We start from the raw sequence: 121,896 nt of genomic DNA on the forward strand, positions 1-121,896 counted from the left end.
TGCAGATAATGGATTGGATTTATATAGGGTGCTATATATAGGTGCTATATGGGTGCTTTTCAAGGCACCCAAAGCGCTTTACAATACCACTATTCATTCACTCTCACTCTCACACACTGGTGGAGGCAGCTACAGTTGTAGCCACAGCTGCCCTGGGGCAGACTGACAGAAGCTGCCATATCGCGCCATCGGCCCCTCTGGCCAACACCAGTAGGCAAGTAGGGTAAAGTGTCTTGCCCAAGGACACAACGACCAGGACAAAGAGCCCAGGGATCGAACCGGCGACCTTCCGGTTACCTAACCCCCTGAGCCACGGTCGCCCCATGACACCCAGCTCTATCTGTCCATGAAGCCAGATAACACACACCAGTGAGTTAAACTGCAGGAATGTCTTAAAGACATAAAGACCTGGATGGCCGCTAACTTTCTGCTTCTTAATTCAGATCAAACTGAGGTTATTGTACTCGGCCCTGAAAAGCTTAGAAATATGGTATCTAAGCAGATTCTTACTCTGGATGGCATTACCTTGGCCTCCAGTAACACTGTGAGGAACCTTGGAGTCATTTTTGACCAGGACATGTCCTTCAACGCACATATTAAACAAATATGTAAGACTGCGTTCTTCCATTTGCGCAACATCTCTAAAATTAGCTTGGGCTGGATCTCATAGTCGTATCCTTGGAGGACTTCCAACCAGCGGGCCACCTGGCTTCCTGGGTGCTTGAAGTTTAAGAGCCAGGTTAGGGATCCATTGTCAGTGCGAAGGAGGAAGTGGCAGCCATGCAAGTATGGGCAAAAATGCTGTACTGCCAGAACTATAGCAAGAAGCTTGCATCGAGTAACGCAGTATTTTTTTTTCAGCTTGACCCAGTGCAGGACTGAAATAAGCCACAACATGTTCTCCATCACCATTTGCTGGGACAGGACAGCCCCAACACCTACATGTTGGGGCTACGTGTTGAGACGGGCAGTTTGTGGGGACGCAGGCAAATGGGCTGAGCAGAGCCGATGTCAATGGTGTGTTGGACAAGCCCTGTCTGTCTGCTGCCTTTGTCAGTGGCAGCAAAGATCTCTATGCTGTTCTCCAGGAGGCACATTAACCGGTGGCGCTGGTCAGTGGTGAGGCTTGCACTACAGCGCTGCTATATGTCATGGACAGTTTGGGTTGTTTCAGTCGAAGGAAGGTTGTCAGACCTGACAAGCTGGGGTGACCAGTGGTGATATAGGGTCACTGGTGGTAGTTGGTGTGGCACCAGTGTCCGATGTCTGTTGGGTGGCAGCTGCCTGGAGACTGGCTTGTCTGTCTTTGGCCCTCTCCTTTTTCTTTCTCTGGCTCGCAGTGGAGAGCCAAAGTCTCTGTACCAAGGGTGATGGCTGGCTTCAATGTGTCAACGCAGGGCCCCCAGCAGGTCAGCAGATCAAGGCCAATGATGCACTGGTCCTGGATGTTGGCGAGCCAGAAGTCATGCACCAGCTCCATGTCACTCACTCAAGGTGGTTTCCCTCCTCACATGTCAGTCTTCTCTTCGGTCACTGTCATCAGCTGGGTGTTGGTGTGACCAGCCTACTGCAAGTGGGCCAAATGGACCTGGGAGTACACCAGGTCATATCAGGGAAATGGTGGATCATGTGTCTACCAGGGCCCGATAGCAGCAAAAATTTCTGGCACAACTTCACCTACTTCCAAGGTGCTTGGAGAGGATGAGAAACTAACAAAGCAGGAACTCCAGCAACATTTAAAAGTAAAAACTTTATTAACTGACTAACACGTTTCGGCTTGTGGCCTTCATCAGGGTCTGGCAAGGCCAGTTATCACCAATTCCGCCCATTCATCCTCATGGAGGGCCTCACGGAGGGACCGAGGCATGGCAAGGCGGAGATGTTGGTGCAGCAATTCTGGAGAAAGCCCTTGCAGGAAGGCATGTAGACTGAGCTCCTCCTGGGCAGCTGGGGGAAACTCTCAGTAACCATATTGGGCATGCAACTGCACATCCTCTGCAAAGGTGTGTAAGGACAAGAAATACATTGTGGACAAAGCAGGACACCCCCATAATCTTTAGTTACAAAATTATACTTAGTTAAATGGTCTGATTGTTCAAATATGTATTTTCTTTGATTGTTGTAAAATAATGTGTGCCCCAGTCTCCAAAAATGACATAGTGCAGGAAGGGTAGTTATTCCTCCGTTACACCACAAGAGGGAGTATCCCCTAAAATGAGCATCTCTAGCGGGAGTAAATAAGCCCAGCCACTACCCATAAGGCAGTGCGCCTATAAGAGTTGTGTGAGACTGCAAAAGTGTGTAACGCTGTGCTATGTCCATGTATATATTTGCAGGTAAGCAGATACAAGATGGTAAATAACTTAAAATGTATCTACAGATGAGTCCACGGGGTTGCAGAGAATGTGGGAAAGTTGGCCGTTAATCCCCACTATGTGTCATTAGTGTATAAGTTATTGGTAGCGATGTGAATTAGCCGTGATGCTAACGATTAGCAGCTAGATCTAATTCATTAGTTTGTATGGAAACCTCGTGGCACTTTTGTGGATTTATACCTGTACCGGGCTGTAATCACAGCAGATATAGACTGGTGGATCATACTATCTTTTGTTTATGTTTATTTCATTGTTGTACTGTAAGAAGTATTAGTGTTTTGAGTTTAAAAACTAACCATAAGACAGTGCGCCTATAAGAGTTGTGTGAGACTGCAAAAGTGTGTAACGTTGTGCTATGTCAATATATATATTTGCAGATACAGTAAAGGCGAACTCACAAAGCCACACTGGTTTCAATTCATTTTAATCCAAGTGTGCAACAGGTGCCCAGGCTCTCTCCTTCCAGATGACTTTTGGCCAGCTGCTCCCTGCTCTGGTCAGTGGAACACCGCTGCCCAAATTGCCTCTCCAGTGCTATGGTGAGGGCCTGGAGCTTCCACTCCTCTGCTGGGGCTAGGTCGAGAAGTACTTGCAATGCATTTCCCTCCAATGCCAGGGCCAGGTATGTGGCAGCGTCTTTGTCACTCCAGCCAGCTGGACTTCTGAGAGATAGGCCTCTAGTGGTGTCCACCCATTATAATTTGGTACCTTGGCTGGCATTTTAGGCATCGCTGCAGGCTGCTGTGAGCTCATTATGGGGGCGAGTGGAGGTGGCTTGTTGATCAAAGAAACTGCACCATGAGCATCAGCATCTGTTGCGTGCAGCAGGTGTTCACTTGTCCTCTCTCTTCCGGTATGATGGCGCCTGCATTTGGCTTTGCCGCTGCCGGCTGCAGTTTTTCTCGCTCTGTTTTAGTGCTGTTTTTTTCCGGCCTTTTTGCTCTCCCTTTTTGTCACTGATATGTTGGGTGCCTTAGTCTATGATTGCCTGACGCTGCTATCTATTCGATCACCTATGGTGGGTCTGGATACCTGATATTGTCCATCCTCTGCTGTCTGGATCGTCGTCAGGCTTCGCCAATGGTACCTTCCTGGGTCCGCGCATATCGCGGAGGAGAGGAAAAAGCGTGTTTCCAGGTGAAACTTAGACTGTTCTGGAAGCGGGGACTAGCTGGTAAGCAAGCATTTCTGGTCACCTGTGCTCAGACAGTTTTTATGGAGGGGAACTTTTCTTCCGTGTCCCTGCTTGAATATGCAGGGCCTGGACCTATGAGACTGTGTTAGCTCAGGAGTGTTCATCCAGACTCTCCGGTTGTTTGGCCTTCCATCCCTGCAGTGAGTGGAATTTATGAGCGTCGCAGATCAAATCCTAAGTTTTTACATCCCCTAAATCGGCCCATTTCTGCTAATGATTTGACTTCTACCTCGCTGAGCATGGTGCTTTTTAATGCCCGATCAATAACAAATAAAATGTTCTTGTTGAACAATTTTATTCTTTCCCAAAAACTGGATTTCTTATTTCTAATTGAAACCTGGCAGCACGATGATCACTATTCATCCTTCATCTAACTTTGCCCAGGTGGGTACTCCCACATCAGCCAGCCTCGGATGTCCAGTCGAGGAGAAGGTATTGCTCAGGACATTTGCATAATCACTGAAACCAGCCCACTGAAGGAACAGTGGGCTGGGAGGTCAGCTCCTTAGTCTTAATTATACAAATTCTCATGACCATAGATCAACAACCACTGACCAATGGCCATGAGTCCCATTCACAGAGAGTTGGGGAATGGCTGCAATTACAGGATTGTAAGATGGTGACAGATGATGAGAGATACAGCTTGTTAGAGTTGGAAATAAAGATCCGTTACATTTTGCTGTAGTGCAGACCTTCCCAAAGTGTGGGGCCCGCCCCCTGGGGGGGACGCAGAGCCATTGCGGGGGGGTGGTATGAAAAGGGGGAGAAAAAAACAAAACGCTTGGACACGGCTAGCACGGGGCGCCCACAGAAACACAAAGCAGGAGATGAAGCATCGCTGAATATGTTTCCAAACCAACTTCATTCTGAACCAAAGACTAGAAAATATAATGAAACATATCTTCCCTTTGGCTTCACCTGCACAAGTGCCGAGGTAGAATTGGTTTTCCCTGGGCTCTTCAAATCATGGACAAACAGTATCCCACAGCTGTTTATGTGTTTAAACCCAATTTCCACAGAGAGACATTTTTTGAAAATGCATTGATAGCAATGTTGAATATTATTACACAGGAAGAAAAACAACTACACGTAAAATAATCACACGGTGACGCCTCTGCCTTTCTAATGGAGGGACAATAACTGTGTGTAAAACCTGCAGACAGTCAGATTAACAGTATTTTGTCTCTATCTGCCATTCTTCAATTCATCTCATGTAAACAATAACCTGCGCACAGCGTGACGTGGAAAAAGGCACATGCCTTTGACGTTGCCTGAGGAACTCTGTATTCCTCGTCCACACGTAAACGCAAAAAAGGAGTTTTAAAAAATCTCCGTTTTCGGTGATTCGCCGTTTACGTGGACGAAACAACTGCGTTTTCAAAAATCCCCGTGTAGGTGCGGACGCAGCGTAAATTAGTTAGTAGTTTATTTTATTACTGCCTGTAATTTATTGCAGATTACTTGTATTTATTTAATTGTTTACTAAATGTTTGAGGTGTGAAATAAACCGCAATGGAGCAAAATATGGGCGTGTGTGGTTGGAGGATGTGTTTGTGCGTGTGCACGTGCACGTGCACATGCACGCGCAGGAGGGGGGGCACGAAGATTTTTCTTGTAAAACAAAGGGGGGCCCAGCAAAAAAAGTTTGGGAACCACTGCTGTAGTGTATGGTCCACCTAGCCTAAATGGTCAGTTTTTAAAGGAGTTCAGGGACTTTTTTTCCTCCACCTTGAAGCTGTCCAGACTGGTTATAGTCTGGAATTTTAATATACACACTGACGATGACTCTGACCTCTTTGCCAGAGGTTTCCTTAGCGTCATGGATTCTTTTCATTTTACACAGCATGTGTCTGGTCCCACACACAGCAAAGGACACACACTGGACCTTGTTTTTACTTTAGGTTTAAACATTGATTTTATTGGTTCTGGGGACATTTTTATCATCATTGTATTCTTTTAACCTGTCTTTCCATCTTTCTCTCTCTCGTATTCGACATGTGGTTAGCTCTTGCATTTTAAATTCCTCTACTGCTGCTAAATTTTCTGATGTTTTTAATTTAGTTTTACTTTCCAATAACGATATTGATTTATTAGCAAATCTTTTTAATAATCATTGTGTTTCTATCTTAGACAGTGTTTGTCCTGTCAAAACCGGACTAGCTCTTGTTTCAAAGTCGTCCCCCTGGATAAATGACAGCATTCGCTATGTTCCTGACGTAAAGATGAGCGATTGTGGAGGAAAACTCCTTTGCATGTCCATCTCTTTCATTTAAAGGACCTTTTAGTTTCTTTTAACACTTTAGTTCAAGATGCGAGGGCGTCCTATTTCTCAGACCTGGTGTCTAAGAGCAGAGGCAACCCCAAGGTACTATTCAACACCATTAGTGATATTGTTGCTCCAGCTACAGCTGCTGTCCCAATTTCATCGAATGAAGATTGTGAAAATGTTCTTTCTTTCTTTGTTGAAAATGTTAGCAATGTGAGGAACAATATCTCTCCTTCTGTGTCTCTGTTGTCTGCTCCAACTCAAGCTAGGCCTGTTATTTTAGAAAGGTTTTTACCTGTGTCCTGACCTGAGCTGGTCAAATTAGTTAATTCGATGAAATCATCCTCCTGCTCTCTTGATTGCTATAACACATTGCTTTAACACAAGCTTTATATTGTAGGGTCTACCCTACAATATAAAGCGCCTTGAGGTGACTGTTGTTGTGATTTAGCGCTGTATAAATAAAATTGAATTGAATTGAATAACTGGAATAGCTGTCATAACGCTGTAACTTAACACGTGAATGTCAGGTGAATAGTCCCATGAGTCTTTAGGCTAGTGACTTCTCCCCTTAGCCAGTTACAATACATAACTACACCACAATCAGAACTGTGTTGCTTACTGATGCACGATCGGGAATCCCATCAGAACCTCTGCAGGGAAACTAGGGCAATATGACGGTATATATCGTGTGGACGATAGAAAAGTGTCTATCGTGCCATTTGTCTTCTATCGTTTCTAACCTAATTTTATAAATTATTACATAAAATATATCATTAGGGCGATCGTGGCTCAAGAGTTGGAAGTTCGTCTTGTAATTGGAAGGTTGCCGGTTCGAGCCCCGGCTCGGACAGTCTCGGCCGTTGTGTTCCTTCTGTCAGTCTGCCCCAGGGCAGCTGTGGCTACAACTGTAGCTGCCTCCACCAGTGTGTGAATGTGAGAGTGAATGAATAGTGACATTGTAAAGCGCTTTGAGGGTCTGGAAAAGCGCTATATAAATGCAATCCATTATTATTATTATTATTATTATTATTATTATTATTATTATTATTATTAAATAGTCTGTGCTGTCTTGTGGTTTTGTGACATGGTGCTGCTATACAGCACCGAGTAACGCAGTAGTTCCGGACATGCAACAGGCAGAGACAGCTACACAGGCAGCCCAAGAAGAAGCACTTTTACCAAAAAGAGGGGGTACGTCTGTGATTTGGTTACCTTTTGGGCTCAACAGCACCGACTCAGAGCAGAACACGCTGTGAGTACAAGAAAATAATTAGTATAATATGATGTGTTAAATTTGTTTAGATCAGAGGAACAGGGAAGGATTTGTTTGTCTGTGTTTTAGTTTGGCTTAGCTGTAGTTCTGAGTGTGTGTAATTGTTTAGAGAGAAAGGAATTTATGGAGACTGGGGGTCTGCCTGCCATAAAAGGAGACAGGAAGCTACAGTTGGGGGTTGCTGATGCTGATGCTTGTACCTTTAATAAAACTCATAATTGTTATAAACTTGGAAGCAGGTTTGCAGGAGACTCTCCACATGCTTATCTGTAAATGTAAGACAATAAGAGGCCAATGGCCCAGTGGATGCAGAGTGGGAGTCTCGGTGTTTGTAATATGTTAACTCTGTTTTGTATGTTTTCTAAAGGAATTTGGTGTAGCTTGGGTGAGGAGATTACTTTTATGACCGGCAGGAAGTCACATACACAGAGACACACACACAGTGCTTAAACTGTTACACTCACACATACACACACAGGTACGTGCATACAGTCACTCACATGTACTCACATAGACATACGGGTACGCGCACACAGGCACTCACATGCTCGTGCATACACACAGACACAGCGTTTGCAGCACACCATGGGGGTTTTATGATGGGGTCACTTCTACAAAACTGTGTTTCACAGACAAAGGAGTGAAGATTTGCAGAGGGACACCGGCCTTGCACATCTCCCCTTCTAGAAGATGCATGCTTAAATGAAGATAAATAAAGATGAATAAAGGTTTTGTGAAATGACTACTGAGTTCCGGTGCCGTCTCTGGATGCTTCGAGGAATAAAAAGAACTGGGGTGAAACTGATTTCGTAACAACGCCCATTTGCTAGCTATGCTAAAAACTATTCCCGCGCCCGATGGCAGCACAACAGATCTCTTCTGTCAACTACAGAAGGCCCACGAAAAAGAATAATCAAGAATCCAGAAAATCCGAGCTAAACCAAGATGTAGAACAACGGGAGCAAGTTGGGAAAAGAAAAACTACAGCCAGCCGAAGATACAGCAGTCTTTCACACAAGGCACGCCACATGAAAAAACATCCCAGCGCCATAAACAAATCGCAGGAGCCGTCTCGCATTACATTTGTAAAGGCATGGCCCTGTTTATGTAGCTGAGAGGGACAGCTTTCGTGACCTCGTCAAAGTCCTTGATCCCAGGTATGCCCGGTCGTAAGCACTTCAGTAAAGTCGAGTTGCCTCGCTTATATGGCGCATGCCGGGCTAAAGTAGAGAAGGATGTTTGCAGTGTCGTGCATTATGCCTTGGCTGCTGACCTATGGACGAGCAGGGATATGCAACCCTACATGAGCGTAACCATCCATTTCATTAACAAAGACTGGACCCTCTCCACTCACTGTTTACAGACTGGTAACTTTCCGATAACCACACTGGAGTCATGTTAGCCCAAGGTATGAGTCTGCCATTGCTACATATTTAACGTGCATAAAGTGCATTATGTGCATATATATGTGTGCATGTAGTACTAAGATATATATATATATATATATATATAAAAAAAACACCCAGCACGCCCCTGCGGGCGGTTTATCCTTCAAGCTCGGGTCCTCTACCAGAGGCCTGGGAGCTTGAGGGTCCTGCGCAGTATCTTAGCTGTTCCCAGGACTGCGCTCTTCTGGACAGAGATCTCCGATGTTGTTCCCGGGATCTGCTGGAGCCACTCGCCTAGCTTGGGAGTCACCGCACCTAGTGCTTCGATTACCACTGGAACCACCGTCACCTTCACCCTCCACATCCTCTCGAGCTCTTCTCTGAGCCCTTGGTATTTCTCCAGCTTCTCGTGTTCCTTCTTCCTGATATTGCTGTCATTCGGAACCGCTACATCGATCACTACGGCCGTCTTCTTCTGTTTGTCTACCACCACTATGTCCGGTTGGTTAGCCACCACCATTTTGTCCGTCTGTATCTGGAAGTCCCACAGGATCTTAGCTCAGTCATTCTCCACCACCCTTGGGGGCATCTCCCATTTTGACCTCGGGACTTCCAGGTTATACTCGGCACAGATGTTCCTGTACACTATGCCGGCCACTTGGTTATGGCGTTCCATGTATGCCTTGCCTGCTAGCATCTTGCACCCTGCTGTTATGTGCTGGATTGTCTCTGGGGCATCTTTACACAGCCTGCACCTGGGGTCTTGCCTGGTGTGATAGACCCCAGCCTCTATGGATCTTGTGCTCAGAGCTTGTTCTTGTGCTGCCATGATTAGTGCCTCTGTGCTGTCTTTCAGTCCAGCTTTGTCCAGCCACTGGTAGGATTTCTGGATATCAGCCACCTCTATCTGCCGGTGGTACATACCGTGCAGGGGCCTGTCCTTCCATGATGGTTCCTCGTCTCCCTCCTCTTTCTTGGGTTTCTGCTGCCTGAGGTATTCACTGAGCACTCGGTCAGTTGGGGCCATCTTCCCAATGTATTCTTGGATGTTCGTTGTCTCATCCTGGACTGTGGTGCTGACACTCACCAGTCCCCGGCCCCCTTCCTTCCGCTTAGCGTACAGCCTCAGGGTGCTGGACTTGGGGTGAAACCCTCCATGCATGGTAAGGAGCTTTCTTGTCTTTATGTCAGTGGCTTCTACCTCCTCCTTTGGCCAGCCTATTACCCCAGCAGGGTACCTGATCACAGTCATAGGTGTTGATAGCCCGGATCTTGTTCTTACCATTCAGCTGACTCCTCAGGACTTGCCTGACCCTCTGCAGGTACTTGGTGGTTGCAGCTTTTCTAGCGGCCTCTTCATGGTTCCCATTCGCCTGCGGGATCCCCAGGTATTTGTAACTGTCCTCTATGTCTGCAATGTTGCCTTCTGCGCATGCGCCAACCAGCGTGCAGCCTGTTACAGTCGCTCCTGCTTTTCTCTTAGTTTAGCTCTTTTTTCTTACGTATTCTTTTTTTTTCTGACTTGTATTTTCCTCCGTTTTCTATCTCTTACTCAATCATGTGGATTGAGAGAGTTTTTGTTCTTCTGGTGGCCGTGGAACTGTTACTTTTATCATGGAACGGGACCGCGGCACATCTCCTACACGCACGGACTGTTTACTCCAGAGATCAGCTGATCGCCCTGATGCCGGCCGGCTCGCTGGCCAGGCCCGCAGAAGTGCCCGCAGAAGTACCAGCTGAAATTTGGAGGGAAACACATCGGGGATGCAGAGGTCAAGGACAGAAGAGAAGAAAAAAGGTGACGGTGAGACAGCGGAGGCTCGAAGCGAGGAGGAGGTTTAAACCGTGTCTGCCGTCTATCGTGATGGGAAATGTGCGATCGTTGGCAAGTAAAATCGACGAGCTCTCAGCACTGGTACGGAGTCAGAGGGAATACCGAGAGTGTAGCCTGATGTGTTTCACCGAATCATGGCTGCACCAGGTCATTCCCGATGAGAATGCTTCCGTGGAAGGCTTCCACACTGTTCGGGCGGACAGGGACAGCATCGCTAGCGGTAAGCGTAAAGGAGGTGGGCTTGCTGTTTTAGTTAACAACCGGTGGTGTAACCCTGCCAACATAACAATCAAAGAAAGGATTTGTTGCCCGGACACTGAACTGTGTGCTGTTGGACTCAGGCCGTATTATTTACCCAGGGAATTCTCTCACGTCATCTTGGTGGCTGTTTATGTTCCCCCCTCTGCTAACCCCACAGCTGCATGTGACACTATCCACTCTGCCATAGCTCGGCTACAGACTCAGCACCCGAGTGCCTTTATTGTGATCTCGGGTGACTTCAACCATGTATCACTGGACAATACACTACCAACATTCAAACAATATGTGGACTGTCCCACCAGGGGAGAGAAAACTTTAGACCTACTGTATGCTAACGTCAAGGATGCATACAGCTCCTCCTCCCTCCCCCCACTTGGTAGGTCAGATCATAACCTGATTCACCTCACCCCCCGCTATGTGCCAATTGTGAGGAGGGAACCTGTGACCACCAGGACTGTTAGGAGGTGGTCAGAGGAGGCAATAGCGGAACTACAGGGCTGTTTCGAGGTGACCGACTGGGAAACACTCTGTGAGCCTCACGCCGAGGACATCAATGGGCTTACTGAGTGTATCACAGACTACATAACTTTCTGCACCGACTCCATTGTTCCAGCTCAGACTGTTCATTGTTACCCAAATAACAAGCCGTGGGTGACTAAGGACATCAAAGCCCTCCTCAACAACAAGAAGAGGGCTTTCAGAGGGGGCAACAAAGAGGAGGTGAGGAAGGTCCAGGTGTTACTAAAGGACAAGATCAGAGAGGCTAAGGACAATTACAGGAGGAAGCTGGAGTGGAAACTCCAGCAGAACAGCATGAGAGAGGTGTGGAGGGGCATGAAGACCATCACTGGATTCAGGCCAAACAACAGCAGGGGAGCTGAGGGAGGTGAGAATAGAGCCGACGAGTTGAATCTGTTTTTCAATAGATTCGACACCACAGTGTCTGCTCCCACCCCCACAACCTCACCTGCAGTCAGCCTGGAATCCAGAGCCACACCACTGTGCCAGCCTCTCTCTTCACATGTTGCCTCCTGTGAGATTCCTGACACCCCTCCCCCACCCATCACCTTCACTCAATACCAGGTTGAGATGCAAATGAGGAGACTTCACTCAGGCAAGTCTGCTGGACCAGACGGAGTGAGTCCCCTTGTCCTCAAGGCCTGTGCCCCCCAGCTGTGTGGAGTCTTTCATAAACTGTTTATGCTGAGTCTGAGTCTGCAGAGGGTCCCGGTGATGTGGAAGACATCATGCCTCGTCCCTGTACCAAAGACGCCTCGTCCCAGTGGCCCCCAGGATTACAGGCCCGTGGCACTGACCTCCCACATCATGAAGACCCTGGAAAGGCTCATCCTGGACCAGCTGCGACCCATAGTAAGACCACATCTGGATCCCCTTCAGTTCGCTTATCAGCCTCGTCTCGGAACAGAGGACGCCATCATCTACCTGCTCAATCGTGTCTACACCCATCTGGACCAGCCGGCGAGCACTGTGAGGGTCATGTTTTTTGACTTTTCCAGTGCTTTCAACACCATCAGGCCGACCCTCCTGGGTGATAAGTTAGCAGCGATGCAGGTGGATGCTTCTCTGGTGTCCTGGATTGTTGATTACCTGACAGGAAGACCACAATATGTACGTCTCCCACAGTGTGTGTCTGACAAGGTGATTAGCAACACAGGGGCACCACAGGGGACTGTCCTCTCCCCCTTCCTCTTCACCCTCTACACCACAGACTTCAGCCACTGCACAGAGACCTGCCATCTTCAGAAGTTTTCTGATGACTCTGCGGTGGTTGGATGCATCAGCAGGGATGATGAGACAGAGTACCGGGCTGTGGTCGACTCCTTTGTCACGTGGTGTGAGCAGAATCATCTGCAGCTCAACGTGGCAAAGACCAAGGAACTGATCGTGGACTTCAGGAAGACCAGGAAACACTTGACCCCTGTTTCAATCCAGGGGGTCAGTGTTGACATTGTGGAGGACTATAAATACCTTGGAGTACACATTGACAATAAACTGGACTGGGCTAAAAACACCACAGCACTTTACAGGAAGGGCCAGAGTCGTCTCTATTTTTTGAGGCGACTGAGGTCCTTCAACATCTGCCAGAAAATGCTGAGGATTTTCTATGAGTCTGTGGTGGCCAGTGCGATCCTCTATGCTGTTGCATGCTGGGGGAGCAGGCTGAGGGTCGCAGATGCCAACAGACTTAATAAACTGATCCGTAAGGCCAGCAATGTTGTGGGGATGGAGCTGGACTCCCTCAAGGTGGTGTCGGAGAGGCGGATGCTGTCCAAGATAAAGACAATGTTGGATAACACCTCCCACCCACTCCATGACATGTTGGTCAGTCACAGGAGCTCGTTCAGTGAGAGACTGAGATTACCGAAAAGCACCACTGAACGACACAGGAAATCATTCCTGCCTGTGGCCATCTCCCTGTACAACGCATCCACTTAACACACTGTTTGCTGCTACAACTACACATGTTTCTTTTCCAAATATTTATTTATAAGTGACTTATGTATGTATGTATGTATATATATGTATATATTGTACTATTCTTAGTTAGCGTATTGTCTGTCTTGTCTTAATGTTGGTTTAAAATGGAGCACTGTAACAAAAAATAATTTCCCCCAGGGATCAATAAAGTATTCTGATTCTGATTCTGATTCTGGTAGTTCAATCCCCTCAGTTCTGACTACCTTCCCTCTCTTTGTTACCATCCGACTACACTTCTCCAGTCCGAATGACATTCCAATGTCATTGCTGTATAGCCTGGTAGTGTGGATCAGTGAATCGATGTCTCGTTCACTCTTGGCATACAGCTTGATGTCCTCCATGTACAGGAGGTGGCTGACAACTGCTCCGTTCCGTAGTCGGTATCCGTAGCCAGTCTTGTTAATGATCTCACTGAGGGGGTTCAGGCCTATGCAGAACAGCAGTGGGGACAGAGCATCTCCTTGGTAGATCCCGCACTTGATGGTGACTTGTGCTATGGGCTTGGAGTTGGCCTCTAGTGTTGTACGCCACATCCCCATTGAGTTCCTGATGAAGGCTCTTAGGGTCCCATTGATCTTGTACAATTCTAGGCATTCCAGTATCCAGCTGTGGGGCATTGAGTCATAGGCCTTCTTGTAATCAATCCAGGCAGTGCACAGGTTGGTCAGTCTGGTCTTGCAGTCTCGGCTGACTGTTCTGTCTACCATTAGCTGGTGTTTTGCGCCTCTGGTATTCTTGCCAATTCCTTTCTGTGTCCCGCTCATGTATTGGCCCATGTGCCTGTTCATCTTAGCCGATATGATGCCTGACAGGAGCTTCCATGTAGTACTGAGGCAGGTTATTGGTCGGTAGTTGGAGGGGAACGGTCCCTTCTTGGGGTCCTTGGGGATCAGGACCGTCCGACCTTCGGTTAGCCATTCCGGGTGTCTCTCGTTAACTAGCAGCTGGTTCATTTGTGCTGCCAGACGCTCGTGGAGTGCAGTCAGCTTCTTTAGCCAGTAGGCGTGAACCATGTCGGGCCCTGGTGCTGTCCAACTCTCCATACTGGAGACCCTTTCTTGGATATCTGCCACTGTGATGGTTACTGGACCCTGTTCAGGGAGGTCGTTATGGTCTGCCCTCAGATCCACTAGCCACTGAGCATTGCCGTTATGGGTTGCATCCTTCTCCCATATGCTCTTCCAGTATTGCTCCGTCTCCAGCCTTGGTGGTGCTGTTCTCTTATTGTTCCCTTGCCACTGAGAGTACACCTTTGCTGGTTCTGTGGAGAACAGCTGGTTTATTCTCCTGCCTTCTATCTCTCTGGTGTACCTCCTCAAGCGGCTGGCCAAGGCTGTGAGTCTTTGCTTGGCAGTTTCCAAGGCCTCAGGTATGGACAGCTTGCTGTATTTCTTAGGCACCTTATTTGTCGCACCTTTCTGCAACTCCGTTAGTTGGCTAACCTCCCTCCGTGCTACTTTGATCTTGCCCTCTAGCCTCCTTCTCCATGGAGGGTACTGCCCCTTGTGGCTGTTCAACTTGTAGCCAAGCATCTCACTGATCACTGCTGCCTTATTGTAGATCAGCTTGTTAGTGTTGGTAATCGTGGTTGTAGGTATTGTCCGTAGTGCTGCATTAACATCATCTAGCAGACCTTCTGAGGGTACTTCACGTAATCTTGGTAACCGGCTACGGGGGATCCAGGTTTCAAACTTGGCCATGATCCTGTCTTTCAGGTCAGTTCCTCTCGCACTCAACGATCCTTCTCCTATCGCACTTGGGGCTATGTACCCAATCTCGGGTGGGGGTGATGATATCTCCCCCCTGACCTGGCGTCCTGACTCCTCCTTGCCGTAGCATTTATGTTGTACCTCGTCAATCTCTAGCTGTGAGAGCAGTCCCTTCTTTCGAATGTTGGAACACTGAGCTACTAGTTGTTTTGCCGTCATTGTGGATGTTGGGTATCGAAGAATCCATAGGTCCCTCATCCTATTCATATAGCCCCTTCCGCCGGGGTTACTTGCGTAGTAGCATTCCAACAATGCCCTGTTTTCGTCTCTTGCCCACTGATGCCTTCTTGTTCCAGTAGCCCACTTTTCGTCAGGGTGCCCTGGTTCCTCAACACCTGACGCGGACCTTGTTGATCCGGGCGACGTCCGAGCCGGCATGCCTTCACGTTCAGTGAGAGACTGAGATTACCAAAAAGCACCACTGTCCAACACAGGAAAACATTCCTGCCTGTGGCCATCTCCCTGTACAACTCCTCCATCTAACACTCTGTAATCACTGCAATAGTTACATCCTTTTTACACACACTCTTTTCTTACTCGATAATGTTGCTGTCATTATTCTTGATGATTATTTATAATCACATCTGTCAACCCTGGATATTTATTATTTGATGATTTGTATATGTTTTAACATATAGTACTGTCAAATAGTCTAGTCTGTTTTTGTTAATGTTACTGTGCTGGAGCAACTGTAACCCACATAATTTCCCTAGGGATTAATAAAGTATGCTGATTCTGATTCTTTGCCAGCTGATTACACGATTTGGCCTGGTGAGGAAAAGCTGGGGTGTCGGACTCCAGTTTGTTGGTCTGGTGACTCAAACAGACTCTCCTCCACACAGTCCTCATTTATAAAGTGCTTTACAAACCCCACCATCACGGCTAACAGCTGGATTTGCCCGTTTGAGTGCAGCTATTTTCCTCCGAGGTATCGATCTTGTCACTAGTTGGCTAACATAAACTAATGTAAGTGCCAACCAACCACATGACATCACGCTTGTACTGACAGAAGTTGGCGCTAAACATGTTTTTAAAACTTTGACTTTAATCATTTATTCCTTAAATCCAGCTTCACAGATAGAGTTACATCTGAGAGCAGGGCTCCATGATGTAAAATAGCCTTTATACGTGTAGTGTTTCAGGTCCCGGTTAAACATGAGCAACAGAGTGCTGACTGCAGTTCAGTCAGTAAGTGTTATAAATAACAGTGGTTAATGGGATTTTACATAGAAAGATTTAAAATCTTAGGCTGTTGTTTTTTTAATACCTGTACCTGAAGGCAACATTACCGACTCCAGTGGCTAACAGCTCCTCAGCTCTAAAACTGTGATGTCAAACTAAATAACCCTGGGTTCTGTAGATAACAAACATTATGAGAACATTGTCTCTCTTTGTCCCAATGACCAGGTCAAAGTGAGATTTGAGAAATGTACCCCACAGCAGTGCTAAAAGCTGAAATACAGAAACAAACTTCTTTTCCTGTTAGAAATGTTTGGCTTTATCAGTGCTTACCTGCTCCTATAAATGCTTATCTGGAGTAAAGTTTGACAACACTGCTCGATGAAAGAAGACCGAATCCTTCTCCACCCAGACCAAAGCCACAGGGTGGAGCATGTCTCTGAGTGCTGCTTCACCTTTGTTGTTTCATATCAGGTGCTCGTTACTTGTCCTCTGACCTTTTTTTTTTATTGAGTTTCGTGTCTCTGATAAGGTTGTTTTCTCTCCATCTGTGAACTAATTTTACCAACTCAAGGCAATAATTTCCTGTCACGGTGCCTTGACAAAACATGTTTATCATATTAGATTATTTCATGTTTATTTACTAATAATAACAGCCTGACCTCTTCTGCCTCAGTGTGGACCACAATGAAGAGCACTGGGTCGACCCACAGCTTCTGAACAAGTGTAAGTGTCACTGAGTTTCTCTGTAACATCGACTGAGCTGAAGCTTAACTCACTGCATCTCTTTCACAGATGCCTGTGATCTCACATTCGACCCCAACACTGTGAATGAAAACCTCGTCCTGTCTGAATGTGACAGGAAAGTAAGCAGGACTGAGGAAAAGCAGTCGTATCCTGATCATCCAGAGAGATTTGACCAAACCAGTCAGGTGCTGTGTCGAGAGGCTCTGACTGGGCGCTGCTACTGGGAGGTGGACTGGGAAGAGTTTGTGAATATTGGTGTTGCATATAAGAGCCTGCCGAGGAAGGGACACTGGGACACAGAAATTGACCGTACTGACAAGAGCTGGTGTTTCACCATCACCTGTTCAAACGGTTACTCCTTCCGACACGGGTTGAGGGAAACTTTTATACCGGTCCCACACATCGACGTCCAAGCATTCCTGGCCAGACGCAGGAGACTGGGACTGTTTCTGGACTGGCCAGCTGGCACTCTGTCCTTTTATTCACTTTCTGGTGACAAAAAAACTCTCATTCATACCTTCCACACCACGTTCACCGAGCCTCTCTACCCAGCATTCACTGTTAATCACGGAACTTTGACCCTGTGCAGGGTGGTGAAGCTGCAAATGGAAACTGTGAGTATTTCTGGTTCTTAGGTAGCACCAACATCACAAGTTTGTGTAACTACAAAAAATATTTAATTTGCCCTCTCTGGACTTTTAGGCTCGATCAAGCTTCACACCTGAGATGAGAAAAGAAAGCGCAGGCGTTTCATACAGGTACGACACGCAAGCCTCGATGTGCCCACTGTGAGATTATGTCCTCTGCAAACACACAGGTGCTCAGAGTGCTTTACATATGCAAAGAAGAATGTGGGGAAAATTAAAAATGCTTTTAACAAATGTGTGATTGGTTGAGTCTGAATGTCAGATTGTGTCTGACAGTAGATGGTGGTCACCAATTGATGGAGTATTGGGAGCCAATTAATATACTGCTGTTTACAAGGTCGAATGTCAGTTTGAGTCTTTGTTTTATGTGTTATATTTTTGCAACTTCCCAACACACACATTTGTTAACTTTAACATGGCCTTGGTTGGTTATACCTTAACTGGTTAAAATACCAAAGTCATGGTCAATAGAGGCAGTGGCTGACCATCAACTCCTACACACGAGTAAGTAAAGTTTTATTAAAAGAGACGGATGTGATCATCTAACTGTCATCTGATGGAAACGTTGAAGAAGGCCATAGATGCTTCTTCCTCTTTTAGGATTCTCTCACTAGTATAATAACATAAAGCCTTGGGTTTTACTTTACAGTATGAATTCTATTGTGATGACAGTCTTGCACCTTATAAATTAAATTAGACTGAATTTAACAGCTACATAAATGAGCTCCATGTTGAACCGTTCTGTGTCGTTCAGGTTCCTGTTTCCCGGTCCAGGGTTGTTCCAGTGTTCTTTGACTGGTCTGGTCTTTGATGTGACTCGTGAGAGTGAGGTCACCTACAAGACTCTGATCTGGGATCCTCTGGTCCTCCAACCAGCGCACAAAGTGGCCGGAGGCCCGCTGTTCGGCATCGAGTGTCCTCGGGACTCTATACGTCAGCTGCACCTCCCACACTGTGAGCCTGAGCCGGGTAAGGACGCCACTGAACCACCTGAAGGAGAATTAAACCTGCAGAAAATGCTCTGATTTGCTTTCCATGGAAAGTTTCTGGAGGCTGTTGCAGTGAACGAAGCTGTGTGTTTTCCCAGCACTGGTCTCTGACAGCATCTCTGTGGTCCACATCACGGATGATGGCATGAGCATCATACAGCCTCTGGAGATCACTGAGACTCACGTGGTCGTGGACGTCCCTCACCTCTCCGCCTTTGGCCTCGTCTGGGATCTCGTTGAGCGGTTTTTCAATTACATGACGAAACCCATTCGTGGCCAAGTCCTGCTCTTCCTGAGAAACAGGCCACGCCCCATCCTCAGTGTGATGCTGCTCCCAGGAAACGTCCCTCTGCACGACGTATGACTTTATCATGAAATCATTAAATGGCTTCTGCATGAATAAATCCTCTGATTGTATCTGTTTGCTTTGAAGCTCTGAAACTACTCATGCACTAAGAAAATGTTGTGATGTCTCTGAAGGTGAAAGTGCAGCACGCTGCTTCACAGTACATCGAAGCGCCGTCCTTCTGTTATTTCCACAAAGGTCAAAAGTACAGTCTGAGCAGCGCCCCGCACGACTTTAAAATACAGCCTGCAGTGAGTATCAGTCGCTGAGTGTCAGCAGACACTTTGTCCACAAAGCTGTTTTAAATTGTGCGTTTCCATTTCGCTTCAGCGTGCAGAGTTTTTTGAAAATTACGGACCAAATTACCACCCGACCTTTGAGATCATCCTGACAACGAACGCAGAGGAAGTGATGCTGATGGTGCAAGATCCCGAGGAGACACGAGTGTGGGAGCACGACCTTCATCTGCCCGGTGAGCCTTAACTCAGCACAAACTGAAACCTGACAGAGATCCAACCTGCACATAAAAGAGAAACGAACTTAATTCTCTCAAATCTCCGTCCTCGTTTCACTGTTAAATAAATGTAAAATAATAATAAGTTTATTAAGTTTACACCGCTGTGCGTCTGCCTGATTCAGTCTGCGCTCTGAATTTCATCCACAGTCAGTTTAGTTCGAAGCACATCTAACAGCAGCACACATTAACCAAAGTGCTGCACAGCTAAATGCAATAAAAGCCTCGAGGCTGAACAAATGACTTTGATGATGACGAAAAAAGTCTTCGTCCAGATGAACAGAATCAACTTCCTGGGATTTTTTAAAAAAAGATTACTTGGAGGTGAAACACCCCATCTCATTAATACTATAAACCAGTGTGTCACACAAAGCCAGGATTATCCCACAGGAAGGAAACAGCCTGGTACATACACACAACATTCAGGTGCAGCCAAAGGAAATCCTGCTTCTACTAAAGGCACGTAACAATGCCTTCAGGTCAGGTGACGCTCAGGCCTGCAGTACGTCCAGGGCAGACCTGAAGAGGGGCACCAAGAAGGCCGAGCACAGCTACAAGCTGGAGGAACACTTTGTCAACTAGGACCCACGATGCCTGTGGCTGGGCATTCACACCATGAATGTTTCCTCCTTCAATGAGCTTCTACGCTCATTTTGACAAGGACGACAATGAAAAGTCTGCCAGAACCCTGCCCTCTGATGACATCTCTAGCACGTTGCTTGCCCAGGCAGTAGTACCAGCGTGCTTCAAGACCACCTTCATCGTGCCAGTGCTGAAACGCTCATCACCAGCATGCCTGAACGACTTCAGGTGGGAGAGGACAGACACCCATGTCCCCATCTACATAAATGGCACAGCTGTTGAACGAGTCTCCGGCTTCAAGTTCTTGGGGACCCACATCTCTGAGAATCTGACCTGGTCAACTGACACCTCCAGCCTGGTCAAGAAGGCCCATCAGTGCCTCTTTTTCTTGAGGACACTGACGAAGAACCACCTGTCTTATGACATACTGGGTAACTTTTACTGGTGTGCGATGGAGAGCATCCTGACCAACTGTGTCCCAGTCTGGGAACTGTTACCGAACGCTAGGCAGTGCAGTGAAAACCGCCCAACGCATCACAGGGACTCCACTTCCTGCCGTTGAGGATGTCCACAAGAAGACATGTCTACGCATCAATTCTCAGGGACTCCTCTCCTCCTGCCAATAAACTCTTCCAGCTCCTCCCCTCCAGAAGGCGCTACAGGAGCCTTCAGACTAAAACCAGCAGGTTTAGGAACAGCTCCTCCCCACAGCTGTCACCGAACTGAACTCACCCCCCCGCTGAACATTTCCATCCACACTCACCTAACTCCTACACTCCTCCTCCCCCCATCCCTCCCAGTGACCATGATCATGACTGTCATTCATTCTCAACGTTCACCACATGCTCACATTGGTTACTGCTGTAGTTTAGGACACTGACATAGTCTCTGTTATAGTGCGTCCACTGTTCAGAGAGCTACGCTTCCTCGGCTGTAGATGTATTCATAGCGCTGTTTACCACACATCATGCATCTGTATCGATGTAGCACATCTGTACATTTGGTCTGTATAGCAATATAAACATCTGTATATTTACTTACTATTTGTACATAATCTGTGCATAACTGTTCCCACCTTTTATCCAACGCTAATCTGTATGTAATCTGCTCCTATTGCACTTCTGATTAGATGCAAACTGTATTTCTTACCCTGTATTCAAACACGTGTAATGACAATAAAGTTGAATCCTAATCCTACAAAGTCTCATTAGATCACCAGATAAATGTGCTGCTGTAAACAATCCCTGAAGAAAAGTGTCTCCTCTGTAAAAACTGTATTTTTAAAGGACAGAAATCACTCGACCGTTGTGTCCATTAAAGAAAACCAGCTTTGGGACGTTTGCTGTCCTGCTCAGAATCACTGATCTGATTTGTAGAAATGTTGCACTGAAATGTGCTCACTGTGTTTCTGACTCTAAACGTATTTTTTCAGCTTCATCCTCGGCTGACTCTCCAGGTGGAAGTCCTCTTCAGATGGGGAACAGCGCCTCAGCAGAGAAGCTGCGACTCGCTCGCACAAACTTCGTCGATAAAGTGTCGAATCCGGTTCTGAACAAGCTGCTGGACGAGCTGCAGCACGAAACCGTGCTAACTGATGCTGAGGGCGAAGCGGCCAGAGCCAAACCGAGAGACGAGAAAGCTCGAGACCTGATCGACATGGTGCGAAAGAAAGGAGCTGAAGCAAGTTCAAAAATGATCGCCGTCTTTTATGCCAACGATCCATATCTGTGCAAAGAGCTCGGCTTACTGTGAAGCACAAATCTGTGACACGAACAAAGAGACTCGTTGAACTAAAATTTCCTTTCTTTCTTCTTAAAGTCACGATTATGTTTCCACTGATCACACTTCTTAGAAAGCAGATGAGCTTAGACGTGAGGGGAGACGTCCAGTAAATATCCATAAAAGAAAAATTTACAGTTTTTTCTGCAAAGAATGTCTGAAATGTATTTTAGAAATGTTAGTGTTTGTCAGACAGGAGGACAGAGAAAGTAGAAAGAGTGAGACACAGCTGCACTGGTGAATGATGCGAGCTGGACTCAGATCAGTGAAGCCAGCAGAGCCTGTGGTCGTGAACCATGTTTATGTGGAAATACAACACAAAGGTTAATAAAATGCAGCGAATGCCTGCAGTGTTGAGTGTAACGTGTTATTACTTGTGTTATAAAGGTTCAGTTCTTTGTGCAGCAGCTGGATGAAAAGAAAAAACCATCAGCTGAGTTTTTGGGACTTTCGGTCTGAATGAACAGGACGATGCAGGAAGTGTGTTTTTCATCGTGTTTATCATTGAAGTATTAAGACTCGTAACACTATATATGCAAATGTTTCTGTACCTGTGAGCTGTGCTCTGTAAACTGACGCAATACCAGGATCCAGACCTTTCATATGAACACTTAAACACACGAGTTCCAATAAAAATGCTTTGTGTTTGTTTGCTTTCTGTGGTTTAAGCGTTTATTTCCTGCACGTTGATGCTTGCTCATAGGGGGTCATATAACTGTTGGGTTTTTCTCTGTATCTATGAAGCGCCTTGAGGCGACTTATGTTGTGATTTGGCGCTATATAAATAAAATTGAATTGAATTGAATTGATGTTCGACGCCGGGATGTTCTGTTCTCGATGTCATGGCAAAAACTTCAGCTTTATGAAGCAGAAGAAGCCACATGTTTATCACCCGCTGCAGCTTGTGTCTGTTTTTTAAAGGCTTGTTTTTTACTTATTGCTAAGCTTCAGGACAGGTGAGTTTCCTTCCCTCACCTCCTCTCCCCTCATCTTAGACCCTCCCTCTTAAGATGCAAACAGAGGAGGCGAGGAAGAGACAGGAGGAGAGAGGAGTCAAGGCAGCAGGTAGGAGACAGAGGAGTCGTTGCTCTGAAACCATCGTTCTAATGAACAAACACTTACAACATGATATGTAACGCTAATCAGTTACATGTAACTGATTACAGTTACTGAGGAAGAACATGCAGTTAAATCTGAATGTTTGCTTTTTCGTCTCCTTTAAATTTGAACTGGTTTCCAAACCATGAGCAGCTCAGGTGGAGCTCAGCAGTCAGGTCAGCTGGTCTGAAGTCAGTTGCTTTCCACTGCAGCTGTGCGCTCACTCAGGACAGCCTGAACATCTGGCTCAGCCATCCTTCCTCCTGCCCATGTTTTTGGTGTTAATATGACTTTTATTTTTATTTGTTCTCTCATCAGCTTCAAAACACAATGTAGCTCAAATCACTAGAAGATTAGCTAATGAAAACCTTCTGATCCACTAGTTTGTGGGATGTTTATTCATATTCTGGTCAAATATGGCTTCAGTGGTTTTTTCTACGGTCCAGATGTGGATCCAGGTGACAGGAAATGCTTTTAATTTGAAGCACTGATGATGATGAACACCTCACATCACTCGTACCTTTGCAGGCTCAGCATCCATCAGCCACACCCACTAACAGCAGCTTCCCTCTACATCACTGCTCTTTGAAAACTACTGGAATTGGTGGCCTGGAAAATTAGGCCCTGGCGATCTGTTACCCTCAGAAGGCCGGAGTAACCTGTAAGAGCCGTTTATACTCATGTAGATTCATACTCAGGTTTTTACCTTTTTTGTTTCACAAAGCGTTAAAAAGGGAAAATCCCCAACTTAGACGTCACAGGATATTTTATTAAAGCAGCTTAGCAACAGTACAACAGAAACTCTTCTTTGATTAATAATAAAGAGGATTTATTTTTAGCAAAAGCACATGTAGATAAACTCTGGTATAGTACTCTTCATCATTTCAAACATAAAAGGCTGGAGGTTGACCTTTAACCTCTCAGGTGTGGTCAAAGGAGCTTGCAAAGAAAGGCGTCTGGACTTCTTTAAGTTACTTGAAGACCAGTTTGGTGTAGTCTCTCTCTTCACCTGCAAACCCACCACGGAGGCCGTGGAGACTGTCAGAAAACGACTACAAGAAGACAGCTCCTTGGAGGACAGGACCAACTTCAACCCCGATCAGATCTGCACACTGTTAGACCTCTGCCTCACCACTACATACTTCAAATACAACGAAGGCTTTTACAGACAAAAACATGGCTGTGCCGTGGGCTCCTCCGTGTCACCTATTGTAGCCAACCTTTACATGGAGGAAGTGGAGAGAAAGGCTCTTGGCTCTTTCAAAGGAAGAGTACCCAGCCACTGGTACAGATATGTGGACGACACCTGGGTCAAAATCAAGACACAAGAAGTGGAATCCTTCACTGCGCACATTAACGCTGTGGATAAAAACATCAAGTTCACCAGGGAAGACACAAAGGACAACTGTTTGCCTTTCCTGGACTGCGCCGTGCACATTGAAGAGAACGGCAAACTCAACATCGAAGTTTACCGGAAGCCCACACACACGGACCAGTACCTCCTCTTTGACTCCCATCACCCTCTGGAACACAAACTTGGAGTAATCAGGACCCTACACCACCGGGCAGAACATGTTCCCTCTAAGCCTGAAGGAAAAAGAAGGAACACACACATGTAAAGGAAGCACTCAAAACGTGCGGCTATCCTAAATGGGCGTTCTTAAAGTCAGCAAAGAGGCACAGAAAAGAAGATCAGACACCAGCGAGGGAGGATAAGGAGGACAGACGCAGCAACACTGTCATCCCCTATGTAGCCGGTGTATCAGAGAAACTCAGGAGAGTTTTCTCCAAGCATGACATCCCGGTGCATTTCAGACCCAGCAACACGCTCAGACAGAAACTGGTTCACCCGAAAGACAAAACGCCAAAACACAAACTTAACAACGTGGTGTTTGCTGTACAGTGCAGCGAGGAATGCTCAGACCTCTACATTGGAGAGACCAAACAGCCACTTCACAAGCGCATGGCACAACACAGAAGAGCCACCTCCACAGGACAAGACTCAGCAGTCCATCTGCATCTAAAGGTCAAAGGTCACTCTTTTGAGGATGCCAATGTTCACATTTTGGACAGAGAGGACAGATGGTTTGTGTGACGGCCAGTGGGCTGGCCTTGTGTTTTGCTTTTGCTTTTACCTGTTTCTTGCAGGTAGGTGGAGCTGACCCAATTATTGATGCAGCACACCTGAGAGGGCCAGTCCCAGTGTATATAAAGACACCTTGACTGAACCAGGGGGGCTGGCTTTTGGCTCCTTCTGACGTGTTATGTTTATTTGGAAGTTTCAGTTATGGCTGTTATGTCCTTTAAATTGTCTTTAAGTTGCTTTACCTTATTTTCATTAAATATGTCTTACAGTCTTTAAAAGCCTGTGTGTGGTCTCCCATTTGTTTGTCACTTCCTATGAGCCGGGTTGTGACATATACATGTGTATAAAGAGGAGTGAAAGAAGCATCTATGTCCACTGTGAGCGACCATCTTTGAACAGAGGCGGGGGTTTACGACACCAACTGTCTGCCATCTATAATCCAGTTTTGAGATCCTTCCCAGACGCCTTAACGCCCACTCACATCCTGGGCCATCTGACCTCAGGAATTCGCATGATAAGGTGGGGCCAGGTTTCACAATGAACACACCCGAAACTCTGGCTGATTGGGACCCACACCCAGTTTCACACCTTGGCTCAGGCGATTAGAGGATCATCAGGGGGTCCTGTTGTCCCTCTGTGGGGGGAAACTCCCACTAGGTTTATATCTGGGACTCTCCACCATTTGACCTTAGAACTGAAGAAGCTTCTCGGATGAGAGGTGAAACGTCTTCAAGCAACTTAAAGAAGTCCAGACGCTTCTCTTTGCAAGCTCCTTTGACTACGATGACCTGGATGACTGAGAACCTTCACAGACATAAAAGGACAATGCAGTTTAAAAATGAAAAGTTTTATATCACAAGTTGTGGATTATCTGTTTGCCCAGCTGGTAACATCTGGTGGACAAAGGTTGTTTCTCCGTCTCTTCTTCATTTTATTTTTTCACTTTTTAGTTCATTTGCTGTTATAATGCTGATACAGATACTGTCTGCAGCTTTATCAGCAAACCGTTAATACCAGCAAACATATCAGCCTCATATTTCAGGCTCTACTATTATTTTTATAAAGTTTCTTATATCTGAAACCAGGAAAGAAGCCTTGATCATGAAAACACAGGAGAATCTGATGGATTCATGATGGTGCTGTTTAACAGTCTGAGAATGAGTCAAGAATAAAAAGTGTGTGAGTGAGTTGCTGTGGGTGTGATCGGATCACGAGTGACACACTAATGAGGAATGCACAGAAACAACAACTCTGAATTATTTATGAACAGCTGAGCACAGACGGGGAGAGGCCGAGTTTATTCTGTAAGGCTGCAGATATCAGGCTGTAAATGTCCTTATTTCTACTGGATATTCTAACATGCTGCTCTGCAGACTTTACCTGTCCTGTCAGATCATGTTTCACCTGGAAAACTGAGAACAGGAAGTGTGGAGTTTGTTTTCAGCTATTTTATTAAATCCAAACTCCTCTCAGCCGCCGTCAGTGTTACAGGTCATGAGCTGATGGCAGGAGGCACAGTCGATGGGATATGATCACCGACGAGGACAGGATGTGATGCACAGGCTCTCCCGGTTCATGGGGAATGTTTTGAACAATTTTCTTTGTTCTAATGTTTTTCACCATTTCAGCACACATGCAGACGTGATGTCTGGCTTCAGATGTGAGAGTCAGTTAAAGATTATGTGAAGGTCGGGCTGTAACTGTTCATGTGTTACTATTTATGACTCTAATAGCTGATCTGTCTCAGTGACGTATGTTTGGTTTTTGGAATCACGTATAAAAAAGTGTAAAACTGAGTCTGAGTGAAAACATGAAGGTCAGAGAACATTTCCTCCAGATTAATGTCACAGTTTACAAACCAAAGATATGAGAGGCAGCGACGTTTGTGCAGGTTAAACACTGTGAAATGTGTGTTTACAGGGAGCACACGTGACAGCGCTACAAATATACAGCAAGGCAATCAGAGAAGATGGAGACAAGTAACCACCAAAATAACAGTTATAATAGAACTGAAAGAAAACAGGAAGGTGAGAATGTAAACAGTAAACAAAGTAATAATCAGCCTTTGAAGATTCAATAAGAAACAGGAGAGAAACACTTTGTGCGACAGCTTCATAGAGAGAGAACATGGAAACACAGCAAGGCGGCCAGAATAAGCACCAGACCTCCACCTCCCCGGCTCTTTCTTTGTCTCTTGCAGGGTTATCAAGAATGTACTACACCCTACACAATTCCCTCTGCAACCCACCCACAGACCCACAGACCCTCATTATGGTGTGGAGGGGGCTTCACAGACCTGCACACTCACATTCCAACTGTTATAAATCACATCTGTTTGTCACGCAGCTGAAAAGAAACTGACATCACAAACACTTGTAATGCTTTTATTTAGCTGAACCTCTGCGCAGAGGGAGATCCTGCAACTGCAACCAGCAGATCTGAGGGGCAGCCCCTCCCTCAGTCCTACACAGATACACATTCAGCCTCACCCTTCGGGGGAGGGCCCGCCTGAGCTTTAAAACATGCAGACATACAGACCGTGGGGATTCCCTTATATGGCAACAACAGCAACTGTTGTGTGTGGTGAGTGGTGTGCGTAGCGGTTTTTGATAAGGGCAACATGGGCGGTTGCCCAGGGCGACATCGTGCTGGGGGCGGAGTCATGGCATCTGCAAAAACATTTAAACCCACCAAACAGGCTAGGACCGCCCCTGTGTGGGCACCCTATCATCTAAACAAACGTGAGCACGTTTTGTTCTAGTCACTGTTTTCTTGTACTGGGATTCAAACCCACAGCCTTTTGAATCATGTTCCTGCGCATCTCTTACTAAAATGTGCTCACATAAAATCTGTTAAACAGTCTTTTCTTTGCTTTTATTCATTTTCTGATGTAAAAAAATGTCACCAAAATGAGACGCTTCTGCCCCCTGGTGGTGCTGTGTGGTCATTGCATTGATGTGCTCTCTCTTTACATTTACTTCATAATAAACTGATTTAGTGAATTTAATTTAAAAATGTATTTAAAAAATAAAACATCACAGAGCTTCATTGACTGAGATCAGTAAGATGAGTGGGCATGTTCATTAACATTGACAGCAACTGTGCTCCAAACGTCACTAAGCAGCTCTGCAGTGTGTGAACCGTTAGCTCTTTGCTATGGTCATTTTATCCACGTGGAGCTGAGGATGTGTGTGGATGTTTCCTGTTTGTGGTTTGGAAGTCAAAGAGTAGGAAGAGAAACACTCACAAAGCTTCTGTTATTTATTTCATGTATTTGCAGCAACAGTCGGGAAGATGAGAATAAATGACATCAAATCTAATTTGTGAACAGCTTGTCAGTGACCACAAGGGGGCGCCCTGTGAGCTGACGGAGGCAGTGATGAGCTCTGTGAGCTGCTGGAGTTTGAACTGTGGACAAAAGTGTGAAGTTAAAGGTGTGAATTAAAAGCAGAGAAATAAATCAGAGCTCAGTGAAGCTTTCAGTCCTCAGAGCAGCAGTAAGGCTCGTCCTGGAGATCTACATGCACTCACATCACAAATAAACCTTTGAAGGAATATTGATCAGAATCAAATGTGATTCAGTCTCTGCTCCTTTCTTCCAAGCCCAGCTGCTGCTCCTCACACACAGACCTTCCAAAGTTTCCTTCCCTCACCTCCTCTCCCCTTGTCCTAGACCCTCCCTCTGAGGATGCAAAGAGAGGAGGCGAGGAAGAGACGCGAGGAGAGAGGAGTCAAGGCAGCAGGTAGGTGACAGAGAGGGAAGTCTTTGCTTTGTTGCATCATTTGAATGATTTGACAGGTAAACATGACGTACAGCTGCGTCCTCTGTCCATTGTCTGGATACAGTCTTTTATGATCAGTGTCAGAGGAGCAGGTCAGAGGTCATGATGACGTAGATGGAAACTCTTCTGTGGCACATTCACACTGTAAAAATACACTTTATTCATAATCAATCCAAATCATCATCACCAAAGGAAAACTTCTTTCCAGAGTCCAGCTTTCCTCGGACGTTCCAGCCAGTCACACCTCTCATGTGACGAGCACCAGTTTGTAAGACACTGCTGTCAGACTGGAGCCATCACTGGTTCCTGATACCGCCGCTAAAATCCCACCCTGGAGAAGGAGAAACACAGGAATAAGCAACGCAGTGAAACATGGAGACGGCTGCTTCTGCTGGTGGAGAGCAGCCAGAGGGAGAATGTGATCTGTGTGGAAGTTCATGTTCCAGCAGAAGAACTCTGACTCCAACACACTCCTGACTTTAGTGTTTCATGTGTTTGTTGTGTGTCTGCATGTAGTCAGCTTCCACTGAGCTGCATGGACTCTGAGCTGCCGGTGTGAGCAGGTACCCACCTGTCTGCTGTCAGCTGTGCCAGTATAAAGGAGCACTTCATCCACAGGAGCTGTGAAAACACAAAGTTCATGGAAGCTTCAGGTTAGACATGTGCCACCTACTCTGTCCACGTCTGCATGATACTCTGCAGCGTCAGGAGTAACTAGTTACTGCTGTAATCAGTTACAGTTGGTGAATGTTGGAGCTGAGTAAATGTAGAAAACAGCTGTGTGTGTCTCTTGTTGCAGCTTGTTTAAAGACAGCCGGCTCATCACAGCTGGATCAGCTGGAACATGTGACAGGAAATGACCTCCAAGCAGCAGACAGGTGACTCTCACCTGCAGCACTTTCACACTTTCAGCTTCAAAGGATTTTTGGCTCAGTTGTTGCGTCTGTCAGAACCAGGTGGACCTGAGTCGGTCCAGTGAAAATACTCGGATTACTTCTTACATTTGTAGTAACTAATAATCTGTCATGTGTCTGCTCACAGCTGTTTCTGTGCTGGAGGACCGCTTTGGTTTGGTGGTTTGGTCATGGGGGGGTTGTTGCTGCACTTCCTCCATAAACATGTTTTACACTTTGATCTTCACGTCTCAGAACAAGATTACAAATATGAAAAGAAATATTCAAGAACACAAACCTCTGCCTGCAGCTTGTAGGAGTTTAAACTTGTCTTGGACAGGATGCTTCCTCTTCATGATGATGATGATGATGATGAGGGTAGCACTCAGGACACAGAAGATTATAATGAGGATGTTATCTGTCAAACAGGAAATCAGACGTCAGCAAACACAGTGAACAACATGTTTAAAATCACAGTTAGAAATAATCTCACAGGTTCTTGGTTCAGTCGAGCTGTTGGTGTCGTTGTCGTCTGTGTCTCCACAGGTGGTTCTCACACGGACAGGAAGAGTTTTCTCCTCTGCAGGGTTTGCAGCCACACATCTGTAAGAGGAGCTGAAGTCCTGTTTGTGCACAGTGAGAGGCAGAGAGAGCGCAGAGCTGCTCTGGTTCAGCATCTGCTCGTCTTTGAACCACAGCAGTGTGGTCTCTCTGTCCACCCGACACAGTAAGGAGCAGCTCTCAGAGCTGGAGTTCAGCTTAGTCACGTTAGGTGTTGGTACAGGATCTGGAGGAGAAAAGTGATGGAGAATAAAAATAAACATCAGAAAAATGTTTTTAACTTTCAGCTTTTTGTTAGTGAACATCATCAGAACAGCAGAGCTCTGGTTATTGCTGCTTTAATGCAGTCAGTGAACATTAATTTGAAACTGCTCATCTCAAACACAGCAGAGACAGCAGACTGCCAAACCTCCATTATATCCATTTGAATCTCATCATAAAGGTTTATGAGGGATTTCTCAGGTTTCCTGTCAAACTAGCATCACTATCAGCAGAAGGTGCTGAAGAGGACACAGAAGAAACCAACGCTCTGATTCAAATCCTCATGAAAGGAAGAAAACAGCCCGTTAACAACAACAAAAAGCTTTAAACAGGTTAAACTCCTGAGGCTCCTGCTGTGCACCACAGCTCATCCATGATGCTTTGTCCACATTCGTCTAGTTTCACTTTGATTCTGATGTGAAAAGATGATAAAAATCCAAATTTCATGTGAAGAAGACACAGGACAGGGAATTTATTGAACTGGAGGAGCCATCAGAGCATCACCAAAGAAGTAGTAATTATTTATAATGTTATTATAAATCAGGATTTAAAATCCAGGCTATAAATGTTTAATTCAACCTTCACGTCTCTGCACAGATATGAAGTCGTGCATTTTTCTCAGGAAGTGACTGAACTGCAAACAAACATGCAGCTACAGCTCAGCATGTTTGTTTGAGCTCATCTCAAAGTGATGGAGCTGTAAAGGTGACTTTGATGTTTCTGACAAATCACTTTCATGAAGAAGTCTCAGCTGTACGATGAAGCTGAACGACACCATCACTGATATGAAACTTCAGGAGCTGCTGAGGACAAACAGCCTGAGTCAGACTTAAGGAGGTTGATAGTTTTCACAGGTTTATGAAACAGGATGTTGGGAGTTTGTGAGGATCTAAAGATGCCAGCGTGGTTTCCTTCAGCTCAGGCAGGTCATTGAGCAGCAGCATCTTCAGCTTCAGTGCTGAGCTCCATCAGTCTGATCCATTTATTTGGACATGTTTAAGGTTTCCTGTTCCACAGACTCACAGCAGGAAACACAAAGACATGATTCTGTGTGTGGGTTCCCGTAACTACATGACTGTCTCTGTTTTCTACGACACAGACAGCAGCTTTGTAGTCAGACACAAACATTACAGCACAATGTGTTGCTTCATGATGGAAACCACAGCTTGTGTTTTGTAATGTGTTCCTCTCACAGCAGCAGCCACAGGAAGTCACCATCAACAACAAACCCGTCAAAATAAAAGTGTCTGTTCTGCTTGTTAGGCAGTGTAACACTGTAGGCCACACAAGACTGACAGGTGGCAGCTGGGCTGTTCACATATACATGTTTCACAGTAAGAAGTAACTGTTAATGCTTCATAAAGAAGTTCAATACCTTAGAAACTCACAGGGTGCTGTGCTGAGCTGTGATTGGGCGATAGTTAGGCACTAGTGGGAACATGGCCAATGAGGCTTTGTGTTACTTCTCTGTGGATTAACGTGACCATGAAATGGGAAACATGTTCAAGTAAACAGGAAGTTTTGTGTTTTGGTTAAAAAAAGCTGTTAAATAAAAACGTGTTAATTTCAGTTGTTCTGCAGGATTTTCTAAGAACAGTGTTTAAAGTTTCTGCTTTGTCCTGTTCTTTCATTCACTTTGTACACATCAGTAATGTTGGTGAAAACACTGAAGTCAAAGCTGATTATTCCTTTCACACCAGACATTTGTGGGATTATAAGAACAAAAAGCTGTTTTTATTCTGAAGTGATGATATGACCAAACTAATGAGGAACATACAGACTGAGGTCACATATGGAGCTGGGATGTTGCACAAAAACATACCAGAGTAAATGTGAGACTTACCGTACACTGTGAGCTTATATGATGATGTGAAAACTTTTCCTGTTTTAGAGTCGACAGTATAAATCCCTGAGTCGTCCCTCTGCAGCTCTGTGAGTGTAAAGAGTCCAGAGTTTCTGTCCCACTGAAGTCTGTTCTTGTAAATGTCCTCTGATATGTCAAATTCCCCCTTAATCACATCAGCAATATTCTTTCTTCCATATGACAGATATCCTTTCTCCAGCACAGAGTCAGGTAGAGTGATGTTTCCTCCCACAGTGCCCGTCAGGTTCTTCTTCACTTCCTCAGAAGCAGAAAATCTCATCACTGTAAAATATGAAGAGATCCAACAGTCAGTGAGAACTTTAATGAAAGTGATCAGAGATCTTACAAAGAGCCACAGAAAGTAAGTGAGGATCAAATCCAGGCAACATGAAGCACGAGGAGGGTGAAGCTGATACATGTGAGCTGCATCAGTGACAGGAGGAACTCAGCCTCACACATTTTACACCAATCACAACAACTTCTTACTTTTTGATCTGGTTGTGACAAACTAAACATTTACAGCTGCAAAAAGGTCGTTGGTGTCGAATAATGTTCAAATGTCATGAAGCCACATTTTATTCACAATAGAAGATAGAAAACATTTCACATGTTTAAACTGAGAGAGCTCATTTTTAATCTGATAGCAGCAACACGTCTGTAAACGCTGGACGGGGTCATGCTTCCTCTGCAGACGTGCGGACTGATCAACTTGTTTCTGAGAAACTCGGCCTCTCGAAGACTCTTTGTACCCGATCATGTCACTGACCTGAGATCTGCTGCCATCAAACACAAAATGATCTCATGAAACAGTGAAATATCTCAGTTTAATACAACAGAGATTCAACATGATTTTATTCAACAAACCTCAGAGTTTCTTCAACATTTAGTCCAAGTTTCAAATTAAAGCACGAAGAAAGAAAAACCTGTTTGAAAGGATCGACGGCCAAACATGTGCAGTAAGTTTGATATCTGAGGTTTACAATAGTGAAACAAAACAATGGACAAATCGTAAGTAGAAAGAAAAAATAGACTTGAAGAAAACAGAAGTTATCTAACGTCAAATGAAACTAACATCTGTGAACAACCAGCTCGAGGACGTTCACAGTAAAAACGATGATGACTGTGAGCTGTGGTCACGTCTGTGGAGCCGACGGTTTGGAGAAGAGAGCGTGTGGACCCAACAGCAGACGATGCAGGCAGGTGGTGAACAACAAGCGAGACTTTAACTGCTGAACTAAACTACAAACAACAGCAAAGGAAGGATTTGGGGTTGATTGATTGATTGATTGATTGATTGATTGATTGAATCTTTATTTTGAACATATTGAAAAAGTATAACAACATAGAATTAAAAGAGACAAACAAACAAAGCCAAACAAAAGGAAAATGAGCAACTGCAACTCCAAATAACGTTCATGTTCAAAAAGGAGCAGGAAGAAGCATAAGCTTATTTAATCCCACCCCCTTTTCCACTATCTAGTAATCAACAGAATACAGAAATCCTCCTTACAATTACATTATATGTTACATGTATTTAAAATAAATAAATAAATAAATAATTATATGTATATCTATCTTTCTATCTATCCATATATACATGTATACATTTTCAAAAACCCCAGTTACACCTCAAAGGATACACAACCTACAGATATATACACCCAAAATACACGTGCACCCACACACACATGAAAATATTGGACAAGAACAGCCTATCAAATTTCTACCTCGTCCTTGTACCCTGCAAAAACCATATCCTTAGACTGCTGTTTAAACTGCGCCATGCTTGGACTTTGCTTCATATCTTTACTTAGTCTGTTCCACAGCTTCACTCCACACACAGAGATGCAAAAACCTTTTAATGTTGTACGGATACGAGGATGTTTTAAATTTAATTCCCCCCTCAAATTGTATCCCCGTTCTCTTTTAGAAAACAGTTTTAGAATATTGTCAGGAAGCAGGTTATTTATTGCTTTATACATAATTTATGCAGTGAGAAAATGAACCAGATCTGTGAATTTTAGAATTTTTGATTTTAAGAATAGTGGATTTGTATGATCTCTGTAACCAGTTTCATGGATTATCCTTATGGCCCTTTTTTGTAATATAAAGATTGATGATAGCAGACGTTTGTAAGTATTGCCCCAAACCTCTGCACAGTAATTCAAATACGGTGCAATCAGGGAACAATAGAGAATGTGTTTGACTTTACTCAAGATTGAAACACTTCTTCCAATTTTGTTATCTATATGATTTATATGTGACTTCCAGATTAATTTTTCAACTATAATCAGACCAAGAAACTTATGTTCAAGTACTCTTTCAATGTCCACACCATCTATATGAATTCGCACTTGCATTTCTAAGGGAATTCCTAAATAAGACTATTTTAGTTTTACTTAGATTTAGCGATAGTTTGTTCCTGTTAAACCATTTTTTAAATTTTGCACATTTCTGAAGTAATTGTATCGAGCAACTACTTTAGATTCCCACTAGAACAAAAAATATTTGTGTCATCTGCAAATAATAAAGGGGTTACTGTCCTGCCCAAGGATATTTGGCATACAGACTAGGGGAGCCAGGAATCGAACCACCAACCTTCCAATCAGTAGAGGACCTGCTCTACCGCCTGAGCTACAGCCACCCTGTAAAGTCTCAAACACGTAGCCTAAAGCAGACGACTCGTAATCTGGAGAGGAAATGGCGTGTCACAAATTTAGAGGATCATCATTTAGCCTGGAGAAATAGTTTGCTGCTTTATAAGAAAGCCCTCTGCAAAGCCAGAACATCTTACTATTCATCACTGATTGAAGAAAATAAGAACAACCCCTAGGTTTCTCTTCAGCTCTGTAGCCAGGCTGACAAACAGTCAGAGCTCTTTTGAGCCAACCATCCCTTTAACGTTAACTAGTAATGACTTCATGAACTTCTTCAGAAATAAACTTTTAACCGTTAGAGAAAAAATGACCAATAATCATCCCACAGATGTAATATTATCTACAGCTACTCTTAGTACCATTGATGTTAAGTTAGACTCTTTTTCTCACGGTCTGTTGGAGGCAGAGCGAGTAGAGAAAGAGTGGAGCACCCAAATCTAGACGCTGATGAGGAGACAGAATAAACTTAACAAAAGTCTTTATTTGTGGCTGAAGCTTGAACTTACAAAAATAAAGCAACAGTCTGAGATCAACTAAGAAAACGATGAACACTGATTATGAAACATGAAGGGTCACTATGAAGTCTAAAACTGGACAAACATAGAAACCATGGAAACAATGAGGAATAATGGCTGCCTTTAAGCTCAACTGAAGCTAAACAAGAATAACACATGAACTATAATCACAAATCTAAGATTAGACGAACACAAAAATAAACTCAGAGTCAGAGTCCCAGCCTGTGACACCAACGGTCTTTCTGAGTTAACTTCAATAATTACTTCCTCCAAACCATCAACGTGTCTTTTAGACCCCATTCCTACAAAACTGCTCAAAGAAGTCCTGCCATTAATTAATTCTTCGATCTTAAATATGATCAACCTATCTCTAATAATCAGCTATGTACCACAGGCCTTCAAGCTGGCTGTAGTTACACCTTTACTCAAAAAGCATCTCTAGACCCAGCAGTCTGAGCTAATTACAGGCCAATCTCCAACCTTCCTTCATATCATGATAATGTGATGTCTGTGAGATCATTATGATCACACTGTTCTTCAAACTTTGTCATGAAGCTGATTTCTTGTTATGAAGCCTGGAAGGATCCAAAGACAAACTTCATCCTCCACATCTGGCAGACCAAACATCTGCTGACAGATGCAGTGAAGCTGAAGCTGCTTCTGTTGGTCTGTCAGCTGTTTGTTCAACAAACACGTTTCTGACTGAACAGTTTGTTCACAGGTAAAAGCTGCATCGCTCTAAGAATGAGCCAAACACCTGTTTGTGTCACTGATACACAGAAGAATGATTTTAGGAGCCTGAACAACAACGAAGAAGCTCGAACTTACCTAAAAACATGAGAATAAAGCTCATCTGAGGCATCGTGACTTCCTGTTACTGTGGAGGGTTTTTACATGAAGAAGCCAAAATAGCCTCTCTCTCTCTCTGTTTATCTCTCTCGCTTGCACTGCATGCTGGGAGTTTGGTGGGTGTGAGTTTTTCATTAAATGCTTTTTCAGTTTTCTCACTGTGTTTGTTGTGTGATCGTTTCAGAGCTGTCTGTGATTGTTAGTTTGTTGTGTTTTTGGGGGACGCCGTCTTTGAAGCATGGAGTCAGGGTGGAGCTGCAGCCGAGCACCACCCTCGAGCAGGTGCCGTTGGCTGTAGGAGAGCAGGTGGATGAATAGAGCGGTTGTTATTCTCTGAAAGAGCAGGGGTTTGTCAGCCAGCTTAGAGAGCGGATGTCTCGTTGGTATCTAGATATAGTAGATATGTAGCTGCTTCATCTTATGCACACACTTACTGTTTTAGTGCCACCACCTGGTCGTCTGGAAGAGGTGCAGCAGCTTCTGGTGAAGTTTGTCTGGTCTGGTCAGCATTGGCCTGTATCTTCCTGTGTCAGAGGGGGAACAAGGACTAATGGACGTTTTGTCTTTAGCCTACAGACTGCACAGAGGCTGCTGTACGACTGTGGTTACTGCTGGCTGACTTCTGCTCGTTGCTTCTCAGGAGAGCGGGCCAGCCTTGATTGGATGGTACCATATCACCCTATTAGAGCGCTCCGCTCTCGCTCTGCAGGCCTACTTGTTGTTCCTAGAGTATTTAAAAGTAGAATGGGAGGCAGAGCCTTCAGTTTTCAGGCCCCTCTTCTGTGGAACCAGCTTCCAGTTTGGATTCAGGAGACAGACACTATCTCTACTTTCAAGATTAGGCTTCAAACTTTCCTTTTTGCTAAAGCATATAGTTAGGGCTGGACCAGGTGACCTTCGACCTTCCTTTGGTTATGTTGCCTTCTTTTCACTCCCCGTGTGTTGCATGTCATTAACGTTGCCTCGTCTCTGCTCTCCTTCTCTTCCCCCCATCAGGTCTCAGCAGGTGGCCCCGCCCCTCCCCGAGCCTGCTTCTGTTGGAGGTCTCTGTCCACAACACAGCTACGAACAACACAAGCACAGTGCAAAACCTCCCACACCATCTATTTTTACTCGTGTACAAGTACATGTAAGTACTGCAGGGAGAGTCTGATGCAGTCACAGTTACGTTGAACTCGTCCGGTCCTGATGCTGCCGTCACAGATCATCACATTTCTCTCCCACAAACATGCAGCACTGCTGTGGATACTGCAATGAATACTGCATTAATACTGCAATGAATACTGCATTAATACTGCAATCAATACTGCAACGAATACTGCATTAATACTGCAATCAATACTGCAATGAATACTGCATTAATACTGCAATTAATACTGCAATGAATACTGCATTAATACTGCAATGAATACTGCAATGAATACTGCATTAATACTGCAATTAATACTGCAATGAATACTGCATTAATACTGCAATGAATACTGCATTAATACTGCAATTAATACTGCAATGAATACTGCAATGAATACTGCATTAATACTGCAATGAATACTGCATTAATACTGCATTAATACTGCAATGAATACTGCATTAATACTGCAATGAATACTGCATTAATACTGCATTAATACTGCAATGAATACTGCATTAATACTGCATTAATACTGCAATGAATACTGCATTAATACTGCAATTAATACTGCAATGAATACTGCAATGAATACTGCATTAATACTGCAATGAATACTGCATTAATACTGCATTAATACTGCAATGAATACTGCATTAATACTGCAATGAATACTGCATTAATACTGCATTAATACTGCAATGAATACTGCATTAATACTGCAATGAATACTGCATTAATACTGCATTAATACTGCAATGAATACTGCATTAATACTGCATTAATACTGCAATGAATACTGCATTAATACTGCAATGAATACTGCATTAATACTGCATTAATACTGCAATGAATACTGCATTAATACTGCATTAATACTGCAATGAATACTGCATTAATATTGCATTAATACTGCAATGAATACTGCATTAATACTGCAATCAATACTGCATTAATACTGCATTAATACTGCAATGAATACTGCTGTAACTACTAGTAGATTGTCCGTCTTGCTGCTGCAGCATGATGACCTGTTTCCTGCTGAGGAAACCACGTGTGCTTCCTGTTCTGTGACAGCTCCACAGTGGGGTTCAGAGGAACGCTGCACACTGTCCACAGTCTCAGGTCAGTGGGGTCGACCACAGTCTGACATGTGACAGCAGAGACGTCGTGAGCTCTACAGAAACGACCACAGAAGCCTCTCACAGCTCTGTGTGTCTGAGCTGTGAGAGGCTTCAAACACCACCTGAGACTTTTACTGATCACTGTCACGCTAACAGGGTAACATGCTGGCAGCACTCAGAGACACATTCATGGAGGAATAACTGCAAACTCCTTCAGAATGAAAGCTGCTGTACTTGGAGGTGTGTGTGATATAAATGTCTGCAGATGCTGCTCAGCTCCTGTTCCTGTGTCAGCTCACAGAACATCGTTAGCATCATATTTACACTCGTGTCGAGCACACAAGGGCCTGAAGAATGAGCCCACAGCTCCACTAACAGACAGAGAGCAGGAGGAAAACTGTAAATGTGCAAACAGAAACGGGACCAAACCGTAAAGAACAAAAATATGAGGAACTCTGTGAGGGGCGGAGTCAGTGGGCAGGTGGCGCTGTGCTAGCTCTGAGACCTGCACGTTATCTGGATTCACGTCGGAGATAAACGCTCACACGAAGCTGGTTATGAACTCGTTAAACTAACTCTGGGTTTGACCTGCGAGGTCACACGACAGGAGAGCAGCAAAACAAACGTTTGAGTTTAATTTCAGGTCCTGACTGCAGGCCAGGACGACCCTCACAGTGAAACCATCACCGAGATTTATTCTCATGGTTTAAACTTCATCACTTTGTTTTCACACCTTTGTCCACAGTTCAAACATGTGAAGCTGAAGCCTGAGCACGGAGAGCTCATCACTGGGCTCACAGGCGCCCCCTGTGTTCACTGCAAAGTCCTGCAGAGGACGTCAACAAAAACTCATCATTACATTAATATTTAAACACTTTTAAATTCTTCAGCATTTTTAAACTAAAGCTGAGACTGTGTCATCTTTCTGAACTCAAATAAAGAAAACTTTATACGACCATATAATTATTCCTTGAGTATTATACTTTACTCTGATTACTCTCTGACTCGTGACGTTGGTACAGACCCAGCCTGCAGAAGCCTCAAGAAGATTGAGCTCAGTTCAGTTTGATGTGCACAGCACGAGTTCACCACAGCAGCCACAGAACTGTTTCATATATGAAGTTATAGATGCTCCAACACTCACTTTCACTTTGCTAAGAATCAACAACTGAAGCCAAACTGTGACCTCAGGGAGGTTCAAATGACACGTTCAGTCCTCCTTTAGTGACCTCTGACCTCCACTCTGAGAAAAATGACCTGTCGCATCTAAAAGTTATTTTTAATTATTATTATTTTTATCTTTAGCACATGAACATTTGATTTTACACTGAAACACAGAAAGACTGCAGTTTGCTGCCTCTGTGCTCCTCTGTGAGGCCTCAGGAACAACAGACTCTGATGCTTTGATTAATTATGCTGAACAAACCTCTAAATATAAAAAACTAAAATAAATCTCATCATTTAATGTTAATGAACTCTTTAATATTCATAAGAAACAGTCAAACCCTCAGTCGATGATGTGTTTGAGGAAATGTTAAATGGTTGAAAGCAGGTTTGATGTAAATGATCACGTTTCACAGCTGCTGACATGGTTGCATAATCATAACCAGCTTCATCGTGTTCTGCAGCTTCCAGACGTGTTGAAATGTGTCTGTTGGAGGCTGTGAGTCAGGCCTGTGCTTCACTTACAGACCACATTTAATCCAGCTGTGACACACCTGCTCATTTCTTCACATCACCTCCAAACAGACCTCACAGAGTCATCACACAACTGCTAAGTCGGGAAGAGCATCATAAGTTTTAAACAGTAAAAATGTAATAATAAAGTAAATTAAGACCAAATTTGTGAGCACTTTCTGCATCAGCTGGCCTTCTCTCACTGAACACAAGGGGGCGCACTGTGAGTTCATAGAGCAGGGTTGGAGGGCCGGTGTCCTGCAGGTTTAGATGTGTCCTTGATCCAACACAGCTTATTCAAATGTCTAAATGTCCTCCTCAACATGTCGTGAAGTTCTCCAGAGGCCTGGTGATGAGCTAATCATGTGACTCAGGTGTGTTGACCCAGGGTGAGATCTGCAGGACACCGACCCTCGAGGCCTGGAGGTCCCACTGCGTCATAGAGGCAGTGATGAGGAGTTTGAACTGTGGACAAAAGTGTGAAATTAAAGGTGTGAGTTAAAACCACTGAAATAAATCAGTTTGGTGATGATGATGATCTTTCAACTCATGTACTGATTCAAGGTTCAAGGTTCTTTATTTGTCACATGCATAGTTATACAAGTATAACACACAGTGAAATGTAGCCTGACACGCTCCTCGACATGTGCAAAAATGATGGGGGGGGGGGGGGGTTAGAGGAAGAACATCATATATATCTACATATAGTATATACACTGGGTGAATGTGCAGTAGTAGCAGCAAGCAGGTGAATTCTGTACATTAATATGAATAGATATCTGACTATTTTACAGGATAAACAATATAAACATATTTAAAATTAAAGGAATTGAAATGTACATTGTGCCTTGGTTTAGAGTGTCTTACTCACTTCTTTTTTTATATATCCCAGCCTCTGGAATCTCCCTTCACCCGTCTGACTCACCTGTCTGCATTGCATCCTGCTCTAACAGCTGCTCTCAGTTTATAAGATAAGATAAACGTCTATCAGTCCCACGAGTGGGAAAGCTGCTTGGTCAGGCAGGATGAAGGACCCAAAATGCAGGACTCAGAAACAGGAAGTTAAACTTAAAGTGCCGCTTTTATTGTTGGAGAAACTCTGCATGAATACAAGGAAACAAAACAAGAAACTCCAACTCCAGGCCTCGAGGGCCGGTGTCCTGCAGGTTTAGATGTGTCCTTGATCCAACACAACTGATTTAAATGTCTAAATTACCTCCTCAGCATGTCGTGAAGTTCTCAAAAGGTCTGGTAATGAAGTCATGTGATTCAGGTGTGCTGACCCAGGGTGAGATCTAAAACCTGCAGGACATCGGCCCTCGAGGCCTGGAGTTGGACACCGGCCCTCGAGGCCTGGAGTTGGACTGGGGAAGCTAAACAATGAGCAGAGAACTGGAAACCGATCATAACGCAGCAGTGATGACAGCACAACGCTGACAGAGAGAAACACAGGACTTAAACACACAGACAGCATAACGAGAGGATGGGGAACAGGTGGTAATTAGAGCTAACGACACAAGGGGAAGCAAAACCAGCCGCACCGCACACAGGACACAGACTGTCAAAGTAAAACAGGAAACACACGACAGAGGCACCGATTGATACTGAACAAAGGGAACAGAGACAGGAGTAACAAACTGCGACATGAGACACGACCGGCTGTGGACAAGAAAATAAACATGAAGACAGAACTAAACCTCAGAGCTAAAAATCACAGACTGAAGAACCGAAGAGCAAGAATACAAAACAGATCAGATCAATAATAATAATGATGCAAAATCCAAACACTGGGTCACCAACGCAGGACCGTGACATGTGTGCTGGATGCTGTGGTTGGGGAGCAGTGACCAGGGCGTGTGGAGGAGGTGTGATGTGGGGGTGGGTGTGTCTGCGGTCGATGCTGGAGACTCATCCTGGATGAATCACACCTGTTAAAGAAGCGAGTCCCATCCCCCACAGGCAGGGAGTTTTGATCTTTGTGGCCTGAGATGGTTCCACGCCCTCTCCAGGTGCTTTTCCATCTCCATGTAAAAGAGGAGGAGCTACAGCTTCCAGTCCAATGAGCTTCCAAATGTCCGGCCCTTTGTCTGTGACACTGAGACTGTATATAAACGATGGCATGCAGTCTTTGTGTCTTGTTGTTGGCTTCATGTTTCAGCTCTGGGCAGCAGCTTGGTTCAGTAATCAGACTTCAACCTTTCAGCCAAAGCAGGCGGGACACATTTGGTTTATGCAAACTTTATGCAAATGAGAGAGCAGCAGCCTGCTGTGAAACCCCCACAGCTCTGTGAGATCAGGCTGCTCTGACAACAAGCTTAATGTTGTCACAACAACACAGACTCATCCACATGCATCAGGTGGAGTCGTCACTCTCTGTGGGAGTCTTTGTTCTTTTTATGGTTTGACTTCATCACCACGAACAACAGCAGCTGTCGCCGCTCAGTCTGATGCAGTCAGAGCTAAAGTCGTGTTATTATCTTGACTTCAGGTCGTTTATCTTCTTTGTGAAACATGAAAACAGACAAAGTGTGCAAACAAGAGCCCCGAGATAACGAGGACAGGAACCGAGTGCAGGGTTGGATGTGAACACGCTAACAGTGGATCCTTCTTCCTCTTTGACACAGTTCACATGAAGGTGTCAGGATGAAAGCACCTGTCTGCCTTTGTCTGTGTAGGGGGCGTGGCTTCACCTTGTTAACCATCTGTCGCGCGTGTGTTTTATGCTTCCCCCTCTGCAGTATTTCACTAACGACGTGTGTAAATACGCTTTATCGTGTTCTCAGGTCACCTTCAGCTGAGGAGTTTATTCAGCTCTGACCAGTTTTAACTTCAGGCCCTGTTTCACAAACCCAGCTCCGCCCTCACCAGTTACCTCTGTTCTCCATCACTACATCCACACCATCTTCTACCTGCAGCTGCCCTTTGACAGCTTCAGTGTTTAAACTCAAAAATCCTCCAAACATTGATCTGAAACCTTCACACGTGGAGGTGGAAACGATGAATGAATGAACAGGTTTCGTGTTTTGGTCTTTTCGTCTGCTCGCTGTGACCCTGCAGACACATCGGGCTTAAATACAAAAAGTATTGTTCTCAGTGAAATCTGATGAGATCAGGTGACGTGAGACAGCTGCAATGAGACGACGGCATTTGGGAATTTTTTGTAAGCATGGGTGTAACCTGAGGATGAATGAGAGCATTTTTTCAGCAGACACTAAACGTCTACTGAGATACAAAAATATACCAAACTTCCTCCAAACCTGTAAGTTACACTGACTCCTATACGATTATAACTTAAATGTTTGAATGTGTTTCTCAGCCAGTAAATGTAATCTGATTCTCACAAAGAGAGAGAGAGCTGGAAGCTTTTCATCCTCAAATATGCACAAAAGTATGAAATGTATGAAACTGTCCCTGCTGCTGTTTCTCAGGAGACTGGGAGGAACCAGAATCTCAGTTTCTTCCTTTTCTTGTTTAAAACATCAGGACACGCTGATCTTTCTTCCATGTCCTGTTTTTTCCACAGCGAGCTTCTGCAAAACAAATCTCCCCAAAAACTCTCCTATAAACACCAAGTTTAAATATTTGTGCAACAGTGAGTAGCTGTACGGGGTGGCTGTAGCTCAGGCGGTAGAGCAGGTCATCCACTGATTGGAAGGTTGGTGGTTCGATATGCCAAATATCCTTGGGCAAGATACTAACCCCAAATCACTCTCGGATGCACAGTGTGTGTGTGTGTGTTTGTGTCTTAGAAAGCACAAATGTGCTTGGGTGAATGCACAAGTGTATAAAGCGCTTTAAGTGCTATAAGAACCAGTCCGTTTAAAATGACATCATGTTGTTTGTTTTGCGTTCCTTTGTTTTTTGTGCGTCACATGTTCGATGTTTTGGTCCAAACAATAAAAGCTGATGAAGAGTGTGCTCACTGATCTTCAGCAGGATGTAAGGACCCATCAGTTCCTCTTCTTTTATTGACTGTTTCAGCCGTTATGAAGAGCAGCTGCTGCTTTTCCAATGAATTTGCATAATTTATAGTTTCACTGTCACGTCCAAGTCAAACACCAGCTGAAGTCTGCACAGAGGCACAACAGACACTTTAAAAACCTGCATTAATAACTGAACTTAAGGTCAGTGCACTAAGATGAGGAGCATGAACTGTTTCATAATCTCAGGTCTGCTCGCTCTCAGTCTGAAACACTACAGAGGAAACTGAGCCAGACGCCTCACAGAGGGTTTCTCACTGTCACAGGTCTTCATGTGGTCGGAAGAAGCAAGTTTCCGCGTTAGAATCTGAAGTAGATTTAAAGCTTTTTGGAACGGCCGAAACATTTCTGTAGATCTCTGATCTGCATCCTGTTTCAATAACTGATTTCTAACAAACAGATCATGTTTCTGTTCTCAGAAAACTGGAGGACGTGTGCTCAGATAGAAAGTTGTACAGGTGGGTCTGAGTGGGAGTTTAGCCCTGACCGCTGCACGCTTCTCTAATAAGCACAGTCCATATTTATAACACTGTGTGGGCTGATGCATCAAACTGCTCTGTGCTGGAGGAGCAATGATGCTCCTGCCTCAAACATCGTCTTTAATTCAACAACTTTCCAAAAAGACTGGAGGTGTGTTTTTTCCACAGCCGTGAACCTGTGTGGTCTGCATGTGTGCGAACTGTTCCATCTAGTGTGAGCAGCGTCCCACAGGTGGAAAGGTCGAAAGCCAGAGACTGCGTGACAAACGCTGTGCGCTGTGGTCGTGGCTGCAGAAATGAAAGCAGAGCTGATGATGTCTTCAGTGGCTCTGCAGAGCTGTGGCACACCAGACCGGACCGAGTAGCCAGACAGCAGCTTCTGTTAGAGGCACATTCGTTCCACATTTGACAGAAGAGGAAACATGATGTGGTTTAGCTCTGCAGGCATGCTGCTGCAGCTTCTGCTGCAGGTACTCTGCCAGTGCCACTGTTGCATGTACAGCTAATTCATTGTTCCCAGAGCAGACACATCCTGTCACATCCTGTTTGCTGCTCTCTTCCATCGTCAGCAGCTACTTTGTCCCAGAGAAAAATGATCAGCCAGGCCAAAGACGAGGGCCACGCTTTTTACATAAGCCAGTGCTTTTGTATCTGTGAGGTCAACATGTGTTTGTGTTTCAGACGGACGAGTCGTCCAGCAACGCATTTACTGAAGTCTGTGTGCAGGCTGCAGGCAGGCTGCAGGACCATGCAGGCCTCAGAGGATGTCGACTGGTTTTCCTGGTTATTGCTGGTATTTGTGTGTATTTGTGTGTATTTGTGTGCATTTTATCAACTATTTCAAAATGAATTCTTCTTTGTTTATTTTGTAATTTGGATGGTTTGATTTCAGCTGAGTGACCCTGAGCAGTGTGTGTGTGTGTGTGTGTGTGTGTGTGTGTGTGTGTGTGTGTGTGTTAATGTGAATTTTATATTTAAACAGGAACATTTGTCACTGCAGCTGTTGATGGACTCGAGAATTAATTGAAACAGTTTTTAAACTGTGTGGCGAGAATAAGGCACGGCGGGACCACGGCGTATCATTCAGAGCCATCTTTATTTACATCTCACCACAACACACCCAAACCCCTGAGTCCCCGTGTTTTTAACTAGGCGAGCGTGATTAAGGATGCCGTGCAGATGCGTCCGCCCTCCCTGCACGGCACCGCAGACCACGCCCCACCACAAACTGCATTTGTTCAGAATAAATGACTTTAAATATATTTTGTGCTTCGTCACGCTGACGTCACACTGACGTGGTGACACGACTCGGACATGTTTATAATCACAGGCATCATGAACAATATTTATTTATCATTTGAAATAAACAGAGCTCTGTGGACGCTTTTATTTGGATCATTTTTATCGATGAGACCACAGCGAGTGCTTGTAGTCGAGCACTGAGGCCCGATGAAGCTTTCAGTCAGCACGGAGACGTTTATTAATCTTACTGAGGCTGAACATCAGCAGCAAAGCTGTTTGTCACGTGCAGGAAACCAGTCAGGATGTCCTTGTTTGTTCTTTAAACCAGTTTCTCAGGCTGGTTCTATTGGAGCAGCAGCTGCCATCTTTGTTTACAGCTGCTGTTAAAAATGGCACGTTTGCTTCCACAGTGTAAAAACAGAAGAGGAAATTTGCTCTTTTTTCTCTTCCCTCTGACCTTTCCTCAATCCTGTTTTGTGCTTCCTCGTGTCCTCTGTCCTGCCTCTGACCCACAAACTGATCTTACAAATGTCTCAGTTCCTGATCGGTGACAGAATCTGTTCACTTCCAAAGACTGACGTGAGTTTCTGAAGCATCAGCACAGCAGTAAACGAGCTGGATCACTTAGGAAAGGAAGGAAGTAAGGAACAAAGGAAAGGTGCTTCAGTGCTTCCTTTGTTATCTCCTTTAGGAGAGGAAATAAAATCTTTTTTATAAAGTGGCTCCTTGTTTCCATCATCCAGTTTGCATCAGCTCTGCTCACAGTTAAAGCACTGCTGTGTTTCCATCTTTACGATTATCAATAATCCGACAAACAGAAATCCAGAATAAAAGCAGTGAATCGCAGGAGCCTGAGAAATACGACCTTTAATGTGAAACAGATCAGGAGTCCAACAGGAAACTGAACAATGACCGGCGAGAACACACACACACACACTGTGCAAAGTGAAGCAGGGGAACAAACGCGGTCAGAGATCAGCTGTGATGTAAATGTAGGAAAATACAAAAGTAAAATATATTAAAATATGAAATAAAGAGCAAATTAAATTATGAGGTCATTTTTCACGTGTTTCTATTCTGTCTGAAGTCATGGTTCAAACTCACAGAGTGCAGCAGACTCTCAGCACAGTAACATCCACCATCACAGCGCCACTGAGATCCTCTGGTTCTTTTACAAAGTTCCCCATGATGACTCGTGTTTTCTTCACCTCGCGGCGTTTTCCCATTATAGCGTGTATAGGAGGAGGAGTCTGCCAGCTGTAGCTTGTTTGCGGACTCGGTGCGTTTTGTAACTAAGCCAGTGCTTCTATGGGTCAGGCTTAGTTCCAGTCTGAATTAAAATTAATTAATTATGATATTTTTCCTCTTGTTTTCAAAAAGTGTTTCTTTGACGGACAGCTTGTGAGGAGACACAGCAGCAGGGATATTTGGTCATGACCGTCTCCGTTTAACTCTGCGATGGAGTCAAGTATGAGACTTATTGTTCTTCTGGTTGGTGAGTTTACAGCAGCTGCATTTCACTGTGACAGAGATGAGACGGGCTGTGATGCTCGCAGAGACTAACTGTAGTTGGTTATTTACTTCCAGTGTGCAGCACTTTGCGTTTAAAGTGTTTTATCATTTTCAATTCAGTGTTATTTATATAGAAATCCTCTTCTACATGAAGACGATGATCTACAGATTAACACGTACACGGGCTGCGTCCGTGAAACAGGTCAAAGTAGAAAAACAGTAGAAACGAGCGGCCTCGTCACTAAGAGGTTTCTATTAAAGCAGCTTCACAGAGCGACATCTCTGTGTCGTTGGTCAGAGCAGCGATGAGCTGCAAGTGTTTAAACTGCAGGTTTATTTTTTATTAACCAACATAACACAGATTTAAAAGTGCAACGTGCTGTTTCTCACATACAGATTTATGTATTTAGTTCTTCCATTTTTATTCATTTCATGACACATTTAACATCTTTAAGAGGAAAAGTTCTCATTGTCCTCCTGTAGTCTTTACTCTCTCACAGTAAGCTGGTGCTCTGATACTTGGACTGATCATCGGTCTCACTTGTATCCAGGTCATATTCATACACTGGTGTGGGACTGTGTGCACTTGTTGGTATTTTAAATATCTGTCAGCTGCAGGATTATTGAAGGATATTTGGCTGTTAATGAACAGCAGAGGACCAAGAACAGAACCCTGAGGAACACCACTTTATAATCAGTGAAACTTTATTTTTACAGCAGCTTTCATGCAGTTTGGTGCAGCAAAGAACAAAAAACATAAACTAATATTCAAACATGCAATAGTTTTTTGGTCCTGTGCTTACGTGACTTATCTCTCGCTGCTCCGGCTTCCTGCCACAGTCCATAAACACACAGCAGTGAGATTAACTGGTGATCGTGCAGATTAAAGCGCTGCAGAGGTCTCAGTAAGAATAGAAAATATATGAATGTGAGAAGGTTACAAACACACATTCATCACATTTAGAAGGAAAAAAAAACTTGATTAATAAGTGAGACAACAGGCCTGAGTTTAACAATATTTCTTAAATGGAAAAAACAAGAGCGGATCACAGACTCGATGTGAGCATCAAAAGTCAGAGATTGATCAAAAATCAATCCAAGATCGTGACTTTAACTCTGAGAAAGATCACAGATGTTGCCTAATTTGGTGCTTGATGCTCTCTGGAGAGTTAAACACTCTGCGTTCAGCTGCAGAAACGTTTGTGCCATCCAGCTGTAATTCCCTTAAGACCGTCCATCCCAGTTTACCCAGTTCACGTCTGCACACAGATGATAGGAAATGATTTTCAAACTACTAATAATAAGGCTTAATGGCAGGATATATAATGAGAATAACAAGGAGCTTAAACCTGATGTTGGAGCTATTTGTTCTTTATTTTTATTATTTTTATTATTTTGAAATTTGTTTGAGTTTGTTGTTGGTTTACTTATATTTTTGGGTTATTTAAAAGTTTATTTGTGTTAAAATTTTCTTCATGTTTTTGGTTTGTTGTTTATCTTGTTCGGTCAGTCAGGAAGAACCGCAGGACCATTTTCTATAAATAAAGGGACTGGTTTAGGACCAGCATGCACTGGGGCGGGGATCTTTGTTTAATGCTCGCCAAACTGGATAAATGAACCATAAAATACAACTTTCAAGTTTTGGACGTTGGACTTCTTTGCCTTTGTACAAACTTACGGATGTTTGGTTGGATCACGTCGATGATCAACAGCATCAAACTGCCTGACAGTCCAGGTTTTTTACTAGTTTAAAATGTTTTAATAAAATCTTTGAGGACCTGTAACCGCGACACTCTGTCTTTAATTGAGCCGTTTGTAATATTTTATATTCGGAGTTTCAGTTCAGACGTTTCTTTTCAAAAGTTCATAGTTTAAGTGCTGAGGACGGCTGATGATCAGAAGCATTAATTATACACTTTTACTGGACACAGATAATTATATCGAAGATCTTTGGTGTTTAAAATTTGCTGTTCAGGTTCAAAACTGTGTTTTTTGGTTTTGTTCCGTCTTACATGTGAGTAGAATAAAAAAGCAGAGAGTAAATAATCAAATTACTTTTGTTGGTTTATTGGTGTGTTTACACCAATAAACCAAACGCCACATTAGCTGAACTATGGAGATGCAGAAGTAACCTGATGATCTGATGTTGTCACTCATAATATTTTACAGTAAACATGTTGGAACATTTATGTGGACAGAAAAGGTGAAGCAGTGAAGGTCATCAGTCACAGCAAAGATGCAGGAACCAGTTTTCATGAGCTGAAGTTTGAAAGGGCCGATTCAAGCTTCAGCTTCAGATGATTCGACTGGAGTCCGAATCAAAGCTAAAATAAAAAGAACCTCTAGTTTAGTTCAGTTTGGACTTTGTTTATTCAAATTCTTAATAAAGCGTCCGGAATAAGAACGATTCAAATAGAAAAATAAAAGTTAAACAAACATTAAAATGTGACTAAAAATATACTGAACTTACTTCTAAAAAAAATGTTTTGCTAAGACACTGGTGGGAAAAGCGGCCCCTCCCTGTGAAGACTGGTTAAACTGGCATCTTACAGAAAAGTGACTTATGGTCTATTACAGCGGTCCCCAACCCCTGGGTCAGGGACCCATACCGGGCCGGGAGAGTTGAGGCTCGGGTGTGAAATTTCTGGTTTTCAGGGCTTTTATCGTTAACTCTGTTTCCCTGGGTCTTTCCCGTGTTGTAGTCGTGTCTTATTTTGAAAGAAATGATTACCTGTTACCATAGTGACCAGAGAGCATTAAGGGGCAGAGAGGAGGATGTTACTCTCAGTGTTGTTCGCCCATTTCAGGAGGACGCTGCTAATAAAGTTACACAATTACACAGTGAATTCATGTTTATTATTATATTTACAGAACACCAGTTTCTGTCTCGGTCGGATCATTTTAATTTGTCGTATTTATCCGCGACCTCTTAAAGGCCGGTCCGTGAAAATATTGTCGGACATTAAATCCTTCCTCTCACCAGCTGGCTTTCAGCAGCTTGGTGGTTGTGGCGTCTGGTGTGTGAAAGTAGAGTGTGAGTGTTATTTTTCTTTTTTTGTTTATATCTAAAGTTTAAAAATAAAAATGTTGAAACTCTATATATACACACAGAGAGAGAAATCTAAGTAAAATAATACTAACTAGACTGTAAAGAGAACCAAACTCTGGGCCTAACAGGAAACTACCAACATTTCTTTGGCCTGCTGGTCACTGACAGCTGATTGTGTTATCACCAAGCAACAGCCAGACTAATACTCAGTGTTATTACAGGACACAGCTTCCTCTGTTTGCCATTGAAATTGAGGAAGGTTATAAATGTTCTAACTCTGAGTCCTGAACAGGATGTAGCAGACATGAATATTACATTAGAAGCCATTAAGCATCGATCCAGAGCTGCATCCAGTTCAGAGTCTCCTCCTGGTTCTGACTCAGTAAACATGAAACACTGTAAGAAAGACGACGGTACAAATAATGCGTTTTTTTTCTCCCCCCCTTTCTCACTGTCCCTCTCCCCTTCTGTTTTTCCTTTCCTTCCTCTTTCTTTCTCCCTTTCCTATCCCTCACTCATGTCTGTCCCGTCTGTAACATCTGAAAATAAAATATAATAAATAATAAAAACAAAGGTCGATCAAATGGACCAATACGGCAATGCCACGATGATCCATTTGGCAAAGTAAATCCATCGGGTCTCCTTGTTGGTCTTCAGACAACAATTCTGACGGCTAAAGAACCAAATGGGACAGGCAACAAAAAAAAACAAATAACGCGTCTTTCTTCAACAGAAGCACCTCGTAGTCTTTACACCATGTTTGGTTGTGTTTGTATTTCCAGCAGATAAAACCTTTAATATCTTGAATCAGCAGGAACATGTAAATATGCACGATGTGCCTACAAGCTCCAGTATCTCATCCACACTGTGTAACTTTAATGCACAGCTCACAGTTATCACAGTTTTTTAGTGTGAAAACTTCCTCGAGCTGGTTGTGCTGACAGATTTGACCTGTATAGTTTTATTTGATATTGGCTGCTTTTGCATGTGCATGACATCTTTGTGGGTTTGAATGGGTGGGTGACTGAACGTGTAAAGAGCTTTGGGGTCCTTAGGGACTAAGTAAAGCGCTATACACGCCATTTACCATTTATTACCTAAACCATGAAAAAACCTAAACATGAGCCTGGAAAAACTGATAGTTGAAAACGTGAAATAAGCTCCAGGAAACAGGAAGCAGACAGATGACCTGACACCAAACGAAGGAAGACGGAGCACTTAAATAGACAGAGTGGCAGTAAGGGAGATGGAAACACAGCTGACTAAGGCTACGTCCACACGTACACGGGTATTTTTGAAAACGGAGATTTTCTGTTTTTGTGGGTTTTTTTAATCCCGTCTAGACGTAAAGCCTGGGTGGGAAATGGTAGAAGCAGAAAGCAGTCCTGTGTGGAGGGACAGTAACTGTGTGAGTATATGTAAGCTTTTAAACACTGCAGAGAGTAAAATTAACCCTCTGTGGTCCAGGGTGAAATTGGCTGTTTGACTACTTTTACCTCTACATTTCACCTTTAAAATATGTTTTTCTTGCCTTGTTTGTGCTGAAAATAATGATACCAATCTCAAATATCTGAAATTCCAGTTATTTTTTTCAGTTTGGTATACTATATTAGCACAGAAGATCTAAATTCAGACAAAAAAATTCAAAATCAGAGTAGAAAAAAGTTATTTTTTACTGTAAAACCCACAAACATGTTTAACGAATCATTTTCACAACTTGAAATGCAAATAGAAATTGTACATTTCTAAAAAATGATGCACAAGTTTTGCAAACAACTAAGTTATATGGTACTATTTACCTAAAAATGCAGCCAAGGCCTCAGGCGTTTTTATATAACCATTTAAAACTATTTACAGAACAACCAGGTGTGCTGCATCAAATAAGAAGGCACACAAATTATTTGTGCCAGCCCAAAAAATGTAGTTTGTGTTCAGTATTAGTGATGGGTCGTTCGCGAACGAAATGGCTCTTAGAGCCGGCTCTTTGACGTGAACGACGCGAGCCGGCTCCTTATCGCGAGCCGTCACGTGGGTTTTTTTTTTTTTTTCTTTCTCTCACCCTCTCTCTCTCTCTCGCACTTTTTTTCCGCTTCACTTCGCACCTGAGCCTTGTGCTTTATGCTGGGCAGAGGGGGGAGGGGCGGTAGTTACACTCAGTAGCACAGGAACAGAGCCAGAGGGAGAGAGAGAGAAAGAGAAAGAGAGCCAGGGACAACAACGTCACATTAGAAAGGTATAGTAATCATCCACAACTATTTTCGGTTGCAGATGATAAAGGATTGAGAAAGTTTATTCATGCAGGCCCATATGACAGAGAATATGCATGTTCTTTTTGTTTTCATATTATAATTTATATTTAATTGTGTTGTGGTTTGCAGTGTTTTGTGTTGTTTTCACTTTAAATTTGTAAAAGGAAAAAGCTGAAAATTTAAATAGTTAAAATTTGAAATGTGAATAGTTGATTTTTGTATTATATGATTTATTTATTACATTTTATGTGGAGTGAAAAAATAAAAGTATATTTACAGTGGCCCCTACAGACAAAGCACATACAAACTTCAAATCACGTACAAACTCCAAAACACGTACAAAAAACTCAGAAGCACATAAAAACTCAAAAGACAACAGAAGTGCTCCAGGATGCTGGGCGCAGTGTTGAGCTTTTGTTACCTAGTGGCTACACAAGCCAGCAAGTACCAACGACCGGATTTGGTGTGTGGTAATAACAGGTAAATGAACTTTTTTTAAAATTATTTGAATATATATGAGTGCCTGTGTATAAATACACAAACAATACACACATGCTTTCAATTGTGTAATTTAAGTGATCTAGTAGCTCTGCTTTGGAAGTTCAGTTCATGCTAGAAATGTGTTTTGGAGTTTGTACGTGTTTTGTCTCTAGGGGCCACCGCATATATTTATATATAAACATGTACAAATAAAACCACTTTTTTTTACGTTAGTAATTCCTTTTGTGCATAATTTTATATTATTGTTAATAATAAATTAATTAAAGCAACAAAACAACCTGAAGAGCCGGTTCGGAGCCGAAAGAGCAGGCTCTTTTTAGTGAGTTGAACCGAAAGAGCCGGATCTCTAAAAAGAGCCGGAAATCCCATCACTATTCAGTATAAGACAGAGGAGAACAGCACAGGCCTAAACCCTGCAGGTCTGACAGCAGGAGGTGCATCAGTCCAGTTTTCCATGCGGGAACAGCGTTTACACTGGAATCTGCCTTTGACGGCTTTGTTTGGAGAAAATGTGAAATTGAGCAGTCTAACTGACACACAATACAAAACAATAACTACACAACACACTAACTACAGCCTCCAAACACGCTAAACGTCACTAATGTCTCACATATGAAAACTCTCTCTCTCTCTTTCTTTCGCTCGCCCCTTCTCCCTAAACAACCAAGTGTCACATGGTCCTTATCATTTTTTGATTGGCTGACATGGTAAACTCTAACACCAATAGGGAAGGGGTGCTTTTTCTTTTTCTTGTTTCACTCACAAGCGGAGAGTGTTTGCTAGCGCTGTCTGTAGAAAACGCCGTTCTTCCCGCTGTAAACGCCGCTGTTTTGTTCAGAAAAAAAACATTGCGTGTATTTTTTAATCATAACTCTGGTTTTACGTGGCCCATCGACACAATTCAAAAACTGGTATGTAGTGTGAAGTCCGCACTTTCGACCCAAGTTGAAATGGAGACTTTGACTCGCTGCAGCTGTATCGTCTTAAATTGGTCATGTGATTTTGACGCGCCAGCGCATCCGGAGACCCCAGAGGGTTAACAGTAACAGTATTTTGTGTAAGTCCGCCATCGTAGAAATTAATTTCACCAAAACAATAACGTGACGCACAGTGTGACGTCAAAATAGGCGCACACCTTTGACGCTGCGTTTTCTCCGTTTTTTGAAAATCTCCACCCTTGCAAGCGTTTTTGAAAATCTCTGTTTTCAATGACTGAAAATGCCGTTTACGTGTGGACGAAAGGTGCAAACACATAGAAAAATTCTGCGTTTTCAAAAATACCCGTGTACGTGTGGACGTAGCCAAAGGCTGGATATCGTCTAGAATCAATTCAATTCCATTTGAATCGAGGAAATTCTGCCTCAGACAGTCAGAAATATTATAATTCTGATCATTTATGAGTACATGTCCATATTTTTATGTTTAATATACAGTGGTCCCTCGTTTATCGAGGGAGTTGCGTTCTAAAAATAACCCACAATGGGTGAAATCCGCAAAGTAGCAAACTTTATTTTTTATTTTTAAATTATTATAGATGGTTTAAGGCTCTAAAACCACTCACTACACACTTTGTGCACTTTTCTCAGACAGACATGAACATTTTCACTTTTCTTCTCTTGTTTAAACGCTCAAAGTTCAAACCTTGGTAGGAAAATAAGTTCAGTGTTGTAGAATGAAGCCAAAGGAACCTGCAGGTGCCGACGTTTCATCGACATTGTGTTTGTTGGGGAGAAAACTTACAAACATACAGTACAGGAGACGCAGCACGAGATAGATTGACGATGGTCTACAGCCAATCAACATGCAGAACACAATGACTGTAAAAACAAAAAAGCATGCAGAATTGCACCAAACAAAATCTGCGAAACAGCGAGGCCGCAAAATGTGAACCACGTAACAGCGAGGAAGCGCTGTATTTATCTATAAAAAGAAGAATGATACTTCATCAGAGGTGTGACATCACAGCAGAGGCCTTTGTGTCAAAGTAACTCAGGATAAAACAGAAAAACATGAAGGAGATTTTCCTGTTCTGGCCTTTTATAGCAGATAACCTTAAAAACTGAAGACCATGAACATCTGAAGTTTACCTGATGGTAAATGGACTGGTTCTTATACAGTGCTTTCTACTCTCCTCAAAGCGCTCTATACAACATGCCTCATTCACCCATTCACACCCACTCATGCAACCACTTCTAAACACAAGTGCAAACTAAACTACATTCACACACAGTAACTCCGATGAAGGCATTGGAGGACAACTTGGGGTTCATATCTTGGTTCAGGCTTAGTTCCAATCTGAATTAAAATTAATCAATTATGATAATTAGCAGAAATTAAGCTTTCTTGTTGGAAGTCATTTAAATACAATGAAGTTTTTATAAAACAGTGGCCGACAGTGCTGTACACATGTCACGATCCTGGGTCTTATGACCCAGCGTTTTGGAGTTTTAGTTTATGATTAAGCCCTTTAGGTTTTCTAAGTTCATTTTTTATCATGCCTTGGTTGTTATAGTTCTTTGTTGTTAGATTCCCCTTGTGTCCTCCAACCCCTGTTAAGTCTCCCTTGCCCTTCATGTGTTTCATGTCTGCGTCTTATGTTTCCTGTTTTATTTTGAAGAGGTCTTGTGTTTCTATGTTCACTGTATTTAGTTTTTCTCTTTCCCTGCGAGTTCATTATGTTCATGTGGGTTGTGCTGTTTTGATCTTTATAGTTGTTATTTCCCTAGGTTTCAGTTATGTTATCATAGGCTTAGTTCTTGTAATGTGGCTTCCCTGTGTTCCATGTTGTGTCTACTGTGCCTTTCTGTACCATGTTTCAGGTCCCTATGTTCTGTCTCCCCAGTTGCTGTGAAGTTTACATGTTTAGAGTTCGGTCAGCGTGTTTCCTGTTTTACTTTGAAGGTCCGTGTCTCATGTCAGTGTTTCTAGTTTTGCTTCCCTTGTCTCGTCCAGCCTGATTACTCCCAGCTGTGCTCTCCTTCTGTGTCTCTTTCCCTCGTTATCCCTCAGTGTATTTAAGCCCTGTGTGTCGTAGTCTCCCTTGTGGCTGTGTTTCCCTGCGTGTCAGTTTATCCATGTCCCAGTTTGGTTTAGTTTTCCATGCCATTCTGCAATAAAGCAGCTTTTTGAGTTTAATTTTGTTGTCGTGAGTTTTGCGTTTGGGTCCTTCTCCTGCCTGCACACAGACGAAACATGACAACACAACAGTAGACTGGTGCATAATAAGCAGCAAATAATGCAGAAAAAAGATTCTTAGATGGAAAACTGTTCTTGAAATACACTGAGAGAGAGCTGTGCATGAAGTGTGATGGGGTTTGGTTTTTTTCGTGGTGGAAGCAAAACCGCAAAAGTACGGAGCCCCGCAAGGGACATGGGAGAAAAAAAATTAAGACAAACTTTTGTGAGATTCCTCCCATACCAGTAATTTATGTTCTAGAATCGATTCTCATATTAAAATATCGATATTTTATTAATTTTGGATAATTTTTTAGTTTATTATTTACAGGAACAAAGTGGAAAGAAACTATACCATTTGGATTGTCTACATTCAAACGAACTACTTCCTCTTCTGCCTTTTATAGTCATGTGCGAAATACGGCTGTATAACTGTGTGGCAGCCCCGCGTGCGCACTCTCAACAATGGCTGAGCGTAAATGGAGTTATGTGCAAACATACATGTGGCACGACAGTGAGGTGTTGTGGCAACACCACTGACCTCGTCAGACACCTCAGAGTAAATCATATCACAGAATATGACGAGCTTATGTTGAGGTAAACTGAAGAGGAGGAGGAGGACAGGTGCTGCTAGGGCGAGACAGACGTCTGTCACAGAGTCCTTTTGTGCTGCAGGCAACGTGTTCAAATAGGCACAACTTCTTATTTATTTATTTTTTATTTCTATATAATAATTGTGCATCATTGAGTGATAAGAATAAGTAACCTGATGTCCTGTAATCATTATGAAGCCATAATTTGAGATACAATAAAAGATACAGTAAAAAATGTTTTTGTACAAAGTATCGTTGATATCACCCCGAATTTTACTTGGTATCAGATCGGAAAGGAAATCAGTGATATCGCACGTCACTAGCAAATATGCAACATCTTTATAAACCGAGCAGATATTTGAAGTTTACACAGCTACAGAAGAGTTTATTTTGTCACCCAGAAAGATTAATAAGAGTCATTTTAAAACTTAGTAGCGGCCGCCATTTTTAAAAACTGGAATTGGCTGAGACGCGCTATGAATTCTGGGATATGGTGGGCCATGAAGGACACGCCTGACCCATCCTTCAAATTCAGAGAAAAGGAGGACGCATTTGTCGGCTGCATTCGGAGGAGTCTACAAATTTGGACAGCCTTTGTCGCGTCGCTGTGACGTAATCAGTCTACAAATGCGTCCTCAGGAGGATGCAGCCCATGAATTTGGACACGCCCTCAGGCTACGTCCACACGTACATGGGCGTTTTCAATCACAGGAAACTGAGACTTTAAAAACCTGCCAGGGTGGAGATTTTTGAAAACTCAGTTTTTGCGTTTACATGTGGACGAGGAAAACGGAGAAAACACAGCATCAAAGGTGTGCGCCTATTTTGACGTCACACTGTGCGCCACGTTATTGTTTCGGTGAAATTAATTTCTACAATAGCGGACTTACACAAAATACTGTTACTGTTAATTTTACTCTCTGCAGTGTTTACATGCTTACATATACACACAGTTACTGTCCCTCCACACATACGACTCAGTTCTGCTTCTCTGCGCCATCTTTGTTTACTATTTCCCACCCAGGCTTCTAGACTTCTGATTGGCCAACATTTCTACACGGTTAGGAATATATCACCACCTGTTGCTTTGGTATGTTCCTAGCAGCGTTTTCCTTCATTTCTGTGTTTACGTGTGGACAGGATTTTTTTTTTTTTTTTTTTTTAATCGGAAACAGAAAATCTCTGTTTTCAAATCTACCCGTGTACGTCTGGACGTAGCCTTCGAGAGGCCGAGTTTCTCAGAAACAAACAAGTTGATCAGTCCGCACGTCTGCAGAGGAAGCATGACCCCGTCCAGCGTTTACAGACGTGTTGCTGCCATCAGATTAAAAATGAGCTCTCTCAGTTTAAACATGTGAAATGTTTTCTATCTTCTATTGTGAATAAAATGTGGCTTCATGACATTTGAACATTATTCGACACCAACGACCTTTTTGCAGCTGTAAATGTTTAGTTTGTCACAACCAGATCAAAAAGTAAGAAGTTGTTGTGATTGGTGTAAAATGTGTGAGGCTGAGTTCCTCCTGTCACTGATGCAGCTCACATGTATCAGCTTCACCCTCCTCGTGCTTCATGTTGCCTGGATTTGATCCTCACTTACTTTCTGTGGCTCTTTGTAAGATCTCTGATCACTTTCATTAAAGTTCTCACTGACTGTTGGATCTCTTCATATTTTACAGTGATGAGATTTTCTGCTTCTGAGGAAGTGAAGAAGAACCTGACGGGCACTGTGGGAGGAAACATCACTCTACCTGACTCTGTGCTGGAGAAAGGATTTCTGTTATATGGAAGAAAGAATATTGCTGATGTGATTAAGGGGGAATTTGACATATCAGAGGACATTTACAAGAACAGACTTCAGTGGGACAGAAACTCTGGACTCTTTACACTCAGAGAGCTGCAGAGGAACGACTCAGGGATTTATACTGTCGACTCTAAAACAGGAAAAGGTTTCACATCATCATATAAGCTCACAGTGTACGGTAAGTCTCACATTTACTCTGGTATGTTTTTGTGCAACATCCCAGCTCCATATGTGACCTCAGTCTGTATGTTCCTCATTAGTTTGGTCATATCATCACTTCAGAATAAAAACAGCTTTTTGTTCTTATAATCCCACAAATGTCTGGTGTGAAAGGAATAATCAGCTTTGACTTCAGTGTTTTCACCAACATTACTGATGTGTACAAAGTGAATGAAAGAACAGGACAAAGCAGAAACTTTAAACACTGTTCTTAGAAAATCCTGCAGAATAACTGAAATTAACACGTTTTTATTTAACAGCTTTTTTAAACCAAAACACAAAACTTCCTGTTTACTTGAACATGTTTCCCATTTCATGGTCACGTGAATCCACAGAGAAGTAACACAAAGCCTCATTGGCCATGTTCCCACTAGTGCCTAACTATCGCCCAATCACAGCTCAGCACAGCACCCTGTGAGTTTCTAAGGTATTGAACTTCTTTATGAAGCATTAACAGTTACTTCTTACAGTCAAACATGTATATGTGAACAGCCCAGCTGCCACCTGTCAGTCTTGTGTGGCCTACAGTGTTACACTGCCTAAAAAGCAGAACAGACACTTTTATTTTGACGGGTTTGTTGTTGATGGTGACTTCCTGTGGCTGCTGCTGTGAGAGGAACACATTACAAAACACAAGCTGTGGTTTCCACTCATGAAGCAACACGTTGTGCTGTAATGTTTGTGTCTGACTACAAAGCTGCTGTCTGTGTCGTAGGAAACAGAGACAGTCATGTAGTTACAGGAACCCACACACAGAATCATGTCTCTGTGTTGTTTTCTTCCTTTCATGAGGATTTGAATCAGAGCGTTTGTTTCTTCTGTGTCCTCTTCAGCACCTTCTGCTGATAGTGATGCTAGTTTGACAGGAAACGGTGGTTTGGCAGTCTGCTGTCTCTCGTGTGTAGGGATGGGTATCGTTTAGGTTTTATCCGATACCGGTGCTAAACCGGTACTTTTGAAACGGTGCCGGTGCTTAAAGAATGGAGAACACAAAATTGGTCCAAAAACCTCTCATGTTCAGCTGGTTTTTTGTAAAAAGATAACAATGTTAGCCTTTTCTACAGCTATGGGGCATATATGGTATCACTCTTGGCTGGAAGCAGTGCTTAAACAATGGAAAAAACACAAACTTTGTCCAAAAACCTCTCATGTTTAACTGTTTTCCACTTTTTCTTTGGTCATTTTACCCTTTTTGGCCAGGGTGAAGGGAGTATCTGCCATCAAACAAGAAGACAGCCGCATGTAGCTATGATGATGTTTGCTAGTTCACCTTACATGCATTTATGTAATAACGTGGTTAGCCTACTCAACGTAAATTACACACGAACAACATTAAGCTCCTCACGCAGAGAAGAACGGCTGCTGCTGCATCATCATCCTCATCATTTCTGCTACACTGGCAGGGCTAGGGGCCAGGACTCTCCTCTTCGGGGTTTTGGGGGATGTTGCTAACTCTGGGTCCGATAACTGGCACCACACCCGCAGTAGATGTGCTCGGTGTGAGGTCTCGCAGCAAGCTATCAAATACGGCGCATTTCTTGGCTTTTAAAAAAACGCTATGCGTCGCCAGGTGTTTCATCAGATTCGAGGTGTTACCTCCTTTGACAGTATCACAGTATCAGCTTAAAGCACTTGTTGCTGCTGAGTTTGCATCTTTTGCTGTGAAGTACAGCCAGACTTTGACCGCTTCACCTTGGACATTTTCAATCTGTAGCTCTGCTCTAACAGAACTTACGTACCTGGCCCCGCCTACTATCCTTGTAAAGGTAAAATGGTTGGGTAGAATCCAAAGTGTGTGACATCTCAGGAAAATAAAGCACCGAAATGTGTGCTGGTTTTCGGTCTGGTTACTACTGTTTATGTCAGAACCAGTGCAATAATGGCACCAGATACTGGTACCCATCCCTACTCGTGTGGTTTGTTTTCAGACAGTTCTGCAGTAAATCTCCTCTCATCATCATCAAGCTACCTGTGGTTGATTTAACCAGTAACACCAAGAAGAAAGGCTTCCACAGAAGTTGAGGTTTTGAGTCCACAGAGCTTCACAGCAAAGATGTGACCGAGACGTTTAGACAAACGATTGAACAGAACAGTCAGAAGCTGCTGGTTGAAGGGAAACGAGCACAAAAGAGTTTGTGTTGTTTGTGACATCAGAGCAGCTCACCTGAAATTCAAAGCCCTGCTCCAGGATCGCTGCTTACCCAACAAACAGACCCTTAGAGTTCATATGGGGAGGTGTGGGCAGACCCACATGGTCTACAACAGACAGTGTTGGACTTTACTGCCAACAGCTGGTATGTAGCACGCACCAGAATAATCCTCAAGAGAGGCCGTTTTAGCTCCTCCCTTTTTTGCAGGAGGTCATCACAGAGCTGATTTTGGCAGATTTTTACTCCAAACACCAAAGCGTCTGAGTTTTTATCACGTCTGCCACTGCAGGAACCCTCAAACATGCACACACTGTTGCTTTGTTCACTGTTTGTGCTGTTTGCTGCACAGCTCTCACCGCTGTCTCCTCCCACACTCTTGTGGTTGTTGCACAAACACGTTATCGCACTATGGCTCTGCCCTCAAAGACATCACATAAAATGCTATAGAACAAGCAGTGTGTGTTAGTAGATGTCCTGACATCTTTCACTGTTCAGTATATCAGTCATATACAGTTTAAGATTGGAATAAGTTGCTGTCTCTAATCTGCATTTTTATGACAGTGACATTAAAAAATGTTCTCTTATTTCATCTTCCCCACAATATTCACATTTCTCTTTATCGGGTTCCCTTTATTATAAAGAGTTTGCCAGCAAACATCCCTGTGAACGCCCACAGTGGGCAGGTGTGTGAACAGGACAAACCACATGTGTTTTCTAAGGCTTTACTATTTCTTGGGTGGTGTTGAGACTGTGACGTCTTCTTGCCGAACCTCCAAACTTTGTTAGTCTGTTACCAGGGCTTTGTTAGCTAGCCTTGTTTTTAGCCTGTCTGCTAGCTGTCTGCTGCCCTGAAGCTACAGCTGTCTGTGGGCTTTACCTACTGACGTTCTTTTACAAGATGATACCCGACAACTGAAGCAGGACCTTAGGATGAAGGACGAGCTTATCCTGGAGTTTTCATCTATGGCCACCACACAAGCTAACCACCTGGCTTCTCTACGCGTCTCAGTAGAGAAACCTGCTCCCCGTTCACTCTGTGCTCAGCCCCAGCTGCTCACAAACCACTTTCCACTGGAACCAGTTCAGCCACATCTACAGGAGGGCCTGTCGTCTCAGTCAATCTATCTATGTCTGATGAGATGTGACCGCTCCTCATGGGCGAGGTCAAAGTCCAGAGTCTGCAACCTGCAACCCAGATGTGTGGGTGGTGGTAAAGGACAATAAGGGTGGTGCTCCATCTACATCCTCACTAAACCAGGCGCCACTCAGCACTGAGGAGGGGAATGGCTGACAGGGATGCCTCACTAACCTCACTCGTCAGCTGTGTCCTCTCCTGGGCTCCCTTGCCATTTCTCTTCCCAGTTATCTGGCTATAGTGCAAACACCTGCATGACATCAAGCTGAGCATCCAGGCTTTTCTGTCTCGAGCACTGCTGCAGCTCCTCCTGTTGCCTCGACGGCTGCATCTCCAACCTCAAATGCTGTACTGCCCCTGAGGTCCACATCATCTGCCATCTCCTCAAAGCCATGCCTGTCCACAGTGTGGTTGTGGGCACCTCTACGGTCCAACATGGTGGCCGTGCCTTTTGCTATTATGGCGCCTGTGTGGAGGATATTACTCCGACCGATCTGCAGCTGTTGAAAATTCACCACAAAGCCTCAGCACTAGTTGGCTCTAATGACTTAAAAACAGTCAGTTGGAGACCCTTGAACAAGGTTTTGTGCACCTTGTGAGGAGTCTGCTGGTCCTCTGCCTGTTTGGTTTTTTTCAGCCAGCTGCATCAGCTGCACATTTGGCTGAAGGGCTGCTGCAGGAATAAAGACAGTCCTCCAGCGCCCTGAACTTTGAAACAACCCCTTCACCCAAACCTCTGGGGTTCAATCTGCCCACAATCATTGAACTAACCTTTCACTCGTGTAGGACTGAGCCCAGACCAGCGTGTCGCCTAAAATCATGTTATTACTGATATTTTGTCACCATCACTACTAAACCGTGTCACGCCTGCTAACCTGCATAACCACTGATACCAAGACTTCACCTGTTTTCTCAGTCGGCCACCTCTTTATCAGTTCCTGCGATTATAAGGAACAGAGAGAAAAACTCCAGTGTTTTCCATAGTTGTGCACCCAGACTCAGTACTAACCTGCACTGTGATGGAGTCTTTATGGTGGAGGAGCACCAGTGGTCTAAACCAGCGGTCCCCAACCTTTTTTGCACCACGGACCGGTTTATACCCGACAATATTTTCACGGACCGGCCTTTGAGCTGTCGCAGATAAATACAACAAATAAAACCAGTACCGGTACCGAAAAAAAGAAGATTTATTCATAACACACGTGAAAAGACCCAGGAAAACCGAGTAAACGATCAAAACGATAACAAAATAACGCTGAAAACCGATAAAAACCCTGAAAACCATACATTTCACATCTGAGCCTCAACTCTCGCGGCCCGGTACCAAACGACTTACGGACCGGTACGAGGCCCGGGGGTTGGGGACCGCTGAACTAAACTGTGTCCCATTTAATCCTGGTTCTTTTAACTCCTATCTCCTTTTACCTCCTCTGACCTGTAAATATTTATTTTGATCAAATCATTTAATCTACATATGGATGATTTCTCTAACTGCCCTGATACAGAATTTATTAACATTAGAGAAATCATTTTATTTTATGCAACATGTTACCGGCCCCAAACACCAGATCTGGATTTTACTCTGTTTATCTCTCCACACGTCTGACCTGCGATCACACATTCATGCTCTTTGACACAGTTCTGGATCCACTGTTGTCTAAATCTCACATCTTTAATGAGCACTCGGGTTTTCTGCTCTTTTCTTTCCTTACTGCAAAGTCAGATTAGTCCCAATCATCAATCCTTCCCCCTGGATCAGTGATCACATCAAAGTGCAGAAAAGCTGAATGTAGATGGAAGAAGCCTGATCTCCGTGTTCATTCTCCATATAAAGGAGTTATTGATCACATCTAACCAGCTCATCAAAGATGTGAAAACATCTCATGTTTGATTAAAGAAAACAAGCTCGGGGTTTGTGTTTGACGCCATCAGCAGATTCCTTCATCCTCCTCATTCTGCTTTCACTCCCACATCTTCAGACGCTGTGAAACGTTGCAGAGCTCGTCATGCTCACCTCATCCTGTCATGACATCATCTGGCTGATAAATCATCATCTGACTGCATTCCAGATTATTAAAGCAGCCGCTGTCTTTGCTGGAAAAAACAATCTCACTGTTTCAGATGTTTGATGGCCGATTTCCAAACTTGTTTATTTCCAAAATCCTTTAAAAGTTGTTGTTTGTCAGCTTCTTCAGATTGTTGGAGGAAACATCTTCAGTAAATTCCAGTTACAGGCAGAAACACGGCGTTATTAAAGTTACTAATGATACTTCTGCACTCAGAGGTGAAGACATTTGTTTCCTGCTCGACGTGTCTGCAGCCTTGTTGATCAGGCTGCTCGTCGCTGCTGCTCTCAAATGCTTTTCTTCACTTTATCAAAGCGATACTTCAGAATTCATATTAATCAGTGTGAGTCCTCGTCTGCACCGCTGCTGTGTGGAGTCCCGCAGGGATCAATCCTTGGACCAGTTAATGGTATCAGTGAATTCTCTGCTATGCAGATGACACCCAGTTATACTTTTCTGTCAGCCTCAACACCGACAGCCTCTCCTGCCTCAGGGAATCCTTATCTGACGTTGCCACAAATGTCAAAGCTCCTCCAGTCTTATTTCCTTCATCTCAGAAATGTTGACCAAAGTGCTGCTTTCATAAAGTTTGAATGCAAAGAACCCAGCAGTCTGTCAGTGATGTGAACATGTGCAGCTCTGTGAGGCTTTCCAGGACTGACTGTCTGGAAACGTGTTGACTTCCTTTGTAGATGATCACGTCTTCACTCTGTGACAGCGTCTCTTTACTGCGTGTTTCTATTCTGTGTTATGTTCTAGCTTAAACTGCCATCACAAAGAACTAAAAAAAGAACTAAAGGCAAGTTTAAAAAGATGAGTTTTTATTTGTTTCTTAGACCACTGAGTCCACGGAGCTCAAACTCAGAGGGAGAGAGCTGTAGATGTTCCAGCGAGTTTCTGCTTACAAATGTGAACAAGGAACTACTATAATCCAAACATGATGAAAGCAGTACTTCACTTGGCAATATTTCTCTTGTGATAAAAACACGATCGAATCAGAGAAGCCAACGTCATTCAAAACAGGTTTTTGTGAGAGACGGCCAATCAGAAGGAGGCTAGTATGGGGCGGGGCTAAAAATCAGGCAAAGCTGCTTCGGTAAAAAAGTAAAATTTGAGATGAGCAGTTTCATATTAATGTTCACTGACTGCATTAAAGCAGCAATAACCAGAGCTCTGCTGTCCTGATGATGTTCACTAACAAAAAGCAGAAAGTTAAAAACATTTTTCTGATGTTAATTTTTATTCTCCATCACTTTTCTCCTCCAGACTCTGTACCAACACCTAACGTGACTAAGCTGAACTCCAGCTCTGAGAGCTGCTCCTTACTGTGTTGGGTGGACAGAGAGACCACACTGCTGTGGTTCAAAGACGAGCAGATGCTGAACCAGAGCAGCTCTGCGCTCTCTCTGCCTCTCACTGTGCACAAACAGGACTTCAGCTCCTCTTACAGATGTGTGGCTGCAAACCCTGCAGAGGAGAAAACTCTTCCTGTCCGTGTGAGAACCACCTGTGGAGACACAGACGACAACGACACCAACAGCTCGAATAAACCAAGAACCTGTGAGATTATTTCCAACTGTGATTTTAAACATGTTGTTCACTGTGTTTGCTGACGTCTGATTTCCTGTTTGACAGATAACATCCTCATTATAATCTGTGTCCTGTTGGTTGTGATGATCATACTTGCTACTTTCATCATCAAGTCAAAGTATCTTTCCCGAAACAAAACGAAGACAAACGGACAGGCACAAGGCAGGTATTTATTTTCTCTTTTTATTTTATTTATTGTATTTACTTCTAACCTCTTTGGAGCTTGTAGGTCTAAACCTTCAGATCCAGATGATATTAGACAAAAACACATTTGAGTCCACTCAGCTGTAACACGTCTGTGTTTAACTGTAGTGTGACTGACTTCAGTAGAGTCTTTGTCCTGTTAGTGGAACTATGAGCTGCTTCCAGTGCATCACGATCAGCACTAAGATGCCGCCGAGGCTGCCGGCTCGATGCTGCCGGCTCGATGCTGCCGGCTCGATGCTGCCGGCTCGATGCTGCCGGCTCGATGCTGCCGGCTCGATGCTGCCGGCTCGATGCTGCCGTGTTGTGTCACAGAGGATCTTGTGGTTGAGCTGCTTCAGTAGAAACATGCAGCCGTCACTGTGAGCTCTGTGTTTGATCACATCTGACTAAACCTGACGAGCCAAGCTTGGAGCAAAAGTTAAAGTGCATTTACTCTGTGGGAGGTTTTTATGCAAAATAATGAAGTCATTTAAATCTCCATTCCCACGTAAACTGTGCGTGTTATATATGACAACAGGAACTGACTGAAAAGAAAGCAAACACATACTGAAGGTAGACCTCTGTTCACTTCATAACTGCAAATGTCTCTGCTCATTAACTCCTTTGGGTCTGTCGTCGTTTGTCCTCCTGAGAACAAAAGTATTGAATCCACTACAGAGGACGTAATGAGCAGGCTGGTCTCAGGAGGACACGGCCCGCTCTGGACTCAAGTACTAAAAGCAGGATGTGGGACTCTGTGTGGTTGTGTGTCGTGGTCGTGTGGTTTTGTTCCAGAAGCTCCGGGAGTTTCATTGTTAAGCTAACGTTTGGTTTCCTGTATCTATTAATACTGAGAACTAATCCTCTTCCTGTCTGCGTGACTTGTTCTAACTGTGACTTTCATGTCTTGTGAGATTATTGGGTCACTTTCAGTGTCGGTTAAGTGTGATGATATTCTGGTTTCCTTCTTTGTTTCTTTCCCGTTTCCTTCCCTGCAGAGTTTTCAAACATTATTCCTGTTTTCCTTTTTGACACAGTCTTCTCATGTTTAGTGTTTTTATGTTCATGTCTTCCTGCTTCAGTGGTTTTTGTCCATGTTTTACTTTGTAGTTCTTTCTTTCTACAGTCTCATTGTGTCACGGGCTGCGACGGCAGACCGTGGAGTTGTAGAGAAAGTAGGGCCCAAACGCGAGACTCTAGTGAAGGACGGTGGATTTATTTATGGTGAGTGGACAGAAACGACAACTATATACAATTCAAGCACTGTGACTCCTGTGGCGATTCCTCTAAGAATCCCACACAGTGCACGTGTCCATAGCAGTGAAAAGGTGACAACTCCAAAAACCCGATTCCACTCCGTGATTTCCCCTCGTGACGACGTTCCTGACTCCCGACTCCTGGTGCCACAAAAACACACACACAGCTCAGCAGGCAGCCTTTAGCAGCGAAGCCGATCTCAACACACTAATCTACGGTACTTAACAGGTTCGACTTAGTATAATCCCGCGCCGACTGGGGCTCCGCCACCTTCTTAAATAAGACGCCCCTCATGAAGCTATCAGCTGCAGCTGGTGAGGGCTAATGGGCGGCAGGTGCGGCAGTCCCCAGTGCGGGAACACTTCCGGGTCGCAGTCCCCTCAGCGACCCCAAAACATCCGGGAGCACACAGGGAGAAAGGACAAAAAAGGGAGAGAAAACCACCAAAACATAACATACGGAAAAACATATACAAGAAATACATGAGCTCTGGGTCATCAGACCCAGACCATGACACATTGTCTTGATTACCTGGACCTGTGTCTCGTTCCCCAGCTGTGTCCACTTCCTGTTTGATCCTGTGTCCATGAACAGTCCTTCTGTTTCTTCATAGTTTTGATGATAACATCAGTGAATCTGTCTTTGTGCTTCTGGTTCTGATACTTGTGACTCTTCTTCCTCTCAGTGCTGCCTGCTCACATCAGCAATGATTAAAAATCAATAACCTTGATTGATACTCGCCATCTGTGGGAGACGTGGGTCTGAGAGATCTACATCAGGCAAACTTTAGTGATTAATTTGATCCTACTGTACTGTTAAGAGGACATCCTGGACCTCCCAGTGATGCTACATTTGTGGGGGTTGATTCAAATACAAGGACGTCTGTTTTCAGCAATAAGTGATCGTTTTATGTAGCGATTATGTTTCTATTGTTAAAAATCCAATAGTTTCTTTAATATGATTTTCTTACCTGAAAACTTCAAAGGTTTTCAGAAATCTGCAGCAGTTTGAACATTTTCCAAACAGAACATTCAGTCAGTCGTCTGTGTGTGGACAGCAGGACTTTCATACTCCAGGAAGCAGAGGAAGGGCGAGGCAGGATGTAATGTGGAGGAGGGTCAGGCGTTAATGCAGGAAAGTGAAAGAGGACACGAGCATTCAAGGAGCCAGAGCAGCGGCAAACTAATCGCACCCACCAACTGTTTTCAATGAGAAGCAGTGTGTGAGCTCTGAAGGCTTCTGGATGTTATCATGTGATGAAGGGGAACAAAGAACACACACATGTAAAGGAAGCACTTAAAACGTGCGGCTATCCTAAATGGGCGTTCTTAAAGTCAGCAAAGAGGCACAGAAAAGAAGACCAGACACCAGCGAGGGAGGATAAGAAGGACAGACGCAACAATGTTGTCATCCCCTATGTAGCCGGTGTATCAGAGAAACTCAGGAGAGTTTTCTCCAAGCATGACATCCCAGTGTATTTCAGACCCAGCAACACACTCAGACACAAACTTGTTCATCACAAAGACAAAACGCCAAAACACAGACTTAACAATGTGGTGTTTGCTGTACAGTGCAGCGAGGAATGCTCAGACCTCTACATTGGAGAGACCAAACAGCCACTTCACAAGCGCATGGCACAACACAGAAGAGCCACCTCCACAGGACAAGACTCAGCAGTCCGTCTGCATCTAAAGGTCAAACGTCACTCTTTGAGGATGCCAATGTTCACATTTTGGACAGAGAGGACAGATGGTTTGAAAGAGGAGTTGTTAATTTGGGTTGAACCCAGGACTCGCTTGGGTCCTTCTTAATGAGATCAGGAATACTTGGAGTTGGACCCCTCTATGTTTTCTCTTGTGCCATTACATGTGGTGGCTGGTAGGCTGGGGATGGATGAGGTTTATATTGCAATGATGTTGTGATAGGTCTTGGTACCTCGGCGACGGGCTGCTGGCTCCAGATGTTGGTGGGGGTTTGACTCTGGAAACTGGGATAAGCCCTAGCAGAAAACTGCTCCTGCCAAGGAGACTTCAAATGTTGCTGAATGATAGGTGGATGTTCAAACTGAAAGGAAGGTGCACTGTTGGGGAATGGCGGGGTTGGCCGACTAGCTGTCAGTGTCTGCTCCTTTAACAGCTGTAGTTCACCCATCATCCTATCCAATGTATCAATCATTGTAGTATCCTTGGGTGGAATACTCTGAGCTGATGGTGGGAGAAAGTATGGCCTTTGGTATTCTTGTTGAGCATGGATGTCCTGCCTATTGTCATGCTGCGGCCATGGACTCGTTCATGCATCTATTCTGTGTGTATGGGAACTAATCGTGGGGACACTGATGGGCTGCATACGTTGGGAGGAAGACAGAGGGGGTACATGTGTTGGGGGTGGTCTCTGGTCCCGTTGCTCTGACAGGTAACCACCTCTGTCTGGTTCACGTGTTTGGGCGTAAGGCTGAGGTCTGCCATTCATACCATACTGCGAACCCGAAACCGCAGACATTTCCCATGGTGGATGGAAAGGAGAAGGAGGCTGATGGTTCAGGCCATCCCTACTGGACACATGCTGCCGCATATCCTGCAGATCATTCGGAGAAGCGGTCCATTCATCCACGGTGTGTTCCCATCCAGGCTGACTTGTTGGGCTAGACGAGCGGGAGGTCTGTACAGACACTGCCGATGGCACATACTGCTTTCGCTCTTCTAGCCCGGGTGCATACTGTGCTGTGTACGAGTGACGGTAGGATGTCATGTCTCGTTGGTGGCCCACCAAGCTCACCTCATAGTCTGCAAGGTAGGGGGGAGGTTGTACTTGGCGCCTTGGGCGAATTGATTCTGAGACATCTTCACTGGAGAAGAAACTAGGCTGCATCTTTAGGATCCAAGGAAAGCACCCTCCGGCTCGAAGGACCAATGTTAATTTGGGTTGAACCCAGGACTGTATAGGCGTTGGCTGAATAGCAGTGGTGTTCACCTTGGGGTGTCGGTCAGAACACACAGGACGCACAGATAAAGGTTATACCGTCTTTACTGTGATTCCTCAGCTTAACAGCACAGTACAGCAACACAGTAATGCAACCGCAGGCTTACAGAGTGGTGAGGGGTGTGGGTGTGTGTGGTCTGTGAACAGAACATATACAGAATACTCAATGTAATAAACATCTAAGTCATGAATTATGATGCATTAGCGTTCTTCGAATCTAACCAGAACTACAAATGGGAATTCCTATATGAACATCTACATGCACGAGTTTCATACACTACTCCCAAACCCTTACAGTACATGACATTGATTGCCAATACACCCAACAACAATATATCACAAACACCAAATCGTTTAGCTTACAGCTAGCAGGTATGTAGCATAACAGGTAGCATTAGTAGCATGAACTAGCCACATAGCGAACAGGTCGATACACATTGCACTTCTACATCCACTAAATGTCTAATTGGCATAAAAGACTAAAACTGCCCTTTCCAGGCATGGCTCCATGTCTACTCACAGTTCTTTAGCGACGCACACAACTCACACCGTGTGTAGACATCCCCTGCAGAGTCAGTCTGCCAGGTGGCTCTTGCTATGTATTAGCTCCAACTCTGATCACTGGAACATGTGCTCAATAGTGCAACTGTGCTCTCTCGCCACAAGGGGGCTCCGCCACACAGCTGACAGCCTTTCCAACAGGAGTGAAAGAAGCCATTTATGTCCACTGTGAGCGACCATCTTTGAACAGAGGCGGTGGTTTACGACACCAACTCTCTGCCATCTATAATCCAGTTTTGAGTTCCCTCCCCAGACGCCTTAACGCCCACTCACATCCTGGACCATCTGACCTCAGGAAATTACACGATAGGGTGGGGCCAGGTTTCACAATGAGCTCACCCAAAACCCTGGCTGATTGGGACCCACACCCAGTTTCACACCTTGGCTCAGGCGATTAGAGGATCATCAGGGGTCCTTTTGTCCCTCTGTGGGGGGAAACTCCCACTAGGTTTAAATCTGGGACTCTCCACCATTTGACCTTAGAACTGAAGAAGCTTCTCGGATGAGAGGTGAAACGTCTTCAAGATTTTCTTTCCAAGCTCTTAGACTATGATAACCTGGAGGACTGAGAACCTTCAGACATAAAAGGACAATGCAGTTTAAAAATGAAAAGTTTTATATCACAAATTATGAATTATCTGTTTGCCCAGCTGGTAACATCTGGTGGACAAAGGTTGTTTCTCCGTCTCTTCTTTATTTTACTTTTTTACTTTTTAGTTCATTTGCTGTTATAATGCTGATACAGATACTGTCTGCAGCTTTATCAGCAAACCGTTAATACCAGCAAACATATCAGCCTCATATTTCAGGCTCTACTATTATTTTTATAAAGTTTCTTATATCTGAAACCAGGAAAGAAGCCTTGATCATGAAAACACAGGAGAATCTGATGGATTCATGATGTTGCTGAGAATGAGTCAAGAATAAAAATAAAGAGCTCAAACATGAACGTTTGATATAAGATCCTGTTTCAGGAGAAAATAAAACAGAGATTTGACACTAGTGGGAAACTTTAGACCCTCCTACTGTCCACACAAAGCTCCAGGGACTCTTCTGTTTTCTGGAGACCTGACTGATCATCAGGCAGTGACCTCATCATCTCTTACTGAGGGGATTTACCTCAGATGCTTCAGTAATACTGAACACCAGGTTCACCCTGTCATGTTGGTTTGCAGTTCTTCCTCCATCCTGCTGTTTAATGGTGGTTGCTAAGCAGCACCTTGGTGACAGTAGTATCACATTAACTCCACCAGGTGATTTGATCTGATTGTGTGATTAATCAGAGTAGATTGCAAATAATCTTTGAGAGCTTTGATGTAGCTCAACTCAGTGGTGGGCACATAAAGAGCAAAGCTGTGGCTCCTCAGAGGTTCAACACTTTCTCTTCTATAAGGTTTGCAGCGCTGCAGGGTCACACTCCACTGATGCCCGAGAGTCAAAGTTCATACCTGAAGCCTGCACAGAGCTGGTGAAGCAAACCCAGAAGAGGAGCAGGAGGGGAAGTAACACTCGATAGCAGACAGGAAGTCTGGAGATGAAGTTAGAAAGACTGTGAGATTTTAACCCTGTGCTCGTTATCAGGCGTCAGCTGGCTGCTGAGTCAGTAACCTCACAGCCTGCACATGCACACTGGGTACAGAAGTATAGATACTTATTTTTACCTTTTTAACTCATGAATTTAACACTTTGCTTAAAATGCACGCACGCTGTTGATTAGTGTTAGCATCGGTTCAGCGTTGCTGCTGTATTATAGGTAATTATAAGAGGAAGCTCGTTTTAATTAAAAGCAGAGGGGAACTTAGAACTTCTTCTTTTATGAACGTCATAACTACTCCTGTTCTTTGTGTTTGCGACGGCTGTGGGAGTTTTAGAGTTTGCTTCAGGCCTCGGCGTGTCTGTGCTCGCTCAGCGTTTGCAAGAGTCAAACGCTCATCTAGAGTCAGCCGAGCACACAGCACAGGTATGTTTGTGAGTCTGAAGGTCATGTAAGGGTTGTGTATCTTTCCTTTGTGCAGCCAAGCACCTGAAGTGTTTCTATGACCACCAGCGTGACGGAGGATGTGATGCAAACAGTTACTATGGAGACATTTGTTTCCCATGAACATGAATCTCTGTGGATTCCTCCTGGTTTCACTGAGACTCGTTTTATATACACATGAACACCTTTCTCTGCTCGTTCAACTTCAGTTTTTATCAAGAAAGTTGTATTTAGCAGTTTGTGCTGACTGGTACAAACCTCACAGAGTCTTTGTGTGTTATTGGTTCCATGTACTTTCATTTTCTAGCATTCAGTTCAAATCTATAGCTCCAGGCAGCAGCAGCTGTCCTCTCATAGAGATTTCTAAACTAAAGACGCCACAGGATTGTAAAGAGAACTCTGATGGTCAGAAAACCCAGCAGAGGTGTGTCTGGTGTGGTTTACTTTGTAACAGGATGGACTTCCCACAGTTTTCCCCATTTTCCAGCAAATCTTTGCTGCCCTGGTTTCCAGCTTTGCTACGGTTCGGTTTTTTAGGGGTTTTCTCGTGCGATTTTTGACAGTTTATTCCTGCTTCCTCTTTTGTCTCCTCTGGATCGTAAATCATCAGAAGCATTTTATTACCTCCATGCGTCCATGACCTGATTATTTTCTGTTCTTTCACTTTTTTGTTTCACTTTTTCTTGTCAGTTTGTTCTTTTAAAGTGTGTCAGTTTAAATTTAACTTCAGCTTTGTATGTTTTGCAGGCTCCGCAGGCACACAGGAAGAGGTCCAATATAGTGAAATACAAATAAGCAACAACAGACAGGTTGGTGACGTTTCACTGAGAAACTCTATCATTAGCAGCTCTGTCTCCAGGGCAGACGTCATCATGTGTCTGTTAGCAAACATGCTGTGTTTGTTCTCACCAGTTCCTGGAAACTGAATGCAAATAGCAGCTGCAGCACACAAAGGCTCAGGTGTGCACAGGTCATCTGCCAATCAGAAGGCTGGTGGTTCAATCCCTGAGTGTGTGTGTGTGTGTGTGTGTGTGTGTGTGTGTGTGTGTGTGTGTGTGTGTGTGTGTGTGTGTGTTCGGCTGGTGTAGCGTCTGCGTTGTTCGCCTGACATGAACATTTTGCAGAAATCCTTCTTTTTCCAAGGAAAATAAAACGATAATCTTGAAGCTCATTTCCTGCCATTTATCGAGTCATGCTCAGTAGCCCTGTTTACATCAGCAGGATGGACTCTGATAACAGGAACGCCCTGACGCTGTTACAGGAACAGCAGTATCTATTTCATCTCTTCCACTTTACTCTGTTATCTGATGCCTCTACTTTCTCCTCTACAGGGGGAAAATATACCAGAGTCATCAACAACGATCCTCCACACCAACCTGACCACAGTATACGATAAGCTGGAGGCCCATCGCATGATCACGGACAACCATGCTGAAAATACCTGAGACCACACGAGAAATTCCCAACCGAGAGTTTCCAGAAAGAAAATTTTCAGGTTATTGTTTTTTTGACTGAATTAGTTGCTTTCGTTTTATTTACATTATTTCATTTATTTTACGAACTGCATGTGCCTCTGTGTCAGCCTGTTAGATTTCTGTTATTGAGTCTCACATTTCAGTTGAATTCACAGCAAAGCTTGTTTTCACTTCCTGCAGCTAATAAAAAGTCTGTGCATGAAGGAATTTGGGAAATAAGTCAATGATTTAGAAACGACTAACACACTCAGCTCAGGTACAGCTGAACTGGTTTCATAGTTAAAGCTGTCGACTGAATGCAGCGAAGCAGCCACGATGTCCAAACATCGGCTTTGTGTGAAAGAGATCAACCGAGTTCCACTTTTGAGTTACACAATTTTGTACCACAAGACGTGCAGCGAGTCAGTCTTGTTTTCTCCATCCAGTGTTAAAATCATCTTCCTTGTTCAGCCCAGACTGTGCAGGCTGGTGGTGGCATCTCACCCGGACTGTTGGCTGATACTTTTGGTGATTTATGTTCAGACTGGTTCCAAAAACATTTCATCCTTCATGTTTTCTGTCTTGTTCTCCCACTCTTGGTTTTCTGTGTCTGTGTGTTTCCTTGGAAATATCATAACCTCATTTTGTAAATAAACCTGTTCAAATCTTTCCATTGCTCAGCATGTGGGTCCTTCCTTCTGCCTGCAGACTAGTGTTACCTGTTGCTTGTCAGGTGATACTCCCTCTAACCCGGATGCTCCCATTGGTCCAGAGCCGTCCTCTGGTTCTCAGCAGCAGTGTGGACCAACATCACCTGGAACCTCTGTTACAAAAAGACTTTTTTGTGTAATGATCAGTGTTGGGAAGGTTACTTTTAACATGAATTCCACTACAGATTACAGATTACATGCCCCAAAATGTATTTTGTAACGTAATCCATTACATTACTCAATGAGAGTAACGTATTCTGAATACTTTGGATTACTTAATATATTATCATGCTTTTTACAACTACATGAATGTGATTTATTACTGAAGGTTACTCTCCACACCAACACCAACCAGATGTTTAAATCTTAATATAAATGAGTAACAGTAGGTGGACATTAGGTAAGGCTGCACTTTTTGCTGTGATCTCGTGTAGAAAACTATTCCTCGCGTATATAAAACAGGTCCGCGGCTCTGAACCGTAGTAAAGGGACCTCTGGCTAATACGTCGGGTTCGTGTCGGCTCGTAGCTGAAAACTAGCTTTACTTTGTTGTCTGGGTCAACTTTGCTAGCAGAGACAGAGAGAGGCGTTGAAAGGCTGCTGCAACAGAACTTATTGTTTCAGAGGAAAACACGAACACAGCGTACAGTCGAGTCTTAATAGCTTACTCACAGCTGGGCTCGTCAGGCTCTGTTTGGCTGCAGTGGTTATTATTATATTTACATGCTTCATACATGCGATGCCTGTAACACTGCCTATTGCCTTCATATTAAATCATTTTTTGAATAATAATTTTTTTAAATATTCCTTCACGTCATTATGCGGCTGCAAGTAGAGGTGACATGAGCCGTGACGTTTAGACACGGCATTAGAGCCTCGCGTGTTTTGTTTGGGTTTCCACTGGCATGGACTTACAGAAAATAGAGAGGGGACAGCCGAACATATGAAACAGGAAAATACCGCCGTGTAATCCGTTTATTTTAACAAAGTTACTGTATTCTGAATACCACCTTTTTAAACGGTAACTGTAACCTAACACAGTTACTCATATTTTGTATTTATATATGTAAGGACGGCACATGTACTCCATTACTTCCCAACACTGGTAATAACCATATTCAACATTACAAGGACACTCAGCAGCAACGGGTCCAACCAGGTCGGGTCCAAGCAGCTCTGCAGCCGTCTTCTCAACAGTCAACTCTCTGCACCTCATATGTCCTCGCCAGCTGACTGTAATACTGCTGAATACTGAAATGTCTGATCTTAATCAGAGATCCGTCCATCTGTCAATCAGACCCTCTCTGCTGACTCAGTTAAAGAAGCTTACACCTCACCTCTGGTATCTGTTGGTCTCTCAGCTATAGTAACTGCACTCGTGCACAATCCAGGGATTCAGCAGCTTTTGTCCTGCGTCCAGTTTGTTTGAAATCCTGGTGGAAACGGTGGCTTCTGATGTTCATGCTCACCTCTCTGCCAATAACCTTCATGAACAATAACATGTGGTTTCCACCTCCTCACAGCAACAGCCTCGGTAAATGTCCACACCCAGTTCATTCTCTGAACTCACACCCAAGGATCTGACCTGGGGTCTGTTCTGTTTATTATTTATCTACTTCTTATTGGTCAAATCTTCCCCTTAATATCAGTTCAGCATCATTATCATTATTATCATTATTAATTAATTAATATTTGCTGGTTTTATACGTTTTAAGCTTTGGTTTCTGTCCTGTTCTGGAGCTAAACGTGATCACTGATGTTCAACAACATTTGTTAGTTTATAAAGTCCTAATCCATAACACACCCGTCCCTGTGTGATGTCACTGTTACTTTAGTAGTGTGTGACAGCTAATGTTTTTTCTTCTGCCCACATATTCTGTGATATTCTGCAAACGTGTAATTAACATGTAACTAAAGGCACATTAATCTGTCATTTTTAACAATGAAGTTATTTATATTTGCATGCCAATAAAGACTGAACTTATCAGACTGTTATGGTGAAGTTGGTATTACTGATAACGCTGCTACAGACACTGAGTGCTGCTGGAAACTAAAAGAACATTTTTGTGGTGGACTCTTAACCTCAGAGGTCAGTAAAACAGGAAGTGAGCTTGTTTACCAGACACCAAATGACTTGTAAATTAGGTTCGAGCATTTTGACGCTGGTTAGGTAGCAGTGCACATGGTTCTGGTCTCGTCCTCTACATCCCGCTGGAGGGGGGACAGCGACTTTCCCCTTAAAGTCTTCAAACAGCTGATATCCAGGGGAGGAATCACTGGGTGAAGCGTGAGTTGCTGTGGGTGTGATCGGATCACGAGTGACACACTAATGAGGAATGCACAGAAACAACAACTCTGAATTATTTATGAACAGCTGAGCACAGACGGGGAGAGGCCGAGTTTATTCTGTAAGGCTGCAGATATCAGGCTGTAAATGTCCTTATTTCTACTGGATATTCTAACATGCTGCTCTGCAGACTTTACCTGTCCTGTCAGATCATGTTTCACCTGGAAAACTGAGAACAGGAAGTGTGGAGTTTGTTTTCAGCTACTTTATTAAATCCAAACTCCTCTCAGCCGCCGTCAGTGTTACAGGTCATGAGCTGATGGCAGGAGGCACAGTCGATGGGATATGATCACCGACGAGGACAGGATGTGATGCACAGGCTCTCCCGGTTCATGGGGAATGTTTTGAACAATTTTCTTTGTTCTAATGTTTTTCACCATTTCAGCACACATGCAGACGTGATGTCTGGCTTCAGATGTGAGAGTCAGTTAATGATTATGTGAAGGTCGGGCTGTAACTGTTCATGTGTTACTATTTATGACTCTAATAGCTGATCTGTCTCAGTGACGTATGTTTGGTTTTTGGAATCACGTATAAAAAGTGTAAAACTGAGTCTGAGTGAAAACATGAAGGTCAGAGAACATTTCCTCCAGATTAATGTCACAGTTTACAAACCAAAGATATGAGAGGCAGCGACGTTTGTGCAGGTTAAACACTGTGAAATGTGTGTTTACAGGGAGCACACGTGACAGCGCTACAAATATACAGCAAGGCAATCAGAGAAGATGGAGACAAGTAACCACCAAAATAACAGTTATAATAGAACTGAAAGAAAACAGGAAGGTGAGAATGTAAACAGTAAACAAAGTAATAATCAGCCTTTGAAGATTCAATAAGAAACAGGAGAGAAACACTTTGTGCGACAGCTTCATAGAGAGAGAACATGGAAACACAGCGAGGCGGCCAGAATAAGCACCAGACCTCCACCTCCCCGGCTCTTTCTTTGTCTCTTGCAGGGTTATCAAGAATGTACCACACCATACACAATTCCCTCTGCAACCCACCCACAGACCCACAGACCCTCATTATGGTGTGGAGGGGGCTTCACAGACCTGCACACTCACATTCCAACTGTTATGAATCACATTTGGGGTGGCTGTAGCTCAGGTGGCAGAGCAGGTCAGCCACTAATCAGAAGGTCGGTGGTTCGATCCCAGGCTGCCTCCTGGCTGCATGCCAAGTATCCTTGGGCAAGATACTAACCCCATGTTTGCCTACTGGTGGTGGTCAGAGGGCCCGGTGGCGCCAGTGTCCGGCAGCCTCACCTCTGTCAGTGCGCCCCTGTGGCTACAATGTAGCTTGCTATTGCCAGTGTGTGTGTGTGAATGACTGAATGTAGTGTAAAGTGCTTTGGGGTCCTTAAGGCGCTATACAAATGCAGGCCATTTACATCTGTTTGTCACGCAGCTGAAAAGAAACTGACTTCACAAACACTTGTAATGCTTTTATTTAACCGAACCTCTGCGCAGAGGGAGATCCTGCAATTGTAACCAGCAGATCTGAGGGGCAACCCCTCCCTCAGTCCTACACAGATACACATTCAGCCTCACCCTTCGGGGGAGGGCCCGCCTGAGCTTTAAAACATGCTATAAAACCGTGGGGGTTCCCTTATATGGCAACAACAGCAACTCATGGCCAGAGTGGTGTGGTGTGTGTGTGTGTGTGTGTGTGTGTGTGTTGCATAAGCATGTGCAGTGTGGATGCTGGGCACATGATTAGTAATGAAAAAAAACATTCATGTAACCAACATCTTACTGAAACATTGTATCCTCATGACTTGCATCTACTTTTACTCTATTCTGTGCACATCTGTCCACCCCAGCTGAGGCTTCCTCTTTCCTTCTATGACAGGCAGACCCCCCCCCCCCCCCCCTGACAATAAATTCCTCTCTCTCCACAATTACACACACCCAGGCAAACAGCTAAACCAACCTAAAACACAAACACACACCCAGATTCTTTCCTTTCCTCTGGTCTACAGCTGCACCCTACCATCTAAACAAACGTGAGCACGTTTTATTCTAGTCATTGTTTTCTTGTACTGGGATTCAAACCCACAGCCTTTTGAATCATGTTCCTGTGCATCTCTTACTAAAACGTGCTCACATAAAATCTGTTAAACAGTCTTTTCTTTGCTTTTATTCATTGTTTTGGTGTAAAACTTGTCACCAGTGAGACGCTTCTGCCCCCTGGTGGTGCTGTGTGGTCATTGCATTGATGTGCTCTCTCTTTACATTTACTTCATAATAAACTGTTGTTATGATTTAGTGAATTTAATGTAAAAATATTTAAAAAATAAAACATCACAGAGCTTCATTGACTGAGATCAGTAAGACGAGTGGGCATGTTCATTAAAAACAGAAGCCAGATGTTAATAACTCACTGTCTGTGGGGTCTTTCTTGGTTGAGGCGCTTTGTTATGTCCCATCTGCCTCCTTCCTGTCAGCCTCTTTGTTCCTTCCACATGTGCCCTTTAGCAACGACACACCTGGTCTCGTCAACACTTCCATTATTCACTGGCTTTGGTTCCCACTCGTCCTCAGATCTCTGTGCCAGTCTTGTTGTCCTCAGTGACTTCATCCTTTGACTCATGTTCTGTTTTGTCTTCAGCCCTGCCAGCCTACTGAAACGCTCCTGCTCTCTCTTCCTGCACCCTGAGGTCATAATAATGAGTTTTCAATGCGCTAACAAAGGTTTATTGTGTGGTGTCTCCTTTAATGCCAGTCTGCGTATTATCAGCTATCAGTATTTAGCTGCTGTGTCACGGATGGAGCTGAGCAGGATCAGTGCTGCTGGGTGAAATGATTTCCCACAGTTATCTTAAAAACTGAGTTTTCTAGGCCTGTTTCTCTGGAATGGGCGGGGACTAAAATGACAAAAACATCAACATACAGAAAAATATCAGCTCAGGATTTCACAAAAGTACAATAAAATCACAAGTTTCTTTCTCACAGACTGAGTGCAGTACAAAACTTCACCGACTTCAAAGCTGCTTCCAGGTTCATTTTTAGAGATGAGCACAGGGACGAGCTAATCATTTTCTTACTAGGCAGCAGTACAAACCCCTGCATCATCATCATCATCATCATCATCATCATCATCATCCCAACAAAGTGACCCCGGCTGTGTTCTCTGTATATTCAAACTCTTGATCTTATGGAGCTCCTGTAACTGCTGAAACGTTTCTCTTTCCTGTGATCTAACAGATCCTCCTGTACTGCACATCATCACATCAGAGCGAGCTCTGCCCAGTCTCACATGCTGTGGCCTGTCTCACAGGTTCTTAGTATCCAGTGGGCTGATTATGTAGCGCCTCCCTCAGTAGAAGCTGTGAAATGTTGTTTGTCATTAGTTGTTCTTATGGATTAAACAGTGTTTGTTCATCTCCAAGCTTCATTACTCAAAGCTGGCTTTTAGTTTGAATTCAGGTCTCAATGTCTCGTTGTGTAAACTTGTAGAACATCTGACTAGTATTTCATTAATGCTGGTTTCCTTTACCTGTTCAAAGTAGCACACTGCGCACGCACACAGTGAGAACATGTCTAACGCTGGACACCAGCAGCTGACTTCCAGTGAAAGCTTTGGCTAATATCATCTTCACTGATACACAAATGCCAAGTAAGTCATCAACAAAAAGTCGATCCATGACCAGTGCAGTTACACCGACTTTAATAAATGTGTTACGGCCCTAGCCTCTCTCTCTCTCTCCTGAGGGTGCCTGTGTGGGCGTGTCCCACTACCTCCTGCCTGAGATGCCACCTTTCCCTCCGGCGCAGCTGACTCCCATCAGCAATTAAGGGTATTTAAGCCCAGAGCAGGGTGAGCTCTGGGCCAGAGTGCCATTTTGTGTGGGTACAGCTAGTGAGCTGCGGTTTCATTTTGACTTTTTGCTTTATTTGACCTACGCCTGACTTTTGTTTGTGTTTCCTTTATGGTGATAGCGGCTTGTCCGTCTCTTTTAGTTGAACTTCTTCAATAAAATTGTTTTATTTTATTGTTTCGCCTCCTTGACTCCTTTTTCTGACCCGGTCACTTTTGTTACTTCCCCCTCCCCACCTAAGCTTGGCTTTGATGCACCACCTAAGGGGCTTTCGCAGAGCTTTTCCCACCGCTGAAAAGAACCTGGAAATTTTGGATTTCTTTGGAGGACTGGGGATGACTCCCAGGCTGATTTTTAGATGCCTTATCACAGCCTCATCAAAAGATGAATTACTTTCCATCGCAGCATGTAAGACCCGTTCTGGGGAGCCAAACTCCCTGATGAGGGATTTGGCTATTTTCTTCATGAACTGTTTCTGGTCATTGATGAGACTCGTGGTGGACTCTGTGCTGCTGAGTTCAGGCTTGATCAGGTCTCTCAGACGGTTGATGGCCACGTCTAGTTCTGCTGACAGAGACACAGACTGTTTGGTCTCAGATTTAGATTTTATAAGAACGCTCGCGAAGAGGAAGAAGGCGAGGTCATCGGACAATTTCTCAACCTTGGAAGATGGCACTGACACAGAACCATTCTCTGACATTTTAGAGGAAACACCTGCAGAGCATTTTCCTGGATGCTCTGCAGGTGCAATGCCAGATTTTGGCGTTGCAGGTGACTTTTCAGATGATATTACATCTGTGGGATGATTATTGGTCATTTCTTCTCTAATGATTAAAATTTTATTTGTGAAGAAGTTCATGAAGACATTACTAGTTAACGTTAAAGGGATGGTTGGCTCAGCAGAGCTCTGACTGTTTGTCAGCCTGGCTACAGAGCTGAAGAGAAACCTGGGGTTGTTCTTATTTTCTTCAATCAGTGATGAATAGTAAGATGTTCTGGCTTTGCGGAGGGCTTTCTTATAAAGCAGCAAACTATTTCTCCAGGCTAAATGATGATCCTCTAAATTTGTGACACGCCATTTCCTCTCCAGATTACGAGTCGTCTGCTTTAGGCTACGAGTTTGAGAATTATACCACGGAGTCAGGTACTTCTGATTAGAGACCTTAGTTTTCACTGGAGCTACAGTATCCAGAGTCGTACGTAGTGAGGAGGTGAAATTATTAACAAGATAATCGACCTCTGTTGGGGTAGCGTTCAGATAGCTGCTCTGCTCTGTGTTGGTACAGGGCATTGGAGATGATAACAGTGGGTGGATTATATTCTTAAACTTAGTTACAGCGCTTTCAGAAAGACATCTACTGTGATAAAGTCTACTCTCCACCGCTGTGTAATCAATTATTGTAAATGTAAATGTTATCAGGAAATGATCAGACAGGAGAGGGTTTTCAGGAAACACTGTTAAATGTTCAGTTTCGATGCCATATGTTAAAACAAGATCTAGAGTGTGATTAAAGTGGTGGGTGGGTTCTTTTACATTTTGACAGAAGCCAATTGAGTCTAATAACAGATGGACAGATGTTTCAGTGTGATCAGAACAAAAGCTGCCGCTGACATCAACGTTCTCTTTGAAGCCTTTCTGGATTTAGATTTTAACCGAATTAATGTAAAGGAAATTTCTTTAACGTGATCAAATATCAGTTGGGAAGAGCCAGACCTTTGTCCAGTTTGTGTTGTCTACGAACTTTCCCCAGTATGAGATGATATGAGGAGTCGCAACAGTTTCCCGTTGAAATAAGACTCTGATTGATTTATTGTTATTTCTGGAAATCTGTGTGTGACTCTGTCTGTGCACGTTTGTGTTTATTTTTTCTCATTCTTTTCTATTTCTGTTCAAGTTCGGCACTGTTGTATATTTGAATTGTTTCATTGTTATTTTTACAGTTTGCACCTTTGATCCAGACATTTCGTCCCACTCTATACTTGAGTGTGTATTGCTTGGTTAGATTGTTAGAGAAGCGTATTTTGCCTGCAGCCGTATCTGATGGTGATAATAAGACCACTGCTGAGGGTTTGGATTGGGACGTGACCAGAACAGCACAAACTTGAGCATAATCCCCAGGCGGGATATTAAGAAACCGGTATTCCATAAAGAGGGATTTGTGTCTGTATAAAGTGTCCATGAGAGTCCGTGACAAAAAGGTTCGGCAATGAAAAGCAGAAATTTTAATTGGGATTTGATTAATGCCAAAAAAGTTTAAAGCGCCTAGTTTAGAGATCACATGGAGGAGAAAAACATTCCAGGTGCAGTTGGGATATTTTTGTCAATATTTTAGCCAATTAATCTTAGATGTATTGTTTAAAGTGCTGAGAACAGGTTTCCTTAAATACTGAGTCGCATTTCTCCACACAAAGTTACAGAGCACCTTGTCGATGTTGTTTGAAGGATTTTTCTCCACACGGAGCGACGCTTTGGCGATCAGAACTCTTCCTCCTCTTCCTCAGAGATCTCTCAGGAGACACTGTTTAGTCTGCGTTGGGTTTTCTGAATGATAGCTTCCAGATTTAAGGATGTCGTAGCCATACGTTCACACCTGTTAATATTCAGATCTCAGGTCCAGGGAACAATTTTACTGAATCCAAAGCGGCAGAGATTTGGTTTTCGTTCTTCAGAAAAAAAGAGCGATGATTAGATTTCTGTCCAGCAGAGAAATACCTCGAGGTTTACTCGACCTAATATGGTCTGCTGAAAGTTGGGCGACCAGTAAAAAGAGGTACAGAGATACGGAGCACCAGGAGTGACAAAATGAATTAATGAATTGTGTCAATAATTAATTAAAATTTGAAATAAATAAATGAATGGTCATTTAATTACTTCTCAAAATATGTTTCATTAATTAATTAATTAAACATTTCATCAATTATTTAATGGTGTATTACATTACTTCATTTAGTCACTCCTGGCCCTCCGTATGTCTGTGTCAAACAGCTAACGCACTTTTATCCATGTTTGTGCGACCTGCCTTAAAGTTCTGCTCATTTCCGGCTCTCTGCTTCATTCTTGGACTTTACTGGAGTTACTTTACTGGAGTTACTTTACTGGAGTTACTGGTTTCAAAGCATCTCCATTTGTGTCGGCCATTCTCCGACACGATCGACAGAATCTAAATGTTCAACACTCGTGCTCTACGAGTCCTCGCACCTGGAGGCAGTGGGCAGTGAACTCACCTGTGTTAGTGTGTGCGCTGGCCTCTGGTGCTGTGGTGTCACCTTGTTGCTGGGGTCAAGCTGTTTGTTGAACTCACTGTTCTCTGCTTCCAGCCTCGGGAGTCGAACCTGTGGAGAGAAATCTGTGGCCTTCCCAGCCCACGCCTCATTCCCAAGACCCAATGTGAATATTTAGTCTCAAACACGACTAAAAGAACCTACAGACAGTCTGTAATCTGATTACATTTCATGCTGAAATTTTGAGCTCTAGTTTTTAAATTATGTCAAACAATATTTGATTCAAAGTTTGAGTTTATTTTCCACTAAAAACGACCAAAACCAGTCTCACTGCGAGTGTGTGATCTCTGATGCGCCCGTCCTGACACACGCTCATATTGCTTCGTCTTCTGGATTAAAATCGCTGCCCTGCTCTTTATTTTTCCGTTGCCGCGGTGAATGGTGGTATCGGAGCTCGATTGGTGATGGCTTTCTTTCTCCACTAATGAAAATAATCAGAGCTGACTTTGTGGAAGTGGAAACTGAGTCATCTGGAGCTAAAGCTGCTTCCTGGAACAGGAACCATCACATGAATACTGCACTGATTTTTAAAATGTAAGATTTCAGAGATCAGCACTTCAGTGTTTACAGATTCAGCTGGATGCATGGATGAATGCGTAATGTGATTTTGGTCCAGTCTGTGTCAAACATAAAGCAAAAACACCTTAAAATCGTTTAAAATGATCATTTTTCCTCCAGTGTGGAAAACAGCACAGTGCACAGGCTGGAGTCCAGAAAGTCCACAGCTTTGTGTGACATTTGATACCACGTGTGAGTTTTAGAAGACGTAATCCAGCATGACGTGCGTGTGCCGATCGCTGGGAGCGCGGCGCCAAAACGTCGGAGTCCACTGTGGCTTCAGCGCCACGTCTCCGTCCACGTCTTCGCTCCACCAGCTGCCGAGTAACCAGAACAGACACTTGGCTGCTAAGTAGAGCGCTCCAGCGCCGAGAAGAAGCTTCAGGAAGCCAAAGTCCTCGCCGCCATCCCGCTTCTTTGGTTTTCCACTGAAAGCTGAAGACAGAAATTCAGAAAGTCTTTAAAATGGAATCTGGCTCGCGGTGTAGCAGCTCTGAACAATCACGTCTAAATATGGGAGCTTCATTTCTAGGTTCATGTCCAGAACTTTTACAGGAGCCAATTCTTCAGCAGACCCTACAGGTGATATAAAAAGCTAAAGTAAAAGCACAGATATGACACCAGCTCATTGTCTGTAGGGAAACATGACACACATGGTTTGATTTTAAATAAATAGCAGAGGTTAAAGGTCACATTACATCATAAAGTCCTGGCCTTTTAACAGGTGCAGTTGCTGCTACAGCTCATGATCATCTGAAGCAGTTAAGTGGAAAACGACTGGACGTCTTTTTTTAGATGTTTCACCTCATCACTGAGACTTCTGCACATCTGGATAAGACGTCCAGTTGCTTCCAACTCGAGTGCTTCTTGTGAAAGAAAACCAAAACGACAAATCATAAAAACAATGCAAATCTGGGGAAATAAAACCTCAAACGAAGCGCACATCTCAGCTTGAACTCGGGCGACCTGACCAAAGAAGCCAGTCAGACATATTCCACATTTTCTGCCATTAAAAACTTTTACATGTGAAGCTAAACTGAACCCTGACTGCAGGTTTACCTTCACGAGGCAGCTTCCAGTAACTGTACGCCGGTAGTTTCCTGTAGTTAGCTGCAGGCCCGCTCTGTGCTGATGTGTTGTAGCTGTAGTGCACGTGCTGCTCGTAGCTGCTGGGCTGCTGTGTGGATCCGCTGTAGTACTGCACCACGCTGCAGGTTTGCTGAGCTGATGGATCCGAGTAGGGGGTCTCTCCTATGCCCTGGAGCACATTTACGTAGTAGCCCATCTGGATGAGGAAGCTGGTGAGGTCCAGCTGGGGGTTCTGCAGGGCCTGGATCAGTTCACAGCTGATTTCAAAAGTCCTGTCGAATCTGAACCTCCCAAAGGCGGCTGGGTCGTGCTCAGTGATGTACACCGTCTCCACCACCCGGGTCCTCACCCGGTAACCAATGATGATGCGATCGATGTTGGAGTTGTTGCTTCTGACACCCGACCGATAATTTTCCCTCACGTACGCCGGCAGGTGTGCAGAAGCAGGATAAGTTTCTGTGCTCAGGTTGCCAACCTCAAAGTACGTAACCTGGAAAGAGAGTAAAGATGGAGGGCAGAGGCTGTCACAGGAGGAATAAAACAGCACTTTGCCCCTACAGTCTGAGTCCTACTCCCACCTGCACGCTCCCGCCTTTCCCCTTCTTCTCATTTCACTTATAATGACATGTTTGCCCATTCAGATTCCAGCTGAGAGCTTGAAACCTCAAACTGAAGTGTTTTTACTGAACCATAACCAGCTGGGCGGTTCCCCTAACAGGAAGCAGACTGATCTCTACCTGTGAAACTACCAAACAAACATGGCACACCTTACTCCTGCTCTTCCTGGGCCTGCTCAGAACAGGAAGGAGCTCCTCCATGTTTCCAAACAGGTGGAAGCCGAAGTTCCCGTTCTCCGGCTGACAGTCCGACACCAGCTGTGGAAACACATCAGGTGTTAGTCTGATTCACACACACACACACAGACACACACAGACCTGATCTTACCTTCATGGTGACCACCAGCTGGACGACCTCGCAGGTCACACACTGGTTGGAAAACCAAAAGAGCAGCTGGAGGCCGTGTCGTGGAAAAGGACGGCCAAACCCTGAATACATCAGGTTCTCCGGAGTGCAGAGCTGCCACTGAACCATGGTGGAGCTCAGCACGCAACACACTCACACACATGCAAGTATTCAGGAGCTCTGCTTTCACTGTGAGGAGGCACTGCGCTGTTTCTGGTAAAAATGCAAAAACTGCACTTTGATGTATTGTTTAAATTCCATGTGTGCATCAGTGCTGAGCCAGTGCGCAGCTGTTATTATGTAGAGAGCCGCTCGCACAGTTATAACTAAAGAAATAACAAAATAATCAGAGTTAGAGATAAAAAATGCATTTCAGTAAAAGATTTCAGTAAGTATGTGGCAATATTACAGCTCTACTGTGGGATAAAACACACACACAACAGCATCTCATTTTTGCACATTTACAATTTTACTTTTTCACGTGTAAAACTGCAGATACAGTACTGTGCAAAAGTCATGAGTCACTCATTTCTTTATATTTTGCTGAGAAAATAGAAATATTTTATTATATTATATTTTAATAATATCATACTATTAATAATAATGTAATATAATATTATTATATATTAGTTAATTATTTAAAATAGACAATTTACTGCAAAGTGCACATAAATGGATGATTATTATTATACATAAAGCTAAAACAGAGTTTGTACAACTCTAATGAGACTGGAGGTGTTATTGCATGAAGGATCAAACTCTGATTGTACGATTCTATTCTCATAATTCCAACTAGGGATGGGTATCGTTTAGGTTTTATCCGATACCGGTGCCAAATCGGTACTTTTGAAACGGTGCCGGTGCTTAAACGGTGCTCGAACCGGTGCTTAAAGAATGGAGAACACAAACTTTGTCCAAAAACCTCTCATGTTCAGCTGTTTTCCACTTTTTCTTTGGGCATTTTAGCCTTTTTGGCCAGGGTGAAGGGAGTATCTGCCATCAAACAAGAAGACATGTAGCTATGATGATGTTTGCTAGTTCACCTTACATGCATTAATGTAATAACGTGGTTAGCCTACTCAACGTAAATTACACACGAACAACATTAAGCTACTCACGCAGAGAAGAACAGCTGCTGCTGCATCATCATCCTCATCATTTCTGCTGCACTGGCAGGGCTAGGGGCCAGAACTCTCCTCTTCGGGTTTTTGGGGGATGTTGCTCCGGGTCCGATAACTGGCAACCCACCCAACGTGCACAGTGTGAGGTCTCGCAGCAAGCTATCAAATACGGCGCATTTCTGGGCTTTTAAAAAAAACGCTATGCGTCGCCAGGTGTTTCATCGGATTCGAGGTGTTACCTCCTTTGACAGTATCACAGTATCAGCTTAAAGCACTTGTTGCTGCTGAGTTTGCATATTTTGCTGTGAAGTACAGCCAGACTTTGACCGCTTCACCTTGGACATTTTTAATCTGTAGCTCTGCTCTAACAGAACGTACGTACCTGGACCCGCCTACTATCCTCGGAAACGTAAAATGATTGGCTAGAAGTGTATCACAGCTCAGGAAAAAAAATCACCGAAATGTGCGCTGCTTTTCGGTCTGGTTACTACCGTTTATGTCAGAACCGGTGCCATCATGGCACCGGACACCGGTACCCATCCCTAATTCCAACAATTAAAAAAAATTTAAATGCAGCCTTTCTATGAGCTCAACAAACATCAGCAAACACACAAACTGTTTGTCTCACGGTGTGTTGCAGCTAAAGCTCCAGCTGCTTATTTCACAGGGAGAGAGAAGAAAGAGAGCTAACATCACTCAGAGATGGAGAAAGATAAGAAAGAAGGACAGGAGAGGAGAGGAAGAGGAGAGCTTAGAGGTAAAGGAAGGACGCTCATTTAAAGCTCACACGGAAGTCCTCGTGTTGTTAAATCTGTACATGTCACATTATGTTTGTTCATATAAACTGAGGCAGACTAAATGTCACGGGTCTGGGTCCGTTGGACCCAGTATGTGGAGTTTCATGTTTTTGTTATTCTATGTTTGAGGTTATTATGTTTTGGTTTTAGTTTGCATCAGGGATTGTTTTCTTGTTCTCTTGTTGTGTTTATGATGATGATTATGATGTTTATTATTTGAGTTTCATGTTTAAGGATTTGTTCTCGGTTGTATCTCACGTTTAGTTTAGTTCAGGTTCCATGTGTCATTCTGTCTGTCTCTCAGTGTCATGTCTGCGTCTTGGTGTGGTGTTCTCATTTCCTGTTTTATTGTGAAGGTCTGGGTCTCATGTGAGTGTGTTCAGTTTTACCTCTGTCTCGTCTTGTTGATCATTCTCAGCTGTGTGTAATTCCCCTGTGTTTCTCTGGGTGTATTTAAGTCATGTCCTCCGTTATTGTAGTTGCTGGTCCGTCTGTGTATTCCAACCTGCCTCATCTGTGTTTCTACCATGTCTCACCCATGTGTTCTCCCTGCTGTCCGCCGTTAGTCTCTTCTGGTCGTTCTCGTTAAGGTTTGTGCTCTGTAGTTTAGTTGATCCCAGTATAGTTTAGTTCTAGCTCCATTTGCCGTTTGTATTTACTTTCATGTTCAATAAACCACCTTTACACCTTCACGACTGCCTGCATTTGGATCCTCCTTCATTTCCTCCACACGGCTCACCTCACTCGCCGTGACAGTACGGACCAGCCAGATATGGATCCAGCGGCATTCACCACACCCACGGAGCTTCGGGACCTCATCACGAACTCCGCTTCAAAAATAATCAACCTGTGGCTAGAGCATGAGGGAGAAGCATTCCTCCACGTTCTGGAAGCCAGACTGCAACAGCTGCTCACGGATTATCCCTGGCTATTGGACTCACTACACCCACTCGTGCAAGACTTCATCCTTCACGAACTTCACCTACACCCACCAGCCGCTACCGCTTCCCAACCCAGCCGGACGCCGGAGGTTTTGCCCGGCCCGCCGGAGGTTTTGCCCGGCCCGCCGGAGGTTTTGCCCGGGAGGAAGCGACTATCGCGCCACTGGCGCGTCGCCCCACAGCCGGAGATTAGGACTTCGGAACTGCCGGCTGTGGTGAGTGGAAAAGACGCTCCGTCTGTTTCACCAGTTCATATGACTGTTTATACCGGGGCTGTGTTCGTTGAGTCAGCTGCTCAGCCGGTAGCTCGGTTAGCTGCCCAGCAGTCGCTAACTCAGTCAGCTGCTCAATCATCACCTCCATTACAGTCACAGTCAGACCCAGTAGACACCATGTTACAGTCCATAGCCCAGTCAATAGCTCAGTTGGCAAGAGATTCATCAGCCTTATTATCAGTTCAGCCAGCCACTCCACCACCTGTTACTACTTCGCTACCTGTAGCTCAGTTGCCACCAGTTCAGCAGCCTGTCCACTCATTTACCCAGCCTTTATCCTCACAGCCTCATTACAAGCAGGGAACACACTCCACACAAACTTTTGCTGGTTCATTTAAGCTGGCCATCTCAGAGACAGTTGCTCCCTCTAGGGCCTCCCCAGAGGCTGGGTGTCAGTCACCAGCCAACTCTGGACCCCTAGAGGTCAAGACGCCAGCACCAGCAGCCTCACCGGAGAACTCACCAGAACAGCCTCGGCTCTCAGCACCCCCTGAGAGTTCAAGTGAGTTCACCCGTCCGCCTCAGTCCTCTGCTAAGTGTATTGGGGAACACTTTCAGCCCTCTGAGGACTGTATCCCACTGTTGCTGCCTGAGTCTAGCCAAAGTGCTGCTCAGTCCCAGCCAGTGTCCCCACTGGCAGAGGTCTCCGTACCTGCTGCTTCAGAGACTGGTTCCACTGGAGGGCCTGAGGAGCCCGTCCAGTCTCAAGTCATGTTAGCTGGGGGTTCAGGTGAACCCAGCCAGCGTCCTGCCTCGTTGGCTGGAGGACCTGAGGAGCTCGTCCAGTCTCACGTCATGTTAGCTGGGGGTTCAGGTGAACCCAGCCAGCGTCCTGCCTCATCGGCTGGAGGGCCTGAGGAGCCCGGCCAGCCTCAAGTGTCGTCTGCTGGGGGTTTAGGAGAACCCAGCCAGCCTCAAGTGTCGGCTGCTGGAGGGCCCGAGGAGCCCGTCCAGCCTCATGCCACGTCTGCTGGAGGGCCCGAGGAGCCCGTCCAGCCTCATGCCACGTCTGCTGGAGGGTCCGAGGAGCCCACCCAGCACCACGCCTCGTTAGCTGAGGGTCCTGGAGGACCCAGCCAGTACATCCTCACATCTGCTGGTGGTCCTGGAGGACCCAGCCAGCACATCTCCACATCACCTCCTGCAGCATCACCGCCGTCAGGTTCCGCAGCCGTCCCGCTGCCGTCAGGTTCCGCAGCCGTCCCGCTGCCGTCAGGTTCCGCAGCCGTCCCGCTGCCATCATTCGCGCCTGGTCCGGCCTCCGCGTCCTCATCTGCGCCTGGTCCGGCCTCCGCGTCCTCATCTGCACCTGGTCCGGCCTCCGCGTCCTCATCCGCGCCTGGTCCGGCTTCAGCTCCGCCTTCGTCTGGTCCGGCCCCGTCTGGTCCTGTGGTTGCCACGCCGCCGTCAGTGCCAGCTCGACCCGTTCCGCCTCGCCTCTGCCGGCCGTTTTCCGGGCCTCTAAGATGGCATCATGGCCTTCGGGGACGGCCTCCGGAAGGAGTTCGTCGCCGCCGCTGGCATCGCGGCCGTCCTCCGGACCTGCTCAGTGGCCGCCACTACCTTCCAAGAGTTCGGCCTCCAGAACTGTTTGCCCGTCGCCGCCGTTGCCATGTGCACGGTCGGCCCCCAGAACTGTTTGCCCGTCGCCGCCGTTGCCGTGTGCACGGTCGGCCCCCAGAACTGTTTGCCCGTCGCCGCCGTTGCCGTGTGCACGGTCGGCCCCCAGAACTGTTTGCCCGTCGCCGCCGTTGCTGTGTGCACGGTCGGCCCCCTGACTGTGTTATGGACTAGTGGACTGTCGTGTTTTGGTTCTGGACTCTCGTGCTCCTGGTTTTTTGTGTTTGTTTTAGCGTACTGGAACTTATCTTTATCACTCTGTTAATGTTTATAATGTTTTAACCTTCAGCATTGTGTGTGGACTTCACTGGTGCCTACTATGCCTGGTGTATTATTGGTTAGTTATGTCACCCGCCTGTTAGTATATTTTATTTCTATGTTGTATTTTATATTTGTATTTATTATTGCTCTTAACTCATTCTGGGAAGCACTTTGGCATGTGCTATATAAATAAAATTGTATTGTATTGTATTTACTGGAGTAAAGAATTTGAATCAGTATTTGAACTTTTAGTACAAATGACACTAACACTAAACAACTAAACAAATGGGAATGAATGATCTGTCAGGCTGCTGGTAACAAAGTGCCTAAAGAAGCAACTTAAAATGTATTTTCTGCTGAGCTGGCTGTGATGAGGCAGAGTTGGGCGGCTTAACAAGCCAAGAATAAAAAAATCATTCCTCTGAAAATGCTCAGGCACAAGCACAAGTGCAAAAACAGCCCACTGTGGAGACCTACTGCTCAGGACCACTTTAAAACATTACAACAAAGTCTGTCTCGCAGGGAATAATCCAAAGGAAAAAGGGGTGGCTCGGGACTTTCGCACAGCACTGTATAGTTGTAATATTAATAATGTAATCGTTCACATTATTCGCGTATTATGGCTTGTTTTCGATAAATGAAATCACTGAGTTCATTAAAACATTTATTCCAACAACACAACACTGAGCTGAGCCATTATAATGCAGTTCCTTATTTCTAAAAAAAAGCTTTATGATCGTGGTCTAGTCCAATGAAGCTATTAAATAATGACTTTAAGCAAACGGCGAGCTGCAGTGCAGAGAAAATCGCTGCTGTAAAGTCTGATGTGCTGTTTTCTTCTTTATTTACCGTTTTTGTTGTTTTCTCGCTCTGTTTCCTCATTTTCAGGAGGCGCGCTACAGCCCGGAGCGCGAACGTCAAATGCGCGCTCGTTCACGTCGTTCCGTAACGTGGGTCCTAGAGGACGTCCTCTGCTGGCGTCATTTGCGCGCCGCCTAGCTTCCCATGCACTCTCCTTCTCCCGAAAGCCTGCGGATAGATGTTTCGATTTCAGGTGAGTGTAGCTCTGTGGAAATAATCAGGTGTGTTTTCCCGAGGAAGAGTTCCGGTGAGTCCCGGAGAGCTCACGATGACCACAGAGCGCGCGCTGTACGTGCTCGGCGTTCACTATTGTTTATGCGGCTGAACTCGGTGCGGCCTGCGAGGCAGCCCGCTTTCCTGGTGCTGAACCGGGGACGGCGAGCCCTGTCTCGGCCCGTGTGGGTTACAGTACTGTAAAGTAAACCAGCGTCCGCTGTGACAGTCCGGAGTGTCGCAGCGGCCCTGACTGTGTCGTATTCGGCCTCTGAGGGCAGCATTTAATCGACGCGAGTCATATGCGATATCACGTCAGCATTAGCATTGCGGCTAACTCTCTCTCTAACCTCTGCTAGCTGCAGGGTGCCAGAGTGCTGTGATAAGAAACGTTATTGTTCCCAGCAGGTAGTTTAAAAATGGAAGGCTACTAATGGCTTCTCTTGTCAGTACCGTAGTGTTCCTGTTTTGAGTTAATGTCTTCTGCGTTTCATGTTTTTCCCAGTGAAAGCAGGGTCATTGTCTCAGCTAGCTACTGCTAGCATTTGGCCAGTTGTCAATGCTACTCCTAGTATTTACTTACATGCTATAAATGCCAACTCAGGCTGAGGCGTTTCTTTTGCAGCTCAGTTTAGCACACTTTGACCACTCCAAGGCCCAGTGTCGGTTTGAATCAGACTTTCTGGCACCTGGATGGGTTAAATAAAAGTAACTGTCATCACAGGTCCATGTGGCCCTGACAGCACACTGATGATCAGCCAGTTTATACAAGATAATAACGGTGCTGTAAGCTCCAGCGAGTCAGCATTTTATTCATAAAATGAACCGTCGTATAACAAATCTGTCAGTTGCTCGACAAGAATGAATTTACTGCTGCCTCTGAGGACATGCGCAGTGTTTGGTAGGCGTGATCCAGCTTTTTCCAGCTCCGTTTAGATCCAGATACCAACACTGCAGCTTAAGGTATCTGCTAGATATCCACTGATCTGATACCAGTGCTAAAGGAAGTTGTGTTTCTCACTGCGAGGAAGAGACTGGGCATCACTCTCTATGCTTAAGACATCTGGCTTAATTTTAAAATTATATCCTGACCTTTGTAAGTTGACATGGCCACCGTGATCACACCTATTGATTTTCAATCCTATTCGATTTTCAAGTGAAGATTTTCACCGTGGGCTGTCTGTCACAGGTCCTTAAACAATAAGCTTGCCCCGAGTACTCCTCGTTCCTGACACCTGGAATGACCACGTTTAAAAAGTAAACTTAACATAACCTTCTCCCTCACACGGTGCCAAGCTACTACACTTCCAGCACAGTTCCTGAGCCTGGATAAAGTGGAGGGTTTCATCAGGAAACGTAGCACAAGACGGCAAAACAATAAAGAAATATTGTCATCATTTACTTTGATTCAGAGTAAAGCGTGCAAGGCTGCTGCACCTGCATTGTTTGGTGCAATCGTTGCAGTTTCTGTGAATGTATTTTTGAGACCTGTGGGCCATCTTTGATACGTTTTTCTATATTGAGTGTAAACAAGCCTCTGCTGAGAAATTTGTGAAGCTCTTTCAGTTCCTGCGGTAAAGAGTAACGATGCACCCGGATCAATAACAAGATTTATTTGGCGGTATGGATGCTGCCGTTTACTTTCGGCTGCTCCATTAGTTGCCAAGAGGAAGCACAGATTTACGCCGAATGTCCTTCCTGGCACAGCTCTCTCGTTTATCCCGGCTGAGGACGGACACGAGGAGACCCTGAGCAGACCCAGAACATGATGACAAATGAAGTCTTTTGGCTGCTTTGGGAGGATGTAGGTGTCCTCCAGAAGACTGGAGGAGGTTACAGTGGAGAGAGGAGTCTGGGAGTCTTTGTTTAGCTCCTGAGAACCCGTCTGGATAAGCATCGGAAAATTGATGAACATTTTTAAACGTCTTGATGCATCTCAATCATCCAGGAAAGTAAATCTCCAAAAAGTTGATTCTGTTCATCTGGACGCAGCGTTTTGTGGGAGAAACGTTTCGTCACTCATCCAGGTGACTTCTTCAGTCTCAGCTGACTGCAGGTTTCAGTCTTATAAACATACATTTGCATCATGACTGAAACCAGCCCACTGAAGGAACAATGGGCTGGGAGGTCAGGTCCTTAGTCTTAATTATGCAAATTCTCATGACCATAGATCAACAACCACTGATCAAAGACCATGAGTCCCATTCACAGAGATGTCCTGTTTATACGATTGGGGAAACCTGCAGTCAGCTGAGACTGAAGACGTCACCTGGATGAGTGACGAACCGTTTCTCCCACAAAACGCTGCGTCCAGATGAACAGAATCAACTTTTTAACAGTGTCAGCTTGTGTTTAATGTCTCATCAGTTTTACAGCAGCTGAATCAGGATCATCCCTCACATGGAGGAAGGGCCCTGAAGCAGCAGCAGGACATATTTTAAGCAATAATATTTATGTGTCACTAGTAAAACACGTCAGCTTTTTGAATTGATTGTCTCTGAGACTCACTGAACTGGTTGTGTGTCAGATCGGACACACCCAGAGGATGCTTTTGATTGCAGAGCTCTGAGAATGAATAAGATCGTGGATCTGATTTACTATAAATGTCTGATGGAGCCGTGTGTCGAGCAGGACCATCCACACGATTTAGAGGCCAAGAGGGTTTTTCTCATGCTGATGGAGAGAGGGCTTTGGATGACAACATATCTGCAGCTGTAGAAATTATAATAATATTAATAATAATAAATTTTATTTATAGGCACCTTTAAGACCCTCCAGCTCACCTTACAATAGTACAATAACAGTAGCAATATTATAAAACATAGCAAAATACAAATTAAACATAAGGTTAAAAAAAGCATGAAAGTATAAAAGCTAAGCAAGATCAAACTATACTAAGACAGAATCATGGTGAAGGCTTTGCAGCTCTGAGTGTTGAGACATTATTTTATAGAGTCACAGATTATTCTGACGTCCCAGTCGCAGCTGTTCGGTCACCTCGTCTTTCACATCTGTAGATCTTTTCATCCCTCTTGTCCTCCTTTATTTTAGTCCCTGAATGAAGACTGTATGCTGGAGGAGGAAGATGATGGATTGATAGAAGACGAAGATGAAATCGATCAATTCAATGATGACACTTTTGGAGCCGGGGCCATCGGTAAGAAAGAAACATCTTTTTTTTCCAGTCTGACTCTGTTGTCTAGACGAGGTGAGGTTGTACTGTGGATCTGTCCTGTCAGATCTCCTGGATGTTCGTATTAAACACGCCTGGCTAGTTTTTTCTTGCTCTCAGGCCTGTCGGACACGTCGTGCACACAAATTGCTCAAACACAGTCTAACAATAACAAAATGGAGTAAACCAATGAGCAGCATCGGTTCTCACAATGACTGATAAGTTTCTTTGCTGTTGTGGAGCGTGCAGTGAAATGTTTGAACCATGAAACTGAGTTAGCTGTACGATAGCAGCATCAGCGCGTCAGGAACAGGGTCAGCTCCTTCACTTAGCTCGCAGCATTTCTCAGACTCTGCTCTGACAGGCTGATGACTGAGAGGGTGACTTATACCCTGATTATCTTTGAGTATCTGCAACAACATCTGCTTTTTATTAGCACACAGGCCCAGCTGTTCTCACCTCCTTTCATTCAGTGAGAAAAGACTGAATGTGCTGCTGAAGCATTTAACCATGAACAAGTCATTGAACCAAGGATGACATGTAGGCCACAGTTTTACTGGAGTCTTCATTGCTACTGGAGAGAAACTCATAATTATTTTATATATTACTGGGGAGCTAAATCTGTAATTTATTGGTAGATTTGTATCACTAAGCTTTTAGAACATTTAGACGCTCAAATCGGTGGCTGCTGTCAGCCTGGTTCTTTATTATAAGGAGCGCGGTGCTGCTCGACTGCAGAGAAACCGTATTTTAGATCACACGAGCTCAGTTTCTGGATGACAGCGCTGCCGCTCGTTTACAGCCCCGGTATACTCTGATATTTTCCAAGAGGCCCCATAAACGAGGAGGTCACATGTACGTGCGACCTCTGAGGGTTTGAAGGCGCTCTGTGTGTTTATGAACACGGATTCTCATCCTCACGTCTCTGCTTTTATTTTGTCGGATGGTTTGTGTCTTTGCATATTTGTCTGTGGTGACCTTTGACCTTTCACATGTGATTTGGGGCTGCGCAGATTTGATGTTCTTTGTTTGTTCCAGATGACGACTGGCAGGAGGAACACAAGCGCCTCGCCGAGCTCGATGAACGGGACGAGTTAGGGGCGGGGCTGGGGTTCGGAGGAGGGGGGATGGGAGGGGACTCAGACTTGAGCACAAGCGAGCGCCCGTCCTCCACCCGAATCCCTTCTTCTGTAGTCCATCCCCCTCCACCATCATCCCTCGCTTCCCTCAGCTTCTCCTCTTCCTCGTCTAGACTGCCGCCATCAGGTAGGTGATGTCATCAGACGCTGAAGCATCAAGTGGAGATCGGCATCTTTTAAAGTCTGTAATCTCTCACTTCAGATGTGGAGGATCGAGTGGGGGAGGGGGATTTGGCCGAGTCTCTGGCCAGGCTGATCCTGGACGCTGACCCGGCCATCGCTGGAGTCGGGGCAGCTGAGAGACCCGGTCTGCCCCCCGGCTCCTCAGGATCCGGCCTCTCCGCCCTGCGGGGGCTGGACCAGCCCAGAGTCCTGCCGCAGCCCTCCCCCATCCTGCCTCCCACCCAGCCACACCAGCATCCCCAGCACCAGCTGCCTCCCGGGCTCCCTGCGTCAGGTGAGAATGAGTCGACCGCTCAGTGGGCTTTATTTTTAAAGATGTCACCAAGATTTTAATTGCGTGCGTGCGTGTGTGTGTGCGCACCCTGACTGTGGATCTGTTGTCACATGACTGTTGGTCACAGTTGATTCGTAGCGTCTGTCATTTGGTCTCTTTTATATGAGCTGGTTCGTGTGAGCAGCTTCATTTTGGGGAATTTAAATGTTGAATAAGTTTAGTATTTAGTATTTAGTATTTATTTATTTATTGTCATTGTCAAGAACAATGAAATTGCGTTTGGGGCTTCCATACAACCCAAAAAAAAGAAGAAAATAATAAATACCCCTTAAAACCCAAGTGTACATATTTAACCCAGTGTGACTCCAATGCAATAAGACAATCCTTAGCAATAATGTTCGTAGAAATTCAGACAAAGACCTGAGAAACATGACAAAATACAACAATGCACCCATTCAATATTATTGTACTGTGAGATATGATATCAGATATGATAGTTATCTATTTAAGAAGAGGGGGGGGGGGCAGGAGGGGGAAGAGAATAAAGATATGATGCACCAATGCAGACCAGTTCATTGCTATTAAGAAGTTGGATATGGTTATTGTCCGTGAGAGGGGGGCAGAGAGTTCAGGAGCCTCACAGCCTGTGGATACAGGCTGTTGGCCAGTCTGGATGTTCTGGCCTGTATAGACCTGTACCTTCTCCCTGAGGGCAGCAGATGGAAAAGGTGGCGCGCAGGGTGATGTTGGTCCCGCAGGATACTGTGCACCCTCCTCAGACAGCGAGTGGGGAAGATATTACTGATCTCTGGCAGACTTGTTCCAATAATTCTGCCAGCTTCTTTCACCACCCGCTGGAGTGCTTGCTGATCGGCCTTGGTGCAGCTGTTGATGAAATTTCATATTTTTAAAGATGCACTTGGTTGTTTTCTTTGATCGATCTGTTGTTCATCAAAGAGTCGTTGTAAGAAAGCTTGGCGTCTTAACCCACTGGCAGATTTTGGAGCCTAAAGGGTTGATGTTGAATTCGTGGCTGCGATGCTCAGAGCAGACCTACCTGCTGTTTGCTTTCTGCATGTCGGGAACTTGGGAGGTAAAACCAGGAGTCATTTTCTGCCTCATGAGAAACGCTGGTATCCGAAATTTGGAAAAGCCTTTCACACACTTGGAGCAAGAAAGTATTTGTCTTCCACAGCATGTCTTTATCCTGTCTTCCTTCTCTCACCAATCACAGCAGATGGCCCCGCCCCTCCCTGAGCCTGGTTCTGCCGGAGGTTTCTTCCTGTTAAAAGGGAGTTTTTCCTTCCCACTGTCGCCAAAGTGCTGCTCATAGGGGGTCATATGATTGTTGGGCTTTTCTCTGTATCTACTGTACAATATAAAGCACCTTGAGGCGACTTTTGTTGTGACATATAAATAAGATTGAATTGAATTAATGTTTGACAGTAAAACTGAACAGAAGCAGATCAAGTGAACGCCTCGTGTGAGGCTGCTGTGCTCTCTGAAACTGCCGGGCAGCTTCCCAAAGATTCCCGCTCTAGGATCAGGCCGGCGATGACTCCATGTTTCTGCTGTTCGTTCAGCAGCTTAAGTTCACATTAGCTCCAGAAGCATGCTGTGTGTTTGCCCTGTGTAACTGAAACCTGCTGTTGTGCTTCAGGCCTTCCTCCCTCGTCCATGCTCAGCTACCAACAGCAGCAGCACTTGCTGCGCAGAGGCACCGCCCCCATGGGCCAGGTCAGTGTTTTTCCCTTCATGTGCCGTATCAGACTTTGCAGCGTGGCAAAATGTTTTTGAGAAAATTAAATTGAATCATGCACCAAAAATCTCCGAACAGGTGGATTTAAGATTTCCTGTCTTGTGTTTAGTCTGATCACTGCAGCAGAATCGGTTTAAGCCTGATGTGCATGTTTGTTTCTTGAATCTGTCTCTCATAGATGAGCTCTCACAGTATTTGGGAGAACAGCATGGGCTTTGGCCCCGTGAGCGTCACCCCGGGATTGCTCACACACATGGAGGTTAAACTTTACTCTTCTTATTGGATAGCTAACCGTTCAGTTTAGGTGTTAATTCTAGGATCAAACATAAAGAAATGAACGACTAAATACATTAATGTTGTTATTGTTCATATTTCTGTCTTCAGGATAATCCACTCATGTCGATAATCAAAGAGGTGGGCCATCCTAAACGAGCTCCTCAGGGCAGGAACGATGAGGATCTGTCAGAGAGGGCTCCTCCTCCACGCTCTTCTTCCCCTGTGATTGGCTCCCCTCCGGTGAGGGCGGTGCCAATCGGGACTCCACCCAAACAGCCGATGAGCCACGCGCTGAATCACCAGGTCAGAAACAGGAAGTCTTCCTGCTGGGTGTCCCTCCCTGCTGTGAACACGTGTTTCTGTCGCAGGATTTAAACGTTGCCGTGGCGCCGAGATGTGCTTTTAAGGTTACGAAGCAGAACGGCAGGCGTCCGGCTGCGTGTAAGGGCTCAGTCTCTGTTAACCCCGCCCTCTGTCTGTGTGTGTTTGTGTAGATCCACCATCCCACTGCGGTCCACGTGAGAGCCCCGGTCCAGCACAGATACCCCGCTCCTTTCCCCGAGCGTCTGTCTCCCAACACCCTCCTCAACATTGCTGTGAGTGTTTCCTCTCCACCCGCTGCCCCGTCTGCGTTAGTCAGCAGACTCCTGCGCTCAGGACGGTGCGCTGCAGCGTGTTTACAGGCCAAATAGAAAAGACATCACAGGTTTATTTTTGACAGGAATCATACTGGTGAGGATTTAATATCATGTGGTTTTCATTTACGCGCCACGGAACAATAAAAGTGCTAATATCACTGTTTGCTGTATTTGTTGATGAGCTAGCAGCTGATTGTGTGGTGACCTCCACCAGCACCTGATCAGGTGGTTCAGCACTGAGCTGATGGAGGCTGCAGGGTGGAGCTGTGTGATTTGGGATCACAATGAAATGATTGCACTTTGTATTGTAGCTTAATCAGGATGACTGAAGAGCGTTCAGTCTGTGTGGGGCTGATGACATCAGCAGGTTTCTGTAGGTGAACCTGCGGAGGCGGAGCCTCGCGGTCACCACCAGGGCTGTGGATGAAAATACTTGAACCTGTGACTGTGTGGACGGCTCGAGCTGCTGTGTGTAGTCACACCCACAAAGGTCCAGGAAGGACCCGTCTATGTTTATAAAGGCGGGAATCATATTTACAGCTTCGGCCCAGCTGCTCCGATTTTAGTTTTCCCCACAAACAGCGCGGTCATGTGACCTCATCACCGTGTTTTACTCTGACGTCACTTTTTTGTGTGTTGTCAGAACTCTCCTCTGTGCCGCGGCCCGTTCCCCCCCAGAGTCGGTCCTGTTCTGTCGCAGATTCAACGCGCCCAGCTGCTCAACTCTCAGGTCAGACACACACACTGGCAGACTTGCATACATGTTGTTATTACACATATACGTGATGTTATTACACACAGCCAGTTCAATTCCACCATCAGGGTCTTTCTGTGTGGAGTTTGCATGTTCTCCCCGTGTTTGCGAGGGTTCTGTCCTCCGGCTTCCTCCCACAGTTCAAAGACATGCAGTTAGTGGGGATAAGTTAATTGATCAAATTGCCCACAGGTGTGACTGCAGGAGTGAATGTGAGAGCGAATGGTTGTCCATCTTTGTGTGTTGGCCCTGCAACAGACTGGCGACCTGTCCAGCGTGTACCCCGCCTCTCGTCCAATGACAGCTGGGATAGGCTCCAGAGCCACCGGCGACCCTGAAAAGGAGAAGCGGATGGATGTTTTTACATACATGTTGTTATTACTTACATGTTAGGCTACCTCGTTAAGCGTGATCGATGACATGTCAGCGAACGCTCCCTCACAGCTTCTCAGGTTCTCGACTGTCCCGTGTGTCCAGGTGGCAGGATTTCCCCGCGGCGGTCCTCCTCCTCTGCTGCCAGGCGGGGGAGGTTTCAGGCCCTTCTTCGGAGGCCCTCCTCCTCCGCACGGTCACCGAATGGGCCCCCCACCACCTCACGGGCCTCCTAACCACGCGCCGCCGCTCCGGCACAACACCACTCACCTTCACCCACAGCACCGCCGCATGCTCACCCAGCGCATGCAGAGCCGAGGAGGGTAAGCAAGTGCGCGAGAAACACAGCCTGCTCATTGGTCGATTCGACGCGCGGTCATCGTCTTGTTGCGTCTGTGCAGGGACCGCAGGCCCGGGATGGACCGGCGCAGCAGAGACCCCTACAGCAACCTGATGACTCAGAAAGAGAAGGAGTGGGTGACGAAGATCCAGATGATGCAGCTGCAGAGCACAGACCCTTACCTGGATGACTACTACTATCAGGTGGGTTTCACCGACACTTGCTTCAGCTAAAGCAGCCCCACACGAGTCAGTGTGATGGTTGTTCATGGTGTGTGTGTGTGTGTGTGTGTGTGTGTGTGTGTGTGTAGAACTACTATGAGAAAATGGAGAAGCGTCAGGAGAAAGAACAAGACAGCAGCAAGAAGGAGCACACCACCAAGCTCATCACTCCTCAGGTGGCCAAGGTGGAGCACACCTACAGACCAGGTAACCCACACCAGCGCTTCGCCGCGTGATGTCACATGTCGCGCTGCTGATCGAGCTCAGCTCTGACGCGGGTCTGTCTGCAGTTCAGTTCGCAGGCTCTCTGGGTAAACTGACCGTCTCCAGCGTCAACAACCCCCGCAAGATGATCGACGCCGTGGTGACGACTCGCTCAGACGACGAGGTTTTTATTTCTTTCTACATGCAAACGTTTTTATGCCGACGCTGCTTCAGCTGCACTTTATTCGGAAAGTTTGCTTTATAAACAAAAATGGAGGCTCAGATGAGAGCGGGTTGTTTCTTTAGACCAGGTGACGATCAGGTCGCACAAGAACAAAACACGTTGTGAGACCATGAAGCAGCTGCAGGATCTCCACAACTTCAAATGCTCTGAAACTTGGTGAAAGGTTTGATCACATCAGAAAGCTGCCTCGTGATCGAATCAGGAAAACAGAATTCTGATTAAGAGTCGGCTGGAAATGAGAATAAATGAGACGTTATGGCACTAAATACATCAGTGTTTCCCTCACATGTGTGTTTGTATGTCGCTCTGAGAGAAACCTGAGTCTTTGCCGTTAGCAGACGCTGCTAACAGCCTGCGGCCCAGCAGCTCCACTCGAGGCTGGACGTACGGCACAGCTGGCAGTCGGTGTTACGGTGGATCAGTGTCCCTGTGAAACGAGCTTCAAATTGTCCTGAATCCACTTTATCCACCAAACCCAGCAGGCAGATAGAAACATGTGACACAGCAGCTGTTTGGTTCTGCTTTTCTGTTTTATCAGGTTTCAGCTCCCGTTGATCTTTTTGTTTCCGTTTTCTTGAAGGAGAAACGAGAGAAGCAGGTTTGGAATAAGAGGCGACAAATCCTCTACACAGTGGAGAAGGTAGGACGAGCAGAGCCGTGCACGACAGGATGTTCATGCAGACGGCAGGAAACGCTTCGAGAAATGTAACCTTCCTCCTCCTCTCTCCTCCTCCCCCTCCGCCCTGCAGATGTACAGTTTGCTGTTGGAGGTTCAGGACTTTGAGAAGTGCTTCGTCCAGGCGCCGGAGGAGGACCGCGAGGCTCTGCTGGAGCAGCACAAGAGCAACACGGAGCAGCTCTGCAGCTCGCTGCGGGAGAAAGAGTGGGACGACAGGTAGGAGGGGGCGGCCCTTACCCTGTCCAATCAGCGCCGTCACAGGCGGCTCAGCGGTGTAACGTTTTCTTCTCCTCCTCTGTGAAGAGTGAGTGACGAGCAGTGTGTGATGATCATGTCGGTGAGGAAGGGCAAGCGGCTCATCTCCCGGCTCCTCCCCTTCCTGCCCTCAATGCAGGCTGCTGCTGTTGTCATGGCAATTGCCCGCAACCTTCCCGCTTTAGCCAAGAAGGACAAACAGGACCAGGTAACCCCCACAGGAAGTGACATCACTTTCACCTGTGTCTGTGCGGCGTTAACGCCTCTGCTCTCCCTTCAGGTGCTGTGCTGGTTGGTGGAGCCGGTTTCTGCAGTGATCCAGTCGTTATCGAGCGCCTCCCTCACAGATCTGCTCCAGGAGCTCCAAGGCAGCGAGGGCCAGCTGGCCACAGTGCTGCACAACAAGGTACGCGCCCCACAGCCCAGCCCGGACCAATCACAGAGCACGCGCCTCACTCCAGGTCACCCATAGCAACAGAAGGAAATGCCGTTTGTGCCACTTCCTGTTTCCAAAGTTTCTGAACTTTTTTTCTTCAACGTCACGACCAAACTCCAGATTTCAGCTGCTGCAGCTGCTCTGACAGAGTCTGTGATCACATGATTACACCTGAGCGCTCATTTCATTGTAAAACAAGCCGAAGAGTGTAAAGCTAGCATCACCTGCAGAGACGCAGCTGTGCTCGGAGTCCCTGAAGGATGGACGGGAACGCTTACATCAGCGCACCTGCAGATCCTCACACGCACAGTTTGTCCTTCCTGTTCCTCAAACGTCGCTGGGTTTGTGTCTCTCTGGGATTTTTATCCAGAGACCAAAGAGAACTTTTCTTCTCCTTCAGTATATCTGATGTTGTCAGAGTGATGCGTTGGCTCTGGGAGACGGTTTGGGGGGATTTTTGTTGCTGGTTTTTTTTTTGTTTGTTTGTTTGTTTTAACAAACTGATGTTCGTCCACATGTGTTCACATGCACACGCCTGTTTCTGTCCAGTTTGGCGTGACGCTGCTCTACGTGATCCTGAGTGAAGGTGAGAGGATGCAGAGCTCCGACCCAAACTGTCAGCTCATGGACGACAATCGATGGTGAGCCGTGCGTGTGTCATTTTTAAAACAATCTAACATATAATTGTATTCAGAGGATTCACTGACGCCTCTGCTCGGCTACTTTTCATGTGCTGTGTATAAGTCTTGAGCCACCCCTCGTTTTATATTTTTAAATTGGTCTAAGCAGCACCTGGTCAAAGGTCTGTCAAAGATTTGAACAGTGTCGTTCTTGTACCTGAATGTTTTCACTGTTCAGCCACATGATGCTCAGCCAGTGCTGTGTCTGCACATAACAGACAGATGAACGGTTTCAGGTTTCCTCTGTTACCAGCAGCCTGTCGCAACACAGCTGCAAACTTGGCCCCTCAGTATGGCGTGCACTCAGAACAGAAGTGTGCAGCTTAACATCTAAGTCAGCGTAAAAGGATTGCTACATGTAATAAATGATATTAAAATTAATTTGGAAGATTGTTTCAAATACTTTTGGTTTATTTTTATTAAAAAGTAGTTAAAAATCTTCCAGAATTAACTGAACCTGTAATACCAGTTACCACCACAAGATGGTGCAGTGAGTCATGCGATCTTCATCATCTCTGAAAAAAGATGAACTCCTCTCCATACAGCTGCTGGAGAACGGCGCCCCCTGGTGGGGAAAGTTTGATGTGATTCGTGCTAATGACAGTGAGCATGACCCCGCCTCTCTCCTCCCTCAGGACTGAGTTGGTGTTTTCGGTGACGAGGGAGCTGCTCAGCGTCCCCTCCTCGTCCCTCTCTCCCCCCCTCTTCACCCCTCCCAACCTGCTCTCCCTCTTCTCGCGCTACGTGGACCGGCAGAGGCTCGAGCTGTTACAGGACAAGCTACAGTAAGTGAGCGGCGGACGAGCGACGGCGAGAACACGAGAGGGGCGACGTTAAACTGACGTTGTATCCTGTTTCTGTTTCAGGATCTCTGCTTTGTCCAGGTAGAAGTTACTGCACGCATCGACGCAGCCCCTCCCCCACCCACCCACCCGATGCAGACCTTTTGTTTTCTGTGTGTGTGTGTGTGTGTGTGTGTGTGTGTGTGTGTGCGTGTGTGTGCGTGCGCACTCGAAGTGAAGCCACAGCGGATGATTTTAATCAAGCAGAATCTTTAGTCACTTTTGTTTTTCTGTGTTTAGTGTGTGTGTGTGTGTGTGTGTGTGTGTGTGTGTGTGTGTGTGTGTGTGTGTGTGTGTGTGTGTGTGTGTGTGTGTGTGTGTGTGTGTGTGTGTGTGTGAGTGAGAGACAGCGACACTCAGCGTCTGAATGGGGACAAAAGTTAATGAAATCTGCATTTTTAAGTATCTTGTTTACGAATATGTCTGTGATGAACCTTCAGATTAAAGAAAGTATTTCTATTATATAAAATCTCGGCTCTTTCTGCACACGTGCAAACGCTCCGGACGATTCCGTCCAATCGCAGATCCAAAAACCATCAGTTATGCAAAAATGTGATGTTAAATGTTGTTGTGGTTAATTCACTGATATTTTTGATTTGCATGAGAAACAACATCAGGAAGAAACGACATTCTGCCCAGGTGAGTAATTCACAGGTAAATCATACGAAGGTCACAGAGTGTGGGGCTCACGTCAGTCACCTCTTATCAGGTTTCCCCACGTCAGTCACCTCTCATCAGGGTTTTAGATAAGAAACCAACAAACAGGCCCAATGCCGACTGACCAATCAGGTCTCTGGCAAACGCCCATAGGACAAACTTGGGGGAGGAGCACTTCATGAGCGGACTCTGATCATAATCTGTTTTTTTGTAAAATTGTCGAGGACGGGTTTCTGGATCCAGCCCAGTACCTCTGACTCAGTTTATATAATTTAAATACCAAATTCATTAAATACCAAAAAATAAGTCTTTTTTTATCATGAGCGCTTTTTATTGGCAACTTAGAGGGCGGATATTTCTCCTTATTAAACCCAGAGTTTGAGCCATGACCCAGAATACTCCGTCCGTCTGTCGGCGCCTCTGCGGTCGATTGTCTGGTCCAGCGTTGTGTCCTCGGCTCTCACCCGCGGCGCCCTGATGAAGACGGCAAAACAGAAGAGTTTCAGTCTGATGTGGAACCACATCTGTGTCCATGTCTGTGACGTAGGTGGGCTTCAGGTCTGACAGGTGGAGCGCATTAATGGGTGAAATGAAAACGCTGCTGTGTGGGGGGGTTACAGTCTACGTTGAGCCAGAATGCATGTGCTTGTCCTGCTAGACCTCAGTGCAGCGTTCGATACTGTTGATCATAATATCCTATTAGAGCGATTAGAACATGCTGTAGGTATTACAAGTACTGCGCTGCAGTGGTTTGTATCATATCTATCTAATAGACTCCAATTCGTGCATGTAAATGGAGAGTCCTCTTCACACACTGAGGTTAATTATGGAGTTCCACAGGGTTCAGTGCTAGGACCAATTCTGTTTACATTATACATGCTTCCCTTAGGCAGCATCATTAGAAGACATAGCATACATTTTCACTGCTATGCAGATGACACCCAGCTCTATCTGTCCATGAAGCCAGATAACACACACCAATTAGTTAAACTGCAGGAATGTCTTAAAGACATAAAGACCTGGATGGCCGCTAACTTTCTGCTTCTTAATTCAGATCAAACTGAGGTTATTGTACTCGGCCCTGAAAATCTTAGAAATATGGTATCTAATCAGATTCTTACTCTGGATGGCATTACCTTGGCCTCCAGTAACACTGTGAGGAACCTTGGAGTCATTTTTGACCAGGACATGTCCTTCAATGCACATATTAAACAAATATGTAAGACTGCTTTCTTCCATTTGCGCAACATCTCTAAAGTTAGAAATATCCTGTCTCAGAGTGACGCTGAAAAACTAGTTCATGCATTTATTACTTCCAGGCTGGACGACTGTAATTCATTATTATCAGGATGTCCAAAAAACTCACTGAAAAGCCTTCAGCTGATCCAAAATGCTGCAGCAAGAGTCCTGACAGGGACTAGAAAGAGAGAGCATATTTCTCCTGTTTTGGCTTCCCTTCATTGGCTTCCTGTTAAATCCAGAATTGAATTCAAAATCCTGCTCCTCACATACAAGGTCTTAAATAATCAGGCCCCATCTTATCTTAATGACCTTGTAGTACCATATCACCCTATTAGAGCGCTCCGCTCTCGCTCTGCAGGCCTACTTGTTGTTCCTAGAGTATTTAAAAGTAGAATGGGAGGCAGAGCCTTCAGTTTTCAGGCCCCTCTTCTGTGGAACCAGCTTCCAGTTTGGATTCGGGAGACAGACACTATCTCTACTTTTAAGATTAGGCTTCAAACGTTCCTTTTTTCTAAAGCATATAGTTAGGGCTGGACCAGGTGACCCTGAATCCTCCCTTTGTTATGCTGCAATAGATGTAGGCTGCCGGGGGATTCCCATGATGCATTGAGTTTTTCCTTTCCAGTCACCTTTCTCACTCACTATGTATTAATAGACCTCTCTGCATTGAATCATATCTGTTATTAACCTCTGTCTCTCTTCCACAGCATGTCTTTATCCTGTCTTCCTTCTCTCACCCCAACCGGTCGCAGCAGATGGCCGCCCCTCCCTGAGCCTGGTTCTGCCGGAGGTTTCTTCCTGTTAAAAGGGAGTTTTTCCTTCCCACTGTCGCCAAAGTGCTTGCTCATAGGGGGTCAAATGATTGTTGGGTTTTTCTCTGTATCTATGAAGCGCCTTGAGGCGACTTTTGTTGTGATTTGGCGCTATATAAATAAAATTGAATTGAATTGAATTGAATTGAATCAGATGTCAGGAAAATGAAATGTGATGCTTTCTTGTAACGATGCAGGAAATTTTCAAAGTATCTTAAAATTGAAAATGATCAAATGTGAAGTTTACAGAAGTTTTCAGACCCTCGGCTGAGAACTTTGGAGAAGCACCCTCGCTCGGATAGTTTATCCCAGACTTCCCAACAGATCAGGGGGAAATGTCTGAACTCAGGATGATGTCAGTGAATCTGAAGCTGACGACTTCCTGTTGTGTGCTGCTCTACAAAAAACATCCTAAACTTCATTCAAATGTTGTTTGACGTTGATGTGTGAAAGTGATCCACAGCTGTCAGGCAGGACTGAGTCGTGCCACGAGTACATCATTTACCAGGAAACTAAACGAGCAGACGACACCCACAGCAAACCGCTTCAAACATCTCACCTGCACAGTTCACCTGAATGACCGAGGAGGAAAGCCGTGGATTTACAGCTCCGCACTCCATCAGCGCAGACTCTCTTCCAAGGCAGTCAGAGAAAAAACGCCACATCGGCATTTTGTTGGGAAGGTTGACGGCTTCGGTGGAAACAGCGATGTCGCAGCCCAGCTGTCTGCACACTATGCCCGCGTGGTTCAGGTCCCAGACTGTGGACTCTGCGCTCACCGGTTTGGTTTCGTTCCCGTTGTGGATGAGAAGCCTCCCAGCACAGGCAGCGGAGTCCTCTCTGGCTCTGAGCACGCCATCGTCCAAAATCACATCTGAATCATCTGTTAGAGACAGACACGTCAAAATGAGGAGGGGCCAAAATCCACTCTGCAGTTACACCTGACCAACGCCACGAGGAAGAAGAGACGCTGACAGAGACGAGGGAGAGAGGTGGCGTTTAAAATTGTGTTTTAAATATGAACAAAATATTTTACTAAAATGTAAAAACTCTAAAAAACATGTTTTTGTAAGGTTTTGAGCTACATGTGGAAAAAAAGACCTGTAGTCATGCTGGTGACCTTATGGGAGATCAGCACGAGAACAAAACAAACACAAACTTCCTCTGCACAGAGAGCACACACATATTCGCATCACAACACCATAAACTGCGTGACAAGTAACTGGGTGGGTAAGGGGGTGAGAGGTGAGCTGAAGTAGCCACGGCCATCCAGCCAGTGTCTTTGTCGTACCTTTGGCTACGTTCACACTGCAGGCGAAAGCGCATCAAATCCGATTTTTTTGACCCTATGCGACCCATATCCGATCATGCTATGACAGTGTGAACGGCGCAAATCCGATATTTTCAAATCCGATCTGGGTCACTTTCGTATGTGGTACTGAATCCGATACATATCCGATGTTTTAGAAAGCGACTGCTGTTTGAACGGTCAGGTCGCATTAAATCCGTCTTTTACGTCACTGACACAAGACAGACGCCAATTATCAGCGCCAGAGAAGACATCGCGAACGCTTCTCTGGCCATCCCGTGTAGATATCAGTGAAACTGTTGGGAAGACAACGTTGGAGAAACGTGAACATTTTATTTGTTCTGTATAATCTGCAGATTCTGACAGAAATCTGCAACTATCCTTTGAAGCAGCGCTCCTCTCTTAAACAGCAATAAGGATCATTATTAGGTTATTTACATTATTATGTAAACAACAAAATAACTTAAAGCAAAAATTGGGAAACATAAAGTCCGAAGTCTTTATATTAAGGGCCATCTATCAAACAATATAGTTTGCTCTGGGTCTAAACAGAGCGCGTTGTGTGTGACGTCTTCTTTTGCGCATGCGGGCCGCTTTGAGCGTTCACACTAGAGCGCGTTTGCTGTCGCATTTTATTTGTAGTGTGAACGAGCAGACAAAAAAATCGGATTTGATCAAAAAATCGGAATTGAGCATCAAGACCTGCAGAGTGAACGTAACCTTTGACAGTGAGCGAGAGCCTCCCGCCCTCAGATGAGAAGCTGTGGCTGAAGACAGTGTTGCGATAGACGCAGCTGTAGGTCCCCTCGTGTGTTTGATTGGCAGCTCTGAACCAGAAGCTGGCCGCGGACATGAACGCTGCTTCGGTCAAGCTGCGGTTTTGGTGGGCGCCGGTGATGCTGAGGATAAAGTTGCCGCCATAGTATCGTGGCTCCACAGAGCAGCTGATCCTGAAAGAGTGACCCTTCCTCACCACGCCCTGCGTTTGGTTCCCAATTGGAGAAGTCTCACTGCCGTCAGTGTAGAAACTGATGTCAGGAGCAGGCAGGACGTCTGTAATGACATCATCATACACCTGATGAGCGCACACGCTTTAAACACTCGAACTGTGTCGTAGAAAACAAAGACGCGTCGGGTTTCAAGTTATTGGATCAGATTTATGAGCTGATGGTGCAAAACCTTTATTAGGGAGGGGCGGGGCTAATGTGACTGAAAGAGGTGTTATTACCACCTTATTACTTATGTATTTGTGTGAGTTTCCCTTCTGAGCAGAAACATTGTGGGTGGATAGAATGAGTAATAAAGATTAATCCTGCAGACGTGAGCTTTGAGGTTAACTTTACTGGATTTAACACCAGTAAAAACCCGTCTTATTCTGCGTCTGCTGCGATAATTCAATGAGACTGCAGCCGCCTTAACCTCTGATCATGACATGTAAATGCTGCAGGATGAAACCCACAAACTACATGAAACACTTGAAGCATTCTCACCAGCTTTTGGCCATCTTGCTGCTTTGACATCAATGTTATGCAGTTATGTGGCGAAACAACGGGCGGCATCGTGTGAAGGTAACTCGACAATCACAGCGTGAGGCGTGACCTCCTGACCTCATCAGCAAAGTGTTTACTGAGGTCATGATTCACAGATGCTTTTTATATACGTATAATTCTTTTTACAGCTGGATGAGTCGCCCCCTGGTGGCCACTGATGAAGACTACTGCTGGAGGATGGGTTAAACTCCGCCCACACCTTTGTGTGACTTCCTGTGTCACTGCCTCCCACTGTCTGGCCTACTCTCTGTACTATAATGTAAAAACACATTTAATCAAAAGAAAACTGGTAAGACCATAGAGAGGAACCTTTGCTGGCGGTCTCAGACCTTTGACCTTTGACCTATGTGAATAAAATCCGTCCATCGCACCTGCAGCTGAACTGACCCTCAGCTCACTGTACAACGAATGCCGTGCTGTTCTCACCTGAGCAGATCACCTCAGTGGTGAAATCTGAGAGGCCCTTCCTCACCGTTCCGCAGTCCGTGAGCGCTCGCTCAGAGCCGTCACAGTCCGAATAAAAGCTCCAGACGTGCCCTTTGGCCCAGTCCCTGACGTTTTGGACTGAAACAGCAGAGCCGCAGTCGAGCTGTCTGCACGCCACGGCGGCCTCCTTCAGGCTCCAGGTGCGCTGTTTGCTCAGCTGTCTCCACTCTGCCTCGTGCTCGAACGTCAGCTTGCCGGCACAACGGTTCCCGTTGCCAACCAACCTCACATCATTGGACGCTGCAACGAAATCATCGGCAACAAGAATCAGACGTGCTGCGACACTGCAGGAGGACACGATGACTGCTGCTGGAAGTAAAACTCACCGAATATTTCAACCTTCCAGCAGCCTGAGAGGGCTGCACAGCGCCTCCATGCTGACAGAGGTTTGTAGAAATCTAGCCGCTGTGCACCAACTCGAGCTTAACTTTATCAGAAATGTTGGTGTTTGATTGTTCTAGCTCGCTCTTCTCAACGCCAGCGGCTATTTTGAATGGTTTCTACGTTTTGTCCTACATCGTGTAAACCGAGTGAATGCTCCCGTTTTTAAAATAAAGATGCTTTTTTATTTACTGTGCACGCTGCGCTGAGTACAGAATCTATTGAGTTTAGCGACTGACTCTGTGATGGAGTTTAAAGTGTTTGTGTTCAATGATTAACAGACTGCTGTCGCAAACACTGACCCACTGACAGGCTTGTTCAGCTTTTAATCAGATCGGCCGTCCTGTGACTGTGGTGCACAGAGAGCATGAAGATGCAAAAGTACTGCTACATAACAACAGCACAGAAAGTGCGAGGGAGTCAGGAGTGTTTGCCCTCCAGCATACTTTCCAAATAAAGCTCTTTAACTGTGGACGATAGATGAACTTAATTTATCCCAGAGCTGGAAAACTCCCTCGGTTTAGTTTTTCTGACTGTGCATCAGAAACAAAGAGGAAGGTGAAATGAATTTACTTCTGCCTGCAGTTTTTGCAGACTGTAGCTCAGCTTAGTGACAAACAGAAGAACAAATGACAGCCGAAGAGAAAACGTCACGATGGAAGAATTGCAGCTGGGAGACGTGTTTATTCAGCTTTAAAGTGAAAGGGACTCACCTGTGGAAAAATGTGCTCCTGCCGGCCTTAGAGCCCAACTCAGCATCAGCACACAATAAAACACAAGTGAAGACCACGTGAAGACCCAGCTCTGCACTCTCATGTTGCTCTGACTTCACAGACCTGCACCAACACTCAGGTTTGTTGGCTCACTCTGCAAATACAGAGTGAGTGCTCTGCTTTAAACACAGCAGTGTTTGCTTTGAATGGTCAATGCTTCATGATCATAGTTCATAGTTCATATGGTAAACATGTTTACAGCCTGATACAGAAACAGCTGTGGTCTGTAATTTCCCGTCGTAGCAGCCGTACAAAACATTTCTATATCTCTTCACAGTGTTGTTCTCAAACATGTTGTCTGCCGTGTGCTTATTAGTGTTGAGTAAGATGAGTTTATCGGGATGTTACGTATCAGCAGTCGAGGAGGTATCTGTGTTTAAAGCAGAAATAGTTTGCTGCTTTATAAGAAAGCCCTCCACAAAGCCAGAACATCTTACTATTCATCACTGATTGAAGACAATAAGAACAACCCCAGGTTTCTCTTCAGCTCTGTAGCCAGGCTGACAAACAGTCAGAGCTCTGCTGAGCCAACCATCCCTTTAACGTTAACTAGTAATGACTTCATGAACTTCACAAATAACATTTTCATTACAGAAAAATTACCCATAATAAACCATCTCTGCCATCAACTGGAGCAGATAACATTATAGTAAAGTGGAGACAGCATTACAGTGCATTGCTTAACTGTATGAAAGGTGAACCATATGAGGACGATTCTGACATGAGCGATGAAACAACAAGTGTAAAAACACATGAAGTAGATGAAGCCGTTCATAGGTTATTGAGAGTAAAGCTTATTGTTTAGATCACATCACTGCAGAACATTAAAACACGCTAGTTTAAGGCTAGCTCCTCTTCTAGCGCTCTGTTTCATTGGCTTTATGATTCATGCCATGCTACCAGACTCAGTGCTGTGTAATGTCCTTGCTCCAGTCATAAAGGACAAAGCTGGAAAAGTGAGTTGTCTGGATAATTAACCTTTGCTGGTTCTGTGGAGAACGGCTGGTTTATTCTCCTGCCTTCTATCTCTCTGGTGTACTTCCTCAAGCGGCTGGCCAAGGCTGTGAGTCTTTGCTTGGCAGTTTCCAAGGCCTCAGGTGTTAGGTATTTTAGTACCATGGTAGCATTTACTGGATATTGTTTTATAGTGACATTATGCAGGAAAACTCTGTCATTCAATAAGGCCCCTTTGTTTTAGTTATTTTTCTCTTTGACCCAAGAATTGATGTGTGAGAATCACAGGCTGGTACAAGGTTGAAATACCACAGAGATCACTCCCTCAGCTACATTAGTTTCTTAATCTTTTAGACGCCTGTTGAGGCCAAATGGTTTGTTTCAGATTTCACTAATGTAAGAACTCTTTGTTTTGTGCCTTGAAAATATGTCGCTGAGATAATCACAATTGTAGCTGAACTAATAAACTACACAAAGGATGCTTCTTCACCCAAGGGCAGGAAGACGCTGCCTTATCTTGGTCTGTACTGGTTTAAACTGATAATCTGCTGTCTCATGAATTTTACCCTCTATATAAACTGTTGTACTTGTGAATAAAGTTGAGTCAATTTGGGAAGACAACCTGAAGCAGTCTCTGTTTTCTTGTTCTCCCAAGCTGCTCCCGAGCTCGTACTAACACGCTGAATGGCATGCTTGAATATTACTTGAGAATATATTTGACTGTGTTACAGACTAAGGGACATTCTCTGCTGATAGACGTCCACGCCTCGGAGGAAGTCGATCCACGGAGTAGGCCTTGGAAACCGTTTCCTTCAATTTTGGTGTCAGAAGTGGGATCCTGACGAAGGTAGGCACTCGTCTTTTATTTTATAAGACTGTGTTATGCCTTTCTCAGTGATCCACATAGAAACGGGATACGCTGACGAGGCCTTCTTCAGTGGCCCACATAGTAACAAGTGGGATACGCTGAGGAGCCTTCATTAGTGGCCCACATAGAAACACAGGAAGTTGCCTGTTGTTTTGTAAATAAAAGCAGAAAGGACACAGGAAGTTGCCTGGGGTCATAAAACGAGAAGTTGCTCGTTAAAAAGATAAAATTGCTAGGAAAAAATCAAGTAACCTCAGGTGTGCCACAGCAAAAATAAAAACTAACTTAAATCCTTCAAAGCGTCTAAACCCCTCTGGAAATCACTGACCATGGGTCAGAATAATTCAAAGACCTTAGACGGGTCCGATAAAAAATCAAAATTAACTGTAAAACCGAAAAAAATAAAATATAAAAATAGCGGCTCAGTACGACTCCCACTTCCGGTTACGTTTAACCCACGCTCGCGAATCAATGAAGACTTCCATGATTACGTATCCAGAACATGCGGAAGTGCTTACGTGACTGATTTCGTCTCGAACTTAAGAACTATAACTTTAATGCATCCTAATGTATTTCCGGAGCCCTATCCCGAACGATTATCGCCGGAAAACAGGTCAGTAGAAATGTTAAATACTATTTGTGATAAGGAAAGTAGGCTGATTTAAAAAGTCCTGTAAAAAATATATGATAGAATGTCGTGATGTGACCAATCGCATGCTACCGCTATGGAAAAAGGGACCCGAGCCAGACGTAAATGCTTTAAATCAAGCCAGTGTAGGCTCTAGTAAATCCACTGCAGAAAAAACTAGCCTTATATGCCCATCCGTTCAACCTACGGCTCCGCCGCCTTATGATGAAAAGACAGAATTAATAGCTGCTGCGGCGGCTGCACGTCACCAGCGCGTATATCCTGATATAACAGCAGAATCCCAAAAGAGTGAGGAAGGCACTGAAATGACACCTAAATCAGAAGAAGATGACTGGTTTAACCTAGATCAAAGACAGGAACGAGAATACACTGAACGAGAAAGAGAGTTACAGGAACATAAAAAGCAAACAAAACAGTTAATGGCAGAGTGTGAGGAAATCATGAAAGATCCTTTAACTGAACGTACGGAAGCTGAACTGCAGCAAGCCGTTTCCGTCATAGATAATCATGTTCAGCGCCACACTAGAGTAGCGAATGGTTTAACTGTGCCAAAAGCAATAACTAACACCAGAAATTTAATAAGGAACTACTTAAAGCAGAGAAAAGAGGAAAAAACTCAAGAGGGCCCCCACAAAAACACCCGTTATAAAGAAAAGCAGGGATCACAATTTAATGACGTCAGCACCTCCCTCCCGTTCATGATAATAGGGGACATGTGTTGCATTCAACCCCCTAAAATTTCAGAGTTAGCAGCAACCATTAAAGAACTTCCCGATCCTCTACAAAATCCTACAGCCTTTGTTTCTGCATTACAGAGAAGTACCAGATACCACCACTTGGGTGGGCCTGACTATAGATATATATTATGTCAACGAATCCCAGGTGTGACTGAATCTCAGCTTATTGAAGAAGTAGAGGAACTAGACCCTAAAAATGACCAAGCAGCCAACACCACCTCGTTTTTGTGGATAAATGATGACAAAATCACAGCCTTTTTTCAAAATCTAAAGAAATTTCTGCTCACAATGTCTAGAGATAAAATTGATTTAAATGCAGTAACCATGTGTAAGCAAAAGCCAGATGAATCCATTCTAGTTTTTATGAAACGTTTCACGCACTGCTGGACTAATGAGGCATGCATGCCTGAAGGAGGAAATGATCAGATTTTCATAACAACATTCTTAAACAATATTCATCCAGAATGTTCACAACTATTGAAGCTGACTGCCACTGATAATCTCTATGACATGAAAATAAAGAACTTTATCACACTTGTCAAAACAAAAGCTGGTGCAGATCTTTTTCCCAACAGCACGAAGGCTAAAACTGTTAAGATGATGTTGAATTTTGATGTTGAAGGCTCAGAGGAAAGTGAGAAAATGATGTATGCAGGGGCCCCGTCCCCTCAACAAGCGCAGCAGGGAGATTTCAGAAGGAGAGATAGGAGTGGAGACGTATGTTTTTACTGTGGAAAAATAGGACACTGGAGGAGGGAATGCAAATCAGCAGCACATAGGTCTCAACCACAAAACACAGGACCAGCTCCTGCCACTAGGCGTCAGCAGAGCTCTTACAGACAAGGTAACTGGCAACGCAGACAGGAATCACATCAAAGAAACGGCCCCTTTGCACTTAGGGAGCAACCTTATAATCCACATTTTAATCCCCATCCATATGATAACGAAAGACTGGACCAACCATAGGGAGGCCCAGGTGAAGATGAGGGACAGTGTGAAGCACTACACACGATGCTGCATTTGCAATTGTCCCGTAACACAGAAAGCTTGCCCATGTTAGATATAGAGATAGGTGAAAAGACTTATTCCTTTTTAGTTGACAGTGGAGCCACTAAAAGTTCACTGTCTGGAAAATTCTATAGTGGGCCTGTTTCCTCTGTGTGCATCAACACCATGGGAATAAACGGAACTCTAGTGCAATGCCCCAAAACTCATTCTCTAAAAACACGCTGGGGCCCAAAACCAGACGAAATTACATATCATCCATTCATAATTATTCCAAACTCGCCTGTGAATCTATTAGGCAGAGATTTAATGGCAAAAATGAACTTGTGTATTTCATTTAACACAAAGGGTGAAATGTTTGCAGATACTGATAACAGCTATGTTTTCTCTGCCCTATGCACCGACACCATGGAGAAGGAACAGCCTCTGTGTCAGCTGGACGCCTCAGCAGAGAATGAACTCAATATCCATCTGACTGGTACCCCACGTCACACACTGTGCCAAACACGTGTACAGACACCACTACCAGGTAGCCCCATGCCTGGAAGCCACATATTTGTTTCTCTCACACTGTTCAACAACATGATAACTGCTCACACCAGTGAAGGCCAAACAGTGGTTTTGTCACATAACTCAGACATAGGCTATGACATTACTGCACCATGTCGACACACAGATCTAACCTACCCCATACACTGTACTATCTCTGCTGTCACATTGCCAGCTGAATATCAAAACATGACATTATGGTCAAGAGGTGAGAATGATGTAGGATTTATCGACTGTACACCTTATCATGCTCAGCTGAAAAACAACAAGCCGGTATATGTCAAGCAATATCCCATTTCCGCTGAAAAAGCCGCAGCCTTAGACATCATCATAGGAGATTTATTGACAGCTGGAGTAATAAAGCCCACAGTATCTCCATATAACACTCCTGTCAATCCTGTGCCAAAGCCTAACAAACCTGGCGTATGGCGTTTCACACAAGACTTAAGGCAAATTAATGCAGTCATTATGCCTCTGCCTCCTCTTGTCCCAGATGTTCCCAGCATACTGACATCTATTCCAGCAACAGCCACACATTTTACTGTGGTGGATTTGTGCTCCGCCTTTTTCTCAGTACCTGTGCATGAGGACACACAGCCGATATTTGCTTTTACACATAGAGATAAGCAGTACACATGGACTCGCTTACCCCAAGGCATGGTAGACAGCCCTGCGGCTTTCTCAATGGTGGTACGTGCTACCCTGGACGGCTTCACTCCTCCAGAGGGCTGTACTCTGATCCAGTATGTAGATGATCTCCTCCTCTGTGCTGAAAGTGAAAAACTATGTCAAACTGCCACACACATGCTACTCCAGCACAGACTGGCCACAAAGCATCAGCAAAGAAAATGCAGTACTGTCAGACTTCTGTTCAATATTTGGGATTTACACTGTCTCACGGACAACGTTCCATGACTACAGACAGGGTCAAAGCTGTGACCTCCGTCCCCAAGCCCACTACACAGAAGGAAATGCTGTCTTTCCTAGGCATGGTGAACTATTGCAGACAGTGGATACCAGACTGTTCTTTTCATGACCACATTCTGCGTGAATGCTGCAAAAAAGACAAGCCTCCTCGAATACTGTGGTCCACAGAAATGACTGCCTCTTTCAATGCATTACAGGGAGCGCTGACCTCCGCCCCTTGTTTGGGTCTGCCTGACTACCACTTACCGTTCCACCTGTACGTCACAGAGAACGGCACAACCTGTGCAGGTGTATTGGCCCAAGAGCATGGCTGTGGCTACCGTCCAGTAGCCTTCTACTCAAAGGTGCTGCCAGCAGTAGTTCAGGGGATGCCGGCCTGCCTGAGAGCAGTAGCAGCTTGCTCTATCATGATAAGGGACTGCGAGAAGCTCACACTCTCACATGACACTATTCTACACACCAATCACCAGGTCACGACCATTCTAGCAAACATAACTACACAACACATGACCGCACAACGTCGCTCAGGTTATGAAGCTACACTGACTTCAACAGCAAATCTCACTATAAAAGCAAGCAGCACACCCAATTCGCCAGCACACTTACTCATTCGTATGCTGTGTTCCTCTGACCGACAGGATGGTTCAGACGACCCTGACGATCATGATTGTATGACACGTATACAGGAATCCACAGCACCACGCCCAGACTTAGAGCAGACACCAATCCCAGACTCAGTCATTGTTTATGTGGACGGGTCCTGTTCAAAACCAAATGACAACTCATTTCTTTGTGGCTATTCGGTGGTGACATTGCCTGACATCATACTAGAGGCTCACTCATTACCATTTCACTCAGCACAAAAAGCAGAGCTCATGGCTTTAATACGCGCCTGTGAGTTACATGTGGATAAGCGGGTAACAATTTACACTGATAGCCGTTATGCATTCGGTGTGGTGCATGACTTTGGCACATTGTGGAGACAAAGAGGATTTAGATCTGCTGATGGAAAATCGATCGCTAATTCTGACCTTGTTCAAAGACTTTTGCAGGCTATACAGCTGCCATCGGCAATTGCAGTTGTTAAAACGAAGGGGCACAGCACGGCTGACACAGATGAAGCAGTGGGAAATGCTCTTGCAGACGTAACCGCGAAAGCAGCTGCTGCCTCACAGCAACCACCCAGAAGGGAAGTATTATCTTTGCCTTTACAGCTGCCACTTGTCACACTCCCAGACTATTTAGAAGCAAATGTTGACCTAAAATTCATACAAGAGCAAGCCTCTGCCTTAGATTACACTTACTGGGAAAGTAATGATTGTACCTTAGATAACAGAGACGGCTTATACAAAAACCTTGAGGGTTTGATTGCCCTCCCATCTTCACTACTGCCAATCCTTGTCCGCCATTTTCACGGTGTGAGTCATGTCGGACAAAGAGGGGTAATAGGAGCAATAAAATCAAGATTTGTAATCGAGAAAACATCACACGCAGTAAAACGCATATTAGCAACCTGTCTAACATGTGCACGAACTAATGTAGGTAGCTCAAAAGCAAAACATCAGCATTTACCACAACCAGATTTCCCATTTCATACATTACAGATTGATTTTACACACATGCCAGCACAAGGAAGCATCAAGTACTTACTGGTAATAGTGGATCAATTTAGTAAATGGGTAGAAGCTTACCCAACATCAAAAGAAACTGCAGAAGTAGTCTGTCAAAAGTTGTGCAATGAAATAATACCCAGATTTGGAATACCTCACCAAATTAACAGTGATAGAGGACCTTCATTCACATCAGAAGTAATTCAAAAGTGTGCTAAAACTCTAGCAATAGACTGGAAATATCATGTGCCATACCATCCTCAGAGTTCAGGAGTTGTAGAAAGAATGAATAGGACCATAAAAAAATCGCCTGACTAAAGCAATGATAGAAACAGGAATGACCTGGATCAAACTACTTCCTCAAATCCTCTGCGAGATTAGAATGACTCCATCCGCAGCAACCAAATTATCTCCATTTGAAATAATCATGGGAAGACCGTTTCCAACACCATGGTCAGCCTCCAGAGGGGCACCGCTATTGGAAGGGGACATAGACACTGCATTGTCTGACTATGTTCATAACCTGGTAGAAACACTGAATAATAACTATCAGAAAGTTTGTCTCTCTCAGCCTTTCCCCTCCACAGTTCCACCAGTGGAGACAAGGAGATGCGGTGTTGGTAAAGTCGCTAAAACCAAGGACACTCGGGGAGGCCGCGTGTTCCAGCCCCCAGACTGTACTTGCAGTGACGAGAACCAGCATCCTAACAGATGGACAACCTCAGTGGATTCATGCCAGCAGGGTTAAGACCAGCCCCACCAAACCACCTAAGGCGTCGGATCAAGTAGATGACGACTCAGGCGAGCCAACGCCCGGATCCAATCCACCTACACACACACAATCACTGATTAACACACAACGCCTGAAAGAACAACAACAAGGTACTCGAACATCCAGCAGGAACAGAAAGCCTAGAGTACCACACAATGTCTAACCTGATAAAGATAGACTCGTTTCATCCTGATAATGGAGAAAATGAAATGCCCATTGTCATCACACGACGCTTATACGGTGTCTCTCGAACCTGGGACCAGGCCAGGAGACGACTGAAGAACTGTGTTTTTTATATATTTAGGTTATTAATCATATCTACTGCATTAACCTTAGGATTTTTATTTACTATTTCGTATTGTAAACTGCAACCCTGTTCACATTTCTGCAAGCCACATTTTGCTGACAATACCTCATGCTCCACTTGGCAAGACACCCACCTAGTACACTCGTCACGTTCTCTAAAATCAGTAGAAAGCAACACAGACACCACCAATAAACCATCTTATGCACCCCCTAGAACAGGAACTAACGCCTGGTATGACAATGCCAGAATAGCCGCTCGTGACTTAGGAAACAGTAACTGTTATGTCTGTTCAAAGGGTAATCCAGAACAGGTTATAGTGGGATATCCAATTTCAGGTTTTCCCTTAACAAAGATGCTATTCAAAAATGATAAAAAGGGGCCCTTAACAGTAACCCTGATTGAAGCGGTGCGAGTAGAACTAAGTCCTTTAGATTGTTTACTCATATACACAGGACAAGTCTCTAGTAAGGATGTTAGCATGATTAATGATTCTACCCACCCCTGCAACCAAATGAAGCGCCCCGAAGACCGCACTGAACCTCTTTCGCCCCCAACACAGGTGCGCCATCACCCAAATATCTTGATGACATGCATACACCGACCAAAACTTGAAAACATAAATTATGACACACAAAACTATACGTTCTTTTCTGACTCTCCAGGAGCACGCTGTAACGAAACA

General features: G+C 44.8%; 6 protein-coding genes across 18 annotated transcripts in view; 3 read left to right on the plus strand and 3 right to left on the minus strand.

Annotated features, from left to right (window-relative positions):
• LOC146573362 (NACHT, LRR and PYD domains-containing protein 12-like) overlaps positions 1-22,457 on the plus strand; it is a 36,635-nt gene extending 14,178 nt beyond the window's left edge. For both annotated transcript variants that reach the window (XM_085278152.1, XM_085278153.1), the window contains 8 exons: positions 16,719-16,768; positions 16,838-17,403; positions 17,492-17,547; positions 18,191-18,405; positions 18,524-18,783; positions 18,906-19,022; positions 19,102-19,243; positions 21,300-22,457. In XM_085278152.1, coding sequence (XP_085134278.1) covers positions 16,719-16,768; positions 16,838-17,403; positions 17,492-17,547; positions 18,191-18,405; positions 18,524-18,783; positions 18,906-19,022; positions 19,102-19,243; positions 21,300-21,619 — 1,726 coding nt within the window. In that variant the 3' untranslated portion in view covers positions 21,620-22,457. The remainder of the gene's footprint in view (positions 1-16,718; positions 16,769-16,837; positions 17,404-17,491; positions 17,548-18,190; positions 18,406-18,523; positions 18,784-18,905; positions 19,023-19,101; positions 19,244-21,299) is intronic.
• Positions 22,458-28,204: 5,747 nt separating this feature from the next.
• Positions 28,205-32,725, minus strand: LOC146573363 (CD48 antigen-like). The gene is made up of 6 exons (XM_085278179.1): positions 32,678-32,725; positions 32,171-32,473; positions 29,999-30,292; positions 29,804-29,923; positions 29,184-29,233; positions 28,205-28,943 (listed from the first exon to the last, which is right to left on the minus strand). Coding segments are annotated over exons 1-6 (852 nt in total). The 5' UTR covers positions 32,679-32,725; the 3' UTR covers positions 28,205-28,859.
• A 14,246-nt stretch (positions 32,726-46,971) lies between these two features.
• On the plus strand, positions 46,972-77,000 carry LOC146573364 (SLAM family member 7-like). Of its 8 annotated transcripts, none has more exons than XM_085278171.1 (8): positions 46,972-47,122; positions 47,224-47,311; positions 58,601-58,903; positions 65,562-65,855; positions 65,931-66,051; positions 67,198-67,295; positions 73,594-73,655; positions 74,178-77,000. In XM_085278171.1, the coding sequence occupies exons 2-8, from the start codon at positions 47,302-47,304 to the stop codon at positions 74,289-74,291; spliced, it is 1,002 nt and encodes a 333-aa protein (XP_085134297.1). In that variant the 5' UTR covers positions 46,972-47,122; positions 47,224-47,301; the 3' UTR covers positions 74,292-77,000. The 8 variants fall into 8 exon arrangements, 6 of the variants coding, with proteins under 6 accessions (XP_085134297.1, XP_085134294.1, XP_085134293.1 ...); XM_085278168.1 differs by having other exon boundaries at positions 46,974-47,122; positions 47,224-47,338; XR_014892814.1 differs by lacking the exon at positions 46,972-47,122 and having other exon boundaries at positions 47,129-47,338; positions 74,178-74,341; positions 74,982-77,000.
• A 7,681-nt stretch (positions 77,001-84,681) lies between these two features.
• Positions 84,682-93,009, minus strand: LOC146573365 (uncharacterized). Of its 5 annotated transcripts, none has more exons than XM_085278175.1 (5): positions 92,934-93,009; positions 87,052-87,395; positions 86,874-86,981; positions 86,077-86,596; positions 84,682-85,452 (listed from the first exon to the last, which is right to left on the minus strand). In XM_085278175.1, the coding sequence occupies exons 2-5, from the start codon at positions 87,196-87,198 to the stop codon at positions 85,217-85,219; spliced, it is 1,011 nt and encodes a 336-aa protein (XP_085134301.1). In that variant the 5' UTR covers positions 87,199-87,395; positions 92,934-93,009; the 3' UTR covers positions 84,682-85,216. The 5 variants fall into 5 exon arrangements, with proteins under 5 accessions (XP_085134301.1, XP_085134304.1, XP_085134302.1 ...); XM_085278178.1 differs by having other exon boundaries at positions 87,052-87,282; positions 92,934-92,967; XM_085278176.1 differs by lacking the exon at positions 92,934-93,009 and adding an exon at positions 91,513-92,913 and having other exon boundaries at positions 87,052-91,482.
• A 5-nt stretch (positions 93,010-93,014) lies between these two features.
• Positions 93,015-106,095, plus strand: patl1 (PAT1 homolog 1, processing body mRNA decay factor). The gene is made up of 20 exons (XM_085278161.1): positions 93,015-93,138; positions 96,210-96,315; positions 97,369-97,596; positions 97,672-97,926; positions 99,587-99,663; positions 99,864-99,944; positions 100,070-100,264; positions 100,456-100,557; positions 101,243-101,329; positions 101,831-102,048; positions 102,127-102,268; positions 102,376-102,493; positions 102,577-102,674; positions 103,315-103,374; positions 103,484-103,629; positions 103,717-103,876; positions 103,949-104,074; positions 104,654-104,745; positions 105,420-105,569; positions 105,651-106,095. The coding sequence occupies exons 1-20, from the start codon at positions 93,124-93,126 to the stop codon at positions 105,670-105,672; spliced, it is 2,478 nt and encodes an 825-aa protein (XP_085134287.1). The 5' UTR covers positions 93,015-93,123; the 3' UTR covers positions 105,673-106,095.
• Positions 106,096-106,592: 497 nt separating this feature from the next.
• LOC146573367 (scavenger receptor cysteine-rich type 1 protein M130-like) lies at positions 106,593-112,952 on the minus strand. The gene is made up of 5 exons (XM_085278166.1): positions 112,777-112,952; positions 111,623-111,922; positions 110,367-110,699; positions 108,897-109,220; positions 106,593-106,757 (listed from the first exon to the last, which is right to left on the minus strand). Exons 1-5 carry the CDS (start codon positions 112,877-112,879, stop codon positions 106,744-106,746), a joined length of 1,074 nt encoding a protein of 357 aa, XP_085134292.1. The 5' UTR covers positions 112,880-112,952; the 3' UTR covers positions 106,593-106,743.
• Between the last annotated feature and the right edge of the window lie 8,944 nt (positions 112,953-121,896).

Source organism: Mchenga conophoros, linkage group LG6 (assembly GCF_057382185.1).
Source record: "Mchenga conophoros isolate Kocher_MC1m ecotype Shallow Benthic linkage group LG6, M_conophoros_male_GT1.1, whole genome shotgun sequence".
In the NCBI taxonomy this organism is placed as follows: domain Eukaryota; kingdom Metazoa; phylum Chordata; class Actinopteri; order Cichliformes; family Cichlidae; genus Mchenga; species Mchenga conophoros.

Coding starts and splice junctions, on each gene's coding strand:
- LOC146573363 (XM_085278179.1), bottom strand. Junction 30,293..32,170: donor ATATAAGCTCACAGTGTACG/GTAAGTCTCACA, acceptor TTTCTCCTCCAG/ATCCTGTACCAACACCTAAC. Junction 29,924..29,998: donor CTCGACTGAACCAAGAACCT/GTGAGATTATTT, acceptor CCTGTTTGACAG/ATAACATCCTCATTATAATC.
- LOC146573364 (XM_085278168.1), top strand. CDS start 47,302: ATGGAGTCAAGTATGAGACTTATTGTTCTTCTGGTTG. Junction 47,339..58,600: donor ACTTATTGTTCTTCTGGTTG/GTGAGTTTACAG, acceptor CATATTTTACAG/TGATGAGATTTTCTGCTTCT. Junction 73,656..74,177: donor AAATAAGCAACAACAGACAG/GTTGGTGACGTT, acceptor TCTCCTCTACAG/GGGGAAAATATACCAGAGTC.
- LOC146573365 (XM_085278175.1), bottom strand. CDS start 87,198: ATGGTTCAGTGGCAGCTCTGCACTCCGGAGAACCTGATGTATTCAGGG. Junction 86,982..87,051: donor AGCTGGTGGTCACCATGAAG/GTAAGATCAGGT, acceptor GTGTTTCCACAG/CTGGTGTCGGACTGTCAGCC. Junction 85,453..86,076: donor CTGGAAGCTGCCTCGTGAAG/GTAAACCTGCAG, acceptor TTCTGTCTTCAG/CTTTCAGTGGAAAACCAAAG.
- patl1 (XM_085278161.1), top strand. Junction 100,558..101,242: donor ACACCCTCCTCAACATTGCT/GTGAGTGTTTCC, acceptor GTGTGTTGTCAG/AACTCTCCTCTGTGCCGCGG. Junction 103,630..103,716: donor GAGAAAGAGTGGGACGACAG/GTAGGAGGGGGC, acceptor TCCTCTGTGAAG/AGTGAGTGACGAGCAGTGTG.
- LOC146573367 (XM_085278166.1), bottom strand. CDS start 112,879: ATGAGAGTGCAGAGCTGGGTCTTCACGTGGTCTTCACTTGTGTTTTAT. Junction 111,923..112,776: donor AGGAGCACATTTTTCCACAG/GTGAGTCCCTTT, acceptor ATTTCGTTGCAG/CGTCCAATGATGTGAGGTTG. Junction 109,221..110,366: donor GCTCTCGCTCACTGTCAAAG/GTTACGTTCACT, acceptor TGTCTCTAACAG/ATGATTCAGATGTGATTTTG.